The 121,896-nt window shown below is 40.8% G+C and overlaps 1 protein-coding gene across 1 annotated transcript; it reads right to left on the bottom strand.

The window, feature by feature from the left end:
• Positions 1-761: 761 nt before the first annotated feature.
• SLC16A7 (solute carrier family 16 member 7) lies at positions 762-76,149 on the bottom strand. The gene is made up of 6 exons (XM_075209099.1): positions 76,029-76,149; positions 74,880-75,174; positions 46,202-46,434; positions 11,476-11,619; positions 9,528-10,331; positions 762-3,560 (listed from the first exon to the last, which is right to left on the bottom strand). The coding sequence occupies exons 3-6, from the start codon at positions 46,413-46,415 to the stop codon at positions 3,307-3,309; spliced, it is 1,416 nt and encodes a 471-aa protein (XP_075065200.1). The 5' UTR covers positions 46,416-46,434; positions 74,880-75,174; positions 76,029-76,149; the 3' UTR covers positions 762-3,306.
• Between the last annotated feature and the right edge of the window lie 45,747 nt (positions 76,150-121,896).

Genomic DNA, 121,896 nt, shown 5'->3' with positions numbered 1-121,896 from the left:
ATAATTAAAAAAAATCTAAAAAAGAATGTCCACACATAGAGCCTCATTTAGAGTCGGACTCAATGTGCGTCTCAGACGTGTAGGAGTGAGTGTGCCGCAGCTTGGTAGGGTATTACTAGTGGCATGCAACCGCAGTTGTATCCCACTCATAATACCCTACCAAGCTGCGAGCAGTTTGTGCAGCTAGCTAACTACTTGCGCCACCTAATTCCTGCCACACAGTTTTAGCCCTTTTTTGACGTATGTTGCGTCTGCATCCAGGTTTTACCTTTGGGGTTACAACCCCTATGTCTATATTATACAAGTTCATGCCTTCACAATTCCGCGTTCCGTCCCTTTCCTTCGTAGTAAGCCGCAAGCTGTCGCAAGTGTAAATTGCGTCCAAGATGCAGGCGGATATGGTGCTTGCTGCACATGCGTGATAGTGGTTTTGTGGTCTATGCGCCTAAAACGGACTTTGCATCAGACTCTAAATGAGGCCCATACTGTATATAGATGTGCATTGTTAAATCTGTCATGCACAGGAATATAACGAATATAGCAGTCCCCATTTAGGACTCTGATAAATCAGATGTAGACTCTCTAATAAAGTGGTAATTAGACAGGAAATTATTACACTATACTCCAACCCAACTCTATAGGTCCATTTGCAGATGCTTGTGGTTTATTGCTCTAAATCATCAATAACAATGATTATCCATTTTTAAAGGCAAACAAACTAAGGCTCTGTTTCACTCTACATATAAATAATAAAAGTAATATAGACAAAAAAGTTTTTATTATATAAACTTGTTTTTTCTTAATAAACATAGAAGCTTAGTCATATATATATGAAATAATGGTCATTGACAAACCAGTCTTGAAACACAGAAGACTCTCATGTGCCATTGTTATAGACTCTGCAAAGTGCACATTTCAGGAGTCTATGAAACAAAGATGGACAATATATTGTGAAACAAATGAAAATGTTAACAATATTGAAAAGGACATGCCAATAGTGATATTAGGATGTGATTTTTCAAATTTTCCAAGATATGCACCTTTGAATTATAACTTTAAAACAGCAATAATCATAAACACAGGATGACATTTGGACCATGAACTTGCACAACGGTCAACAGTATATGTGCAGCCTTAATATATACAGTTGTGTATATATAAGTCGTGAAGGACTTGCATGTTTATTCACAACCCATGCTTTTGTTATATACTTGATATGTTATATCTGTCCTGATTTTATCAGCATAATAAAAATCGCATTGGTAAATGCAGTCAGAAAATGACTGCTATTGGCCTATATGAGTGGTCATCTTCCTACCACACTACTAGACACCGGTGGTGCCGGTAAAGTAAAGTTAGTAACATATTGGTAATATTTTTCTTTATACTGCTTTTCCAATGTTATTTAAAATGATGTTTACTTATATCCTGATAAACAATGATTTAAAAAATATGTGTGTCATTTCTACACACTTGACTTCCTGAAAAAGACAATAAATGTATTCTATTTGTTACTTTATTGCCTGCATTATTCCTGGAAGGTTTATCAGAGCCAAGATTTAATTAGTTCATTTTCTAGAGGCACATTTGTTAAAGGTGCAGTATTGCACTTACAAATATTTCATAATAAATGTTTTTAAATTTTTAGAATAAGTGGAGTGATAAGCGAAGGACACATACCAGTATAACTAAGCTTTGCTTTACTAAACATTGCAAAGCCTGAACAATTTAAGACTATATGTAATATAGTATTTATACACTAGTAAGCAGTTATTTATTTAAAATTGAAACATTTTGCAAGCAAGATTGAATGGTGGTTATACCATTGGTAACTAGTATAAAACCCTTGCTATAAAAATCTATATTCAGGCAAATCGATAACACAAGAATCTATACTGTAGCAGTTGTAAATGTCCGTTCATGACATAGTGTATATTTTATTTTATGTGCATCAGTATAAAGATATAAATGGGATTCATCACTGAACATTTAGGGCCTGAGTCATTAAGGAGAGCAAAGAAAAAAAGTATTAATTTTGCACTTAGGCAAAAACCATATTGCATTGGAGGAGGAGGTAAATTTAAAATGTGTGGACAGATTTATAGCTTGGGTAGAGCATGACCTAGATTAAATCTAAATTTCAGTATAAAAATAAAGCTATAAAGTTTTTTATGTGCTACATGAAAAAACAGGCAATATTTAAGTTATGTGCCAAATAACAAACTAATTTGCACCCCTTGCATTGTAACATGGTTTGCCCAGGATCAAACATACTCCTTTTTTTTTTTTGCTTTGCTATCCTTAATGATTCAGGCCCTTAGTTTGGCTAGAATATCCTCTGCACATGAATACTACAGAAAATAAATGAAAATACCTAGTTGCTTACGATATATATTATTATATTATATGAAGCTGAAAACATAGAGAATATACGTGAATTTTCCAAATTATCTTAAAGAAATATGTAGTCTCTCCCATATTTTTGTTAACACCTATATATATTTAAAAAACAAACATAAACAACAAAAATTAAAAAAATAAATGCTGAAATAAATCTGTCAGGATGGAGAAATTTCTATGCAGACCTCAATTAATATTATTTTAGTATTACTGCAGAAAACTGGTATAATTATTACACTTACTAATTATATCACATTTTGTTCCTCACAACTTTGTATAGTGTTGCATTCTTTAGAGAATAGCTGATATAAATATTTGAATATTGAAGCTGTATATATAGAAACTGTGGTGGCTTCAAACACTAAACATTAATATTCATCTGTTTGCGACAATAATCTTTGTTTTATTTGTGAGCATGATTTTCTCACTGAGAAATGTAAGGTAGATCATAGATTATCTAAATATTTAAAATATGAAAACCATTTACCTATAACAGAATACAAAATAAAGTTAAATTATCAGTATGTTATTATTTAAATTGCAGTTTTGCAATTTCGTAGAACAAATAATATTTGCAAGCTGCTGTTAATTAAAAACCCTTTGATTTTGTCCTGTGAAATGTCAGACAGTACACTTTCGATACCATAACAATATTACATAAAACATTGTTCACAGTGATATTTCTTAGCTTTCTAAATATGTAGAAAGTGAATTTGACTCTTACTAAATGCAAATGAGTTTCCCTAAAATGTGTTAGATATATTTGCAGTAGATGATATGTGATTTAACCTGCATCAATATTTACTTGTTAAAACTCACTGTACTATTAATCAGCATAGTGTTCTACATAATACTTTCCTGTGTTGTAATGTTTACAAAAATAAATCATATCAATACAAGTTCATTTTATATACTAGTTTCCCTTTCTTTTGATTTGGACTCTGCATTCAATTGCTTTTTGACAATGTCAATGGGTTCTGGGTTGTTCAAAGCTTCAGCCTCTTCCGCTGCATTTTTTCTTTCATTTGCCAACTTCTCCTTTGCCAGTAGTCTGTAATTGATGGCATTTCCAATAAATAACCATATACTTGCAATGATCACGATCACGCCGCATACAAAGTACATGTATTTATAATTTCCGGTTATGTCCACCAGCCAACCTGAAAGATATGGAATACATATTTTTAGTTAAATATCCATGAAATCTACTGACACTTATGTATTTTTGCATTTTGGTTAAGATTTCTGAAGATAATCTGTACATTTCAGCACTTAAAAAGTCTTGATGTCAAAACATTCTCCAACATTCCCTCATTAACACCCTTATCAGTGGTGAAATATTAGCCATCCATAACTCTGTAATGTACATGTAAATGTTCCGATATCAACTGCACCAGTGCCACAATTGGGAAGCAGAAGATCACTTTAGCTTAAACAGTACATACTCATGTACATGTACTAGGTACATTCAAAATTACTAAAGTTGAACAGTCTACATTATTTATTTAGTTTTAAAATCATGAAAATTGGATCCTCTATGGTGCTACTTGGTGACAGAGACATGTATGGACAAGGAATATGCATAAAACAAAGCAATATTATTGTTTTACATCTGCTTTGCTCTGTCATATCAGTAATGTATAATAGATCTTTCATTTACCTAAACATTTGTTATTAGAACCAATGTGCAGGCCGTTGTAATAATACAGCAATACAATTAACACTTATCTGTTGATGGTGTTAACCATTGAATTCTACTGTTCAGACTGCCAGTGGATAAATAGGAAAGAGGCTTTTCACCTCTTTCTGCTTCCACCTCCGCAGGCTACTGCTGCTGGTGAATTTCAATGTAAAGTACTTCAGGCAAGGACCTTTGTGATCTATTGTTCTTAAAAAACAGCTATAGGAATGCATTACTCTGTTGTGATTCATGCCGTGCTGCATAACTCCCAACATTTAGAATCACAAAGTGGAACAAAATAAGCTCCGCCCATGTTCCATCCAAACTCCGCCCGCACATGGACAAAATTGAGTTAACTCCAACAAAATTCCTGTTAAGCCCCACCCCTTTTATGTTCTGTGAATCAGGATATCCCTTAAAAATTGGGACCAATGGGAGGTATGGTGCTACAAGTGTATAGACACAAACAACTTGTTGGTCACCCCACACACAGTCCACTTGTCACCCTACACACACTTGAAGATCGCTCTGCAATAGTCACTCCTCAAACAGCTCCTGGGTGTTCTGTAGGAGAGAATGAATGTGAGTCACCCTGTACATCCCCCTCATCTTATGTTCCTGCAGAGGGTACATTGTAGCCTGTAGACTTTGAACTTGCTTGATTGTGTAGCTTTTCTTTGTGACAGCTACACAGTTACTGATAAATATTGTATTTCAGTAACCCCTTTTCCTGGTGCTGAAACCCTGCCTGTGACTGCAGTACTGAGAGTACAGGGACTTGTAGCAAATATTCAGTATATTCTCAGTGCTTAAATCAGCCAGATTAACCCTTCAAAGAGATGAGGGGAGAAATGGATTTGCTAAGTGCTTTATAAAAGCTAAGTGCTAAGTGCTTTGCTAAATGAGAAAATGGTTTTTCAATGCATAACAGAAGCAGCAGTTACTAGCAGCACAGCTACAACCAGCAGCAACTTATCACAGGGGAAATCAAAATAGTTTCAGCAGCTTTTGCCCTAATAGCTATCCATTTAAAGAGGGGCCCCATTAGCAGTCAGACTGTTCCTCTCTTCTGCCCAGCACACACTGAGTTTTTAGTGAACTTGCAATCAGGTCATGCTTGTGTCTGCTTGGAACTGCAATACTATTGACAATAGTGTATATTTCTAAATTGTGAGAATGTGATCAATTACCCAAAAAACATAAAGCATCAATAAATCACTTGTGGATACATGTATAAACAGGCAAGCCAGATATGAACATTCTCATACTCGCTTATAAAAGGCCAACTGTCCAGACTGTGGGGAATGTTTTACATTTACAGCTAGTGGCCCAGCCACAGATTTCTGTAGGGCAGTTTATAATGGTTGTAAGCCATAACATTGTCATTGTTCATACACAATACTAAATAAGGTAATATGTGCCCTTCAGACAGCTTTTCCTTCTGAATGCTATGTAAAAAATAATTTCTGCTTTGCACAGCTAAGGCACAAGAAAAATATAAACAGAATAAAAAGTACAATACCTATTAAATCAAGTATTACACCTTGGGATTAAATGTTAACAGGAATGATATATTTCACAAATAATGATTGCCAACAGGTTGTAAAACAGACAGAAGTTTTGCTCAACAGTACAAGTAAATAGGTTAGTAAAACTATGTTACCTTACACTAATATATTACACACAACATGTGCTACAATTAGTGGTTTGGTCATGGGTGCTGAGGTTAATTTCAGTTTTAGACTATTTATGATGATGATAGTTTGTAGTATTACCATTAGGTCATTTTAACAAATTTTTTTGCTTGCAGCCCTTGGGGCCACAAGCAAAAATCCTGGTTATAATTACCGTATTAACGGTAATACTATTAGCACTGCGTTATTCCTAGATTAACGTGGCCAAATTGAATCGGCCCCTAAATGTACAAGTGGGATGAAATGTCATAAGTAGATAAGAAATGCCTTGACCAGACCTTTTTAACTTTAAACTCTGCACAGAGAGGGTTACACAAATCATGAAACATAATAAACTAGATTTACTAAAGGGCAGTTTGATGAAACCGACAGTTTTCTACATATATTTTTAATTTAGAGCCAAAACGCCGGTTTAACAATCTCCATCCCGATTTGTAACATGATCAAAATACAAACAGATTTAAGCTGCTGTTCGACAAACTGCTGGAAAAACCACCAGCAAAACAGCCAAAACAAGAGGTGGTTGTGAGAGTCGAGATTGCTTAATCTGCATGCTGTTATTGACTTATGAATTATGGGGCAAAACATCATTTATTCATTAAGGTGCTAAATTAATTTAGAATTAACATCTGGAAGCACATTTTTATTTTTAATTATATTACGACAACAATATTATTTTATTATTACATTATGGGGGGTAATATGTAGTGCTACATGTGTGCACTCTAAAATAATTAAATGCCCCCTATAGTACATGTAGTGGTTTGGAGCAATAAACCACTGGTGATGTCTGGCAGTTTTTTAAACTCTACCAAACGCAATTTTTATTAAATCTACCCTAACAAGTGCATAAAACTTTTTCGGCAAACACTCAAAGATTTTTTTTTGGCCATGACAAAAGACATGCAATTAGTTATAAGTGTGGTAAGTTAGATAATTTGCACCTGTCACTTTCTGGTTATAAATGACTCCCAATATTTATTATATTTAATTCATTCTTCAGTGGCACAATTACATAGTGGTTAGTATTGTAACCTCAAGATACTGGGGCCGTGAATTAGATTCTGACCATGGTGCTATCTGTGTGGATTTTGAATATTCTCCCTGTGTTTGTATGGATTTCTCAGGAGTACTCTGCTTTTCTCCAACTATGCAAAGACATACTGGTAGGTTAATTGGCTCCTAAATAAATTGGTATTAGTGTATGTGATTGTGGGCCTGTATTAGGGATATTAGATTGAAACTTCAACTGGGGTAGGTACGCAGTATTATGAGAAAATGTTTTGATTGGACAATACTATGTAATATGTTGGCACTATATAAATATTATAGTTTTTGCTGTACTTGATTAATGTAAATTCTATAAAATGCTTACTCTTTGCATATGTCTAGCTAATATCTTATGCAAAATATCCTTGATCTTAAACACATAAATCTTGCAACAGATTTTCATTTGATGAGAGTTTAATTTCTTTCAACAGAATGTTCTCTAGGGTATCAGGATTTTAAAGTTAATCATGTTATGTCCTTCAGTAGACAGGCTTATATAATAGTTCAAATTCATGTAAGAACTTGGATTTAATGCCTCTATATAACTCTGAGAATAGTTCATATACAAAGTTTACATGAATGATACTATGTTGTCTTTAAAGGAAGTCATCTATGAGAAAGAATTATTAAACACTTTAATAAAGAAATTGATAACCTGTAAATTATAAATTCCACACTAGTGTGATAGGAGCAGATAATACATCCAGCAATACAAAAGAAAATTTAAATCTATGATGAGAACTTTTGAAGCGTTTACCTTAAAACTAAACATAAATACAATGTACAACAAATGTATTGCTACAATAGAAATAAGTAAGCTATTTCAAGCAAAAGTTAAATTTGGTTAATGTAAAACTATAATAATTTATGGGTAATATAAAATTATTTGTTTATCCCTTGTCAATTCAATCAGTTAGATCACATACATAATATTTAAACAAAATTACAGAATTTCTTAAAGGATAACTAAACTCTTAAATATATTTTTAATTACCTATTGTGCTTTTTATTTTATGAATTTGTCATATAATTTTTCACTATTTATAATGCATTCATCTCATACAGAGAAGGCTGCTGTCATTGACATTTGTGGTTTCCACCTCTAAATCTCCTGCTCTATTTTGAAACAAAAACTGATATATTCTTGTGAAATGACCCTCTATTTAAATTCTAAATAAAGCAAAACAATTGTTAGAACAAATTTCCAATTTACACAGGTACATCAGCACATAGCTTGAATCTTGCTTACATAAACAATTCAATTTAATGGCTTTAAGTAACAAAAACTAGGACTATCCCATAAACATTGAAAAAGCCCTACAAAATCATGTCTAGATTTTCCATTGCTAAATTGTATTATATAATTAATACAAACTCCTCACCTATGACGGAGTGTGAGGTTCTTGTATTTACATTTATATTATATATGTATATTATACTTATAGACAAAGATTAATAATATTAATAATAATAATAATATCTTATCAATACCTGCATTTTACTTCTGATTGTTTTAAATTTACTTTTCAGGACCACAATGTTAGTGAATATAATTTGACAGTATTACAATGAAAGCAGTATGAGAAGTGTATGGCATATCAACGTATGCCAGACTACTTTGTCCACTGTTATTTTGTACTTGTCTCTCGACACGAGCCCCCTCAAAATAAACCCAGCTTTTATGTATGTATTTCATGTATATGCATAAATATGGTTTGACTGTATATATGCATATGTGAAGGAATGTATGTTTGCAGATGTATGTATACGTTACAGATCCTATATAATGCTGCTAACCTAAAACTACTTTATTATTTAAAGCTGCAATACCATCTGGAGCTAATAATCTCCTTCCCCTCTCCAGAGCCCCAAGGGCTGCTCCATGCAATTTCTTTTCCTGGAACTTCATGATTAGCATCTCAGCCCTGGTGAAATCCAGGTCTGTGTGACCCTGTGAAGTGAGTGGGGGGACCATTAAGAAGCTGCAATAATGTCCACCCTTCTTCATAATATCCCCCTATTCATGAAAATATTCCCCTTTAATACCCTATTTTTTTACACCCCTCCGTCCAGGGCTGCATATATGCAAAGCGCAGAATAGCGGCATGGTGACATCCTGTTCAGAGAGAACAAGCTCATGCCTAAGGTGAGCTCATCCCAATATAGCTATATTGTGCAGGACATTATCCCACTTATGTATATTTTGCCACCTTGTGATTTATCGTTTGTTTCAGAGTGCCGGACTATCTTTTCTTTTGGTATACGGTGATCAGGGGCGGGCTGGCCCGGGGGACAGAGGGACTTCGGGCCGCTCAGTTTCAGCGCTGTTAGGGCCGGCCGCTCCTCGGATGCAAAATCTCCTGATTTTGCCCAGCGGCTGCATCTCATGACAGGGATACGGCGCGTCAGCGCACAGGCGGCCGCATCACATGACATGCAATGCGGGCACGTCCAATGACGCGGCCGCATCGCGTGTCATGTGATGCGGCCGCCTGTGCGCCCCCCGGGCTCAAATATGCCAGCCCGTGCCTGACGGTGATGGTATGCCACACCGCCACTTATCCTACAGCTTTAATTGTAACACAGTCAAATTCCATTTGCTTACATTTTCCATACCGCCACTTCTAAATTTTCATTTCGACCACTGGTATGATATATACCCTATGTACATGAAAAATGACAAAAAGTTAAAATATTCTTACCTCCCAAAGGAGGCCCAAGCAGAACCGGGATACATTCCACAATGGTCACAAGTCCAACGGCGCTAGAGAATCTTGCTGCTCCTACAAGGTCCATCAGTGTTTCAAACAAAACACTGCTTACCATACCAAAGGCAAAGCCAAAAAATACTGAGTATATCACTAGTCCAGTGTAGTCATTAGCAAAAGGGCACAAAACATGGCAAATACCATTATACATAATGGCAAAACAAAAAAAATATTGTATCTTTGGACGAACGTATTTAGAGTTTGCAACTATTCCCATGGTGGGTCTTGCAAACATGTCTACAAAAGCTAGTATAGATAGTAGAAATGCAGATGAATACTGATCAATTCCCATATGCTTAGCATAGGGTGCCAGGAAAACAATTGGAGCAAAGAATCCTAGGAACATGATGACATTCCCAGATAAATAAATAAGAAACCCCCTATGTTTAAAAAGTGATAAATCTAAATATTTGTTAATATTCTGGCATGCTGTCTTCTTCGTGTTCTGGTTGTCAACAGCTTTTTGTTGCACCTTCTCCACGTCTTTTTTAACAGGTCTAGGTCCAACTGGTCTCATGAGACTTCCAGCCACACAGCAGTTTAATAGAATCCCTCCTAAAACTAAAAAACTCCCTCTCCATCCAAATTTATTGAAGAGAAACTGATTAAGAGGAGCTAATGTGCTCAAAAACACTGGGCTTCCTGCCATAGCCAGTCCATTTGCAATAGGGCGTTTTTTAAAGAAATACTTTCCAATAATTGTTAAAGAGGGCTGAAGATTAAATGCTAATCCGAAACCTACATGGAAAAAATAAAAACCTGGTCAATCATAATGGATTATTAGGAAACACTAATCAACATCAAGCTATAAGAAAAAAACAAATTGCACAAAGCTCAAGCATTAATCCCTTGTCTGGAGAATGGAGATGGGACATAGCTGCACTGAGATAGCAACCTCCTTATGGCCATCTAATCATATGTATATTTGTATTCTAAATTACACTACATTAAATTTGTATCTGCCTATAATGTGCATTTTGGTTATTATGGTTGGTAATATGTCAAATGTTTTTACTGATCTTTAAAAGTATTTCAGTTTCACATATAACCACCATTATTTGAAATGCCCAAAGATGAACACTTAGGGACATATTCAATTGTTCCGAATCTCCGCGGCGTTAAAACAATTACCGTTATTACGGTAATACTAAGCTGGACTTCCGCTCAGGGAGTTGCGAGCTGAAATCCAGCGAGAAAACTACCGTAATAACGAGATTTTGGGCGTTTTCGCCAACAATTGAATATGCCCCTTAAAGTGGTTTTCCTGTTAAGTACTTTAATCCGTCACCTTTTATGACCCTCCATAATATTTTTTTTAATTAGCACTTATCTATCCCATTCTATAGATCCGTGTATTCTAGATAGATAGATCTTTGGATAGGTAATTATACACTTGTTTTTTGTTTTTCTTGAATAACCATTACGGGCAATGTCATGAAGGGGTGGAGGGAAAAAAAACCAAATTTTACATTAAAGAATAAAAAAATGTTGTACCCATATAGATAAAGTCCTGGATAAAAATGACATAAACAATGCTTCTTAAAACTAATAATAACATAGTTTTGGGTATGACTATATTCAATTTGCAAGCTTAATAAACAATACAGGAAGGCAAATAAAGGCAACAGGAGGAATGAATTGGTGCTGTCATTTAACAATGGGGACAGCTGAGTGGTATGTTTTCACATAGCTCAGTAAGGTAATTAGCTAAATTGGAATTAATGCTTAATTTAGGACAAAGAATGTACAAACAATAAATATTTACATCGTTATTGAAGGCATGTAAAATGCAGAATGAAAACATTCTTTTCTATATAATGTCCTTTCCCAGTAGCTGATAAATAAGACAGTTAACACATGGATTACTATTCTTGTTACTCACCACCAACAACACCAATGCATATATAAAGCTCAAGGACACTGTTGCAGAAGGAAGCAGAAATCATTCCCAAGGAGCATAGCAATCCTCCTGCTAATACAACTGGACGACTGCCATACTTGTTTACCAGGATACTGCTTATTGGACCTATAGTAAAATAATAAAGCAGTGTTTGCATTAATGTATTGCATTCAAAGTGAGATTTTTTTGTAAAGTTTTATTATTCCAAAACTAAAACTATTTGCTGGGTTATTGCACATTAATACTTTAGAATTAAATGACCCTGTACTTTGACATTAATAATTTATAACAACATTTCATAATAAATGTTTACACAACCTTTTAGAATTTAGAATTTGTGATCATTTGAAAATGGTTTAAAAGAATAGTTGTCCTTGGCTGCCGTTTCAAATGATTTTATACACTTGTACACATTTCATTAATTTAAAGAAGCGCCCTTTTTTCCTTTCACTATTTTCTAGTTTTTTGGGAGTTGACCACTCCCTACAGGTGCTGCAGGCTTTATAAGATGGAGGTTCAGGGGAAGGTTTTAAATGGAACACCCTGAATGTAAATTTGTATCACTAGCTTAGGCACTCACCTACAGGAGATGCCTTGACGTCCGGCAGGTGAGCTTAACCCCAATATAGCTATATTGTGCACAAAATTCTCCTTTATGTTTATGCTGACACAGTGATTTTTAAATTCTGTTTGTTTCTGAGCGCCGGACAACATTTTTCTTTGAAAAGAATAGTTGCCCATGTTCTTTATGTAGACTCAGAGGAAAATAATAACAGTTTGGTGCCTACACTTTGTCAGATCCTTGGGTAAAAACATAAATGAAAACCTGTGTGAGCATAATGGATTATCGTAATCTCTTTTCAATATATTATTCCGGGAGATTTCTTCAAAACCTTCAAACCCTCTTAGACCTTTAAACCCTATAATTAAAACGTTTAGGTGAACTAATCACCTCAGTATCGGCTGTTATCTGTACATGCGATCTCTGCTGCACAGCATATTTTTACTGATTTTGTTGTTGTACATTTTTATTACTTTGAATGGTTGTGTAGGCAGTGCTCCAGGGAGCAGGGGCGGGCTGGGCAGCGGGGCACATGCCCCCCCGGAGTGGGCCAAAAAGATGATTTCGGGACGGTCCCTGTGGTCTGTACTTAGTGGTGGCCCCTCCCCTGGGTCAGCCACCTTCTCCAATGGCCGCGGCACGGAACTCCCTCCCGTCAACTATTTGACCTCTATTAGTGCCACATGAGATGCGTACCACGTGATAGGTGCCATCCCATGTGCGAAGAAATGAAGAACTGCACAGCACGCGCTGATGAACCAGGTGAGTACCGGGGTGGGGAGTAGTAGTATATTAATATAGTGTGTGTTTGTGTCAGTACGTTAAATTAATGTGTGTATGTTAAGGGGCTAGTATATGAATGTATGTGTGTGTGTGTGTGAGAAGGGGTCAGTATATGAATGTAGTGTGTGTGAGGAGGGGCCACTATATGAATACATGTGTGTGTGAGAAGGGGCCAGTATATAAATATAGTGTGTGTGTGTGTGTGTGTGAGGGAGAGGGGTCTTAATATAATGTGGGAGGTAGGCTATTAATTTAATCGAGGAGTGCAGGTGGGGGCTAATTATTGGGTGCTATTTTATTTGTGGAGTGATGGTGGGGCAATTTAATTTAATAGTGGGGTCTATGAATTGAGGTCTATTAATTAAATGTGAATATGAATTATTTAATGCACAGGATTGTTGCGGGAAATGGCGATATTTATTAAACGTAAATGCTATTTAAATTATTGCTGTTTGGAGTGAGGGAAATAGGTCTATTTATTAAATGTGTATGCTATTAATTTAATGTTGGGGCTAGTTGGAGGGAAATAGATCGATTTATCAAATGTAAATACTATTATTTTAATGTTGTGGCTGGAGGGAGGCCTAATTATAAAATGTGGGTGCTATTTTGAGTTAACATTGGGGCAGGTTGGAGTTTGTTAAATTTCATGTACCTATTTTTTTCCATTAGGTCCCCCAACATTCCAGGATCTAGACAAGCAGCAACTAATCTAAAGACACCAGCATCCACGAGTGGTGAAAGTGACAAAAACAGGAGACAGCAAGACAGGCTGCCAACTATCCTGAATCTGGTGGGGCAATCCGGAAATTGGGTGACTCTCAATTAGTCAGGATTTGGTCTGACTGGAAGGACAGTTGGGAGGTATGTCTTGCTTCACACTGTACTACCCGTGAAGGCAGAGCTGCGTGCACCTAACAGTAGTGCACACAGTATTGCCTGTGTATTTGTCTAAAATGATAAACATGTTACATCATACAGAGCCCTCTTGGCTAAAGTACTCCAGGCCCCCCAGAGCCTTAATCCAGCTCTGGGCCAGGGTGTCAGATTGACAACTAGTGCTCTGCTCCTCCTCCCAGTAGCACCCCCTCATATTATTTGTTTTAGGTTAACCCTAAAACAAATAATAACCCTATTAGTATATAGTGCTAAGCAAAAAAAACAAGCCCTTTTGCTGACAAAAACATCAGTGGGTATATTTACTAAACTGCGAGTTTGAAAAAGTGGAGATGTCGCTTATTGCAACCAATCAGATACTTGTTATAATTTATTTAGTACATTCTGTAAAATGAAAGCTAAAATCTGATTGGTTGCTAAAGGCAATATCTCCACTATTTTAAACCTGCAGTTTAGTAAATATACCCCCAGGATTTTAAAGCAAAAGGGCTTTTTGCATTTTGATAAATCAGCCCCCATGTACAGTACTGTAATAGAACATTATTATATAATCTATTGGTATATGATTTATACCCATTATAATCAGCCAGGTTTGTGTAAAAAAAATAAATAAATAAATAAACTGCCGTAGGAAGAAGGAACATATAAAATAAAATGTAATATAAAGTGATCTTTGTATTTTGTTGTATTATTTGTTTTCATTATTTAAGATTTATCATTTATAATAAAGTATTGCTGGGTTAAGCAACACTAAAATAACCTCTTTTTATATTGCTAAATATATATTGTACCGAAAACCACCCTTCAAGGATGGGCCACGCTTATGGGTCAGTGCTGTGTGCTTGCTCCCCGGGCTAAAGTCTGCCAGCCAACCCCTGCCCGGGAGCCTATAATGCTGTTAAAATGGCACTGTTTCTGTCCTGTATTTGTGATCTGATTGATCTCGAATTGCATTTATATTATTTTTTCTTTACTGATTCAAACCTCCCCAACAAAATTTAAAGTTATATATATGGGTTAAACCTAATTATTACATGCACATGGCCAATCAAGTAGATTATGCAAATGCAATAGATCCTTGTCTTTAACTAAACACATCTTAAATGTATACTACCAGGAAGTTCCCATCTCTCTAAATATATATATTGATGTTTGTATATATATATATATATATATATATATATTATTATTATTATTATTAATTTTTATTTATAAGGCGCCACAAGGCGTCCGCAGCGCCGTACAGAGACAAACAAATTACAATACAATGGGAGACAGCACAGTACAGTAAACAGTAAGCACAGCAACTCAGTAAGCTCAATGCACAGCTAGAGAGGGCGGGGAAGGGGGAGGTAGGATCCGCAAATGACGGGGCCCAAGAAGGAGGGAGCGGAAGACAGGGAGACCACCAGGGGGGAGGAGGGAGCGAGAGTGGACGTGGAGTGGAGCCTCGAGGAGGAGGGCTAAGTAGCTGGAGAGCAGAGTTAGAAGTGGTGGAAACAGGAGGAGAGATGGCCCTGCTCAGAGGAGCGTACAATCTAAGGGGAGGGGTGGACAGACAGAGAGACGCAGGGGAGAGAGGGAGAGTAGGGGGACGGAGGCAGAAGATAAGGTAGGAAGTTAAGTGGGAGACAGAAAGGCTTTAAGAAAAAGGTGGGTTTTTAGGGCCCAGTTGAAACTGGACAGATTAGGGGAAGTTCTGATGGAGGGAGGGAGCTTGTTCCATCCAGTGGAGGGGGGCAGCGCAGGCGAAGTCTTGGATACGCGCGTGGGAGGTTATAAGGGGGGAAGAGAGGCGACGGTCAGAGGCAGAACGGAGAGGGCGGGATGGAGCATGAATAGAGAAGAGGGTGGAGATGTAGGGCGCAGTGGAGTTGGTGAGGGCCTTGTAGGTGAGGAGCTTAAAGAGGATTCTGAAGGGGAAAGGAAGCCAGTGAAGGGCTAGGTAGAGGGGTGAGACAGAAGAGGAGCGGCGAGAAAGGAAAATAAACCTAGCGACAGCGTTAAGAACAGATCGAAGGGGATCGAGATGAGAGTGGGGGAGGCCAGTGAGGAGGAGGTTGCAGTAGTCCAGGCGGGAGATGATCAGAGAGTGGAGAAGGCATTTGGTGGCATCTTGGGAGAGGAAGGGCCGGATGCGAGCGATGTTACACAGCTGGAAGCGGCAGGATTTAGCAAGAGAGAGGATGTGGGGGCCAAAGGAGAGAGAGGAGTCAAGGATGACACCAAGGCAGCGAATTTGGGGGACAGGGGAGATAGAGGTGTTGTCGACAGTAATGGAGAGGTCAGAAGGGGATGAGGTATGAGAGGGAGGAAAAACTATGAGCTCAGTTTTGGCAAGGTTAAGTTTGAGGAATCGAAAGGACATCCAGGAGGAGATGGCAGAGAGGCAGGTGGACACCCTAGAGAGGAGGGAGGGAGAGAGATCAGGAGAGGAGAGGTATAGTTGAGTGTCGTCAGCGTTAAGGTGGTAGCTGAAACCAAAGGAGCTGATGAGTTCACCCAGGGAGGAGGTGTATAGAGAGAAGAGTAAGGGTCCCAGAACAGAGCCCTGAGGGACCCCGACTGGAAGGGTGGACGGGGGGAGAGAGACCCAGAGGTGGTGACAGAGAAGGATCGGTGAGTAAGGTAAGAGGTGAACCAGGACAGGACTGGGCCGGAGAGGCCGAAAGACTGGAGGTTGTGAAGGAGGAGGGGGTGTTCAACGGTGTCAAAGGCTGCAGAGAGGTCAAGGAGGATGAAAAGGGAGAAGTGGCCCCTGGCTTTAGCAGAAAGGAGGTCATTGGTGACTTTAGCCAGGGCAGTTTCAGTGGAGTGGAGGGGGCGGAAACCAGACTGGAGAGAATCAAGGAGGGAGAATTCAGAAAGGTAGGAGGTGAGACGGCTGCAGACGAGCCTCTCGAGAATTTTGGAGGCAAAAGGGAGAAGAGATATGGGGCGATAGTTTGAGAGAGAAGTGGGGTCGAGATTAGGTTTCTTAAGAATGGTGGATACGAGAGCATGTTTGAAGGAGGAGGGGAAGATGCCAGTGGAGAGGGAGAGATTAAAGAGGTGAGCGAGGTGGGAGCAGGTGGTGGGGGAAAGGGAGCGAAGAAGGTGGGAGGGGATGGGATCCAGGGGACAGGTAGTGGGGGGGAGGATGAAATGAGAGAGTAGACTTCCTCGCCGGTGGTGGGACGGAAGGAGTGGAGGGGAAGGTGGTTGGGGGGGGAGGACGGAAGAGTGGGAGGGGTGGAAGAGAGAGTAGAGGAGGAGATTTCAAGTCAGATGGCCTCGATTTTAGAGGAGAAGAAGGAGGCGAAATCGGAGGCAGTCAGGGAGGAGGGAGAGGGGGGAGGGGAGGGGGCCAGGAGAGTGTTGAAGGTGGCGAAGAGGTGGCGGGGGTTAGAGGACTGGGAAGAGATGAGGGATTTAAAGAAAGATTGTTTAGCGAGTGAGAAGGCAGAGCTGTAGGATGAAAGGATGAATTTAAAGTGGAGGAAGTCATATATAAATCTATATCTATATGTATATAAGTTAACCCGTGCATGATACTCATGCATTCTAGTCAAATCAAGCTACAAATAGGTTCTTGTCATGCATTTGGGCCTAGCCCAGGCCTCCTCAGGGGAAGAGCGTTACTTCCCGACGCAAGCGCCCTTTTTTAACGTGGTTTTGTCCCCATGTCACCACCTCATCATTTTTCTCCATCACCTCATCCTTCATCTTCATCGCCACATCCTTCATCAAGCTACTTAAGGTGTTAAAAACTCCCCACTGTCACCCCTGGCAACCACCAACCACTACCAACTGTCACTTCTCCTTCAAGAAATATATAGGTCAGTGTATAACTCTGCCCAGCAGGTGGTGCTGCAGCTTGGGTTTTTTTTACCCACACACGCCACTAGGCATTTATATAGTAGACAAGTTAACCCGTGCATGATACTCATGCATTCTAGTCAAATCAAGCTACTTAAGGTGTTAAAAAGGTTCTTGTCATGCATTTGGGCCTAGCCCAGGCCTCCTCAGGGGAAGAGCGTTACTTCCCGATGCAAGCACCCTTTTTTAACGTGGTTTTGTCCACATGTCACCACCTCATCATTTTTCTCCATCACCTCATCCTTCATCTTCATCGCCACATCCTTCATCAAGCTAGTAGATATATCTATATATATATATATATATATATATATATATATATATATATATATGGTTAACACTGCTCCTCACATTTATAAATAGACACAGAGGACACACAAACACATTTGGTAAAATGTTTGCAAATGACTCTTTGGTGTACTTGACTATTCCTACTGACTAGATTTTGCTCATTTCTTCGGCTTATTTTGTTTCAGTTATTTAGGTTTTTTGTGTGGCAGTTACCATTTGTCACAACATTTTCTATTCAAAATTGACTCAATTTTCTATCCATTCGTTTGATTTGCACTTAGGGGGATATTTACTAATCTGCGGGTTTGAAAAAGTGGAGATGTTGCTTATAGCAACCAATCAGATTCTAGCACATATTTAGTACATTCTACAAAATGACAGCTACAATCTGATTGGTTGCTATAGGCAACAGCTTCACTTTTTCAAACCCGCAGGTTAGTAAATATACCCCTGTTAAATTCTTAGGAATATAGTAATTAATTTAAGCAACAAAGTGTAACTGCAATGCCATCTAAAAGGCAAATCTTTGCTGTGGGAGCAAAAAGACGAAGGGTGGATAAAACCCGACGACAAACTATGACTATGACTGATGACCAAAGAGAATGCGAGCGCAATCGCCATCGCCATGAAAATATGACTCCTCAGCAAATTTACAGTGACAGAGAAAACAATCGAAGAGCGAACAGGACAGAGGTAATATCACGACAATGCTTACAAGGTCAGCCACGCCATTCTTGATATCAGTAACTTTGATGAAACAAATATTAATGCTTTTGCCACATTAAGCATTTTCGCCTGTGCAGCCATCTGACAAACTATTCAATCAATGCTGCCACACGGGTAAAGTCAAATTGGGTACAATAAGGTCTCCCTCTGTTATTGAGTACTTAATGAAAGGACAGCAGAGTATGGCAATTTGCCAATGTGAAAATCAAACTTATTGGTGGCATGGAACAGGGGAAATTGGTAAAAGACTCTGAGAAGTTTTACACAAAAAATGTAGTATATAAAGAAATATTTGTCAAATAGGAATTGTGTTGTTCCTTTTTATTTTTTGGTGCCGGTAGTTGACTCCACATTTGTGGGATAAATGATGTGCACAATTTATCCGTTACCACAAAAGGGTCCAACATGATCTTACTCTTACTTTTTGCTATAATTTTGACAGGCTTTTAACTAGACATTAATATTTATAAAACTTATTAGAAAAGAAAGCATAACAGGTACCGTTAACAGTTCAAAAACAATAACAAAATCAGCAGTGAGAGCCAAAGCAAGACATGTGGATTTGTTCATAATATAAAGCAGTCATAAATGGATAAAGCGAGAGGGTCATTATGTAGAAGATTTTAGGGATAAAGATCCAGTGATAGACTAAATATGTGCATACATCAATTGAGATGAATGGGATGAAATCTCCAGCCTAATATAGGAAAAATACAAATAAATAACCATGATCATGTAATATTTAACAATGAAATAAGTGTTTAAAAGTCATCAAACTGACAAAGTACATAATAAGATTATCTGATTATGTTTTGTAATATATCAAAATGCACATTGTTGATGAGGCCCAATTATGGAAGTAATCTACTTGGACTTTATTGCAAAACAAATATACACCTTCTATACCAGTAGTGAAACGTTTTAAGGCACTTATTTTATTTGGAATTCTGTTGGTCATGACTGATGGGTTTAAGTTGATTTTGCCTTGCATGCTTTGGAAGTTTATAAACTCTGGAAACAGTTCTGTCAGCATGCTAATGAAGTGATTCACAAGGCAAATTTGTAACACTTTTGCACAGCAGACATTGATAAATTGAGCTCTTTACTGGAAAAAGAAAGAGGTGGAAAATACTGTTTAACCACAGCAGAGAATAACACTACGGATGTTTCAGATACATTAGTAATGCACTTAGTAGACTACCTTTCACCTTAAGAAGAATAAAATGAACTGAAACATGTGGATATTTGTAAAGAAGAATACAAAAATAGATAACAAAAATGGTTTGAAAACTTTGTTCATGGTAAAAGAAATAATAATAATAATTGGCACTGCAGTAGCTTCAAAACTATGATTTTTCTGTTGAGCTGACATACACTACTAGTCTTGTATCTATAATAAGGAGTCACTGGGCTTTAGTAGGACATTATAAAGTTAGAGATTTAAATATTAAGATGTAATTATTATTTTATTTTACGCAAAAATGACGGATAGTTATGGTGATGCCACTAAATCTTGATACATACTTGATATCATGGAATTATATTGGAATTATCATGACATTCAGATATATACTGTAGACATTTCTAAGATATTTAAGTTTTATTATTTTTACTGTTTTATTAACATTACTTTATAAACTTCCTTTTCTCCTCATCATTTTCTGCATTTCTAACACAACTGTTGGATTCTGTCTGATTGTTAGATGTTTATAAAAATGTCTTGGACTGCAAACCCTGATGCTTTTTATGAATAGCTTGACTCATAAAGAATATTTTACGGCATTAAATTATATAGTAAAGCAAATATACGCATCACTAACTTCAAAACTGAAGAATGCAGAAGATTGGTGAGGATGATTTAAAACAAATCTCTATCTTTGGATAGCTTTTTTTTTTCACATTAATTTCAATGCAACTTTGAGAACAGTTTTATGTGACAAAATTGGCTCTGTAGTCATTGAGTCTTTATCTGTATGGGGTGAGTTTGGTTTTCTCAGTTTGCTGTGACTTGTAGCGTTTGACTTTATTTGTGTTTATTGCAGAAAGTACTTTAGGTATCATCATCATCTCTGGTAGTCAGTGGTTTTGACAAACAGTAAATTGTAAGCACTGGTTGTCTGCCAAACAAGCCTGTGACAACAAAGATATTGGATATTTTTTTATGTCGGGTAGCATGGATACCCAGTATGATATTAGGCTCTGCCCCAAATCTGTGACCTATTATATCAATAATCTGTGACCCGAGACCTGTTGAGGAGAGCCATGTCTTCTTCTATGCTATTTCACACTTCAGGGCAAAGGCTCACTGTTTGCTTTGCTGGATTTTAAAGTTGCTGTTCAGGTAAGTCTAGTTCAAGTTCTTTAAAAAGATCATCATTGCTGAGGATTGATTTAAGTACTTTGAGGCATGTTGTAGTTCTGAAAGTTTATCACATTTTCCTGTCAGATGTTTTGTTTCTGGTCAGAGAGAGACAGTAGTATGCTACCTTTCATTCAATACTGGTTGAGTGATGATATATATATTTTATTTAAATACTTTATTTGTTACAAGAGGAAACAGCACAGAAAAAAGCAAACAACAAGTAAAAACCAACAACTGTGTTAAGACAACAAGATGTCTCCTCTTATTTTAATTTTTTATAGTAGAAGGAAGGGGTAGGGAAGAGACGAGAGGAAGCAAAACGGGTTAAGGAGGGGGAACGGGGGGGAGGGTTGGGAGCAGGGCCGGACTGGGACTAAAAATCAGCCCTGGCATTTAAAGCACACAGGCCCACGTGTTGTGGGCTCCATGCACTATATTGTTGCACACTGATGCTGGTGCTGTACAATATGATATAGTATGAGTGTGTGTGAGGGGGGTATTTATTTCTTCTAATGACCCTCAACATTACATTGTTAGCACCCCAATTACATCAATAAATACCATGACAATACATTAGTACCCAAATTACAGCAATAAATAACCCCACACACACTCATACTACATCAACCACCCCCCACATTACAGCAACCGGCATCACCCCCCACATTACAGCAACCGGCATCACCCCCCACATTACAGCAACCGGCATCACCCCCCACATTACAGCAACCGGCATCACCCCCCACATTACAGCCACCGGCATCACCCCCCACATTACAGCATCCAGCATGACTCTCCACATTACAGCATCCAGCATCACCCCCCCCCCCCACATTACAGCATTCAGCATCACCCCCCCACATTACAGCATCCGGTATCACATCCCACATTACAGCATCCGGCATCACCTCCCACATTACAGCATCCGGTATCACATCCCACATTACAGCATCCGGCATCACCTCCCACATTACAGCATCCGGTATCACATCCCACATTACAGCAACCGGCATCACCCCCCAAATTACAGCACCCGGCATCACCCCCGCACATTACAGCATCCGGCATCACCCCCCACATTACAGCAAGCGGCATCACCCCCCACATTACAGCAACCGGCATCACCCCCCACATTACAGCAACCGGCATCACCCCCCACATTACAGCATCCAGCATGACCCCCCACATTACAGCATCCAGCATCACCCCCCCCACATTACAGCATTCAGCATCACCCTCCACATTACAGCATCCAGCATCACCCCCCCACATTACAGCAACCGGCATCACCCCCCACATTACAGCATCCGGTATCACATCCCACATTACAGCAACCGGCATCCCCCCCCACATTACAGCATCCAGCATGACCCTCCACATTACAGCATCCAGCATCACCCCCCACATTACAGCATTCAGCATCACCCCCCCACATTACAGCATCCGGCATCACCTCCCACATTACAGCATCCGGTATCACATCCCACATTACAGCAACCAGCATGACCCTCCACATTACAGCAATACTCTCTCCTACTTATTAACAATACTAAGCCCCAAACACACTACAACATTGCCACCACCACACCACCCTATACTACAGCAATACCACCAATTATACAGGCGCCACTGTAGGAAACCAATGCGGACGCTTCTTTGACAGCGCCGCGGCTGCTGTATAGTACAGTGCTGCCGAAACGGAGCTGCTGCGCATGCGCGGGCACACGTGCGGCAGCTTTCTCGCTTTTTTTTTGGGGGGTGGAGGGGAATCCCCCCCTTAAAAATCCTCTGTGCGCCCCTGACCTCTGACATATATATATAAAAAAAAACATAGCTATTGAATGATCATTTGCACCCACACTAAAAGCATTAAAAGTATTTCCATCTACAGCAAAATGTCAGAGAAAAATATTTTTTTTACTACAGTAACTGGATATGCATCTTTTCTATTCATTTTAAATAACACAGTATATAAATTAAGCGGGATAAAGGAGGTGGGTGAGAGATAATTGGATGTGATCCATGAGTTTGATTAGATAGGAAACAGTTAGATTATTTACCTAGAGACGCCTACCCCCTTGACTCACAGGCAGGGCCGACAAGAGGAAGTTTGGGCCCCAATACAGCAACTTCTTTGGGCTCCCATCATATTCAACAATGACAGACTTGCCTTTGGCAGAAGTTCATATGATGCCACACCGTAGTGCGGCCAGTTCATATTATGCCACATCATAGTGTCCCAAGGTCATATTATGCCACATAGTATTACCCTCAATTCATATTTGGCCATGCAGTAGAGCCCACAAATCATATTATGGCATAGTAGGGCCCCCAAATCATATAATGCCACAATAGTTCCCCCAAATAACATTATGCCATAGTAGTGCCCCCAAATCATTAGTAGTGCCCAGACAAAAACTCATTCACATATACAAATTGGTACAGCATATCAGATACTGAGAGTGGGAGTCCCAGGAGAAGCTTAATACACCATTTACAATGCAAACAAAAATAGATATATTGACACAATCACAGATACAATTTATGACAAGCAGCGTTTTTCCTCTTAATTAAAAATCTATGTACAGATAAATATGCAAAAAACATTACAGCGCAATAATGAACAATACATAGTGTTTTAAATGTCATTGGATATACAGTAGTGCCCCCAGTTCAAGAAAGGATGGTTAAAAACACATTGCACACAAGAAAATATATGAACTTACCTTTAATGGCATTCTGTGTTCTGTTCTCCTACTGGGCGCGCTGGGCGATGAGGGATCTGCAGCTGTCAGCTCACACAGGCAGTCGGGAACATTCTTAAGATGTCTCTCCCTTTACACATTATTTTACCTATGCCCCTGCACCATCATCTCCTTTGTCCCTCTCACTTAACCCCCTGTACCCCCTTCCCCTTTGGCTCTCTCACCTCCTCTCCCAGCACCCCCTTCCCCCTGGCTCTCTCACCCCCTCTCCCAGCACCCCCTTCCCCCTTTGGTTATCTCACCCCCTCTCCCAGCACCCCCTTCCCCTTTGGTTCTCTCACCCCCTCTCCCAGCACCCCATTCCCCTTTAGCTCTCTCACCCCTCTCCCAGCACCCCATTCCCCCTTGGCTCTCTCACCCCTCTCCGAGCACCCCCTTTTCCTTCTGGCTCTCTCACCTCCTCTCCCAGCACCCCCTTTGGCTCTCTCACCCCTCTCCTAGCACCCCATTCCCCCTTGGCTCTCTCACCCCTCTCCCAGCACCCCCTTCCCCTTTGGCTCTCTCACCCCCTCTCCCAGCACCCCCTTCCCCCTGGCTCTCTCACACCCTCTCCCAGCACCCCCTTCCCCCTTTGGTTCTCTCACCCCCTCTCCCAGCACCCCCTTCCCCTTTGGTTCTCTCACCCCTTCTCCCAGCACCCCATTCCCCCTTTGGTTCTCTCACCCCTCTCCAGCACCCCCATTCCCCCTTGGCTCTCTCACCCCGTTCCCACTTTGGTACTCTCACCCCCTCTCCCAGCACCCCCTTCCCCTTTGGTTCTCTCACCCCTTCTCCCAGCACCCCATTCCCCTTTGGCTCTCTCACCCCTCTCCCAGCACCCCCTTCCCCCTTGGCTCTCTCACCCCCTCTCCCAGCACCCTCTTCCCCCTTTGGTTCTCTCACCCCCAATCCCAGCACCCCCTTCCCCTTTGGTTCTCTCACTCCTTCTCCCTGCACCCCATTCCCCTTTGGCTCTCTCACCCCTCTCCCAGCACCCCATTCCCCCTTGGCTCTCTCACCCCCTCTCCCAGCACCCCCTACCCCTCACACATTCGTGATCCCCCCTCCCAGCTAAAATGGTGGTACCCCCGAGGCCCTCCCCTCCCGCGAAAATCACGGCACCTACACGAATCCTCTACCCCATTCAGTAGAACTGAATCTTGAAGCTGTCCAGATTACATGTGGCAGTACACAGCATAGGGGAAGGGAGCTGAAGAGCACACAACATAGGTAGGGAGACAGGAGGAGTCGGACCGGCCCATCCAGCCATCGGCCCTTCTGGCATTTGCCAGATGGCCAGTCCGGCCCTGGTTGGGAGGGACAGGCACATATATCACCATACCTATTACAAAGGAAGTTGTAAGCAGGATATTTACAGAATAACGACCTATAAAATAAATAAGAAAATAGAAAGTAGACGGCAGGATATATGGATCTCTTACCCATGATGCACGACGACCAACCTGGAGGATCCGGAGATGGCCCAGAGTTTATGTACCATTAGAGGGCGAGAGAGCCAGAGGGGGTAAACAGCTATGGCTTTGCTGGAGATACCACGGGGCCCAAACCTTGTCAAAGTTGTAGGATTTATCGTGAAGGTAGCATGTAATACTCTCCATGCTTGCGATATGCCAGATGTAGTTCCGTAAGGCCTGCATAGAGGGAGTGTTAGGATCTTTCCAGTGCTTAGCTATTAGGGATTTGGCAGCAGCTAGTATGTGGGATATCAGCTTGTTGGAAGGGGCGGTCTCATCAGGGATAGGGCGAGAGAGAAGGAACGACCAGGGATCCTTAGTGATCTGTTGTTCAGATACGGAATTAATAAGTGCAAGGACCATGTTCCAATAGGGGATTATACGGGGACAGGTCCACCATATATGTAACATCGTGCCTCTCTGGCCACATTCCCACCAACAGCTCGGAGTAGCAGTGGGAAACATTTTAGACAACCTATCTGGGGTATAGTACCACCTATAGTACAGCTTGTATGCAGTTTCTTTGATAAGTGTGGATATTGAGCTCTTGGCAATCCCCTCTCTGACCTCCTCCTCCCAAGAGTGATGATATTTTTAAAGGTGTGGAGTGATACTGCAGTCACTTTGTAAAAAGATTTTGAGCAGAGAGGGAAGTAATTCAGGTATATATTCACACTGGGAGTTGTGCAGTTGCTGGCAAATGATACACAGTCATGTGACATGTTCTGTCCATTTGTTTTAATGGAATTTGTGTGATTTTACCAAATATATATATATATATATATATATATATATATATATTGTGGCAAGAGCCCGCTACTGCAGAAGCACACGCGAACAACTTCTCCCTTTTTATGTAGGATGTCAGGATGGTAAATGTTTTGACACCGTACAGATTTCACAGCAATACTTGGAGACCCTAAACGCTAGCTAGACATAGCTCAGCTCTCTCTCAAGATCAGCCAGCTTCCCCAGCGTTGATCTCCCTGAACAAATGAAACAAACAAGCTTTTATACATGATGCTCCTCCCCCAGGCTTAGCTTGATGGACAGGTGACACACCCACCTTCTCTTTAAAAGAAAACACCCATCTTTGGCTCTGTTTGCACAACCAGACACGCCCCGTCTGTTTGCTGAGAGGAAGGATTTCAGATCATGTAAGTTTAACCAAATTTAAACTATTGCTTTTCATACATAAGTCTTCACTCTAGGTGCATTACTGCACAAATGTTTTACTCTACTTCCCTGCTTTCTCTGCATATTGCCAGCTAAATGCCTCCTTTTGTTACAATATATATACTGTTAATTCTATAAAGGTTTGCAACATTAATAATAAATATAAATGATAAAATTTACTAAAGTGCAGTTTATTTTTTGGCGGTTTTCAGTGCAGTTTGTAAACTGTGTAAAGGCAAAACCGCCCATCAAACCACATGGTTCTAAAACATCAGTTCTGAAACTGCCACTTTTTACTTAAAATGAATACAAATTGTCTATTGTATTTAGCTGTGGTTTAGAAGAAACACTCGCACAACCTCAAGAAAAAGGGCAGACATTTTAGAGCTAGTGATAGGCAGAATTGCTCAAACAGCATGCGGTTCCAGCTCTCTCGGCTTTCAGAACAGAAGGGAAACAACACTGACTTATTCATTATGGGCGCAACAATTTTTTATTAATATTAATTTAGATTTTTATTAAGGGGTGGATTTTAATTCAAACTTTTAATAAGGGGCAATACTGATATATATTTTTATTAAGGGGGCATTATTAATATATATTATACTATAAGGGTGTCACGAGCCGCGGCGGTACGCCGCATCCTGGTCGTGAGGTAGCAGCTGAGCACGTGCATTAGTTACAATGCACTGTTATCTTTGTGGCATAGAGTAGGAGGGTGTAGGGACATCCTCCAACTCCAAGGGGAGCTCTCGCATGATTCTAATCTGTCATTTATAATTTCTACATGTTCCTGGTTTGTGATATGACCTATGCTAGTTCTAAGCTAGTAATTAATTAGCAGCCTCCTGAGGCTGATTGACAGCCCTGTCCTCCTCCTTTCTGATTTGTCCATTAAAGTATTTAAGGCAGTGAGGACTGGGCCTCACTGTTGGTTGTAGTCCCTGCTCCCAAGCATACTTCTCCTGCTGTTGTGTTCCTGCTGTTTTCCATATTGCGGTTGCTGACCCCTGGCCTGAATTTTGATGTTGCTGATTTGCCTGTGACCCTGACCCCTTGCTCGGATACTGACGCTGCTGATTTGCCTGTGACCCTGACCCCTTGCTTGAATACTGTCTCTTGAAACCTTTGCCTGGATACTTGATTCCTCCTCTTTATAATCACCTGCGATACAATCTCAGTTTATCAGCTCCTACTACAAGAGAACAAGACCTGGAGGCATCCGAGTACCTGTGAGCGCGTCTAGCTCTACGGGAAAGGCGGCTGCTAAAGGCAAAGACCTCTGAAGCGGTTCTAGGAGTTGATAACTGGGGCGTGAGCCATAACAAAGGGCAACAATACTTATCCTCTAATCAGTCTAATCAGGGCAGTAATATTTTATGAGGGCACTATTTCTATGTTACATCTGTGGCACTAAAAGTGCTGAAATGCACATGGGACCTTAAAAAAATCTGATTTAACGAAACGCGTTAAACATTTGTTGTTGGGGCTGCTTTTCAACTGATTTTAAACCTGTTTAAGACTGGTTACAAACGGAGTCCATCAATTTTGCTAACAATTCTTCTGCGTTACTTGTGGATGCGAATGCTCATTGCTGCGACTTACTGTGAGGAAATGTGCTGCGTTTCTACTGCATGTTAGTTTCCAGATGGCTGCTACCTCAGAGCACTCAGATGGAGGCCCATATAAGAGGATACAGTTAAAACACCATAAAGTATATCTGAGTCATTGCAGTTGTTTCCAGTACTGCACATTTTTAAGGAGGATTACTCTGTCACAACTTTAGCGTGCGGACCGCTATATTAATACCAGACCAAAAACAGACAATTGATGTTATTACAGTCTGAAGTCTCAATTTGTTTCTATTTAGCAAATTTCTGCCACAGTGATTGTACAATTATTTTTTTATATTCTTTATATATGGCTTTTGGCTTGTTTTTGTTGGTTTACTTATTAAATATATTTTTATATGAATTGTCTCTAGTCTGGCTGATTATTATGTATTCTGCCATAGTGTAATGTGAGTTTTATATGGTATCTCCACATTCACCACATTCAAGCGCTGATTTCTTTTTTGGTAATCTCATTAGTGGGGAGTCGCAATTACCCCACTTCTACAGCTGCTGTGTGTGGTTCTATGGTGAAGTGAAGCCCATCACGGGATATTTATTTACTTTTTTCTTTTATACAGCATTTTATTTGTAAATTTTTATAAAGTTTAGCATTAAAATAAATTTAAAATAAATTTTAAATGTATTTTCATTGTTTTTTTTAAGACAGAGGAGATGGGGGGGGCCTCTTAATTTGGGTTTCCCTGGGCCTTTATGAACCTCTGAAAGTGCCTGAAGCTTACTAAGTACATACTAACTATTAGCTGAATTTCAGAAAAATGACACACAAGATGCTCGTTCATAGTCTTCTTACTTCAGCACTAAAGTGTATGATACTTTAAAGTGTATTGTTCTTTTTGTATCCTTGAAAGGTGGTGCGTACACAGACTATCAGTGTCATTACAAACACAATAACAGAAATGATTGCTGATTTGGACACTTTACGCTCAAAAAGCCACCTGTAAATAAAAGAGTATTTACACCCATTTGCTGAGTAGCATGCATTGCAAGATGCGTCCAGCTCCGCACTTTTAGCATATATATATATATATATAAATTACAGGTTTATGTCAGGAATACATACACCCACACAACCAGGCCATAAGCACAAGAAACAATTGTTAACATTTGTTTTGATAGCAAAAAAATACATTTTCTATAAGCCTTCATATAATACAGCAAATATAATATTCCTTCTCCCATATGAAATAAAGTAGCAAAAATATTCTTTTTTAAATACACATACAAAATCCTATACAGCATACATGATCAATAAAGTTCCTATAAGTTTCAGAGAAAAATTCACAATCAGCCAATCAAAAGTGGCTAGTTAGTGTTGATGACAGTCATCATCATCAGTGTATATTTACACCACCTGCAATTGTATAATGTATATTTACAGGTACCTGCAATTGATACAGCCTTAACAGGCATATCTGCATATATGTTCAAGTTTGCATGTGTAATTCCGCAAACACGCCCTTATGGTACTCGGTCTACTGTGTCCTACCCCTACCGTGTCCCACGAAAGCAGACACAAGTGTAGGTGTGTGCAACTCTGTATACATGCATATGTTTGTGACTTTTATGTGGGGATACACAGTACATATTTGCAGACTTCATGTTATGGAAATAGCCACATATCCAACTTAGCATCTGTGTACACCCCAGTGTCTGTAGTCCAAGAGCTTTACAATAAAACAAATTACTAAGGTCAGTGTGACATTTGCTAACACATTCTGGTTGTGCAGTTTGCTATAAATTGCACTTATGATTTGACTTTTGTGACCTTTAGATACTTTACTGCATTAATTTATCTATGAAAATAAATAAACAAATAAAATCTATCCAACAAATATGTGAAAGAATGATAATTATGTTTATAAGTTATTTCATATTGAGAATTAGTTATATAAAATTACAGTAAACCATCTGGTTGTCCATATGGTGTTCTGGCTTATCCCAGAATGTAGGTTTATCAAAGACTAAAATATCAATAAATGCCAAACAATAACGAAAACATAAACATGTAAACAAAATGACCATGAAAATATTATAAAACTTAACTGGTTAAAGGAACACATAGCCCTAAAATTTAAATGTTCAGATATGAACCATTAAGGTAAAATACATTGTTTGGTGCTATCCTGTCATTCCACTGTAGCTGTATTAAAAAATAAAGTATTACCTACCCACTCTACCAAACACAGCTGAAGTCCAGCACATATGTTTAGAGCAGTGTCCACCCTAATAAATTAATGTGGGACAGGCCACAATGAAAGAAATCGCCAACAATACCTGCTCATCTTTGATCATAGTCTGTAAAATAGAGTTAGTTGAAGAGTGTGCAACAAGATTTCATAATGTTGTTCAATTTGCTGTCATTCACAAAGTGGAATATTTAACTAAAGTCAGAAATAATTAGTTCCAGCATATCAAGCATACAGCCTTTTTTTTAGTTACCATGTTTCCATATAGCATATAGATAATTTGGGTTTTGTCACAGTCAGCAAGCTGTAGAATTGTTAAGAACAGTCCTAATACTATGGCAGAGGCACAGTCAGGCTCTAGGCCTGTAGGCACAGTCAGACTCAAGGCCTGTGGGTAAAGTGGCATTAAGCCGGTAACTGTAGGTAGTAATTCCTATAGTGAGACCATGCCAGGTATGTTCACCTTGGAGGTAAGAGTTGGCCATTTGTGTGGTGGTTGCTTGCAAGTAATATACTGTATTATATGCTGTTGTAAGGTACTGTAAACTGTGAATCCATTTAAGTAACCTTCCCTTATAGGATCCAGAAGTCAGGCCCCAATTAAAGGTGTGCTTTTGGTATCCAGTAACATCTGTATTATATGATTTGTGCCTTGAAAGTGTGGGGTGAGTTAGAGCAGTGCATAGACCCAGTAGTAGCAGTAGTAGTAGTAGTAGTAGTAGTAGTTTTAGAGTTGTGCAGTGACCGATCACATAGGTCGTTGGTAGGATCAGGGTGATGCTTTGTTTGCTGTTGTTGTTATAGTTAATTTTATAGTTAATGTGGGGTGGTTGTATCTTGTGTCGCCCCTGTTTCTAGGTCCCCAGTACAGGCGTTGAGACAGCTATGAAGAGGAGGCAACTGTTTTCCCTGGTGAGCACCAATTTAAGGTTTCGTCTCTCTCTTGGTAGGGCCCTCACCCATACAACAGTGAGTAGTTTATTTGGGCGGGATTCTTCCCTGTCCCAAACATCCATAGCCCTGCACCCAGGACTAGCGTTAAGTAGCTGAATGAGTGGGGGTATAGGGAATCAGAATCTGCTTCAAGTACCCAGGATCCTGGTTGTGAGGTGCTTTGACTGTCAATAAGTCAATCTAAAAGAAAATTGCCATTTTACAGGCAGCAAGTCAAGGGAATGGTGAACAGATGTTTTGTAGCAGGAACTGGGCTAGTTAGTTTAGAGCTTGGCTTCTGCATTTTGCACCAGCTGCAAGCGGTGCAGTTCTTTTTCTGGGAGACTCAATTAAAGTACATTGCAGTGGTCCAAGTGTGAGGTCACATATGCATGTATGAATATAGGAAGATCTTCTGAGGGAATCAAATGCTTTACTCTATCTATGTTCTTCAGATGAAATAATGAGGATTTGATCTGAATCTGGAAGTTTAAATTTTAAGTCACAATCATCATCAACATCATCATCAACATTTATTTATATAGCACCAGCAAATTCCGAAACATTTTACAATTGGGAACAAACATTAATAAAACAATACTGGGTAATACATACAGACAGAAAGGTAAGAGAACCCTGCTCGCAAGCTTGCAATCTATGGGATCACACACACAATCAAGTACAACACCAAAATTATGCACATGATCAAAGTTTTGCAATTCCAAACCTCCAAGCTTAACCTCATTTGATAGGACCAGTCTTCTCATTTAACTTTGAGCCCCTATCATATGAACCGCTGATTTATAAGGATTCAATTTCAGCCACCTGTCATTCATCCACTCCTGGAGATCAGTTAACTAGCCATTTAGGATATGTATTGGATCCTAAGTACCCAGAGCAAGTGACAGGTACAATTAAGTATTGTCCGCATAGCACTGGTAGTCCAGGCCATGACGTCTGATTATTTCACACAATGGTAACATGTATATTGCAAATAGCTTAGGAGATAGGCGAGAGCCCTATGGAACACCACATGACAAGGGCACAAGAGCAGATAGGTATACTCCCTGTGAAGATATCGGAATTATGTGACCCAGTTATACCCACTTCATGCTGACTGGCCACCAAGGGGTGCCTTACAATGCTAGGGAAGCCTACCCAGTACCTTTTAGGGTGCTTATAATCACTCAGGCAAATGCAGTTAGAAAAGTACAACAGTACATTTATTGTAATAAAAAAAATACTAGAATACTATATACAAACAGTAAATAAATGCCAGACAGGTTCATCAAATTATCTGTCCCTTACCCCTCTAGCTGAAGGAGTTTAAAGCACCTGGATGTCCTAACTTGCAGAACCCAACACCCATGGATTTATTCTAAGCTGCAGATGTACCAGCAGGAGCCTAGACCTCAACGCTGGACTTCTTCTCAGGATTAAGTCACAAAGACACACCCAAGGATTCCTGACTCTCACACTTTCCACTCTCCCTGAAGATCTCTCATGCTCAATAGGGTGGCCTTAGATAGTGTCATCCTTTTAGAGTGGGTGTCTGTTAAATTGGGCTGTTACAGGGCTGTCTCTTCTCATATCAATGCCTCCCTTGATCCCCTGCTGGGATGACTCCCAGAAGTCTGGTGGAATATAACCTGAGATAATGGGGACATATTCAGGTTAATTAAGGGGCAACTGAGCAAACAAACAGCGCAATATACTAATATACACAATCAATACAGCAGTGGATCCGTGAAGTGAAAATAAACACTTTAATATTAAAAACATACCATAGAATATAAAATCATCACTGGCCAGTGGATGAAGGACTAAACATACAGAAATCACCAGGCAGGTGATGAAACGCGTCAGTTGACCAGGATACTTCACTGAGCCGTTGGATCGTACTATTTGACCCTGCTACCATTCAGTAATCCCCGGAGGGTGCTATTTTCCAGTCCCATGATTGACACCATTGTTATCAGCCTAAACACAGCGAGTGCCTCAGCCGCTATTGATACCATCTATTTGAAATAGTAATTTCAGCTACGGCTTCACCGCGGGTTTCATGAAGTTTTACCATGTTATGAGGCTTATGCGCTCACAGACCGGAGCACGGGACTGAGATGCGGATCAGGTCTGTATAGCGCTAACTGCTGTTGCAGTAAGTGATTATCATCTGCCTCACAGAGTGTTTTTACCATCGGTACGGACGGCACCCACATACCTCCGGGAGATTGTGTAAGACACTGAAGTGGTGTTTGTTGCATTAACGATATTATCCACCTTCATATCATCAGTGTGGCCACACGTCTATCATCCAGTTTTTGCTCCACTTCGTGTTTTTACATCGAGTCATTGGACATTGACTTATATATATTTTTATATTGTGGGACTTCAGCTTGTCACTGACCATTGAGTGACCAATCAGATGGTTTACAATTTGTATTTTTACATGTTTATTGACACATCCGATTTCTGTATGTTTAGTCCTTCATCCACTGGTCAGTGATTATTTTATATTCTATGGTATGTTTTTAATATTAAAGTGTTTATTTTCACTTCACGGATCCACTGGTGTATTGATTGTGTATATTAGTATATTGCGCTGTTTGTTTGCTCAGTTGTTCCTTTTTGTTTGAGATCTCATTGATCTTTACAGCTGCAGATACTATTCTACACCCAGTCCCTGTTCTTTATCATCTCCCCTTGCGCTAGGTTTTTTGGTTTGTTAATTAAGGGGCAAGGCCAAAATGATTAAATAAAACTCCCAGTATTAACCCTTTACATGCTTTTTCAGTCAGAACTAACTTACAGCTGATCAGGACTTCCTCTAGAGAAAGGCGGAGGGAGAATGAATGCAGCTACCACCCCCTCACCTGCATCCTAGAACTGGACCCCATAACCTACCTGCCACAAGATTTTTGCAGTGCCGTTCAGAAAACAGACAGAGGACCATACAGGGTAAAAAAGTAGAACAATAAACAAAAATACCAGTACTTCAATAGCTCCAAACATAGCTCGCACAGTGGAGTTGGACTAGAAGAATAGGTTGAGAGAAAGGAGGGAAGAGGGTCCTGCTCATAAGAGCTTATATCCTAAAGGGAGGGCAAACAGACAGGAGGCACAATGAGGACTTAGAGGGGATCAAATGAAAGAGGACAAAGGAGTAGGACAGGGGAAGAGAGGTAAGGAGATGAGCATGGAGAGAAGGTTAGTTGGATGGCTGGTAGGCTTTGAGGAACAGATGAGTTTTAAGTGCCCGTTTGAAGGTGCACAAATTAGAGGCCAGTCAGATGGAGTTTGGGAGGTCTTTCCAATGGAGGGGGTCAGCATGGGAGAAATCTTGGATTCTGTAGTGGGGTGAGTTGATTAGAGTGGAGAAGAGGCGACAGTCAATGGCCAATCACAGGGGAAGGGATGGAGTGTGAATGGAGTGGAGGTTGTATGCGGCAGTAGAGTGGGAGAGGGTCTTGCAGGTAAGGGTGAGCAGTTTGAAAAGGATTTTGTAGGGGAAAGGGAGCCATTGTAAGGCAAGGCAGAGAGAGTAGGCAGAAGAGGAGCAGCGGGAGAGGAAGATGAGTCTCGCAGGCGCGTTGAGTAGGGATGTTACAATGGGTAACATAGAATGAAAAAGGTCCTCTATATAGGCATGGCTACAAAGTCCACTTATCCACAAGTAATTAGACACTGTATTTGCTCTGGTGAGCTGGTGAACATTAACAGGGCTATGTTGCTATGCTCTACATATTGTAAGAAATGAGAGGCAGGCTTTTTCAGGTGATATCAAACTCGTTTCGTCACACTCTTGAAGGCAGTTAGGGACTTTGCCATCCAGGCCACAGAAATTCCTCAAGTGCTATATTAGAATATCATGTTTTAAAGTATCAAATGATGCAGAGAGGTTCATCAGAAGATCATTAAGCACACGTCCCAGAGCTATTTCAGTAATATGTCATTTTATGAATCTTGACTGGAATGGATCATAAATATTGTGGGTTAAGGATTCCAGTTGACTTGCAAGCACTTTCTCAATAATCTTCCCTAGAAATGGGTAATTTGAAAACAGTATGTGGTTACTTATACAGTCTTGGTCTAGAGAATGTTTTTTACAAGAGGTCTGACAACTGCTTTCTTAGTGCTTCAGGAAAAGTGCCTGTCTGCAAAAAGTATTGTACTATTTGGCAAATACTGGATAAGTTACATCACTATACCCTATTAGAATGCAGACAACATATTGTTTGGATAGTTATTAATAAAGGTTACATTTTCCATAAAAAGGTAATTACAAACAAACACAAATACAAATTAAATACATATGTAAATCTAAAAATCTAATGGGAATCTTTTTTGCAGGAATCAAAATGGAAATGTCAAGTAGGCAATATTGTCACGTTCTGTATTAGACAAGGTTATTTGCTGATAGTGGCTCAACTCAACAGAGAGGTGTGGAGTCTAACGTGCCTCCGGTCTTTGCCAGGAACTCCAGCAAGGGAGTTTGGATTTCGCTGCAGGAGAAACACAGGTCGCAGTCCTCGAAGAGACTAATCAGCGAAGCAACTAGATGGAATAGAATGGTCAGGTTGCTCCGGGTCAAAACATTGCTGGCAGGTAAGTACACAAGAGAGATCCAAGGAGGGGTCAGGCAAGCTGAGTCAAATCTGAGCAGGCATGCGGTACAGTAGGGTGATCCATAAGAGTAGTCAGGCAACCGAAGTCAGACACAGGAATCAATAACAGGACAAGTAGGAATAATCAGGATGAGTCAGGTGGTAGCCGAGGTCAAACACAGAAGTCAGTCTGGATGCTGGGAAACATATCAGGAAGCTGGAGCATGGGGACCCAATACTCTGCAACCCTAGTGGTGCCAGAGATGTCTATATATAGAGGAAGGGGAAGCACGTAATTATCGTCGTCAGTGACATGAGAAGACGCCGCAAGGTCCAGGAATAGCGTCCTGTTGCCTAGCAACGGAGTGAGAATGTGCTGAGGGCTTTCCCGGTTGACCGGAGCTGATACATCTGGTTGCCAAGCAACCAGACGTTGCCGCATCATAGGAGGCAAAGGGACGGCGCCTGACAAATATGAATAGATAGCCACAACTTTATATAATATAGTTACGTATTAAGTACTATCAGCTGGAGTCAATATGCAAGTAGCCAATCAGAAGTGGCTAAATAATTGCCATCATTGTGTTGTCCCAGGCTACCAGCACCCACAAGAAATGCGTCTCCTATCTGTTGATGTGTCTACATTTAATTGTGTCGCAATTACCTAAACTGTACTCGGTTTGCGCTTGCCTGTCCCAGTGCACAAGTCAACTATATGCAAAAATATATACTGAAACGTATGCATTTTTTGGCGCACATGTTCTGTAGAGATATGCCTATATTATGCATAAAAATATGTATGTCCTCTTGTAAATGAACTTCAAAAATTCTTTCATTGCTGACTCTTTCCCTCTCTCTCTGTTCATAGTCGTGCTGGGCATTTTAATTTCTGTATATAACATGAAATAAGAAAAGATGGGATTAATTTGTTTTTCTTGTTCAGAAAATATATGAGCAAATCTCACATTTTGGAATTTCACTAAAATGTAACATTTTAGACCTATTGCTCAAACTGTTCTCTAATCTCATCTGAAGATTCTTTCATTGTTTACTTTAACTTTAGAAAATATAAGTAACACATGTCTAGTCAATAGTGTAATAATTAATATGATATACATAGAACATTGTGTATTATGCAAACCCATTATTATTCAATGGGTTTGCATAATACACAATGTTCTATGTATATCATATTAATCATATTAACAACTAAAAAGCTGAATATTACAAAATACACTGAATCATTCAAACTCCCAAATTCAAAAAGTGAAGATTGGCCAATTGTTATGACTTGGCAACGAGTTTTGGAGTTATGAAAATGATGTTATGTATGTGAACAAAGATTTGCAAATGTGCACAGTAATTGGCTACACAAGATGTGGTTGGGGAAGTCAGCAACCATACCTAGCTTTGCATGTGCTTTGCACCTGTCACAAAGCCAATGTTGTGGCTGTACCAATGCTGAACTAAAATGACATGATGACAATATATGCACCATTAAATGTATTATTTTAACATTTATTTGTAATGTTTATCTTTTTGACATTTATCAAACACATACTCAAGTTTCAATAGTTTGTGCTTACAATTCATCAACATATGAACAAGTAATAATAAGTATTTAAAAGTGACTTAATCAAAGGAATACTTACACAATCCTAGCAGAATATATTCTAAGCCTGGCTGTATGATTAGACATTTCTGCTGTGATTCATCAGTGGTGGGCAAAAAGTGGCCCTAGGGCCACGTGCAGCCCTCTGATCCTTCACCTTCGGCCCCCAGCTTTATCATGCTCTATTGTAAGATTTGTCTGTTATAGTTTGTAACATTTGTTTTAAATGTCTACTGATAAGTTATTACAGTTAATAGTTTAGTTAATACAGTTTTCTTTGATTACATTTATGATTTTAACTTACTACTACTTAACTAACTACTATGAATTCAAATCATTGCGCTACATTCTCTAGACTGTGGAACCATTAGCAGCATTTTGACCTGAACTTACAATATTACTATAAATATTCTTATTAATGATTGGTGCATTTTAATTACTGTGGGTCACAACATAAACCGTTATTCACTGTAATTGGTCCATAGTTTACCTCATTTTATTTAGCCATTGAACATGTATAATTTAAATGTGTCAAAAAATAAATGCATGCATTGGCAACATTCCTCTTCTAATAGTCTCCCCTTCCCCACTTTAGTATTTCTGTGGGAGTGCCACTATAGCCCCCCACTGTTACACGTTTACAGATGCAGTCACAAGAGGATGAGCTCACAGCTGTTCATATCCTTCTGGGCTGTGGACGGGAAGGACAACTAATGTAACCACTAATTGTTGTCAGGTTCCACACCTTGGCCTGGGAAACTTTGAATTTAAATTACCAGTTGTACTTGTTTGCCTGAGGACAGCATATTGTTGGAGCACCTCAAAATAATGGTTATGTCAGGTAACTGCAGGGGACCTGGGGAAGTGCATTCACACCCATAATATAATGGGCTTGAGGTGCACTATCAAAAGACAAGCAGTTGTTCAAAAAGAGACAAGAAATAGTCCAAATAAGATGAAAAAAGCAGGCTTTGCTTGTGAAGAATTTTCAATCAACAGGAAGAACAAATAGGAAATAATTTCTTAATTTACTCATGTGCATTAACATTTAATGCAGGCGTTCCCTAGTCTCATGGAGAAGTGAAGGCATTCACAACTGCCAGGTAAAGATGACCAGTCTGCATACATTTCTCACACTTTTTTGGCAGCATTGAGGCCAAGGCTTCCATTATCTAGCATTGACAGAGAATTAGGGTCTTAAGAAAACAAGAGCTTAATTGCACAAAACACTTACTGGCACACTTACTGGCCCATAAATAACAGTAATGACAGCAAAATATGATGTGTGCAATGTTAATATTATTTTTCAAATAAAATAATTACGTTTCACACTGCAATGCACTGATAGTTTAGAGTAAGAGTGTACTTAATTTGACAGAAAACTAAAGTCATTGTTTACTGCATTTGATGGACTGCATGTAAATACTTTCAGGAACATTTGAACACTGATATGACTAGCTAGAACGTCCATGTCACAGGGTAATATTTGCTTTTGATACTATACCCAAATTACATGTATATTATAACAAACCAGCATGGAGAAGTAGAGAACTCCATGGACCTGAGTCATTAAGGAGAGTAAAGTCAAAAAAGGAGTAAGTTTGCTCCTGGACAAACCATGTTACGATGCAAGGGGTGGACATTAGTTGATTAATTTGCATATAAGTTAAATATATATATTTTTTATGTAGCAAATAAATACTTGATAGCTTTATTTTTACACTGAAATTTAAAGTTGATCTAGGACATGTCCTACCCCAACTATAAATCTGTCCATACATTTTAAATTTAGCTCCCCCCTCCAATGCAACAGGTTTTGGCCAGTTGCAAAGTTACTCCTTTTTTATGCTTTGCTCTCCTTAATGACTCAGGCCCCCTGTGATTTCATAGAGTAGTATATTTGTGTGAAGAAGGATCGTTATGGTATTTTAAAATAAATAAATCAAAATATTTACAGGAAACTTCTAACTGTAGCGTCCTCTGTCCACGAGGACAGCGGACTAGGAGGACATCAGCAGCAAGAGCTGTGCGCAAAAAACCTTGTGCCTATATTCAGCAAGTACAGCTGCTCTTGTGCTTTATGTATTATGCATTTTTGTTAATACAGTTATAAGGTTGTGTTGTAAACAAAGACTCAATCCAATGATTGAAAGTGGCTCTTGAATCGGTTCTAAATTTATATTGACTAAAAAAATGTAGCTTCATTTGAGCAAAACCAACAAGTCTAAGCTAATTGAACTGGACTGGTTTGATTTAATTTTGTACTGGCTGGAATAGGTTGAGTATTTCTATTATTGATAACAAAACCATAGCTGCAAGCTTTCATATAATCAGATTATTTTATAATAAGCACATTTGATATGACTACTTTTTTTTTTTTTATAGTGAAAGTGCACTTATTTTTTTATTTGTACCACCTACAGTTTAGGTGTTGTGCTTTATCTTATATGTGTACATATTACTCATATTTATATAGATTTCCCTCATAAAATGGATCATAACTTAAGCACAATCATCCACACTTTATAGTTATTTATATCAATTATCTAAAGAGATCATATTAACACAGATTTTTAACACAATAGAGACCCTATTGTGTATTTTTAAAGTGGAGCTCATGGCAATTCCATAATAAAAATAAAAATCATCCCCTTCATAATAGACAGATTTTGGCAAAGCAAAAGAGGTCTGAATTAGACGTTGTATGATTTGACTCAAGCAAATTGGATCTAATATTATCTGGCTTACAACTATTTACTTTGCCTAATAAAAAACAAGATATAGAAAATGACTATTAACTAACAAATTAGCACCAGTATTCTCTTCCTATAGACCTAATTGAAGTATTGTGAATTTTTTTACACTCTCTAATCTTTATTTGTCTAGGAATAAAGCAAATAGCTAAAAGCAAATATAATGGCAAACTAATGTGCTGAAGTCATGAGAAAGAAAACAGCAAGGCTAGATAGTTACAATAAATAAGGCCAAAGATAACTCACAATACAGCCTTTGCTGTCTTAAAACATTGCTAATGTCTCAGAACAGATGCCTATGGATAGATTCACATGATTTGATTTTATAAAACAGTTGCACACTGTTGCAACAAATAAAAATGTTTAGTCTGCCTTGAGCAACAAGCAGAGATGCAAATGTCAGTAATGGTACACATCTCGTAAATATGGTCTCCACTCTCTTTAGTTTTAAGAGGAATGATTTTTAAGAAAGGTTTAAACAGAAAAAAACTAAAATGTCCCTTTAAAGGTATGCTTAATGTAGGTAAATGTTCATTATCATATCTGGACACACTAGAATTTGTGGGTAGCATTTAATTATATTTCATTGAAGCAAATATCCATATCCATATCTCAGCAAACAGAATAACTTATGTCACATAGAATAAATGAATTCCTAATGCTTTTATTACTTTATATACCTCAAATAACTGTATACTTTTTGTTTTGTTGCACCTTATAAAGCTCAAATAAAGCCTTTGTCGTCTGCCTTTTAGTTGGAAAAATGGCTACTTGGAAAGTTGCATTGTTAGTAAGTTTGAAAAAGGCAGGTCCATCATTTCCAACCTTTATTGTGGTCATCCAGAGGAAAACAAATCAAAACCTCCAGTGCAAGAGCTGCCAATTTAGCATCACTAGGGGGTGGGAGGTGAGCAGGTATTCCTTCCTGAACCAAAATTAAAATTCAGATAAATTCCCTGACTCAATCACCCCCATAATAACCTCTACTAATTATAGGTACAGTTGTCATTTCCTGTAAAAAAAAAATCTGAACCATTTTTATATTCTGAGGATTGTTAATGAATTTTCAATCATGTGGCAAGGTATTCCACAGCTCAATCACCCTTACAACAAAGAACCTTTTCCTATGCTGGTAATGAAACCTTCTTACCTCCATTTGCATATGATGACGCCCTGCCTTTTGTACGGTCCTTGATATCGTTCAGACATGTTTTGCCAAAGGCAAGAAACATCTTGTGGTTAGACAGATTCTTTTAGTTTGAACAATATATACATGTGTTGCAAACACTCATATTGCTGGAAAAAATAAAGCAACATCTATGCATTGAAGCTTGTTAAGTCAATTAAAGTAACCTCTAGTTTCCTTTAGGGTAACAAAAACAGCAAAGTAGTTGTGGGAAATCATTTCCACTAATCCTGCTACCTTGGTTTTATCAGTAGTCTTAGTTTGGATTAAGTGTTCTATGTTAAAATTTCTAGTGGCAAAATCTACTTAGAATTGGGACATATAGGAGTCCAACACTTTACTTTTATACCAGTGTTTCATTTTGGTAATGTATTTTTCACACATCTAAGTTACAACTTCATGAAAACCACCCAAAATATTTTGGACAATTTCTTCTGTTTACCAGATACGACTTACAACATGTGTCCTTTGTTTTTGATTGACCATGTTATAGGGTCCAGGAACAAACATACTATCTAACCAACCAAACCCAGGCTGACCTTACTGGTGCTAGCCTTCTGATGTTTTGCTGGTAGTTCAATGTCTTTTACACTCCAGTACCTTGGTCACACTGGAATACTTATCTAGTGTTGTGTGTCTTCGACATTGTTCTCACAGTTGGTTCAGGGAAGGGCACCCTCCCTGGATTGTACCTGTGTACAATCATGAGGATATAAGTACGCAAAATTTTAAACTCAGAAATTAAGTAGTAAAAACGAATTAAACCAGTAATGCACTAAACTAACCTAAAGGTCTGTTACACCTCAAAATGTCAAAATTTCAGTTATGTTAAAAAGTAAATTATGACACCCCCCCCACTCCACTAGTAGCAGTTGCAATTTGTTCATGTTTAGGGCAGTATTCTGATGGGATCTGATACATGTCACAAAGCTGAGACAAAGTTGTTGTGATATCACTGGTCCTGGCCATGAATATCAATCAACATTGTCCATTTCTGCAAAGCAGTCTAAAAATAGTATTGTGGAAATACTGTTTTAGCAGCTTCTAATTTAAAAAAAAACATATTTACAAGTAGATGTTTCAGGCTTGGAGTTATGATTTCTCAGTTCATATGAGAGGAAGAGCATCTGGTTCTATTTTCTAGCTAGACAATTACTGCAGAGAGAGCACGAGCACTCAATGGTAGAGAAAGAATGGCCATTAAGTGGACAACCAAGACCCGAAAGTATTATTTGTTGGACAGATCTTTCACTTTCATTACAGATCATGCTGTACTGCTGTGGCGACATTACAATAAAGACATAAATAAAAGAGTAACAAGCTGGTTCTTGTCTCTTCAACCATTTAGATTTACCGTTACACACAAGGCATTTACAGGCTAATGCAGACACATTGTCAATAATGCATACCCATTAATAAAACTTCTCATTCTGAATAAACTACATATACAAATACAGCACTAAATTAACCAAATATAAAAATATGTATTACAGATACTGTATAATTTACCCAAGCTGCACCAAGTAAAACAACAAAACAAATGTTGTGCCTATAGTCAAAGCTGAAGTTATTGGCCTAGGCATGCACACTCAGAGGTAACAGTGCATTCGCATGGCTGGAAACATATATAACATTTCAGGAAGGTTAAGATAAATATAGATTTTCTATAATAGAGACAATGACAGAGGAACAAGTGGAAGGAGGGAGAGAGAAAAACATAGATCTATGTAGTGTAGTGTAGTGTAGTGTAGTGTAGAATTGCTGGAATAGACTCTGTTAGTGGAGACAGTCTGAAAAGGCTTGTCGATCTTTGGACAACTCCTGTTGTTAAGCCATGTAACCCATATTGTTCTTTCTTGGGTACTGCCCACTCAAATCAACATCTTTCCTTGCAGTGAACTCCCTGTCCAACTGTACTTGCAGAAGAAAACACTGTCAGTCAGCTGAGAATTTCTTGCACTACAAGTATGTATGGCATTGGCACGAGACACATCCATTCCAGTCAGCTGTTTCATTTAATGTACAATCCGGTGCCTAGCTGCTGATAAAGCTAGGACAGGTTAAATATATGTTATCTCTAACATTTGACAAGCTGTCAGATGCAATTAACTATTAAATAGTTAATTGCATTAATCTCCTCCATTGATTCCTCTTGTGCCTGCTGTCTGTTTCCTCTCTTTAGTATGTAAGCTCCTATGAGCAGGACCCTCCTCCCTTCTGTCTCTATACCATTTCTTCTTCTCCGACATCACTGTGCTTGCTATGCTTGGAGCTTTTGGAGTCTTGGGGCTAGATTTACTAAGGTGCGGGTTTGAAAAAGTGGGGATGTTGCCTATAGCAACCAATCAGATTCTAGTATCATTTTGTTGAATGTACTAAATAAATAAAAGCTAGAATCTGATTGTATTGTCCACTGTTTGTATTGCACTTTGTATTTTGTACAGCACTGCGGAAACCTTGTGGCGCCATATAAATAAAGAATAAGAATAAGAATAGCTAGCAATGGTGTAGACTCCTGTTTGAGGATATGCATGAAAAGACTAAATTGATTGACTGGCAAAATAGCAGTAACCACCACTTAAACTATTTAGCTAACATTTTATCTGAAAAGGAATTGTGGTTACATGCTTCAAATTGTCAAAAGTGTAACACCAAATTTCGCAGCTATAAATCACTTCCTTTCTTCAGTATGAGTTTTTTAATAAAGGAATGTCTCAAAAACATTCTACAAATTAATGTAACTGCACCATTATGCACCTTTAAAATAAAAGCTTGTCTGGAGACAAAGAGCATTTTTTTCTAGATACTAAGTAGACTTATTTGTGCCCAGTGCCTCTGAACACAGTTTTCCATAAATAAATACATTTCAACAATATATTTAGATGAGAAATGACAATTTATACTCTGTGTAAACTCTGCCACCTCCATGTTTGCATAGTCTACACTTGTTAGTTCATTTAAATATCAATGTGCATGTTTGTGTGGTAAGGAATTTAGACTCTAAGCTCTAATGGGGCAGGGATTTATGTGGATGATTACATAGTCTCCGTACAGCGCTGTGTCATAATGGTGGCACTATACAAATAAATGATAAAAAAAATAAAAAAATAATGCAGATCGAGTGATGTCACAGAGAGGCAATCTCACCTTTTCTGCTGTGCTGCTTAGTCACTGCTGGTTGTAAGTGACCCACACTGTATTTTTTATACACACAGTTCATTTCATTGAACTATTTTCATCAAATTAATTGTCAAATATTTTGTTTTGGATTCAAACAAAAAATCTGACTTAAAAAATGTGTTTCAAGAGAAACAGAAAGTTACTTAATATTTGTTTAAAAAATGTGTTTCAAGAGAAACAGAAAGTTACTTAATATTTGTCCTTTTTAATATATTTGGCATTCAAAAACATTTCAAATGAACATTGTATTATCTCCTCTTACTGAATGAGTGCATAAAACACACAACAATCTATGTGACAACGTATCATTCTAATTTGCTGACAGCTCATAGAAGAAGACTTTATTTCTTTTTAATTCACATGAGGTCCAGATGTTATGTTTCTATGAGATTCACAGTTTCTGGGCCAATAAAGTAAATGTAAACTATTATCATGAGTTCCTTTTCATTATGCTCTTTGTATAAATGTTGCAGTCCCATGCTTGTTCTCTCTGTGTCCTTGAGATTACAATAAATGTCATTGATATGTGTTATCATGTTGACAAAAATGCTTGCAATTCAGTGTCATACATTGCACATATGCATCATAGTTTATTGGGAGGTTAATAAAGTATGTGTGTAAGATTTCAGCAATTGAACTTGCACTCTACAACATTAAGTTACAATAATTAATTAATAAAATTTGGGTGCATCACTCCAAGAACATACTGCAATAAGATGTGTTTGTGTAACATCAAGACATACCTTACAAATAAATGAAAGCCATGAAAACAAAGGATAATAATCATCCACAGTTGCACTATTAAGCTAAACAATTTCAGAAGTTTTTTAAAGTACAGGTAGACTCAACAAAAGATAAAGTTGTTAATAGCTAAGCTATTGTTGCATTCTCTCTTTAACATTATGGACAGATACATTTTATCTTTTACTGTACTTATTTAGGATAGTCATAGGTCATTCCTGCTGTTGCTAATGTGGGTGGCCTTTTACGGTTGGGCCAAGCAGTGATATATCTTCCAGATCAGACTGAGGTCTGTTAGTGCTATCAGTAGGCTATCAGTAGATCACAGCATTATTGATGTTTTTGTTGAGTGTAGTGTATGTGTGTGCGTGTTTTGCAAGAGATATATAGAAAGCCACACTGCCATCCTGCTTGAAATTTTGTTATTCCATTTGTCATCTACAGAGAAATGCTATTCCTAACAATGGAGCCAATAATAGTGATCTTCCCACCAAATTTGTGAAAATACCCCATAAGGATCCAATCAATTGGCTAATTATAAGGCACCAAGTTGTTTTGCAGCCATATAAGTAACAATAAATAATCCAATTTATGGGATAAATGGATTTAGGGGTTGATGTGATGGAAAATGGGGTTAAATTAACGCTTTATAATTTTGTCATTTTACAACAAATCGGCCCTAAAACATCACAAGTGAGGCATAAATGTTCATATCTGCTGAAAACAATTATATATGAAAATGCATAAAATCTGGTTGAGTGAGGATCCTAGTAGCATATGTAAACATTCGCTTGACCTTTGACACCCTATATGTGTCCAATTTGGCCTCCCAAGCATGCATCCAGTTATTCTTTGATCAATTTCAAAGAGTGGACCAGCATGTGTATAACTAGCTTTAAAGTAAACCTTCCTTACTATGATAAATCTCATAAATTTGAAAATGCCTCATCCTTGAACTTATTTGGATCCTAAAACATAAGGCAAAATAGATGTTTTTCAACTTACCTCCTGCATACATAACAGCCAGCATAATAGATGATATCCATGCAATTTCACTGTATGATGTGCTGAATATCTCCTGGATTTCTTTGAAGTATACTGTAATAGCTTTGGGAAATGCATATGAAAATCCAATTGAAATGAATGAAGCAAAAACTACCACCCAACCCCATCCACCATCTGGAGGGGTGTGTTGTAGCGCCACTGGTATGTCAGGCATTTTTTAAAGTTGGGATATTCTGAAACACAAATATATTTTTTAGTTTAGTAATGGAAATACATAAAAAGTATTCTACATCCTATATATTATTGTAACAGCGCATTACAAATGATACATACAAGTAGCTTTGTCATGCCAATAGAATCATACAGTGCACTCTTCAAAGCGTTATATACAATGTCTTAGTTTGCTGTGTGCTAAAAATGCAAAAACGGTGGTTTATGTATATTCTCATCAAACGTCTTCAATCCATCACCTACCTTGTCTTTTCATAAAATATCATTTAAATAAGGGTAGTGCAGCCAGCAAAGATGATGAAACAGGGAAGCAGGTAGTGGGCAAAAAATGGAAACACCAATATAAAGTCACTTCTTAAAGCATTGAGCCACCACGTGCGACCTCTACAACTTGTATGCACCATGGCATTGAGTCTAACAGTGCCTGGATATGTGCATAATGGATGCAGCACTGATTTTCTACAAAAAAAATCACTTAACTGATGCCTGGTTGACGATGGTGGGAAATGCTTTCTCGGGTATCATTCCAGAATATACTACAAATGCTCAACTGGATTCAGGTGTGGTTACTGAGAAGGCCATGATATAAGGATAACACCAGTGATACGGTGGTAATCGTCTTAATGGTGAGGATAACCCCGACAGGCTTCACACCTACACCAAAATTCTGATCGCAGCAAAAAACAAAGCCAATATAAAGAGACTTACCAGAAAACCGAAGATCCAGCTTTCCAACGGCAGCTGGACATTGCCACTTTAAATTAACAGTAATGTACGGCGCACTGACGTGAAAGTGAAGTGCTGGACAGCTGCCTCATCGGATTGACTGCCTGTCTGCATGCGCTGCCATCGGAAAGCTGGATCTTCGGTTTTCTGGTAAGTCTCTTTATATTTGATTCGTTTTTTGCTGCACTCAAATTTTTCATGTAGGTCTGAAGCGTGTCGGGGTTCTCGTCCCCGTTAACACCTACCCAACCCCAGTGATATGCTGATCAAACCATTGGACAATGACATATGCACTGTGAAATGGGTATTGTTATCCTGGAAGAAACCCCTACAATCAGGAAACAAATGCTGCAACATGGGGTGAAAGTGATCACCACTAAGAGCATTGACCTTGGTTTCTAAGGGTATTATGAAAACAAAAATTGACAGTAAAATGTGCCTCACAATATTACAGAACTATTAGAACCCTTCAGTATTGGAAACATTTGTAGAATTCTTTAGTTTGGCAGTACACATGCACTTATCTGTTTATAGAGGTCTTGGCTAAGGATTATTTGTCCGACTATATAACCTTTTCTGCTACTTGTTAGTGCATGCCTTTGGTCTTTGCACCATTGAACTTGGAAACCTGCATTGCCAAGTGAGATGATTGGATTATGAGGTTAACATTTGCAGTAAAATAGTCAGCAGTTGCTTGCCTGTTTTGTCTTGACTTGTTTCTCTCATCATCAGCCACTTTGACAAATGAAACATCCTCCTATTTGACATTACCCTCACCCATCTGTTCCTAATTTAATCTGTCCTAAATACTGTGATACTGTGTCAAGATTGATGACCGTCTCTTGCCTCTCCCAATCCTCCATAACACTCTGCAAATCTGTTCACTGGCTCCCCATATCCTCCACAATTCATTTCAATGACCCACCCTCATCTAGAAAGCCTACAACAACAACACCACCACCTCTTCACAAATGTAATTTCAAAACACTCCCACTCATGTCCTCTTAGATTTTGGTCTGACCTGCACCTAGCCACCACTCTCATTACCAATTTATACTCCTGCCAACAAAACTTCTCCTATGCCACTACCCACTTTTGGTATTCTCTACCACACTTGATCACACTCTCCTCCAGTCTTCAAATCTTTAAGTGTTATATGAAAACTGATCTATTTACTACAGTTTACTCTACTTCCACCTACACCACTCACACTGGTACACACTCGCCACTATCAAATCTCTAATCCAAGCCACACTCGCACATCTTATCTTAGTTCTGCCCTCTTGCCATTAGATTAAATTGAAAGCTCACTCACAATCCCATTGTTACACTTTGATTTCCTATCTGAACTTATTGGGCCTGATTCATTAGGGCAGATATCTGCTGATTTTGAGCGTTTCATACTCAAAATCACTATGTGCATTCTCAGAACCAGCAGATATGGCCATCAGAACAGTTCTTTTCCATGCTCTAATGCACGAAAAGGGCACTTACTACAGCCTACGATAAAGGGGGGAGAAAGGGCAGGGAAGGGGCGTGTGGCCATAAGCAATGCACAGGGTGTACATGCCAAACTCAAGTGCATGCAGCTACGGCCATAGCAAGCTATACAGCAGTGGAAGTAACCTCCCATTTCTGCTGTATCTCTTGTTCCAGCTCTGGGGCTAGTCTAAGTTATCAGCGGGGTCGGCTCTATAAAGTGTTAAAAAATATATTTGTTTTTTTTTACAACAGTGTGGTGTCCCCTCCTCCTAATACTATTAACCCTTGTGCTGTCAGGCTAGTGCTGGTTTCAGTGAAATCGGGGAAAGGAATGCATGGATTTCGATCTGCTGGCTCAGTAAGTGCTGACAGGTTCATACGTACTTGCAGCTCCTGTGTACTACAGCAGATCTAGAGATCCATGGCTTACAGAATTTGGGCGCACGCAATGCCAAAATGCGTGTCCTAGTAAACCAGGCCCATTTTGTCTATCCTAAATGTCTGCTGTTTTTCCTGCTGACAGACATTATGGCTACCCGTGGAAATTCACAAATCAAGAACAATTATAATATGCTTGGGTGTGTCTCATTTACCCAAGTGATGCCATGGTTTTGTCCACTAAGTGTATAGAGCATGAATAAGTAAATATATAAGTATCTTTAGAACTAGTGACCAGCATCACAAATAGACAATTCTTATGTACTGATGATTCATAAAATATCAATTGTCAGGTATGTACTTTTATTTTAATTTGATTTAAAATTTTCAGCACAATAAAGAAAAACAGCCCAAGTTGAATGTTTATAAGCCAAGTAGATAATATAAGCAATGGATTTCAGAAGAAATTATATCTCTTATCAATATTTAAAATTACAGGATATGTCCCGTTATGACTGACTGTAACTAAGACTGGAACTTCAGTTCAGTTCAGTTCAATCTTGTGTAAAAGATTTTGTAAATTAATTGACGAACCTGAGAGGATACATAAACTACATGTAATCTGGATGACTGGAGTAAGATAAGGACCATATCACCTCTGTGGAGTCTAGTTATTCAGTCATTCTTCTCACTTAAATATATTGGATGATATCAGCGGTGAAGAAATGTATTGGTAGTGCCTCTGTAGTGAACAGAATAGAGGGCAAGTCCGCAGTATGCCCTTAAGCATTGGAAAAGTGTGTATAAAATACACCAAAGAATATAGATACATAGTAGGAAAATATACGATACTCAAATTGTGCTTGCTCTCAACATACTATACCAATAAAAGCCAACTATTTCACAAAAATATGACTTTTGAGCCTGTGGCGTACTTTAAATTATAATGCAAAACTTATCATGTGCAGTTTGCTTATCACTCTCGGGCACCCAAAATATTGATTGATAAAAAAGCAGAGATCACAAAGAAAAGACAGTAAGAACATTCTATAACACATTACTGAAATCAGATTTAGCTCAGTGGTAACCAACATGCTATCTACATCGCATATTTTTTAGTTAAGATTATCTCTGCATTGTATATCATTCACTAGAATACTCTCTTTATTGTATATCAGTCATTTTAACGCTCTCTCTAGAGGCCACAAGAATAGTTTGCATTTAATACTAATCAAATGGGGCTATGCTCTATTTGATTATAGCTCTTTGAAATAACAATATTCCATATTTCATTGACTATATAAAACCACACCCACATTAGAGAAACCATGCCACAATATTTGACAACACCTATTTTTCAGTAACTACATGCTTGTAGAAAAGCCTGAGCCACGTGTGTTTTACCACTAGGCGAAAAGTTGTCAGCCCTCCCGGCTCCTGTCCCTGAGCCATGCCCCCTCCATGGACAGCCCCCTTCAGGGATGTGGCCTCTTCCATAGTTTTTCCAGGTGTGCCTTTCAGTCCGACACTGCTGAAAGGGAACTGAGCCCAATATCTGTCCCACCTGCTCCTCATGATCACGACATCATGGTATGCAGACAGCAGTTGGAGATGGCCATGGAATTTAAATCAGCTCTGTGCCTTACTCTCACATAATCATCTTTCCACAAATTCTAATAAATGGTGAAGGACACTTATGGTTGTCAGCAGCTTATTGTTTAAAGATTTCCACAATGACTTGTACATGTTTCATGTCTCTGCCTTCCACTGTCTCTCCTCGTTCCAACTGTACTACACCACTGGTAGCTGCACAGAAATGTCCGTCGCCAATTTCAATGCTTTATTATTTAATATGGGAGGCCAATAATACCACTGCCTAACTACAGCCACCTGTACTTTCCCCACAATTGCTATTCTGCTACCTTCTGTATCATGTGTTCCCACTCCCCTTCGATTGTAAGTTCACTTAGTCGAGATCATCTTTACCTTCTGTTTCATGTCATTGTATATGATTTGTCATGTCATAATCCCTTGAATGTACTGCACTGTGTAATATGTCAGTGCTTTATAAATAAAAAGATAATTATCTTGTAAGGTACATTTATGTAAAGAACTAAGACAGTTTTTGCTTCATGAGCAAATAAGAAGAAGATTGCATGAATCACAATGTAGTGTTTTAGATAATTATTTAAACAATAATCAATATAAAATGACATAAAATGTTACTTTATAAAATAGTTTTAATTAGAGAAAATTAAAGGCTGGTAAATAGTGTGAGTAATATAGATTATGAAACACTTTGCTGCTGCACACTGTAAATGTTGACTACATTTGTATTAGATAAATATGGTGCACACTACACTCGCTACTCAGGATTCATGAGCAGCAGCAGCATATATGGAATGGAAACTTGAACTTCTAAACATAACAATGAGTTAAGGAACTAACCCCTCCATTTATATCTACAAAAATGCACCACTCATCAGGTGGTAAGTCAAACTAGTTGAAGTGAGAAGCATGTGACTGAGGTTTGTATATATTCCATACTTGCCAACTCTCCCGGAATGTCCGGGAGACTCCCGCATTTTGCGAGAGTCTCCCGGACTCCCGGGCGAGTGTGGCAATCTCCCGAATTCTGCCCACTTCACTAGGAAGTGCCCACTTCCTAGTGAAGTGGGCAGAATTAGATCCCAAACGCCGCGATTCCCGATGAATCGCGGCGTTTAGCCCCGCCCCCCGCTGTCAAATGACGCAATTTGCGTCATGACGTCACAGGGGGCGGGGCCGAAATGACGCTATTTTGGCCGCCCCGCCCCCTCACGCCCCCCTCCACTGGCTGGCTCCCGGAAGAGAGCTGAAGAAAGTAGGTAAGTATGATATATTCAATGACAGGCCCTGGCACTGTGAAAGTATGTGTCGAACTGACAAGACTACTAAGAAAGCTGTTAAAGTCACAAGTGTCAAATAGTATGCTTAACAATAGATCCTAGATTACAAAATAGACATTCACTGTTTTTCCATTCAATTCTTTGAAACAGCTTATTTTTAAATCTTGTTCTATCCAGTTATATATTTAACTATAGTTTAAAGGTGCATGTCTTGCTTAACTGAGGAAATTAAAAAATTAAAAATAAACCAGAAAGAACATGTTGCCCCCTGTCCATCTGTGGCATAGTGTAGGTGTCTAACTCTAGAGTTCCTGATACTTACCACTTAGGCCTACCTCAGTCCTCTTTTCCAAGGAAAAGTGGGTGATCACATGGAAAGGTGCCCTTGCACATGTAGGTTTAGTAAGAAGCGTAAGTTGAATGTGGATCTACCATAGGTATAGTAGTGCAGAATATTTATGTCACACATCGAGATCGTAGACCCGTTTACCTGGTCCGCCAGTGCCAACTTACTGCCATCCGCCACCCTCCTGGCTGCCGATGGCACGTCTGAGTCCTGTGTCACTACGGTAAACAAACACTCCCTGTTGTTCTGCTCCATGTGTGTGGCCATCTTGAAATGCATCACATGATCCATTCTGATCAACCAGTCTCCAAGAATTCCAGTCACATGATTCAGACAGCTTATTAGTGCACAGGGCACCCTACTTGAACCAGGAACTGCTGGTTGCCCATTGCAAGAACATCTCTCATCCATTGGTGACGGTCGCCTGGCTCTGATTCTGTTCCTGACTACATTATACATTATACATTATATTCTACCAGCATTACCAAGTGCTCTGTTCCTGTCTGCAGTATATTCTACCAGCGTTTCCAAGTGCTCTGTTACAGTCTGCAGTGTATTTTATTGGCATTACCATGTGATCTGTTCCTGTCTGCAGTAACTCCTTTCAGCAGTACCAAGTGCCTCTGGTCCTGTCCAGAACATCCATCTCCTGCATCCATCTCACTATCCTCACTGTGGGTTCAGTCTCTCATTGCTTCACCGGGTGCCATTTCTGAGTTTTCAGTGCTTCGTTCAAGCTGTAAGTTAGCTGCAGTGGGGTCCAGGTCTGTGCGCCTGTGTGCAGATCTAAATCCTGAGTCTCCCATGATGGGTTCCAGCTTTAAGTTTGCTGCTGCAGGTACCAATCCTCAGTTATGAGTCTCCTGTGGTTCGTTCCAGCTCTGAGTTCCCTGTAACAGGTGTCAGGTCTGTGCACCTGTGTGTGCTGGTCTCAGTCCTGAGAGTCCCGTGACCGTTTCCAGTTTTGAGTACCCTGGTTCAGACTCCAGTATTGAGTTTGTGTCTCGGGCCACTAGCACCCACAGAAGCCATGCCATTCTTCCGGGTAAGGCTCAGTTAAGCAGGAGCTTCCTCAAGGCAACCAGCTTCAACTTTTCCTCTACTGAGCTCAAGGGTTCTGATCTGGAGCTCCAAACCTAGCATTCGTGACAGTTTGTTCTAGCTTCGATGGATCCGGCAGGGTAACATACTCTGAGGGCAAACACACAGAAAGACATGAAGCCAATCAGGATCCAATTGTGAGGTTCCTGAAAGACTTCTCTACACAAATGGACTCTCTACCAATGTCTCTAAACCAACAACCATCACTCCAAACACCCAAATCGTTGCGGTATGGTTCTCCATCTTTTCCATCCAGACTTCTGCTTCCCATACTGATCAAGTACAATGGGGTCCCTAAGGCCTTCCGAGGGTTTTTAAATCAATGCAAAGTTCACTTTGAATTACAGCCCAGGAACTACCCTACTGCGAGAACCAAGACAGCATATACCATCTCGCTGCTGTCTGGACAAGTTTTGGCATGGGCGTCTCCACTCTGGGAGAAGTCTGACCCTATCCTATCGGATATAGATGAGTTTCTGGCTTCCTTCCATACTTTGATGAGCCACAGAGAACCACCTCAGCTGCATCCGAAAATTTACGACTACGTCAGGGATCTCACTCAGTGAGACAATAAGTAGTGCAGTTCAGAACCCTGTCTTCTGACTTATCATGAAACAATGAGGCTCTTATCGCGGTCTTTTGGCAAGGCCTCTCTGACCTCATTGAGGATAAGCTAGCAGCTCAGAAACTACTGACTAGCGTTAACAAACTGATTTCACTATGTAATCGTGTGGACCTCCTATTCCGGGAGCGACCTCTGGAGATGGGAAGGGCTGAGCGCCCCAAGTTTTGTCTCAGTCCATGTACCTGACCTCCGCCACCTCCCGTGGAGAAGCCCATGCATCTCAGCAGATCCTGTCTCGCACCTGAGGAATGCAAACTGCGCTTCAGAGAGAAGTTACTTTTACACAGTGCCGGCTCCAGGCACCTGTTGCAGGCTTGCCCCAAGAAGTCAGGAAATGTTCCCACTGGCAATGAAGAGCTTAGTTTAGGAGTGACTCTTCATTCCTCCCAACAAAAGACTGTGTAATAGCTGTTACCATGAAGCAGCACCTGTGAAATTTCTTGCTAAAGAACTAGCCATCCCACTGATTATGGTCCCCACTCCTATCTCACAGCTGTAGATGTAGCCGTATCCCTGGGGAACCATCACCCAGAAGACACTTCCCGTAACCCTTGTGATGGAGGTACTTCAATCAGAAACTCTGACCTTTCTGATCATCTCCAAAACCTCCAGTCCAATTGTCCTCAGGTTTCCATGGCTGCAAAGGCATAATTCCCCTGTCGACTGGACAACCCCTCAAAATTCTAGCATGGGGTTTGGTCATTTCAGAGAAATGTTTGGTACGCATCCTTCTGCATTGTTCCACCTCTACCACTGAAGCCTAAGCCATTCCACTGCCTTATAGAGAGTTCCTTGATGTTTTCAGCAAACAAGCCACAGTGTCTTTACCACCTCATAGGGATTGGGGTTGCCCTATAGATCTCATCCCAGGGAAGACCTTGCCACGTGGCAGAGTTTCTCCTGTCTCTATACCAGAGACACAGTCATTGTCTAATTATATCATTAAAACTATGGAAAGAGGCTTTATCCACCCGTCCTTTTCACATACAGGGGCAAGCTTCTTCCTTGTAAAGAAAAGGAATGGAGGCTTATGCCTCATGTATAGGCTCCTGCATATCGGGGACTCAACTACATCACGGTCAAAAAATGATTTCCTCTACCCCTTATTTCTGAATTAATTGACAGGGTGAAAGCAGCCATGTTATTCATCAAATTGGATCTTCGAGGGGCATATAATCTGAGCAGAATCAGGGAGGGATGAGTGTAAAACTGATTTTAATAACCGTGAATACCTCATCATGTGCTTTGGTCTGAGCATCGCCCCGTCAGTGTTAAACAACTTTATCTATGAAATCTTCTGAGATTTGCTCTATCACAGCATTGTAATGTACCTAAATGATAACCTCATCTTTTCCACTGGCTATCAGCCCCACTGCAAACATGTTACTAAGTTTCTCCATTGCCTTAATAACAACAGGATGTACTGCAGAATGGAAAAATGCGTTTTTGAGGTAGAATCCATACCCTCCCTCGGGTACATAATCTCAGGTTCTGGCCTGCATATCGATCCAGATAAGCTATTATCAATTGGCCCAAGCCTGCCACCTTAAAGGCACGCCAACAGTTCTTAGGGTTTGCCAATTATTATCGTTAAGTTCATACTAGCTTATTCCATGGTTGTCGCACCCTTTACTGCCCTTACCAAGAAGGGGGCTAATCCAGCTAAGTGGTCCGTAGAGGCTCAAATCACTTTTCAGCAGGTAAAACAGGCCTTTGTCTCTGCCCCTGTCCTCCTAAAACCAAACATTGCCATTCTGTTCTTCTTGGAAAATCATAAAATCATTTTATGGGCAGTGGCATCATTGCGGGTTCTTCTAACGAACATTTCTGCCAACAGAGAGGAATTTTGCCATGGACAACAATGAACTGGAGCTGGTCGCTATAAAACTGGCATTAGAGGACTGCACGCACTTGTTGGCGGGGGCTCACTATCCAGTCAACATTTACATCAACCATAAAAATTTACTCAAACTTACCTCAAGTCCACACAATGCTCTGTTTCTGTCTACAATATTTCCTGTAAGCAGTTCCAAGTTCCTCTGGTCTTGTCCACTGCATCCATCTCCTGCATCCATCTCACTATCCTCACTGTGGGTTCAGTTTCCCATTGGTTGCTTCACCAGGTGCAAGTTCTGAGTCTCCTGTGGTTCGTTCCAGCTCTGAGTTACCTGCAGCAGGGATCAGGTCTGTGTGCCTGTGTGTGCAGGTTTCAGTCCTAAGAGTCACATGACCGGTTCCAGTCCTGAGTTTGCAGCTGTAGATTCCAGTCCTGAGTTCTCTAGTTCAGACTCCAGTTCTAAGTTTGTGTCTCGGGCCACCTGAACCCACAGAAGGTTTGCCACTCTTCCAGGTAAAGCCCAGATGAGCAGGAGATTTCTCAAGGCCCCCAGCTTCAATTTCTCCTCTACTAAGCCAACTAAGTCCAAGGGTATTGATCCAGATCTCCAAAACCTGGAATTTGTGACAATTTATTGTTGATGCAATATATGGGTGCCAGTCCATCTCTCTACTGAAATCAATTTTATAACATCTTTTCACCCCCTGCACAGCTCTAGGTATGTGATTCACAGTAGCATCGCTTCACATGATGGATCCATAGCAGACAATCTCTCTTGCTCAGATTATCACTATGTCCTGCCACTCTTTCAGTCTCATAAATGTCAGAGTCACTTCTCTTGACATAATCTACAGGGTAGCTCCCATTTATTTCTTCCACCTTCTGCCCCAAACAGTACTCACAGGTGGAAAATTGCTAGACACATACTGCTCTCAAGATGCCTCGCAGAGTAAACATTCATTCTCCTGCAATCTTGGCTTACGTACAAGTCAAGCTAAAAGCACCTAGTTTGGTTGCACCCTTGAGCTCTCACTACTACACATAGTGGTATCACCAACACCTCTTTGTATTTCCTGGAGTTTTGACCCTCCATCTCTCAGAACTCAGGGAAGGAGACACTCAAGGTGGATCAAAATCTGCTGCTAGTGATCTTACTGCATACTTAGACTTCACCCAGGGGCCAATCTTTATAGTATTTGGGGATTGTATTTCTGGATTGATAGGCAAACCACATAGCCCACTGGTTCATTCACCAGCATTACCCAGGCAGCGAAATTTGGCACAAACTGGGCCAACCATGCCTGTGCTACAATGACCTTAGCCAGTGCAAGGAGATTAATTACATATCTGGTCTCGCTCCTGCCAAGTAGTAGGTCCATTCCAAGACCAAACACACAAGTCCTAGGAAATGACAAAGAAACCTTGTTCTCCATATCTTGTACCACCACCACCACCACCTCCAGCGATAAGTCCCCAACCACAGGGCAGCCCCAGTAGAAATGCCAGAAGGTAGCAGGGGTTCCTCTGCATTTTGGGCTGTTAGAATCAGATCTGACACCCATCTGGTGCAGCCTGTGAGGGAAGTAATAAACCTTGTCTAAACCTGGTACAAGAGGTTGCCTCCCTGGCACTGTCAAGAATGAAACTCCAGTCGTTATCATCCAAGGGGCCCAGGTCCACCTCCCACCCCAGCAGCAACCTGCCTAAATCATCAGAAGTAGGGGAGCAGGGAGAGGACATTGGCATAAAGAATGGAAATGGTCTTATTTGCGCCCATCTGTCTAAGAAGTAATCGAAGAGGGGCTGAGCTGAAAGTAATCAGAGCACTGACAAACTGGGCAACCAACGCGTGTCAGAGCTGCAAATAGTTATAGAATAGACAATTAGGGAGTGGGAATTGCAGTTGTAGCTGCGCAAATAATTTAAGGGTGCCGTGCAAGTAGAATTGACTAAGAGATGTGATTCGTGTCACGCTAGCGGGGAAACTGCTGCAATCTATATAGCTCAGAAAGAGTGGAATTTACCCAAAGCGGGATGTCAGGGTCCATTCCCCCTCTCTAACATTTAAATTAAAAACAAAATAAACTTCAAACTATATTGAGCTTTCCTGTTTCTTTTTTGTGGTATATTTACATTATCACTCTAAAATGCACATTTTTGCTTTTGAAAAACAGACACAAAAGCGGAATAAACATCAATATCCCACAAATAAAACACTAAGAATTAGAAACTCTAAATCATATGTGCCAACATTTTAAATTCTCCCTCTGGGACCTTGTGCTAAAAGCAGTGGGGCGTGGTACAGGAAACGGTAATGCACTGACCCCACCCCAGCGATGTGATCACGTGATTCACAGCTGGGGTGGGGGGTGACGCCAATTCTTTGCGGGTTGTGTCATTGAAGCACTTTCTAGTGTACCCTAGGGACCTGGGAAAAAGACCTGCTCTCTCGGGGGTCTGGGAGACTTACCTGAAATCTGAGAGACTCCTGGACATTCCAGGAGGCTAGGCATATATGCCCGAAATACAAGTAAAGCAAATCTGGTTTTGATGCAGTAGTGGCTTGGTATTACTGAACATACAAAATAGTCAAAGTTGATGCTCTATACTTTTCCTGTAAGTAATTACAAAGGCAGATGAACCAGTTTATGCAAGTTGTACCACTTAACGATTGCCCTCTTTTTGTATTTATTATATATACAAAGGAGATCAAGTTGTTCTCTTTCCTGTGATGATTACAAAACTTTTATTGCTTTGATTCTAAAGTCATGTAATTAATGTTTTGTTGACCCTGACGATTCTGAAGATCGTGTTGTTTTGTAAGATGTTCCAGTTTTCAAACACGCTGTAAAATTTATCATTGCGTAAATATGTGACATTCTGCCTGGAGGCATCCATATAACACCAAAAGCATGTTCCTGTTTTAAGCAATGCAATAAGGGTAGCATGCTTGGTATGGTGATTTGTTTAATACAAGTGTACTTTAATACTCAGCTTGTCACAGCAGTAGCTCATCTAAAGGTAAGGTAATTATTAAACACAGATGTACATTTAAAAAGTTCTATGTGAACTAAAAGGTGATATAGTAAGCATCATAAAGAAGTTAGTTATTGCCATTAAGTGCTTAGTGAAAAGTTTATTTATTTATTTTAATTGTACTGTGTTTGTAACCTGATTTGTTATGTTTTCCTCATTGGTAGTATATTTTATTTTTGTTTTATAAGAAAACATTTTGTTTTTGCTTTATGTGTGTATTAGTTCAATGGACTCTCTTACTAGCTTAGTTTATATTTTATAGTAAGAAACTAAAATGCCTACTTTACAGACATGGTCTCACCTATAATGTATCTAAACTGCTTCTGAATCCTGGCTCTGCACTCCTTCCCACATATAACTGACTTTCAAATGACATTCTGTGATAACACATTATAATGCGTTATCATATTATAACCGATTAGAATGGTATTGGTGTGTGGTGCGAAGGCTCCTAATGCTGTTAATAGGACCATCACGCAGGAGATCAGAGACTCTGGTTTCCATGTGTTTAGGGGGTAGTGTATACCAGAACCCGGGAAGATGGGTGGGGGTTTGCGGCGGATGCTGTGGGAACACCAATTCATGACTCCATTAGGGGTGGTCAAGAGCCCCACAAAAAAACACAACATATTATTGTTTTGTTTATGAGGCACCATGTATGGCTCATGTAGAGAGGCAGCAATTATTATTACTTCCTCTTGAGAGGGGGAGAAGGGCATGCACATCGGGGGATCCCCACTTTCATGAGTACCCTAAGAAGGCACTAGACAGAAGTAGGTGGGAAGAGGAAGCGTGGCAACTGCCACAATGGCTTAATGTTGATGAGAGAGAGAGCCCCAACAAGTAAAAGGCACCTAAAGAAAAATGGGCAATTAAAGCTGTTGCATGCATACCATTATGGCTCTCCTCTGAATATGGCAATTGTTTAACAGACACCGTGGTGAGGGCAGTAAATTGAATGAGCCCCTGGAGCAAGCTGCCCAGCTGTCACATGTCACCTAAGGAGCTGAAGGAGCAGATGAAGTCCCACTTTACAAGATTCCCCTTATAAGGTGCTCCCAAAACGATAGCGGGAATTAGTGTGCCCAGGCAGAATGGCACCTCAGGAAGGAAAGAGTTCCCACGGTGAGCAAGAGAGAGTCATGTGATAGAGGGACTGATTACAGGGGAGGAGTCCCTGACTATTGTTGAAGTGAAAAGGAAGACTGTGTCTACAAGCTTATGTAACTGTCATGCTTATTATACTGGGAAAAAGGTGTAATAAAGTTACATAATTTGCACTTCCTTTTGGACAACCCCTTTTGGAGGGGAGGGTCAAAAATTACACAAGTATACTAAAGACATTCTCGTTGCTCAGCCAACATTTAGCCTCAATTAGTGTGGTCAGAAAACGACCAGACACTGTTAGATCACACTCATTGTCAGACCCCATTTTCTGTTGATATCTGAAAGATATATTTAACTTGTGTTTCACTGATACTGTATGTAATTTGTTTGTGTCATGATCCCCTAATGTACACAGATGCGTAATATGTCAATGCTTTATCGAAGAAGAAGAAGAAGAAGAAGAAGAAGAAGAAGAAGAAGAAGAAGAATGTTAATTGAGATTTGAGTTTTTTGCGATTTTTGGCTAATTTTCTCTAAAGCAATCAAGTTGGCCATCTGAAGGAGTATGGAGAGTTGTATGCCTTTTTCAGAGTAAACATTCCTCATGAAATTATGTGAAGGCAGCTATAATCACCACTATAATATTATAGTCAAATATAAAGATACCTTTTATATAATTGTACATGTCATTAAAAATCAAGGACTAAATCTAACAAAACCTGAGAACTCATACAGCAGCCAACACTTTATGGATTTTCTTTAAAATAGTATTTATTTTATCTCTCACTAGTTTTGTGCTGAGTTCCACAAAATAATACATAAATGTCTCTTAGTATGTTTTATCTTACAGCATGTTAATTGTTGGGTCCTAAATCATACTCAAACTATCAAGTAAAAGGTCAGTATGCTATGTGATTGTAACATGCAAATACCTTAACAGTTGTGCCCACAGGCATATTACATACTCAGACATAGCTCTTAAAAATAATTATCTGTCAAATGCACCTGACTTTATTTTTATGGCTTAACTAAATGAAAAATGGTGCAGTATATAGGACTAGAAACTACAACATATGATATAAAAATGTTTTTGTTGAGCTTCAGAAAATGATACAGTATTTCATTATTCAATTGTTATTTTACGGACTTTAAAACTGCACTGAAAAACATTAAATGGTTCTATTTTGTTTGGATTTTCATATAACCCCTGCTGCTGCTACTAGTGTTTGCTGGAGTTGTATCTACATGAGTCCCAGATTTTGTAACACTTCTTATTCTACTCAATGTTGTTTTATTGTTGGAGAAGCATACAGGTGGAGTGATTGTTTTCTGTGGCTCTGTGCTCATATTGACGGTGAGCTGGGTATAGCTATGCTGCTGGGTATAATCTGTTGCAGGTGCCAGTAGAGTAATTGAACAGACAAGCTCTATGCAGGAACTCAACGGCAAATTGCCTGGATACTGAGGTTTGTGGTTCTAGTTATTTGGAGTTAGTTACCTCCAGATCTTTTAGTACTTTAAAGCCAAACCAGACTAAGACTATGGGGTAAATGTATTATGATGCGATTTTTTTTCATCTCGCCGGAAATCGGCGAGATGACAGCTAAAATTTAAAGCGGCGCTGCCTTGTAAATGCAAGTTTCCCTTTACAAGGCAGCGCTGCTTTAAATTTCAGCTGTCAGATGAAAAAATCGCATCATAATACATTGGTGTTTGCTAGAGCACAATCCGTTTTTTCGAACATGTGTAATACATTACAGTTATTGCGTTCTGTAAATACACTTTTAGGTCTGAAATATCTGCAATTGCCACAGACCCTGCTACTAAAAGGAATCATCAGGCCTCCCAGGAAAATGGGTAGGAGAGGGTTTAGCAATTTAGGAGCAACAACGTAGTTTACTGAACATCAGATTCATGTAAGCATGGTGGAAAATGAAAATGCAAGTGGTTTCTATTACAAATCTGAAAAACTGTAATTTTGTGGAAGGTAATGTAGTGTAGGCATATTTATGTGATACTTGACCACTGGTCAAAAATACAGCAAATACTGGAGATGAGCAAAATTTTAAAAACATTCTATGAAATATTCACCTCATTCTGCATTGTGCAGTGCAACTGTGCACACTTTGCTGGCACAATTTGGCCTCAAATGTTCCCAGTCCTGCCCTATCCAGACCACAGAGCAGACTGAATTGACAGTTGTCATCCCAGCTCTATTCACAAACAATAATGCCTGCAAAATACAACTATACAGATACTATACAATGTCAAATTGCCTTGTGCAGAATTGTGAAGCGTAACTGACAATTATATAGTTGAAACTTTGCACTTCTGCTTAACTTTTTCTTCCACTGCAAAACTCTATTCATGATAATTGAACTCTCTATATAAAATAAACTAGACTTGTGTGATGAATTCCAGCTTTTTATGTTAGTTTAAAGCTTAAATAGCCATAGGAGATATAACTGAATACGTTTGAAAATTGGGTAGTACATTTTTCATTTCAGATTTAATTCATGTTTATATTTAGCCTAGGACTGGTAGGAAGAGGAAGGCTTTAGTGTGCGCTTAATTGCAATATATGGAAGTAACATTACCTGTTTTTAATACAGAGTATAGCTTGAAGTAGCTAGAATGGCATTAATAATCTATTTAGTAAGTGCAGAGGATCAATGTATTTTTGTATACTAAAAACTGCACCACAGTTTTCATTTAATTTCTTTTCAATCATTAAATACTTGGAGTAGAGCACAATCATTTCTAATCTTTTTATCAAATTTAAAACATTATTAATTTTCCAGTGAGAAGTGCAAAAACGTTTCTGCATTCACTGTAACAAATAATTCTGGGCTCCATGCTGTGACACTGGCACACAAACTAAGAGTACCTGTGCCTTTTTCTGGGCTATTTTTACATGCAGTAATTTGAATTGGCATTCTGCCCATATTTCCATCATTTCAGCCACGTAGATTTGTTCAGCAAATACATTTATTTCCTGGTAGAGTGCACTGTAAAGTAAATAATGGTTTTCAATGGAAATGTAATGGTATATCAGCTTCACTTGCACATTGGCTACCCTTATGTTAGAGTGGAGTGCTTCACAGTGGTGGCAGATGTCATATCTCCTTTGACAACCCTAGGAAGATATAGTTTCATAGATAAAGACAGACTAAAAGGCATGGGCAAAATCAATGTCGGATAGGCTTGATCAAGAACAGGATAGACGGTGAAGTAACCACCAAGTCCTCCGGTCACTGACTGCCAGTGTATGCTGGAACACTTTGTTCCACAATAGCAAATATAAAACACATACACACGTTTTAAATAAGGTTCAGCTGAATAAAACACACAGCGGAACCTCTCTTTCCCCACTTTAGTTTTGAAGAAAATATCCTGTCATTGTTCTTCGTCATAATCTAATTGGATATTCTTCTGTTTGTAATCTAATGTGACAATTCCTCCCATAAAATCAGACGCAACTGCTTGCTACAAACTCCCGCTGCTCAGTTATTGTGACCTGAATTGACTGGAACTTCCCTTAATCTCTAGGCAATCTCAAGCAACCACAGTGGGAAAGCACTTGTGATCAGCTGAGCTGCTAATGGGACTCAGCACTGGTCACAGTAATTCAGTGATGGCTGTTCATAGCAAACCATGGTGTAGGCCAGTGATGGGCAACCTAATAAACTTCAAAGGCAACATAGTGTGGCTCTTTAACTTTTAAAATGACTGCACATTACTCTTAATCACAGTATTAACACATACTTGCCAACTCTCCCGGCATTTTGCGAGAGTCTCCCGGGCGAGTGTGGCAATCTCCCGAATTCTGCCCACTTCACTAGGAAGTGCCGCACTTCCTAGTGAAGTGGGCAGAATTAGATCCCAAACGCCGCGATTCCCGGTGAATCGCGTCGTTTAGCCCCGCCCCGCTGTCAAATGACGCGATTTGCGTCATTACATTGCGGGGGCGGGGCCAAAATGACGTGATTTCGGCGCCCCGCCCCCCGCACGCCCACCTGCTACAGAGAGTCTCCCGGACACCAACTTAAAAAAGTTGGTAAGTATGTATTAACTTAAAACAATACATATAATTAAAAAAAAGACAGCTATATGTAATATCAGCAGGCATTTTAAACAAATGTTACAAACTATAACAAAACAAATCTGACAATAAAGCATGAAGGAGCTGCATCACAATAGAGTTTAATAGAGGTGTAAAAAATCAGCAATGTTTATTTTCCGAAGATCCTGTGGCTCTAGCCTCTGACAGGTCTTCGCTAGTAATTGAAATCCCCCACCTGAGTTCATAAAGTGCATGCACTCCCCGATATCCCTGATTTCACTCCTAGACTCCCATAGCCAAATGCATTCTCTGCAGCCATAGCAATTTATAAGTTTGAATGCAGCTTTGGGCCCTGTCATAAGTTTGGAGAAGTGGAGCCCTGAAAAGAGAGATCTAACATTAAGTGCTTGCAGCAAATTTATTATAGTATGAAACCATAATGCACTTACAAACATTTAATAAAAAGAGCAAGGAAGGTAAAAAAAAACACAGGGTTAACCCTTTCAATAGTATTCTCCTTGTTTTACATTTCAGAAGAAGTATCCTACAGACAGCTGGAGATTACGCTATGGTTCTGCACCTGCAGAAGCAGCTGACCTCTTTCCACAGATTGTGAAGCCCATGCTCTAACCTTCTCTTTGAACCTCTACATGTCACAAGTTGGCAGATATCTAACGATGAGCCAAAGTGATTTTAATTTGGGGACTTTGCCACACGTATTCAATTAACCAAGTCACCCATGTGATCAAATGAGTATTGGGTTCTATCATGAGATGGTGAAATTTCAATAAACATCAAGCTACTTTTGTTAATTTTGACACATATGAAAATATTTTAGAAGGAGAATCAAGTAGTTGTTAAATTTTGCAGAACTTGTTTGGCACAGACTGCTCCCCCTTTTATATGTTACTGTACTAGGCAAGTTTTAAATTAAGGTTGCTAGACGTCCTTCTTAATTTTGGGCTGTCCTCATTTCTGGTGAGAACTGCGCTGAGAGTGGATGCCAGGAGATTTAATATATGTGAGTGTTTATTATTGTATTATGCTGAATGTTGACTTTATATTAATCATATATGAGACAGATTTGCGTATGAAATTATATCTGTGATCAGTGCTGTGACATGGGGTACACTTCATTTATGGTTGTTTTTAACTTTTGTTTTTCTAAATCGTTTATTTGTGGTTACCGTCTTTTAGTAAGGTGTATGGTTTAGAGATTTGTACATGTTCTCTGATTCTTACTTTTTAGTACGGAAATTCAGTTGGGATTGGATAGGTTGTGTGCCTATCTTATATAGGTTTACAGTTGATGGTTCCGTTTCTAGGTGGGCACACATCTATGCTTTTATGAATTAAATAGGTGATAACTCAAACTAAATATAGAATCCTAATATGTAGAAATCTCTGTAAATCATACTAGTTTTTCAATGCTTAGTCCTGCAGTGTTTATCCAGTGTCCTGAATAACAAAATGTTACATTTAATTGGAAACTAGGGAATCTATAAAAACCACACTACATGCAATACAGTTAGAGCTGAAGCACTCTAGTATGACAGGTAAACAGTATTGTTGGAACAATGCAGTCTTCAACAACAGTTATAGCAGAAGGAGGCTGCTTTTATGCTGAATAACATGTGGTTTGAAAATGCCTATCTTATATTTGTTTTAAGGCATCTTGAAAATGTTCTATGATGAAATACATTATAGTGAAGGCAAAAAACACCTGGATAAGAGGGTCACCTTATACAAGCTCCTTCTGGAAATTAAACGGAGGCTTGAGGAGTTACGCCTGTACATTACCGCAGAATGTCTGTAATATGCCTTTGTGTCACAGCAGTATACTACAGGGGAATGTCAAAAATCACACAAAAATGTGAAATCACGAACAGCAAAGTATGAAAATTATATATGTTGCCTTGTTTTGTATATGTAATTCTCTTATGATATGAGCTCTTAATATGAATACCCTATAGAGAGTTTAATACGTGAAACATGTGCAAACATAGAGGACTTTTTATATACAAATGCTTATACATTGTCACATTCCACTTTTCACAACTGCCCCTGTAAGGTCAGTTTGCTTCTTCTTTTGTGGGACTGTAAATGTGCATAATGGAGAGTATAAAAAAAAATCACTTTAGGACAACCCTTTAATTAAAAGAGCACTAAAACTGAAATACCATTTGGCTTGTATTGTATGAGTAAGGGAACATCATTACTGTCAGTATACCCTTTTAATCTGTCTTTACATTTGTTTGCATATAAACGTGTTTTTGCTTATCAAATGCATCTGGATGATGCAGTTCCATTGAAATCATAGAATGACTTCTGAAAGCCACCAGAGTAAAAATAAAGTCCTTTTGCAGAGGAAAAGAGCAACTGTATTTGCACACTAAACTAGGAATACCCCTTGTTAAGTGCACCCTCTTGCACCTCTTAAATATCTTGTTTCACAAAACTAAATATCATAAAGTTAGGTAAATGAGCATGACTATCCCGCATTCACCTAGAAATAAACCAATCCACCCAAGTTGGGTAAAGTCTGGTTTTCCATTCAATACAGACACTGCCATCTTTAATTTATTCTTATTTGGATAATAAAAGCCTACATTTTTTAGAAATAACCTTGTATATTATTGTTTCAGTATAAAATATTTAGTGAACAATATTTGGTGATGTTCTTCATATTTTTATTTTTTTAAAAACTGTCTAATTTGTTCTGGTCATGAAGATATGAAATACCACTGGTCAGGATGGAGTTAAGCTAAATACTGGAATACAGCATACTGATTAAAAGGACAACTCTAGAAATCAACACAAAGTAACATGTGCAGCATTAACATATAATAAAATAAGCAGAAACTGAGCATTTAGAATACTGCAAATCATGTTCTACAGTGTCTTATAACGTGAGTTCAATTCATTCCACAAAATGTTGCTGCTGATTGGCTGCAAACAGCCATACCCCTTTTGCTGTTTCCATAAGCATGCTAATCTTGCTATTGGGAGTATGACCTTTAAAGCATATATTCCCATTGAACTTGCCTGTCATTGAACATGTGATTTCAAAGACAATTGATATATTTCCACATAGTTACAGAATGACTACGCTTCTTAGCACACGATGTGAATGGTAAAATTATAAGCTCAGAGTAACAAGTAGGACAAAGGGAGTGGTTTGCCACAGGCTTCAAAGAGAGGAGTTATTCAGTTGACAGTCTGCAGGGCAAGGCTTACACATTTGTACAGCTGTGCACCTAGTTTAAAGAAATACACCCAGAGAACATATCATTGACAAACTAATAGTATAGAGTGTGATTTAAGTTATATATTTTGAAGTGATTTAAAGGTAACTTTTTCCACAGCTAAAAGCAGCTGACAGGGTATGTTTCAGTGAGACTAATCAAGCAGAGCACCTGAAAGAGAACTTTACTATAAAGACCAGATAGAGTGTCACCTACCCATCAAGCTAGGGCTGTGGGAGAAGTGTAAAGTATATAAGTCTGAGTTGTTCATTATGCAGTGTGACCGATGCTGAACAAGATGGCCAGTGACTAGGGAGATGGTCTCTGTTAACTTAGCATTAGGGTCACATGAAAGTGTGTGGAACTTTGTGTTGTGAGCTGTTTTGCCATCCTGACAACAAAAGCAAGCAAAAAGTTGTAATGTGTGAATCATCACAAGGGTGCCCGCGTCACACAAGGCATAAACTACACCAAAAAACTCATTCCATTAAGAATATAGTTTATACATACATATATACATATAAATATACAAGTTAACCCGTGCATGATACTCATGCATTCTAGTCAAATCAAGCTACTTAAGGTGTTAAAAAGGTTCTTGTCATGCATTTGGGGCTAGGCCAGGCCTCCTCAGGGGAAGAGCGTTACTTCCCAATGCAAGCGCCCTTTTTTAACGTAGTTTTGTCCACATGTCACCACCTCATCATTTTTCTCCATCACCTCATCCTTTATCTTTATCGCCACATCTATCCAGATGTCTATCCAGACACAGGGATCTCTCTCAGCGGTCCTGAGTATCACACTCCTCTCGCTCTGTCACCCCCGGCAACCACCAACCACTCCCCACTGTCAGGGCCGGATTTACCACTATGCAACTTAGGCAATTGCCTAGGGCCCAGCGGTCCCCAGAGGGCCCTCCCAGGTCCGGCAGTGAGACCAACCTTTAAAAATGGGCCGCTACTTATGGGCCAGTGCTATGTGCTTGCTCCCCTGGGCTAAAGTCTGCCAGCCAGCCCCTGAATAGGGGTATATGTTATGCTAAAAACTATAGTGCTATGGATTTTTTCAGGGAGGGGGCCCCAAACCAGTATCTTGCCTAGGGCCCCATGAGGTCTAAATCTGGCTCTGCCCACTGTCACCCCTGACAACCACCAACCACTCCCAACTGTCACTTCTCCTTCAAGAAATATATATATATTTTTTTTAAATCTTTGTAAACACTTTTAACAATTAACAAATTAAATTAACAAATTAAAAACATCTTAGTATACCAAATTTCAGCCCTTTCTGAGTTTTTTTCCCCCACACACTAAGAATTTAGTAGGTCAGTGTATAACTCCGCCCAGCAGGTGGCGCTGCAGCAAATTTCAGCCCTTTCTGAGTTTTTTTTCCACACACACTAAGAATTTAGTAGGTCAGTGTATAACTTCGCCCAGCAGGTGGCGCTGCAGCTTGGTTGTTTTTTTTTTGCACACACAGACACACGCCACTAGGCTTTTATATAGTAGATAGGTGGCTTAGTGGTTAGCACTTCTGCCTCACAGCACTGGGGTCATGAGTTCGATTCCCGACCCATGGACTTATCTGTGTGGAGTTTGTATGTTCTCCCTGTGTTTGTGCCGGTTTCCTTCAGGTGCTCCGGTTTCCTCCCACACTCCAAAAACATACTAGTAGGTTAATTGGTTGCTATTAAATTGCCCTTAGTGTCTCTCGGTGTGTGTGTAAGTTAGGGAATTTAGACTGTAAGCTCAAATGGGACAGGGACTGATGTGAGTCAGTTCTCTGTACATTGCTGCAGAATTAGTGGTGCTATATAAATAAATAGATGATGATGATTATACATATATCTATATCTATATATATAAATATACATAAAATAAATTGTAAAAAAACAAATATTTTAAAATGCTGATAAGTTACATTATTAATGTATTTAAATGATATCTCAGGACCTGTACGCACATGTGTGCATTGTCGCAAGGGTTTCGTGTAGCGTTCTTGCCTAATGTGTGTATTCAGAGTTACATATGAGTACGAATTTACATATCTCAAGAAACATTTCTCTCCTTTCGCACTTGGCCACAAAGTTTTGCATGAGTCGGCGGAGGATTTTTGAGTGTCGCCTAGCTCAGGCACAGCACACATAAAAAGGGACAAATACAATGTGAAATAGCAATTCTGTGGAATGGCAAGGTAAAAGTGGTACACAAAAAATTGGATTGCGAGAACTCTACACCCCTGCAAAACTGCCTGTTCCCCAGAAAAATGTTATTTGAAAATTTGCCAAAACATTGCTAATCTCTATACATAAACACACAATTAGCAAACCATTGTTTAGCAGTTCAGTTGTTCTGTGGAATTTACCACTTAGATAGTTGTTGTTATATTATCTTCCAGACTTTGGTGGTAACCATAAATTAACACCTACAACTTGTATGATTTATAATTACAATGATAGGTTTGTAGAGACATAAGCTCTGTTTGGGATCTCACCTTGACAGCAGCAGTACACAGTGGAAAGTAAGTGGAAAAAACTTCTTTATAGCAGCCTATATCTAGATCTGGGATGACTGCAGTCAATTCATTCTGCTCCATGGAGTTTGTCACGATACTGTTAAACATGTACTTTTTATCCCAATGTTCCCTAGAGTGTCTGCCCTAGCACACATTATGACTGTATATTCCATATGTGTGTGTTTTCATTCCCATAGCATGTCTGTGCTCACCCCCCTACTGTGTTTGAATATTAGCTTTAAGATTGGCAAAATATGATATTAATAATATATAATATATAATATATATTGTATTATGTTATTTATTACACTAAAGGTGAGGTATTCCTGTTAGTCTGAGGGCTTCCTATTGGTCACTTATGCCAAACAAGTAAGTCTATGTGTATTCTACATCTGTAGTCACATACATCAATAATTATATTATCCGGTAGACCAGATGATTGTTTAGCAGACACTATCCTTATTTACCTAAACAACAGGAGATCTAGCTAGGGGTAGTGTCCCCTCCTCTGTTAAAATCTAGTCAGACAAGTGTTATGTTTAAAACACAATGGAATGAATAGTCACCATTACATTATGCTGCAACCATTTATATAGATCATGTATATTTAGTCCTGCTATTTACATTGCTAGCTAACCACACATTACAGGCTAAAAATGAGAAACTGTAAAATTGTGTGTTTAGCTACATCTATAGGCAAACAAGATAATGTTTAGTAGTGTATTCACAAGCCAGACATGGTGGCTTTCTGTGTCTGATTTAAGCACCTTAATTAGGAAACGTGTATTGTATTCCTATGCCTTAATATCCTAAGACACAGCAGACAGTCAATACAGCCTGAGAGTATTCTGTGGGTATAAAAAAGAGCAGTGGAGTGTCAAGGGGCTTGATGCAGGAAAGATCAGGCTGGTGTAGGAGGTATGGTTCCTGCCAGCTGACGGAGGACAGAGATCGGGAGAAGGACTGCGAGGACCCTTGTTCCTCTTCCATTGGATAAGTTACCCCAGGTCTTGTGAATCTGTGTGCTCACCAAAAGCGAGGTGACAGTGAAGCCAGACCACTGCCCTGCTGGCAGTCACTGGGGCTTCGTACTCCCAGGAAAACGTAAGTGTATAGTCGGATTTCCCAAGATGGCCATAATAGGACCGGTATTGTATTGCATGTGCAGTGGGATCACCCAGTCCTGGGCAGGCGAACCAGGTAGAGCCACAGGGGAGCTCAAAGTACGGTCCAGGGCTCTGCAGATATCCAAAACAGGAACAGGCACATCACAGTTGGGCGAGTGGTACAAAATCACAAGTACAAGGATGTGGCACCTGGGAGTAATCCAGGGCGAGAAAAGTACTGGCACGGTGAGGGTGGGAACACCTTCTGGCAGTACTGAGTGTGGGACCATGTGCCCAGATAAAAGACACGGGGCCTAGAGTGGTAATGGTGATCCATCTAGGTTTAGGCTTGGTGAGGGTTGGTACACCCTGCAAGTCGGAGTGAGGAGAGTGCTCCTGTAAGTAAAGGACTGAGATAAGTGCCAGCCAGGTTTTCGCCGGGGAGTAACAGTGACCCCTGGGAATCTGGATATCTGCCTGGGTAAGTATTTACCCACATACAGGGGAACTCGGTAGGCTCTTTAGCCTTGGTAGACACCGTTCCCTCACAGCGTTGTTAGGGTTTGATTTTAGTATACTTAAGCACAGCAAAAAGTAAAATACAGCAGCTGAAATTCATACAATTTAATTGTTCTCGACTTTGAGTACCAGAATTCATTTTACTAGTACACTGTTTTTTGGGTTTTTTTCTTTTGCTTGCTGGCTAGTAGCTAACACTTAGCACACATCCTCTCTGTGGCCCCTAGTTATTAATATGCGGCAATAATAAATATTTTCTGTCGCTGCTTATCACAGTCATAGAAAATCATTTATCCTTACAATTTACTAAGAAAATATTGCAGGGTCAGCTGAGTAATAATCAGCTGCCTGGAGGTGCTGGCTGGAAGTAAAGCTTAGTAAAGCTTACATTTCCACTTTGCTGGACCAGTCACGTGGCATACGGGCATGTGTTACCCAGCTGGCCGGTTCAGAAGGCAAGATGAGGTGGAAGGATAGGAGGTTATGCTAAGATAGTGGGAAGTTGTTAGGGCTGAGAAAATATCATAAAATTGTAGAACAGGCAGGAGAGGTCTTCACCTATAGCAGCCGTCTTTCCCGCAGAGCTGTACCTGCCCCCAGGTCTTAACTCAGAGTAGTACAAGTTTATAATATCACTGCAGCGCAGGCGAGGGCCTGATGGCAGAAGGTAGCGGAGTCCAGAAACAGACCGAGGTCAGAGGGGCAACAGCAGGCAGCAGAGTGAAGTCCAGGCAAGGGTCAGGGCCAGCAGAAAGCAACGCATATGGGAAACAGGCAGAGGTCAGCATCACAGGCAATCCAAAAAAGTCCAGTAGGCAAGCGAGGGGTCATACGCAAAGAATCAATCCAAAATAGCACATGAACAGGTCAGCAACCAGAGACAGAAAGCTATAACCGGCAGTGAGGCTCAGTCCTCACTGCCTTAAATAGTGATGTGGCCCAATGAACATGCAGGGTGCTCAGCTGAAAATTCAGCCCAGGTGGCTAATACTAATACCCCAATCAGCCATAGGAGGCTGAACTCACAAATACCCGCGTGCCCGACCGCTGGCCGGGTACGGCGGCAGGGAGAACCAAGCGTCCCGGTTGTTGCCTAGGCAACCGGGACGAAGAAGGCGGAAGTGACGTCCCGTTCGTCATGGTGACGGCTGGGATGCCCAATGCGGAGAGAAGTGAGCTGCGGCGGCCAGCAGTGGAGACGTGGCTCGTGACAGAAGGAAGGACTGGTGCAGAGAAGGAAAATACAAGCCCCAGGAAGTCCATTGTAATAAGTTGGAAGTAACCACTGTGAGAGAACACAGGTGGAAGTAAGGAGTTTAGAGGCAGCAGTGTCAGTACAGTTGTCTATGGTAATATTGAAATAGTCTAGAATAAAAGTGGGCATCAGTGGAAAGGAAATGAGAAAGCAAGGTAGCAAAGTTGTTAAGAAATTAGGCGACTGGGCCTGGGTGGGGTGGGGTGATAGATTACAGCAATGCAAAGCTAAAAAACTATGAGAAAAGCCATATGATTTGGACTTCAAAGGAAGTGAAGAAGAACGGGGTTCTGGGAGAATGGCCCATTGACAAAGGCTTACCCTTACACCTTCTCAGTCACCATGTTTTAGTACTATGAATCATTGATTGCGAGAGGGAGAGCAAAATCAAACCAATTACCTATGCTTCCTCCTGCTGTAATTGATGCCAGTAGAACTGCCAAGGTGGTTTGTCATCATTATTATTATTCTTTATTTATATAGCACCCACAGGTTACGAATCATGCACATAATACAAATGTTTAGTCTTTCACTTCTGTCCCTGCCCTTTTGTAGTTTACAGTCTACATTCTCAGCCGTAGAACAGGCACAGTAGGGTTGTGTCAGAGGCCAATTACCTACCAGAATGTTTTTTGACTGTAGAAAGAAACCAGAGCTCCAGGAAAAACCCAACCCATGCAAACACTTGGATAACATACAAACTCCACAAGATGGTTGGAATCAAACCCATGGCTCCAGGCCACCGTAACACTGTAAGGGCAGAGGTAAAGGTGTGCGCTGCTTTCCAGTACTTCCACTATTCAGCAATGAGAATAGCAGGAACCAGAAGTGTGTGTGACAGTCTTTCTGCTGTCTCTCCAGCAATCATAATTCAGCAGACTGGAGTATATGCGATGAAAGGTTCTGGAGAATCTCATTTCTGCCCTCATTGCAATTGTGCTGTCTGAATCTAGATTATCAACTAGTGGATTGTGCCATCTCTATGGGGAGTGAAAGTCTGGTCTCTATTCTTAGTGAAAAAGCTTTGCAGCAAGAACCCAAACCCCCCCCCCCCCCTCATGTTTGCATGAACTGCACTTCTTGTAGCTCATTTTTCTATTTTGCACAAGTACCAGTGCAAAAAAATGCACTGATGGAAACTATGGTGTTATTTTGAGTGAACAATCTTTTCCATGCAACAACTTGACTTACAGACATGAGGACCTGAGTCGTCCATGAGATTGTCTATGTCAACATACCAGTTTATACTAGTGCTGTATATATTATACAACATAATCTTTATTTAATAATAGGCAGATGAGCAAGTACCGTAAGCTCTTCTACCTATGAAACAATCTGATTCTGGTACTTCATTTGCATGCTGTATGAAATCTGTATTTCATTATCTTACACAAGGGTATCATTAACCAAGCAAAGCTGTGCTATACTTCCCACTTATGTACTACATTCATTACAGCTGCATTACGAGATATTGAATATATCTCACACAGTTCTTAACCTCGCAACATCAGTTTTGATGACACCATATGGTTACATATTTTCTTTTAGATCGGAAAAGTAGATAGCACTGTACAATGTCCTAAACTGTGTTTTAGTACTTTCACACAAACTATCCCCAAAAAAATTCAGATAGAACATTAATATAAAATGATTATTAAAATATTTCATCACAGTGTATAGGCAAATATGTAATGGTTAACAATGCTATGTGTTTGTTAGTGATCCTTAAATATATGTAAACATGTACATAGGTGTGTTCTTCAATACATGTAAAAGCATCCAGTTAATGCAAACAGCGTGCCAAACTGCAGATTTTAGTCTTCCATACTCAGTGTAAACAGATTCTGTGTAGATTATTCTACGTCACAATGACACATTTATTTCTCTGCTCTGGCAGCAGGGAACAAGCTCACCGCCCCTAAAATGTAGGACAGCTACAAATATCTCACAGCAGAGTGGAGGCAGGCTCCATACATACAATGCAAGCTGCTTTCTCAGTGTAACACTTGCAAAGAACCACCAAATAAAACCTAACAAGCTAAGTGATCTGTATTGCACTAGTGATATATTGCTAAGCATTACTACAGTACACACTTGTTTGCTTTCATGAAGTCCTATATGTGAAAGCAGAGGGGTAAATTCTGTATTTTAAATCTGAACATACAAATTACATCACTTGTCATTAATAAACTGTAGAAAAATAAGCTGAGTCAGTTTACCTGGTCAATGCTGGAATCCCTATTTACGTCCTGGTTTTTTTATTCTTTTTTTTAGAAGTATGAATGGACACACTAGAGAGTTTCACTGACGTTTCAAATGTTAAGTAGGAGGAGTAGAGTAAAAATGATCTTATTGCTCCTACAGAAAAAGGAGGTGGAGGAGCAGGAGGCGGAGGAGGAGAGGGAGGATGCTGTTTCAGCTTTGACTGCTGATACTCGCTTCTTTTTCGTTCATTGTTAGGCAGCCAAATTCAAGTATTTCCTGGTGTGTAATATACTATTGGCAAAATGGCACCTAAATGAGAGAGAAAAATGTGCTTCCGTTAAGCTTCGCTTAAAGAAAATCCTTGAACACTGATTAGACTTCTAATATTTAGCACAAAATCATTTTGATGCTTTTTAATGGTGTGTATTTAACATAAGTACTGTTTTGTATAGCAATGCTTGTTATGTGTTTTAAAAAAAAGTGTACACACATTATTTGTAACTAAAACTTGCACAAAGAATACAAATTGAAACTATTATTTGTACTTGCAATTACCTTTATGACACTATATTTTCTAATGTGCTCTGTTACAGTGCAGCTCTACTAACCAACTGGTACATTTTCCTAATAGGCATGCATTAAAAAAGATATTATTCTGTAGGGTTCATTCAAACACGCTTAAGGAACATTTTTTTGATGTCACATTGTGTTTAGATTGTGGCATATAAAAGTGCTCTTAAAATACACCAGGCCTAGCCCCATTGTAACACTGTGCCATCATGTGTCCAATGTTTACATGGGCAGAAGTTTTAAGCGCATGTTAGACCAAATCTGCAGATAAACGTGTACATGCTATTTCCCAGTGTTTTTATCTGACCTGCGTTTTACACTACCACACACAAAATAGTAGACTGTATATGCATAGGGATCCATGGTCATGGTGCCTGCAATATTTTCAGTTTTTATTCATCTCATTCCAAACACAATGCAATGTGAGAAAATACTCCCGACCAAGCCCTTAAGAACAGCATCAGTACACAATTTCAGAGCCTTACTTCATATAATAAATAAGATGTGTAATACAGCTAAATAACACAACACAATCTCTAGATTTATGGAAAGAAACAAACTAGACAGTAACCAAACAATATGGTTATACTAACCAAAGATAGAAGTAGCTGCTGTGATTCCTACCTCAGGTAAACTGCAAAGAGAAATCAGTTTGTAAAACTACCAGGTTGTTGCAGCTATCTTTCTAATTCTTTCACAGCCACCAGTCTCCTGCTCTGAGACTTTTCCAGTGTGAGAGAAAGAGACACTCTGTAAACCCTGCCTCCTTTTCCATACAGAGGACAAGGGGTCATCAGTCATTAGCAAAGGAAAGAAAGTTTCACCAACTGCATAGTACATGGTATTTTACTATAATGGTGGATGAACATTTGTGTGGCATTCTGTATGGTTAAGATATAAGGGTTAACATATGCTAGTGGTATGTGCATTAACTCAGCTGGGGGGGGGCTGTCATTAAAGTTATGTTTTGCAGTTGCTTTGCATGGGGGATTTGTCTGCTGAGGTTGAGCAACTGCTGCTGCTGCCGACAATGACAGTGTGTGGGGGTGGCTTGCATCTTTGGGGGCGTACCTAACATGTGAAAAGAGCAAGGCCACCCTGCTGCAGAAAAAGGCACCCCTAAATAATTACCAAGCAGTCCCGTTTTTTTAAGTAGTTGGGTCAAAACAACATAATAAATATTGAAGTCAGGGCAGAAATACTTACTTAAGTTGTTTGCAAAAATAATACGCATAAATCCAAGTATGTGCTCTTGTCACTTTTGTCCCTCTATCATCACACTGTGCCCCTTCATTGTCACTTTTGCCCCTTCACAATATCACATGTGCCCTTTCACCATCACCTCTGTGCCCATCACCATCACCACCTCTGTGCCAATCACCATCACCACCTCTGTGCCCTTCACCATCACCACCTCTGTGCCCATCACCACTTCTGTGCCAATCACCATCACCACTTCTGTGCCAATCACCATCTCTGTGCCCTTCACCATCACCACCTCTGTGCCCTTCACCATCACCACTTCTGTGCCAATCACCATCACCACTTCTGTGCCAATCACCATCTCTGTGCCCTTCACCACCCTGTGCCCATCACCATCACCACTTCTGTGCCCCTTCACCATCACCACTTCTGTGCCCCTTCACCATCACCACTTCTGTCCCTTGTTTTACTTACCTTTCTATTGCGCGCTGCTCCTCCTCCGTCAGTCCAGATGTAAAAAAAAAAAAAAAAAAAAAGAGAAAGAGTCACGTGATCGCTCGTCGGGTCCCGGCAGCCTCTCCTCCTCTCTTTATCACTGAGAGGAGAAGAGGCTGCCGGGACCCGATTCAAGGCACCCGACCCCCCCTCCTCCGATTCGCGGGGGGGGTGCCGCGAGTCGGGGGAGGGGCCGAATTTTTTTTTTTTCATTTTTTTTAAAATTACTCCTGTCCCCCCCAGCTGTGCCCAACCAGAGCCGCTAGGCCCTAGGCAGGTGCCTAGGTTGCCTAGCGGTAAATCCGGCCCTGGCCCATAGCCCTGGCTACCTGGTAGTTATCAGCAGTAAAAGATCAGAAGGCAATTCCAGAATACTTGGATGTGTAGTACAGATTTACCATGGAGTAGACACTGAGGGTACAAAGTGGTGGTGCAGTGCAAGTTAAAAAAAAACAGCAAGAATCTGAGAGCCACTGTACTATTGCATCAATAATGGAGAGGGCATTAATAACAGAATTTCTTCTCTACCTAAATAGGCTGCATATAAAATAATTTCACCTAACATGGGCAGTTGGGTGCAGCCAAACTAATTTGAAGGGGTAAAGTAACTTAAAAGTCCACCAGAGTGTTAGGTGGCAAATGACCCAAATACACCATTTTGTAGGGTATCTTCCACCTCAAGATCTCAGTCAGTCTCCAGTTATCTGTCAAACTGGGGATGCATATTGCAAAAAAACCTAAAATTGTTACTTAAATGTCCTGCTTACTACTACTTTTACAAGTCTTCAATAAATAATTACAAGTTTTATATTTTCTCTGATATACTCCTTTTTTTAACATAATTTATTATCCTTTTTCATGTTTGTTCATTTTAATATTTTTTATTACATTTGTCCTTTTTCTTATAAAGGGTGCATGGGTGTTGCAAAAATAACAATCTCTGATCCCTGCCACCACCAGTCAATATATAGATCAAATACTGTTACTGGGAAAACAGGCAGAAATGTCCCCCTAATTGCAGAACCCCAAACCCTAGAAATATTTCAATGAGAAACAGTACTTTCTTGAACTCAAACCACATTCCGTAGAGAATGCCCCAACACACAGCAAGAGTAATCACGCAAACATACGAGCATGATATCACCAACTGAATTTTCACTGTGGTGCCACAGTTTTGCAGTTTCATAATTGATACTTTCAGGGCCGGTGCTAGGGTCCATGGCACCCTAGGCATTTTGAAAAAATCGGCGCCCCCCCCCCCCCCTGCAAAAATCGGCGCCGCCCCCCCTCACCCCGTCTTTCCTTACCTTGTCACCACCGCCGCCTCTCTGCTCCGTCTCCTCCCCTCCACTCACTGACACTAGTGAGTGGAGGGGAGGAGACGGAGCAGAGAGGCGGCGGTGGTGAGCAATAGCCTCTCCCCCCTCCCCCAGCATCTGAATGCTGTGCGGCGGCCGTGACTGGAATGGTCAGCGGCCGCCGCACAGTTTTAAAGTAATTTACATTCTTGTGGCGCCCTCCAGAGCCCGGCGCCCTAGGCAAGTGCCTAACCTTGCCTAATGGGAGCGCCGGGCCTGGATACTTTACATTTTCACTAAGTGAACTAGTATATTCACCAAATATATTTAGCCAGGTAAATAATTTGTTGTTTTTAACAAACATCGTATTAATTGGAAATGATAAATTAGGTCCTGAATAGATATTGTTAATGCAAAACCTAAAAGGCAGTTTACCACAGAAATATTCCTGTTTTGACTGTCCTTCAGGGGCAGGCTGGGCATCTGCCCCTGGGCCATGCCCATAGTGGGCTACCTTGGGCTGAGTTACTGGGCCACCTACATTTTTTTGCTTTAAAATGTTCCAAATAGGCTGCTGAGTCAAATTTTGCCGCCCCCCCCCCCCCCCCACCCCGCTCCCTTGGGCTAAAATTTACCAGTCCTCCTCTGCTGTTCTCAAACTAAAAAAATCTTCCTCAATCCTGTCAATCTCTGTCTCTTATATTTCCTTTTATCCTCTTACTATCTTTCTATATTTGTTGCTTTTCCCAACAGAAATCTTGTGTATTCCTCTCACACTCTCCTCACTATTGTTTTTTTGCCATCAGATATCCTGTCAAATTCAGTGTAATCATCTTACTCCCCCCTCAATACGTATTGTTTTTGCCTTCAGAAATTCTGTCAGACCCTGTATAATCCTCTCAGTCTCTCCTCACTACTGCTGACTTTCCCCTCAGAAATCCTGTCAGAATCTGTATAATCCTTTCACTCTCCCTTCATTACTTTTTGTTATCTCCCATTGCTTCACTTCATCTCCACTCTAAAACCATTTACTCACTTTCTGTTGCGCTTCCCTTTTTCCTAATAAACTCTCACTATCATGTCTCTCTCCCCCAGTTTATTTCTTTTTGGCAGTGCTGTGTGGGAAACACAGCAATATACAGTGCTGCTGGGTCTCTCTGTCTGTACCTGTCAATAACTGATCGTGTTATGTTACCATATACATATATAGTCAATGCTTCAAACTACCACAACTTTTTCAAAAGAATAAACTTTCAAAATAATATCTGATTTACCTAATAATTTTAACACCTCATGAATCACTGGTATAACACCATAACACCATTACATGAACAAACATTTGTACATAATGGACCTGGTTGGTTAAGGAGCGTAAATGGCGATACATTGCATATTTTGTGCACAGTTACTCGGCACATGCCCAGAACTGGACCATACACCAGAGAACGTAGCAACATCCAATTCATCTTCAAGCACAATGGACGCTTACTACAGCCTACTATTTCAGGGGCAGAATGGGGACGGAAATGGGTGTAATCACGTATTCAATGTACAGTAAGGGAATGCCATGCTCAAACGCACACAGGAGCATCACATTCAAGCTTTGGACATCTCAAAGGTATGTGATCTTCAGTCGTAACACTTGCACCAGCCACAGGTCTGGTGTAAGTGTCGATTACTAGTGATGCATGCATGTTAGAACATGTGTTTGCAATCAAGAGCAATTGTAAAAAATATTTTTTTTGTACCGTATACATTAAGAACATCCTAATAAATGTGTTTTATGGGGGGGGGGATTAAAAAAACTTTTTTAGTATTTTTTAATGTTTTGTCAGTAATCACTATGGGCCTGATTCATTAAGGATCTTAACTTGAGAAACTTCTTATTTCAGTCTGCTGGACAAAACCATGTTACAATGCATGGGGTGCAAATTAGTATTCTGTTTTGTACATAATTTAAATACTGCCTGTTTTTTCATGTAGCACACAAATACTTGATAGCTTATTTGTACACTGAAATTTAAAGTTGATATTTGTGTGCTACATGAAAAAACAGTCAGTATTTAAGTTATGTGCAAAAGAGAATACTAATTTGCACCCCTTGCATTGTAACATGGTTTTGTCCAGGAGACTGAAATAAGAGGTTTCTCAGGTTAAGATCCTTAATGAATCAGGCCCTATATTATTAACAGGTGACATTAACTGATTTTTTCTTTTTCTTTCTTTGTTTTCTTTTGTGATTTGATAATCCACATGTTTCGGACGTATCCTGCAGTGTATTGTCTGTTAGAGCAGAGTGGACCTAGACCCATATTCATCACCAGACGTATCTTCAAATCCGCTCCTTGTTAAATACGGACGTGCATTTTCTTAAAAAAGCACATTACGATCATTTTGCATTTTTTAATGATTCAGGCCCATTATGGTATCATTTTATATATAACTATCCTGATACACTAAAACTGAGGTTTATATAGGAATTAAATGGTATATAGGGTACTACAAATGGCAGCACTTAAACTTTGTGAACATAAATGTGTATTCATTTATGTCCTAGCAAGTTTGGTCTTCACTAAATAGTTTACGGAACATGGTTGAAGGAATAAAGGGCTATTCAGTACCCAAGTATTACAGAGAAGGTGTTGATCTACAATTGTTAATCTGTTATGGATCGGTATGTAGCCATATGGTATTATTATATAGAACTACCGGGAACAAAGCTAGACTATGCAGGAATGGTAATGATAGGGTAAGAGAACTAAAGTCACCTAATGTCACTCACTCATACATGTTATATATAATGTTTTACAAATCAATCACAAACTTCTTTTGTAGATTGTATTAATTGCCATTCAATTTCTCAACATACAGTACACTGAAATGTATGTGAGATTCAATTAGAAATTAATTATATTGATTGTGAAGAAATAAAAATATTACACCACATACCACAATTTTTCAGTTTACCTTGTCAGAACTGTGCACGGCAGTGCCGAACTGTACAATTACAGCATACACATAACAATTAAAATAAGTGTAAAATATAAATAAAAGTTAAAATCATATATAGAATATTGCAGACTAACTAATGGTTCATTTAAACTTAACAATGTATTGAAGTAATGCATGCAGGTTAAAATAAACAAACCTTTTTAGCACCTCTTATGTGTGAACATCTTTAAAAAAAACAGCATGTCCTTCAAAGTCATTGAGATCATGTTACACCATATGACTGCACCTTTTATGCTGCTGGATGAAGCACAAGAAATACAGGAACTCTGCCAGTAGACCATGTAGAGACAGGTTTAGAGAGTAAATTTAACACTTTAAGTGAATTATAGTGATTGCTTTAGTACTGTAACTGTGTATTTTTCAGCTTCATCCAAGGTCACAAACACATAATAAATAAAATAGTGAAAGTCATCCATAGTAGTTCACTTGTAAACCTCTGCTAATAAATACATGGAATGAAAGTTTATGTTGCTGATTTCTCCAATTTGTGTTGATCATTTGCTAATTCAGGCACACTTTCTATATGTAACACTGGCCAACACTCATTTTATTGTCAATCATAATAAAGTGATTTTGGGGTAGCCTTGTGGTGCTTATCCTGAATATGACATCGGTTTTACTGCATTAGTTCTAATTTTTTAGATAATTGGTACCCCATTGAAAAACATGAGCCTACTTACAATATCACATGGAAATTGCCTCAAATCATTCAAAAGTAAACACATGAAATACATACTGGCATTATCTTCAATATAATAACAGCTAAACATAATAAGGTGAGAGGAATAATTACAATTAATGCATAGTAAAACGCTGTTTGTATGATTTTCTTTTATGTGGGTTATCAGGACAATCACATTGGAGGCTCCAGCAATACTCTGCCATCATGTGTCTTTCCCTTCTGCCTTGGAACCTGTCCTCCATCATTTTTATATCTTGATGAAACTTCTCCCTTTATTCCTTACTAAAATCACCAAGATTATCTGGAAAATTTTGTAAGTGACTATGTAGACAATGTACCTTTATGCGCATATTAGTAACCAAATTTTTAAAGTTTGTGAGAATATTTTGCATCAGTTCTTCAGAATTGTCTGCTTTTAGGTTACCCATGAAGTTCTTGACAACTGAGAGATAACTGCACTAAGCAAAAGTTTTAACACCATTCATTTTTGTGAAATTAGAATCCTTCATAAGTTTACGAATTTGAAAGCCATCAAAGATTCCAGCTTTTAGTTTTTTCATACTTCGTCCAGGGAATGGTCTACTACTAATGTATTTGAAGCAATCGACATCTTTGTCCAAAGCTTAACAAATTGTTTCATTAGTCCTAGCCTGATATGGAGTGATGGGAGAATAATTTTCCCTGTCGACCAATGTCTTGTTAATGATGTTCGCTGTAACTACAGACTTATTTTCTCTTGAAGGCCATGTCACAATTTTCCAATGATTTTGCTTCGCTCTACAATCACACAAGCCGATGAAACAAGGGTACTTCGTATATCGACCTTGCTGCCCAAACAAGAGGCTTACTATTTTCACATCACATGTTTGATCATTAATTGACTTTATTCTTACATGAAACATTCTGTATATACAAATTGTGACTGCAACCACTCTGTATACAACTTGACTTATTTACATTGATTACATGTATACAAATATATTACACGGATGAGTAACAAGAAAGACACAATGTGAACAGCTCTACTGTTAACTGTCAACAGACTGCTGGTTGGGTGACCGATCACTTATATATGCAGGTGGAATGTTCTAGAATGATTGCAGAGTTCACACCTAGAATATTTGCCTGTCTCATCTGGAATGTTCTGATATGTTCCCATGTGTACACGTTATGGCTAAGTTACTTATTAATTTAGGGTATCCATTGCCTCAAGAACTAGAACCAATTAAAAAACTACTGGGTTATGTAATTATTAAACATTATTATGATAATAAAATTATAGTGATTTTTCTTACCAATTGATGTCTGTGACAAACAGCAGAAAAGAAATGTTAGAAAATGTGTTATGCTTCATGCTAAGTGGTTGCTATACTAATGTGCAGTGGAGTGGTAACACTCATTATGTATCGCTGCAAACCGCAGTGATAAATCGTGTAGGACCACTGCTATTTACTATGCTGGGGCTGCTCATAGTGCCCCAGTGCAGAACCCTCTCCTAACGCTGCCAGCAAAGTTGAAAAAGGTTTTTAACATCTCCCTGCGAGCAGCATAATTACATCTCCGTTCAATGAACAATTACACACCTTGCTAAATCCTAACTCACAGTTTTGGATATTAAACAAAACTCACTTGTTATATATGTGTTTAACGTAATCACAACAGTGGTAACCTGCTGAACAACTGTATACTATTTATGCTTTTTAAATATGTTTATCTTCTTATAATGTCATTTCACACATATAGTGGAATAAATAAGTTTATTTTTATAAGTGATTTCTTTGGAAACGAGAGTTTTTTTCATTTAAATATATATATACACCTGTCAATTGTTTAGATTGTTTTATATAAAAGCATTTAGACATATTATGCTCTTACTTTTTGGTTGATGTTTTAATTTTGCCACTGACTTACTGATTCAGCAAATTCCATATTGAAGGCTGTTTTCTACAAGTTACATTGCTTTCACCTGCATATCTCCAGCACTATCCACACTAATTCCTTCAGTTTTTTGAATGGTCACTTTCTCCTGGGTCAGGCATCCTAATCTTTTTCCTACCCCACCTTCTTACTATGTTGGTAAACTATCTGCCAAAAATGATGCTGTTGCCCTAAAAACCTTTTATTTCTTATAATATCCTCTTTTGCAGCCCCTCTACTTATCTTAACTGCCTCTATTATTGTAATTATGTCTATAAATGACTCTTTATAATGCTTTTCCTTAGCTGCTTTGGTTCATGTGCCGCTACTATGCTCTTGTTGTCTATGGTGTGTGTGTGAAGATACCGGGTTTAATGTAATCCTCTGTGTCTCACAGCTGGCCTACCCGGTATCTATCCAAGGTTCAAAATCACCCAGGCAAATATCTGAAATAATTTAACAAAATGGTAGCACCAAACAGTAATAAATATCTTTAAATATTAACCGGCAACAAATAACACTACAGTCTGGCACAGACAACATACAGGGTATAATGAGAACACCTCACCAGTATCCTAGCCAATCTCAGGGACTGCTGTCTATCCATTCAAGCTTCTCCCCCTCTCTCCATTAAGGCTACCAGCAAGGTAGTTGTCCTGAGTCACTGTCACTCCACTTTGGATGGACACACAGCTCCCCAAGACCTGGAGAAGTAGATCAGGGCAAAGGCAGTACTCCAGGGACCGATTGTCCCTTTCCTCTTTCAGAGCAGAGATCTGGATCTCAACGCCAGCCTGACTTCAGCTATCACTGGGTATTATTTATGTATCTGAAAACAGAATTAAATGGCATATAAAAATTACACAGGAATATTACAATATAAAAGGGGTTATGATTAATGAATAAACATGAAACTCAGATGTGAAGAAAAACACATATAAACCACATAAATATGAAGATGATATGGTGGGGTTCCCAATTCCAGAGAGTCCGTCCCAGATAATCAGGGCTATAAGGAACAAACTGATGAAATGGTCTGCCACAGACTTTGTAGCAACTCCAAAGGAAAGAGGTAGGCTAAAATAAAAAAGTCCTAAACAGAACAAGGGATTTATATCTGTTCGCACAACTGGGAAGGGTGGGTAGTGCAATTACCTTCCTCCCCAGGTGGACTTTTGTAGACGTCTCGGTCTGGTTCCTCCTTCTGTGGGCACTGTCCTTCTGGGCCTGTTTAATCAGTATGTGAAATCCGCCCACACGTCTCGAATAGCGCCAGCAATTTTTCAGGTGAGGCTGGTCCCGGATAGTTGTCCTGGAGTGTAGACGCCCTGTTATCAGCCAGTCTTCAAAACGAGCACTCACAACCAAGGATATTAGACTACAGCCCGCTAGGATAGTTTGGAAAGTTCGCGCATGCGCCAATAATCGAGTCCGCGCTTCAGTCTCTGAAAGGTTTTGAATGACAGTGGCGCCCACTGGTAAAGTGTTAGTAAATGTTGATGAAATGTTAAACCTACGCGTTTCACCCCAATAGGGGCTTCCTCAGGGATAGTGTTCCATTGGGCTACCTGATGGCAGGTGATGGTGGTTGCCTTACTAACCCTCCACCCTGCTGTTTATTAATGTCACAAGGAAAAATTGTATCTTCAGCTGGAGACATAGCAGCGGTGACGTGGCATTGTGTCTAAAATAATGCAACTACAACCTATCTATGTGTCTATGCAGCTGGTGACTTCGCATAACGGTAGCTTAGACTGAATTGCAAAGGGTTGTTGGATTGGACAATCCACACCCGCAATCCAGGGTTGCCATGTATGCAGGGGTATTATCAGGGGCGGGCTGGCCGGGCCGCTCAGTCAGACCGCTATTAGGGCCGAGGGGTAAGCCGTCCGGCCGCCACCCGGATGCAATATACCAAATTTTTACCCGCAGCCGCATGTGACGACACGAGATGCGGCCGCGTCACATGACTGGCGATGCGGCCGCGTCATCAATGACATCTTGAACACTATCCCTGAGGAAGCCCCTAATGGGGTGAAACGCGTAGGTTTAACATTTCATCAACATTTACTAACACTTTACCAGTGGGCGCCATTTTCATTCAAAACCTTTCAGAGACTGAAGCGCAGACTCGATTATTGGCGCATGCGCGAACTTTCCAAACTATCCTAGCGGGCTGTAGTCTAATATCCTTGGTTGTGAGTGCTCGTTTTGAAGACTGGCTGATAACAGGGCTTCTACACTCCAGGACAACTATCCGGGACCAGCCTCACCTGAAAAATTGCTGACGCTATTCGAGACGTGCGGGCGGATTTCACATACTGATTAAACAGGCCCAGAAGGACAGTGCCCACGGAAGGAGGAACCAGACCGAGACGTCTACAAGAGTCCACCTGGGGAGGAAGGTAAGTGTCACTCACCGGAGTGTGAGTGCCTCCACTCTGGTACGTGGTTCTCCATCTTTCCCGCTCACACCTGTGTGGAACCGCGGCCGTCCGCCATCCTGTTGCACTGGGCATGCGCAGGTCCCTTTAACAACTACACCTGACCACTAATGTGATTGATGGATCAATCACCCCTCCCTACTTAAGGCACCTGCAGCCTTAGGTAGTGGCCTGATCTTGAAGTCTCACTCCCAGTGAACTTCTATAGGTGTGTGCAGTTTCCAAGCTGCTTCCAGCTCTACTCCTGTGTGCAGTTTCCAAACTGCTTCCAGCTCTACTCCTGTGTGCAGTTTCCAAACTGCTTCCAGCTCTACATCTGTGTACAGTTTCCAAACTGCCTCCAGCTCTACTCGTGCTTCAGCTTCCATGCTGCTCCCTGCTCAACTCAGTGGCGGTTCCCATACCGCTACAACGCTTCACTTCTCAGCTGATTCAGGATCTACACAACTGGGTATGCTCTACTGACTATTGACTATTGCCTATTGCTCGCATACCAGTTGTATCCATTGTTGTTTGCTGCACAGGGTACAAGTACCCATATAGACTGTGTTACTGCATTGCTTCATTTAGGACAAGCTTTCACTCAAGCTATGATATCTCCTCACGCTACTGCCTAGCGTTATTGTGCATATCTGCTGTGACCAGCTTCTCCTCCCTGCAAGGCATCTACTCTATACAGACTATTCATTGTGCCTTCCATCTCTGCCTCACAAGACATTGCTCTACTCGCGCTGTTTCCATACAGCCACAGTTTGCCTTTCAACTTCACTCTCCTGCACCTGGACAAGTCCTCATTCCTTCTCACAGCAGTAATACAACTTGCTGCACGCAGACCACTGACTTCCCTGCTACCTACCCGCACTTGGACAAGTCCTCCTATCACAGCGGTGGTACAACTTGCTATACGCAGACCACTGACTCTCCTATTACCTACCTACACCTGGACCAGACTCCTCACCATAGCGGTGGTACAACTTGCTGAACGCAGACCACCAACTACCCTGCTTCCTACCTGCACCAGTACTATTCTTCCCATCACTACAGTGGTACAACTTGCTGTACGCAGACCACTGACTCCTCCTCTACCTATCATCACCTATCCACGTCCACTCCTCGTGTCTACATTATCTTCAGCCTCCAGTTTACTGCTCCAAGTCGCTGACTTTCCTCTAACCATAGCTGCAAGTCGCTGACTTCCTCAGACTATCTCTACTCTCCTGCTGTTGTGTCGCTCCAATCATTCACCTGCTTGCTTTGAGGTGCGTGCCATAACCCCGCCTCTCTAGCAGAGTTCCATCTGGTGAAACTCGGGTTAGCAACTCCTAGTGCCCGTGACAGTAAGTGCACTACCCACCCTTCCCAGTTGTGCAAACAGATATCAATCCCCTAGTTCTGTTTAGGACTTTTTTTATTTTAGCCTACCTCTTTCCTTTGGAGTTGCTACAAAGTCTGTGGCAGACCATTTCATCAGTTTGTTCCTTATAGCCCTGATTATCTGGGACGGACTCTCTGGAATTGGGAACCCCACCATATCATGTTCATATTTATGTGGTTTATATGTGTTTTTCTTCACATCTGAGTTTCATGTTTATTCATTAATCATAACCCCTTTTATATTGTAATATTCCTGTGGAATTTTTATATGCCATTTAATTCTGTTTTCAGATACATAAATGCTTATTAGTACCAAAATGTCTCTATTTTTTTGGTCTATCATATTCTATTATATACCTCTCTATTTGCACTGGGAGATAATTTCAATTGTCTAATTTATATCAGGGGTGTGGGACTATTCCCCTTCTCTTCTCCCCGGCAGCCTCTTTCCTACTATCAGGGAAACGCAGACTCCCCATTACCTGTATCATCACTGGGTAGTGAATGTCAATTTTCTGTTCTCTGGAGTTGGTATTTAAAGACAGAAATGACCTTCCTTGGAGTTCCAGGACCTGTGTGATTGGTCCTTTTCTGTGTTTACCTATTCACAGATAGCAGATGATTTGCTCTTGATACAATTAGAGACAGGTATTTTTCTGTGGCTATACTGCAGAACTTGTTTAAACAAGTAAGGTTACAATCCAGAGACATTACATTTAAATATATAATGTAGTCATCTATCTGTTGACCTTTTCCCTATGCAGCTAAGCAAAGACAAGAGACCCCCCCCCTGGTGTGATGTACATTCATACAGGACTGGTGGACAATAATCCTTTTGCCTAGGCTGAGACAATGGACTAGTTTGCAAGATAAGAAAACCATGCTGGCAGACATTTTAACTACTTACAAATAGAATATATACAAGTATAAATATAAGTGACAAATATGGGGAACCAGAGGGCTAGAAAATGTATATGTTTTTATAGTCCACAGTTTGTGAGAAACGAGGTGCAGACTGGTTGAGGTGATATTAATACCTCGTTTCACCACAGTGTGGGCTACCTGATGGCAGGTGATGGTGGTTGCATTACTAACCCCCCACCCTGCTGTTTATTAATGTCACAAGGAAAAATTGTATCTTCAGCTGGAGACATAGCAGCGGTGACATGGCATTGTGCCTAAAATAATGCAACTACAACCTATCTATGTGTCTATGCAGCTGGTGACCTCGCATAACGGTAGCTTAGACTGAATTGCAAAGGGTTGTTGGATTGGACAATCCACACCCGCAACCCAGGGTTGCCATGTATGCAGGGGTATTATCAGGGGCGGGCTGGCCGGGCCGCTCAGTCAGACCGCTATTAGGGCTGAGGGGTAAGCTGTCCGGCCGCCCCCCGGATGCAATATACCAAATTTTTACCCGGCGGCCGCATGTGATGACACGAGATGCGGCCGCGTCAGCGCACAGGCGGCCGAATCACATGACTGGCGATGCGGCCGCATCATCAATGACGCGGCCGCATCCCGTGTCATGTGATGCGGCCGCCTGTGTGCCCCCCGGCTTCCCTCTCCCAGCCCGCGCCTGGGTATTATGCATAGGTGCCCCCTGGATAGATGCCAAGAGGACCTCAGCTAATGATTTGTAGTGGGACTGTATGACTGTGGAAGTCCCCTAAAATCGTCGACATCCCCTAATGCATGCCCATTTGCTTAAGCAGGCCCTGACCTAGAGTGTAGTGGGTGGAAGATTACTCACCACGCACCGCTCTATATGTGCAAAGTCCTAATTCTATTGCTGGTTACTGCCAACATCTCCTTTCCTGATTCTACTACCTCTCAGTTTGGCACTTTGGTACTTTGTGCTTTTTTTATGTAAGTTGGTCTTTTTGCCACACTGTAGCTGAGACTTTCTTGTGACCACATCATATTGACCCATTGTTGATGATGCCCCATTCTGGCAGCGTAACCCAAAGGAGGGGCCATACAGAAGTGAAGATAGGCTCCTTAGCCACCCCCTTTTTATTTTTTATTTTCACCAGCTGGCCCCCGGACTTCATGGTCTCTACAAAGGATATATGTCTATACCATTGACAACTTGAGCACAGGCAGCCACACTCGAGCACCATCCATTCATTGAGCAGCTACAGCTAGCTGCCTTTCTCTTGCTCCCGGAGTGCAGCGATCAACATGTCAACAACTCCAGTTGCCAGTGCTACTGTACAAAATGAGAGTCCTGCAGTCTGAGCCTTACCCAAAGGAATTATCTCTCTTTTGTTTTGAAGTAATCCAGTAGAAAAAAAAACCCATGTCGAGTGATTATTACTTGCTCTTAGCAAACCCACATTGCAAATGAATAAAAGAGTTTAATATGCAAACAGCTAATCAGAGCAGCTGGTAACAAAAAACATACCGGTAGTTATAATCAGTTATAACAAGGAAACAGTTGTAATTGATTATTGTATCACAACAAGTATGTGCTAATGGGAAACCCATTTTGTGTTGGCAGATCGTATAGACTAATGGTTTATTTATCAGTAAATATGAGAATGAAAATTAGTGGTTTATTGATGTGATTAAAATAAAAATGGGTAAAGCAAAGTTTACAGAACTATATTGTTATATTGTGAGAAACGAGGTGTTTTGGTGGCTTGGTGGTTAGCACTTCTGCCTCACAGCACTTGAAAAAAGAAGAACAGAAGCTCATAGAAAGTTAAGTAAATGATGGAGGGGGATATAGTTGATGAAGGAGGCACGATTCCCGACCATGGCCTTATCTGTGTGGCGTTTGTATGTTCTCCCCGGGTTTGCGTAGGTTTCCTCAGGGTGCTCCGGTTTCCTCCCTCACTCCAAAAACATACTGGTAGGTTAATTGGCTGCTATTAAATAGCCCTTAGTCTCTCTTGGTCTGTGTGTGTATATTAGGGGATTTAGATTGTAAGCTCCAATGGGTCAGGGACTGATACGAATGAGTTCTCTGTACAGCGCTGCAGAGTTAATGGCGCTATATAAATAAATAGATGATGATGTGATTGTTATAGGCAGTGATCGAAGTGGAAATTTAGAAGTGCTGGTATGGAACTTTCACTTTGAAATGAACGGCCGGCATTTAGGGATTTTGATGGAGTGAAGTTAATATTAAATGCATTTTAACACTATATATTATAATATTAAACATATTAAATATTGCAAGGCTATCCACCCTGTGTTCCCCTCCTCTCCTGTGTCCAATTACCTTTCCTCTGTGTCTCTCCACCTCTCCCTCATGTCCCTCGTGTCCCCTTTGTACTTACATTTTCCCCTCATATCGCCATAATATTATAATAAAATGTTACAAAATATCTCCCTTATATCTTCCATGTTACTCTTTATCTTTCCCTTATCTGTTTCTTTTCACTGTTCCTATGTGCCCCATCATTGCAGGTATCCCCCTCTCTCCATTCCTACCTGCTCTCCCCTGTGCCTCACATCCTGCTTCTCTTACTCCTAACTTACTCCTTGATTCTCTCTATCTATCCCTGTTCCTGCTCTTATTTTTCTTTCTCACTAGTAAAATCACACTTTTGCCTCTCCATCATCATACTGCATCCTCCTGCATCACACTGTGCCTCCCTCATCACACCATATCCTCCTCCATCATTTACTTAACTTTCTATGAGCTTCTATTATTCTTTTTTCTTCTCTTCCTCTTCTGTCTTGTCTTCAGTGTTCTGGATCCTCTCTGCGCCGCTCCCCACTGACAGAAGTGGGTCGTGACACCCGACATTCAGCGAGAAGGGAGTAGGGAGCCACCACCGGATGCAGTACCCAATATTTTTTTTACTGGCATGGTGGACAAGCCGGGGAAGGCAGGCAGAGCGGAGCACCTCTTAGGCATGGTACCGCCCACCTTGCTTACCCTGCGTTCCACTAGCCCTGGCTGCATTTCAGAATTCCCCTGGGATTAAAACAATAAACCAACCACTACCCATAACACATAACCCACAATAACACTACTCATCAGTCCAACAAAACGCTCCTAAAATATGGTACTTTTTATTTTTTCCTTCAAAAGGCACACAATTCAAATCTGAATTATACCACTACAAAAGATCATTCACAAAAGTTCCAATACTGACTAAGAATAAATGGAACAAAACAAATAAGCCTCATGAAGCACTGATCACTATCATAAACACCATTAATGTAAATAGGTGTCACTGCACAAAAAGTTTAATTTTTCTATTTCTTCACTTTGTTAACTTTAGGCATAGTGAATGAGATTACAGCAGAGAGAGTGGCAACTGTGATGGCTTTTGTACATATTTGAAGCATGCAGATACTCACCATTTGCAAGTTACTGGAAGTTGAACTAAAATAGTCTTATGTTTATTAAAAACAGCAAAATATGCAAAAAGTGATTGTGAGTAAAACTCCAGGCTTGGAAAAAGCAAAGTGCAGTGAAATGTGCGTCAGCGTTTTAGCTGTGTGTCTTTCCTCTTCTAAGTAATAATTCATATGAGCATTTTGGATTCATTCCATGAATTCGTTAGGTCGCCATCCAATGACAGCAACTTGTACAAATCCCGAGAGTTAGAAATCAATAGGCAATCAGCAAATCACACCCCGTCACCTAATGAATTCAGGGAACCGCACAAGTTTAAGTGGTTATAATCCCTGTTAACAATTCAGCAAGGTATTGGTAATCTATATCCATTTAAACCCAAAAATGTTGTCAGGGTTAATTTATTATCTCAAAATATTTGGACTATTGTTTGAGATGGAACTAATGGAGCCTACAAAAAAGGATATCAGGTCTGGATTTCTATATATACCGAATCAAAGTCCAAAATGAAGTAACAATTGATCTGAAGGAAGACAGGAAAACACATACAGCCATTTTAATTCACAGTTTTATTCACAATCACTTTTTGTATGTTTTGCTGCTTTTAATAAACATAAGACTAATTTAGTTCAATTCAATAATGGTTAAGATTTATCAACAAATTGGGGTTTATATAATTTGATGAACCTGGTAATTCAATAATACTGTAGTGTGCCAATTTATCTCAGTTCTTTTTCTTCTTTCCCTATTTTTTATATTACTTTATGCTGGCTGATGGCACCTCAATATCATATAGTAATATGATGTTTTGGTATAACCTACAAATGGAAACATATATTATAATGTTAGATTATACACGGTATAGAGTAACAGTCTTGTACATAACAATACTAGTGCGACAACAATCTTTTCAGTTGAAGTTGCTGGAAGTTGGCATATCCCAGAGACCTCTGTGTGATCATGTGTCTGCAGACGCATATAGATAAAACAGGTCCTTCTGGACTAAACTTTCCACAAAGCATGGACTCAGTGACATCAGGATGGAGGTCACCCACATAAAGCCACTCACAGAATAGTACACTGTGGCCAGCACCCCTCTCGGCAGCTAGGACAAGAGAAGCATGGAATGGAAAATGTGTAATTGCAAGGTTTGTTTAGGTTTATAAAAGTTAGATTGAGTTTCAGTCGGTATATATGGAGTTTAAACGTTAGCATTTGTCTTTGGTTTGTAGATGTTAAAATATGGCTGAGATTAAGGAGTTTGTATTAATACAGTAGTGTGTTTGAATGGAAGACTGTTATAATGTGTAACTGCTTGTTTGTTAGGTTTTGTAAGACAATGTGATGTTGTAGTTTTGATGGAGACTGAAGATTAATATATGATTATGTGGTTTGAGGTTTCATGGATAGGAATTGTATACATTTGAGGTGACGATGTAGTTGAGCAGTGTGGCTAGATGTAGTGGTAAGATGTCTGACAATGTGTTAGTTCCTGCAGTGCTGTGTAGTTGTGGGACTGTGCTACACATTAGATTTGTGAGACGCAGTGAAAAAGGATTGTGGTGTTTGAGTGGAATATATAGGGTTTATATCTTTGGTATTTGGTTTGAGCTGTGAGTTCTGGAGTTCCTGTGATGTTTGGATTGTGGAATGACTGATAATAGTCTGTTTTGTGAATTTTTAATAATGTGGTTTATTGCTGGAGAAATGGAGTTAGTTAATATGGCATTAATGTAATCCCATGGTTGCAAGATGACTGCCAATGTAAATGAATGTGATCATTATGATTAGACAAAATGGCTATTGTGTGAGGTAAATAATGTCTTTAATGTGATTCTAGAAGTTTCTATGTGAGATAAATAGAAGTTTATATGTGACTAAATGATAGAAGTTTCTATGTGAGATAAATAGAAGTTTATATGTGACTAAATGATAGAAGTTTATATGTGAATAAATGGTAGAAGTTTATAGTGTGAGGTATTGTGTAATGGATGGAAGAGTGTTTTGAATGCTTAAAATGGAGTCCACCCTGAGGGTCTATCTCTCTCTTCACCCACAGCTTCTCCCTCCTCCGCCTCCCCCAACACAATACAGAGCACATCACACCCTTCACAATAGGCACTGATTTATACTACACCCTTCTACCTTATAGTCACAAACATTTAACAATATGTGAAGCTGACTCACACTCACCTTTCCACCACACAATAGTTGATAAACACACACAAAATAACTTGTATATTTATAAAACAGGCAATGAATGTAATGTATTGCATGTACATCTACGCTATACCACATATGTTAATGGAGCGAACAGAACCTTTTTAGTTTATATAATATACTCTGGTATACTGTTTTATAATATATGAGTTTTACAATTAAAATGTTACTTAGGAATACAAAACACTTTAAATCAAGCTACATCTTGTGTGCAGTTTTTCTTGAAGATATAAGCATAAATTTATTGTATAAATTGGTCCTGTGGATTTAAGAGAAAATAAGAACATATTTCTTAGGTTAAATCAGAACTACCTTTGTGAGCAGTTGGTTGACGGTAATAGTCATAAATAACATTAAATGGGTTGCAACACATTTGCCAGGCTATTAGAACCCATAACCCAGATAACACCCACTAGCACCTTTTTACACTCCACAAATGAAAGGAGAAAACAAGTGTAGTAATTTTCAAAATAAAATATAAAAAACACCCCAAAATGTAGACTTATTAGAAAAGTGGGCAAATAAGTTATGTGAACCTTCCATCAAAAATCCTCCTGGGTGAGGATTTCAGACATCGATAGTGTCAGTACAAAACAATTCTCCCCCTTTTGCTGATTTACTTACTCTCCACACTTTAAAAATCAGCTTACTAAACACAAAAGTATGACTAAAATTAGCACATAATATCTTAACAGACAAGTCCTAGAAAGATTGCAAGTCGTCCTACCAGAATGAAGGTATAATGTTCAAAGTGGTATAATGTCAAACAAACAGGTTACTGGTATGCCACAATCACTGTGTGTGAGCTCCAATGGGCAGGTGACGGCATGCCCCCCTATTCCTTGCTACGCATTTCAACAGTGTAATACACTGTCGTTATCCAGGCAGACAGGCAAGTGTCTAGATCCTCCATATTTAAGATGGAACTTACCGATTGCATTTCCAATACTATTAAATGGGTGAATCGAAAATTTACAATAAAATAATATATAAAAATGTATAATCCTTCTTCTAACATTTCAATAGCTCTTTACCAATTTAAATAATCCAAATCGATAAGTCCAACGGAATTAATATAGTCCAACACAGTGGTTGAAGTGGAAATTTAGTAGTGTCCATATGAAAAATAGAATGGGAATGGAAGTGAATGGAATTTGATAATTTTACAATGAAGGTAGTAGTAGAAGTGATGGTATGGCATACCGCTGTATACACCCCCCACTTCGACCACTGGTCCAACAAATAACTGATAATCGTGATTCTGTGCACAGACAGATTTCATGGTTTAAATCCCAGAAGACATTGCCAATGGCGATACAATTCTGCATTGTATTGCGTTGCGTCAATGGAGTGATGACATTTATGCCTCCTTTATTTAAAACAGAATGATGGATCTCTCTCCATTTGCTCTGTTACCATGGAGATCGTTATTGTATCAGATACGTATTAAATTAACACAGTCTTCCATATTGAGCCTATGACAATGTCAAAAAGATTACATTAGAATATAATCCAAAAGAGCACATTATTATTTTGTTAAATTTACAGATTACATATAGTCATTATATTTATGTCGATATTCATACTATAATACGCAAGTCATTGACTTATCTACACAGACATAACAAATAAATTGTCACTCACCGGACTGTGAGTGCTTCTTCCCGGACATTTAGGAACCGTGGCCGTCCGCCATCCTGAGGGTCTGCGCATGCGCAGCCCTTTCTAACCCTTCAGTGTATGTTCCTTTAACTTAATTGGCAGATCAGGCAACACTCCCTATATTAAGCACCTGTGGTCACTACCACGTTGCCTGATCTTGGAGTCTCATTCCCCATGAGCCTCTGAAGGTGTTCCTGTGTTTCCTCGTGTATTCAGCGCTGCTGATTCCTGTGGTTTCCAAACCACTTCTACCTACTGTGGTTTCCAAACCACTTCTACTACTGTGGTTCCCATACCACTTCTACCTTCCTGTGTATCATCATGACTGTTAGCTGATTCCTATCCGCTGCCTCCGTGCACTACAGTCTTCAACCTGCAACTCGTCTGTGTTCCATCAGGACTGTTAGCTGATTCCTATCCGCTGCCTCCGTGCACTACAGTCTACAACCTGCAACTCGTCTGTGTTCCATCAGGACTGTTAGCTGATTCCTATCCGCTGCCTCCGTGCACTACAGTCTTCAATCTACATCTACTCACCTGTGCATCATCGTGACTGTTAGCTGATTCCTATCCGCTGCCTCCGTGCACTACAGTCTACAACCTGCAACTCGTCTGTGTTCCATCAGGACTGTTAGCTGATTCCTATCCGCTGCCTCCGTGCACTACAGTCTACAACCTGCAACTCGTCTGTGTTTCATCGTGACTGTTGGCTGATTCCTATCCGCTGCCTCTGTGCGCTTCAGTCTTCAGCTCATCTCAACTCTCCCGTGTTTCCTCGAGACTGCCACTACTATTGCTATCCGCTACTCTCCGTGATCATCAGTACCAGCTCAACTCTGCTCTCCCGTGTGCCATCGTTACTGCACCTGCTGGTTGCTATTGGCTACCTCCGTGTGTCCGCAGAGCTCTGCTGCCGCTTCTCCTCATCTCTACTCGTCCTTCAACTGCTGATCCACTCTCCATGCTTTCCTGTGTTCCCGCTGGTCTCTACCCGCCTGTCAGCATTGGATTCGTGTCTCACTACTTACCTTCCAGCTAGACCATCGCTATTCTTCAGGGTCCTCCAGGAGTCCAGTTCCACACTCTACTGATTCCTGTGTATTCGTTTCCCTGCTGGTCTACCTACCTGTGCGCTGCACCTACTTGACTACCGCTTCACCCATCCAGGGACTTCGCTTCCTGCCGGCCTCCTGCCGTTCAGGTATCTCTGCACTCCTGTCTGACAGCCTGCTTCTGAACCACGGTATGCATACTTCTCATTGACTGTGCTGGTGTATTGCATGTCTTGCTGGACTGTGTTGGTTCTTCTCTGGAGTTGTTATCCGCTGAGTCTACTGCCATCATTGACTGTGTTATCTTGTGCCGGATTACCTCAAGAGACTTTCTATTATTACAGTGCTGTTCAGTCATTTATATATTGTGCATATTATTGTGGATCAAGTTTAAGGTGCCCGTGTATCTCCTCTGTTGCAGTCTCTCCCCGTGCTCCTCCTCACATATATATTCAGTGGTACAACTTGCTAGAGGCAGACCACTGATCCCTGTTCCCTGTGTCACTTGTTCCAGTATCCTTTCACATAGCAGTGGTACAACTTGCTAACGCAGACCACTGACTCCCCGGATACCTCCACTTGGATTCCATTCCTTCACTCAAGACAGCGGTACAACTTGCTATCCGCAGACCGCTGACTCTCATCACCTCCTCGTTTCTGTTGGACATTCCTTCTCACTATAGCAGTGGTACAACTTGCTACCGCAGACCACTGACTACCTTCACGTGTCCTTTGTCCATACAGTTCCTCGTGTATTATTACCTCCATATTACCAGTGCTGCTAGTCATAGACTTTCCTGAGCATCTCATCATCTGCTATTTTCTGTTCCGTGATCACCCTGCTACCAGAGTACCATAATACCACCTATATTGCTCTGGTAAGCCTATCACCTGGTGATCCCTGGGTAAAGACTCCTAGTGCCCGTGACAGTAAGATCAGGCCATGACAGACCCAGATACGGAACCTACAGCCAAGGAGATGCTGCAGCATCTGGTCAGCCGTATGGAGCAACAGGATGCTCGCCAACAGCTGTTACTTCAATGTTACCAATCGTTAACCTCCCAAGGAACATCTGGACAGACTGTTACAGCTAATATTGAAGCTCCTGTGCTTTCCTCCATTTCCCCAGTGCCATCCCAGGTGTCTACAGCTTCCACGCTTCACCTGCCTACTCCGTCAAAGTACGATGGAGACCCCAAAACTTGTAGGGGTTTCCTTAACCAATGCTCAGTTCATTTTGAGCTCCAACCTCAAAATTTTTCTACCCACCGTTCCAGAGTGGCCTATCTTATCTCATTGTTTTCTGGACAAGCTCAGGCTTGGGCCTCCCCTCTGTGGGAGAGAAATGATCCAATACTACAAGATAGTGCCAAATTCATTTCTACGTTCCGAAGTGTGTTCGATGAACCAGGTCGTGTGACCTCCGCTGCTTCCAGCATTCTTCGTTTACGACAAGGTCCTCATACAGTAGGCCAGTACGTCATTCAATTTAGGATCTTAGCCTCTGAACTTCAGTGGAACACTGAAGCATTAATTGCCGCCTTCTGGCAGGGGCTCTCCGATAAAATTAAAGATGCACTGACTACCCAAGAGCTTCCTTCGTCACTAGAAGATTTGATCTCTCTTTGCCATCGTGTAGACATGAGATTTCGTGAAAGAGAATCTGAGAAAACAACTTCTGTTAAAGCACCTCTTCGTTTAACCCCTCAATTTCGTTCAGCTTCACCTTCTGTGATTCCCATGGAGATAAGACGTTCCAAATTATCTTTAGAAGAGAGGAAACGAAGAGTCAAGAATAGACTCTGTATCTATTGTGCTGATTCCACACATATGCTCAGCTCTTGCCCTAAGAAATTGGGAAATGCCAGGCCCTAACTAGTTCTGGAGAGGTGAAGTTAGGGTCCTTGGAGTCCTCTCCATCTTCTAGGAAATTAAAAGTCTGCGCTTTTGATGTTACGATTTCCTTTGCTACCAAATCCTTTGAGTCACAGGCATTGATTGATTCTGGAGCAGCAGGAAATTTCATTTCTAAATCCCTAGTGAATCAATGGTCTCTACCAGTGATTACTTTAAAAACACCGATTACTGTGACTGCTATAGATGGATCACGTCTCATCAATGGTCTCATCACCCAGAGTACGTCTCCAGTAACACTTCAGATTGGTGTGCTGCACCATGAAGAAATTTCGTTTTTAATTCTTCCAGTTACGACAAGTCCGATTGTCTTAGGCCTTCCATGGCTTCAGTGTCACTCTCCCCAGATTGACTGGCGCACTCCTCAAGTTACGTCTTGGGGAGCTGAATGTCATCATCGTTGCCTTTCTCAAGTTATTCCTCTTAGAGTACAGCAATCTTCCATCTCATCTTCCCCACCGGGACTCCCTCCTCAGTATGCTTCATTTGCCGATGTGTTTGATAAAGCTCAGTCTGAACGTCTTCCTCCTCATCGTTCTTGGGATTGTCCGATCGACCTTCTACCTGGCAAGACTCCTCCCAGGGGTCGGGTCTATCCACTTTCTTTACCTGAAACTCAAGCCACATCTGAGTACATACAGGAGAATCTCCAGCGAGGGTTTATTCGACCTTCCACCTCTCCCGCTGGAGCCGGGTTCTTCTTCGTTAAAAAGAAGGATGGATCACTACGCCCCTGCATAGATTTTCGTGGACTCAACGCCATTACTATCAAGAATCGGTATCCCATTCCGCTGATCACTGAGCTATTCGATCGCATCAGGGGAGCTCGGATCTTTACTAAGTTGGATCTTCGTGGTGCCTACAATTTAATTAGAATCCGTTCCGGTGACGAATGGAAGACAGCGTTCAACACCAGAGATGGGCATTACGAGTATCTAGTAATGCCTTTCGGGTTGTGCAATGCCCCCGCTGTTTTCCAAGGCTTCATCAATGAGATCTTTCGGGACTTATTATATGTATGTGTCGTTGTCTACCTGGACGACATATTGATCTTTTTACAGGACCTGCCTTCTCATCACCAACATGTGGCAGAGGTCCTCTCCAGACTACGGAAAAACTCATTGTTCTGTAAATTAGAAAAATGTTCATTCGAGTTGCCCCAGATTCCATTCTTGGGGTATATAGTTTCCGGAGTTGGCCTGAAGATGGATCCAGATAAGGTGAATGCTGTACTACATTGGCCCCAGTCAACTACTCTTCGTGCTATCCAGCATTTTTTAGGTTTTGCCAATTACTATAGACGCTTCATTCAAGACTTTTCATCCATTGCCTCTCCTATTGTGGCCCTGACTCGTAAAGGGGCTAATACTAAGCAATGGTCATCTGAGGCTCTCCAAGCCTTTCAAATTCTCAAAGAGTCCTTCTCCTCTGCTCCCATTCTTCGACAGCCTGATGTGACACTTACCTTCTTCCTAGAAGTAGATGCCTCTAATGTGGGCTTAGGAGCCATTCTCTCCCAACGCTCGGAGCAACACAAATTCCATCCTTGTGCCTTTTACTCTCGGGGTCTCCTGCCTGCAGAGAAAAATTATACTATCGGGGACAAGGAGTTGCTGGCTATCAAAGCTGCATTAGAGGAGTGGAGATACTTATTGGAAGGAGCTCGCCATCCGGTGACGATTTTCACGGATCATAAGAACCTGTCATATCTACAGTCTGCTCAATGCTTGAACCCTCGTCAAGCAAGATGGTATCTTTTCTTTTCCCGTTTGGAATTAATTATAACCTTGAAACCAGCTGCTAAGAACAAAAAAGCTGACGCTCTATCTCGAGCTTTTGTGACGTCCTCTGACGTTGAAGAGGTTCCCAACCATGCTATTCTAGACCCCAAATGTATCTCGCTGGCTGCTTCGTCCACCAAAATGCTACCATTTGGGAAGACCCTCGTGCCTCCTACTCTGAGGAGGAAAATCCTTTCGTGGTTCCATGCCTCTCGTTTTTCTGGACACGCCGGTGAACACAAGACCCTTGAGATTCTCTCTCGAAGTTACTGGTGGCCTTCAATGAGGAGAGACGTCAAAGAGTTTATTACTTCCTGTGATTTATGTTCTCAGTTCAAATCCTCCCGCAGAACCCCAGCAGGGTTGCTGCGACCACTACCCATTCCGTCCAAGCCTTGGACCCATATTAGTATGGATTTCGTTACTGATTTGCCACCTAGTAAGAATTATAATACTATTTGGGTAGTGGTAGACAGATTTTCGAAGATGGCTCATTTTGTCCCTTTGTCTGGTTTGCCTTCCTCGTCTACTGTGGCTGAACATTTCATTAAAGAAATCTTTCGTATCCATGGATGTCCGTCTGAGATTGTGTCAGATAGAGGAGTACAATTCGTTTCCAGATTCTGGCGGGCCCTTTGTAAAACCTTGGGCATACGATTAGCAATCTCATCTTCTTACCATCCGCAATCTAACGGACAAACTGAACGGGTCAATCAAGATCTCGAGACCTTTATAAGGATGTTCTCTTCAGCCAATCAAGACAACTGGGTAGAATTGCTTCCTTGGGCTGATTTCGCCCATAACAACATGTACCATGAGTCATCATCCAAAACTCCATTCTTTGTGGTCTACGGTCACCATCCGTCTTTTCCGGAATCTCCTGCCCTCTCTCCCACCCAAGTCCCTGCTGTAGAGACTGTTTGTCAGACCTTCAAAAATATCTGGTCTCAGGTCAAAACCTGTTTAAAGAAGACATCTACCAAGTATAAGTCTTTCGCAGATAAGAAGAGGCGGGCTATTCCACCACTAAAAATTGGAGATCGTGTCTGGTTATCTACCAAAAATATTCGTTTGAAGGTTCCATCTATGAAATTCGCTCCTCGTTTTATTGGTCCATATAGGATCATTCAAGTAATCAATCCAGTGTGTGTTAAACTTCTTCTTCCTAAGAATCTTCGGATTTCCAATGCCTTCCATGTGTCCTTGCTCAAACCTCTCATCATCAACTGTTTCTCGACTCCTCCTTCAGCACCTCAGCCAGTTCAAGTTCATCAGGAGGAAGATTTCGAGATTACTGAGGTATTGGATGCAAAAATTTCGCGAGGAGTTCTCCGCTTCCTCGTTCATTGGAAGGGCTTTGGTCCTGAAGAGCGTTCATGGATCAAAGCTGAAGATCTTAATGCTCCAGCTCTTCTGAAGAAGTTTTATTCCAAAAATCCGGACAAGCCCGGTTCCAGGCGTTCTGTGCCCACCTTTAAAAGGGGGGGTACTGTCACTCACCGGACTGTGAGTGCTTCTTCCCGGACATTTAGGAACCGTGGCCGTCCGCCATCCTGAGGGTCTGCGCATGCGCAGCCCTTTCTGACCCTTCAGTGTATGTTCCTTTAACTTAATTGGCAGATCAGGCAACACTCCCTATATTAAGCACCTGTGGTCACTACCACGTTGCCTGATCTTGGAGTCTCATTCCCCATGAGCCTCTGAAGGTGTTCCTGTGTTTCCTCGTGTATTCAGCGCTGCTGATTCCTGTGGTTTCCAAACCACTTCTACCTACTGTGGTTTCCAAACCACTTCTACTACTGTGGTTCCCACACCACTTCTACCTTCCTGTGTATCATCGTGACTGTTAGCTGATTCCTATCCGCTGCCTCCGTGCACTACAGTCTTCAACCTGCAACTCGTCTGTGTTCCATCAGGACTGTTAGCTGATTCCTATCCGCTGCCTCCGTGCACTACAGTCTTCAATCTACATCTACTCACCTGTGCATCATCGTGACTGTTAGCTGATTCCTATCCGCTGCCTCCGTGCACTACAGTCTACAACCTGCAACTCGTCTGTGTTCCATCAGGACTGTTAGCTGATTCCTATCCGCTGCCTCCGTGCACTACAGTCTACAACCTGCAACTCGTCTGTGTTTCATCGTGACTGTTGGCTGATTCCTATCCGCTGCCTCTGTGCGCTTCAGTCTTCAGCTCATCTCAACTCTCCCGTGTTTCCTCGAGACTGCCACTACTATTGCTATCCGCTACTCTCCGTGATCATCAGTACCAGCTCAACTCTGCTCTCCCGTGTGCCATCGTTACTGCACCTGCTGGTTGCTATTGGCTACCTCCATGTGTCCGCAGAGCTCTGCTGCCGCTTCTCCTCATCTCTACTCGTCCTTCAACTGCTGATCCACTCTCCATGCTTTCCTGTGTTCCCGCTGGTCTCTACCCACCTGTCAGCATTGGATTCGTGTCTCACTACTTACCTTCCAGCTAGACCATCGCTATTCTTCAGGATCCTCCAGGAGTCCAGTTCCACACTCTACTGATTCCTGTGTATTCGTTTCCCTGCTGGTCTACCTACCTGTGCGCTGCACCTACTTGACTACGGCTTCACCCATCCAGGGACTTCGCTTCCTGCCGGCCTCCTGCCGTTCAGGTATCTCTGCACTCCTGTCTGACAGCCTGCTTCTGAACCACGGTATGCATACTTCTCATTGACTGTGCTGGTGTATTGCATATCTTGCTGGACTGTGTTGGTTCTTCTCTGGAGTTGTTATCCGCTGAGTCTACTGCCATCATTGACTGTGTTATCTTGTGCCGGATTACCTCAAGAGACTTTCTATTATTACAGTGCTGTTCAGTCATTTATATATTGTGCATATTATTGTGGATCAAGTTTAAGGTGCCCGTGTATCTCCTGTGTTGCAGTCTCTCCCCGTGCTCCTCCTCACATATATATTCAGTGGTACAACTTGCTAGAGGCAGACCACTGATCCCTGTTCCCTGTGTCACTTGTTCCAGTATCCTTTCACATAGCAGTGGTACAACTTGCTAACGCAGACCACTGACTCCCCGGATACCTCCACTTGGATTCCATTCCTTCACTCAAGACAGCGGTACAACTTGCTATTCGCAGACCGCTGACTCTCATCACCTCCTTGTTTCTGTTGGACATTCCTCCTCACTATAGCAGTGGTACAACTTGTTACCGCAGACCACTGACTACCTTCACGTGTCCTTTGTCCATACAGTTCCTCGTGTATTATTACCTCCATATTACCAGTGCTGCTAGTCATAGACTTTCCTGAGCATCTCATCATCTGCTATTTTCTGTTCCGTGATCACCCTGATACCAGAGTACCATATTACCACCTATATTGCTCTGGTAAGCCTATCACCTGGTGATCCCTGGGTAAAGACTCCTAGTGCCCGTGACATAAATGCTTTTCTATTGTCTAATCAAACATAGATTATAACATCTTTCCAAAATATATGTTTATATGAGAAACCATTTATCCTAAATATCTGTGAACAGTGTCGGATTGGAACATGAAGGGCCTACCGGGGAAAGAAATAGTAAGGACCCACAAAAAAATGCTTGCTCAATGGGCTTAGCAAGTCGTCAAAGAGGTGTGGCCAGCCACTAGAAGGGCGGTGGGAGTAGAATCACTGCCCCAGTCACTGGACCAGAGTTTTTTTCCTTTTCTTCTGGCATTGTCAGTGACTGTTCTGCTCTCTTACCTGTTTTTGAGGTTTCACTCCCTGCTGCTGCTTGTGTCCTAAGCTCAGAAGCTGTTTGTATGGATCAAAAAAAAATAAGCCTCTTTGTCCAGCATGCCTTGACATGTAGCTGAGTATTATTTACATTTAATAAATAAGACCGGTGATCCCCCCAAAGCAGCCTTGACATGATATAATTACTAGTCACATTACAGGAATATGAGTACAATATATGTCCACTTCTTGCAATGCCATGATTAAACCAACACATTCTCATTATAACATGAACAGTAAAGGATCTTGTACAGCATTTTTATAGCTTACCTGTTACATCATCTTCACGGTTGCTCACACTGACCCTGGCCCATGCTGGTTCCCCTGCAATGAAGTGTGAGGACACGACAGTCAGAGACTACTTTTATCATAAATAATGGGGCAATGCTTCTCATCCTGAAGATAAGTCGCCACTGTATTTTACCACTGACATGTGGCACAATAGTTAGGATTACTGCCTTGCAGTGCTCATAATTTAGATTCCAACTAGGGCCCTAACTGTCCAAAACATACCGATTGGTTAATTAACACTAGCATAGAGTGGTACCCTCATGCAGTGAGGTGCACCCAGTACACTGGTGGGCCAGTCTGACTCAGCATCACCCCCAATAATAGTATGTAGTATTAGAACAACACCGCACAGAGCCGCAACTTAAAATTTTAGTGCCTGGGGAGAGAAGGAAAACTGCCGCCCCTAGCCCGCAATTTTAACGAAATTAACCTAAAATATTCATGAACTGTGCCTCCCTTCAGCATTGTGCCCTGGGCAGATGCCCCTCTTGCACAGCCCTAGTTATGGCCCTAACCCCGTACTCCAACAATAGTATGTAATGTACTGTTAGTACCCCTGCTCCCCAATAATATTGTGTAGTGTAGTGTTAGTACACCCCCAGCCTAAAAATATATTGCTGTGTAGTGTTAGTACTCCCACACATCAATAATAGTGTGTAGTGTAGGATTAATACCCCCTTGCCCCCCCCAAATAATTATTGTTTAGTGTTATTACTCCCCCAAATAATTGTGTATAGCTTTAGCACTCCCTCCAAATAATAGTGTATAGCATTAGTACTTCCCTCCTTTCCCCAAATATAGTATGAGCACTACCCCTTCCCCAAATACAGTATATTGTGTTAGTACTTGCCCCCAAATATAGTATATACCTTTACTAATCCCTCCAAATTGTAGTGTATAGTGTTAGTACCACCCCATCCCACCAAAATATAGTATATACTATTAATAGCCTCCCAAATAATAGTTTATATTGTTAGTACTGCCCCCTTTACCCACAAATATAGTATATAGTATAAGTATTCCCCTTCCCCAAATATAGTATATAGTGTTAGTAGTACTCCAACCCAAATATAGTAAATAGTGTTAGTAGTACTTCCCCCTTGAATATAGTATGTTATGTATACTGTTAGTACTCCCCCCCAAATAATAGTGTATAGCATTAGCACTCCCCCCCAAATATAGTATAAGTTATCCTCCCCAAATATAGTATACAAGTTAACCCGTGCATGATACTCATGCATTCTAGTCAAATCAAGCTACTTAAGGTGTTAAAAAGGTTCTTGTCATGCATTTGGGGCTAGGCCAGGCCTCCTCAGGGGAAAAGCGTTACTTCCCGACGTAAGCGCCCTTTTTTAACGTGGTTTTGTCCACATGTCACCACCTCATCATTCTTCTCCATCACCTCATCCTTCATCTTCATCGCCACATCCTTAATCTCCATCGTCTTACTGTTCTAAAACCTCTCGATACACAACATTTCTGCTAAACACCTTATCGCTGTGCTCAATCAGTCTTCCTTGAAGGGCAGTATTCATAACCTGCACTTTCACATCACTGCTTCTCCGTACTCATGAAAATGCGACATACAATTGTCCATGACCAAACACAGGCTGTGGTAAATAAATACCAACACGGTCAAGAGTTTGAGCCCTCCACTGGTAAATTTAGCCTTTACTACCCCTCCCACGGGGGGAAGGGGGGATGATGGAAGTTAACTGACTTCACTATTATAATTTTTTGGTGAAATAATGTCAGTATACCAAATTTCAGGTCAATTGGATGAGCCCTTTCTGAGAAAATAGTTTTTTCCACACACGCACACTAACACACGCCGCTAGGCTTATATATATTAGATAGTGTTAGTATGCCCCCCAAATATAGTATATACCATTAGTTTTCCTTCCCAAATAATAGTGTATAGTGTTAGTAACTCCCCTTCCCCCACTAATAGTATATAGTGTTAGTAATCCCCCCACAAATATATTATATAACATATATCGCCAGTCCCCCTCCAAATAATAGTATATAGTGTTAAGTGCGTATTGTCGCTAACCAATAACGATTGTCGAACCTCGATTTGTGTTTCCAAAGCACAAAGATTTATTCTCAAAAAGTAGCAGAATAATTCAAGCGAAATAATAATAAGTACAGCCGTTACTTATCGCAGGCGCTCTGGATCCAGTGTGCAGTCAATCAATCCTGAAGTCTGGGGACAAGATGTCTGAACACTAGATGTGAAGCTCCTGCTTATATGCACACAGAAATACAGTAATACAATGAAGATGGTATAGCTTGCTTCTATTGCTCCAGGTTTCAGGAAGGTCCAAGGGGTTGTCAATCATTGGCTAGTTCATCCTAAGGAATCCAAAGGAGGGTGTCATCTCTCCAGGGGGTATGCTCTGCTCTTCCCGCCAAGATTCCTTAGTCTTAAGTAGTTCATAATTCCCTATCATTCATAACTTGTGTATGCACTCTGCGATTCCTTCGCAGAGTGAACCAAACAGTGTCAAATGTTAAGAGGTTTATTATGATACCGCACATGATATGATTCCTTCAACCTGTTCCATATATTTCACTAATGTGCATATAACTTATATTATAACACATAAATACTACTATATTTCGACATAACTGACTATGTGTTGCAACTACCATTAATGTGTACTATTTTACAAGTATGCGTGTTTCTGCGAATGTATGGTAAAAGACCAAATACTGTTGCTGCCACGTGTAGTGGCTGTGTACGCCCTTCCATGCCGTAGCGTGCCCTTGTACGCCGTAGCGTACCGTACGCATCTTTTCAGACAAAGACAACCAAGTTTGCTCGATTTTAATTGAAATGACTTTATCCAATTTGCTGACTTCGACAGCACCACCCTTTGATAGTGTAACAAACTATCACCCAATCACCGTTTCAAGTTCAGGATTATACAATACTTCTTCACAGACCATGATCTCGGTATCTGGTACCACCCTTTTAGTCTCTTTCTCAGTGTTACTAATAGGAGACCATTTTCCACACTTCAACACAGTAGGAACACATTTGACACATAAACCAATCGCTAAGATGACACCCAGTATAAGGAGAAGGAGCTTACCTACACTAGCAACCATTTCCTGTACCCACTTCCCTAGACCGGAGAACCATTTCACAGGGTTCAACCACGAGAACCAACCTGCCACCTTTTCCCCGACCTCATATAACGAAGAATTATGGTTCTTTCGAAATTCCCATTTTAGTTGCAAAATTTCATCAATCTTCCGGTCTATAACCTCTTTCGGGTCATCCGTATTATTGGTGAGGTACGTGCAACATTTGACACCGAACAGGGTGGCCAGTGTCACACAGTACCCACCAGTAATAGAGGTGAGATAATTTAGTACCAGTCTATGTTGCACCAACTCCTTCTTGTACGCTTGTAGCTCCCTTCCAGTATACCTGAAAGTGTCATCATACATCTCGGTGATATTATCTATTAATTTAGCTAGGTCTTGGATATATTTAAAGTTTAATGTTCCCAGAGCGGTCCTGGTGAGATCTAGGGCTACCATAACTTGAAAACCAGCAGTTTCACTAATCAATTTTGTAGCTATGGGTTCCTCACCAGGAATCATATTTCTCTTGCCACGGTGTTCATACTGTGTGTGTATGTATGGTGGTGATGTAGTCTTGTGAATACCAACCATTTCCTCATGAGTAATAGTCATGATTTCAGGAACCAGTTTAGCTAAGAAACACAAGCCCTTGGAACTCGGAGTTACCCAGGAATAAGCTTTCCTCCCACAAACAAAATACACATCATCAGGGAGAACATAAGGAACAGTATGCCCATTAATTATATCACACAGAGTTTTGATAAAACTACCCATGCCTAGTGTCTCCATTTGCTCCAGACACCTGTCAGCATGGATTCCATTCTTACAATTATCTATAGAGACTTTTCCAATGGCTACTTTCTTATGTTTGGTTATACGCCCTAGTTTGTGACTTCCATCAACATTCCTGCCTATTGGTGACCTTGTGAGTCTCCCTCTAAAATGAGTGTGGCGAGCCGTTGTCTGATCTGATGGGTCAGCTTCCAAATTCTACAGACGTTTTGCATGAGAGATATTTAGGCACAGCAAAGATCTGTCTATGGAGTATTGTCGAAGCGTCAGACTAGGGGACCTAGTGTTATTGTACCTCCCGTCTATGGGCCTCCCACCCCTCAATTCGAGTACTTCAGATATGTTTAGAGGGAATGGCACTAGTCCTATATTATGCTGCCCTTGCGGCACGTGAGAGCACACCCAACACTCGGTTTGGTTTAGCACCTTACCCACCAGGGATTGATAATCCTCCAAAGGATGCCCACCTATATTCAGAGTACTGGGGGACTGGCATCGTTGGATGCATCTCTCTTCAACTAGGGAGTCACAAAACTTCCAGATACAATACTCATCAGACAATAGCCCCTCACACTGCCTCCGAGTTCCTGAGCTAGCAGACCTTTTCATAACCCCCGGACCAAGCTTGATAATGGGCTGCTCTGAGTATTCTAATAACTTTTCCTCTGCCTCCATCTCATCTGTATCACTACCAGAACTCTCCTCCGTCCTCCATCCTCCTTCACAAAAATAGAATGTCCTAGAGAGAGTAAAAACAAGGAAAATCCTGGAACAAAAGAAAAACAAAAACCGCCACTCCATCGCTGGAAAGATAGTTCTGGGGCAATGTCTCTGGTTCAGGTGTCTCGACTGCAGGCTTTAGGTCTCCCGGAACAGACTCACAAGTGACAGATCTATGTCGTCGGTCTCAGTTTTATCTTGCACTTTCTCCGGATTATGGACTCTCCTGCAGTGGGGGGAATGGACCCAAGTGTCTCTCTCTGCAACCTTCAGTGATGTAGTACTGGTCAGCAGCACTTGGTATGGGCCTTCCCAACGGTCTGTTAAACAACCTGAACGTAAGAAATTGCGGATCATAACATAGTCTCCAGGTTCAACATCATGACAGTTCGTTTCTGGCATACCAGGTGACAGCATTTTTAGTTTTTGTTGCTGTTGCTTTAGCTGTCTACTCATTCCTATAAGATATTGTACAGTCACTTCATTATTACACTTCAAGTCGTCTTGTGGACTCACGATCAAATGAGGTTGTCGTCCGAACAGTATCTCAAAGGGGGACAGATTAAGAGGAGGTCTAGGAGTGGTCCGAATGCTATGGAGGATCAATGGCAAAGCCTCAGGCCATGCCAACCCAGTTTCAGCCATTACCTTACCAAGCTTGTTCTTTATAGTACCATTTACTCTCTCCACCTTACCACTGGCTTGTGGCCGGTAAGGGGTGTGAAGTCTGCTACTGATTCCCATGAGTTTACACATATTTTGGAAGATATCACCAGTAAAGTGGGTACCCCTATCACTTTCAATGATTCTAGGGATACCGAACCTACATACAAAGTCTTGTACAATTTTCTTTGCAGTGAACACAGCAGTATTAGTGGCTGCAGGATATGCTTCTACCCAACCGGAAAACACATCAATACAAACTAACACATACTTTAGATTCCTGCACGGTGGTAATTGGATATAGTCAATTTGTATTACCTGAAAAGGTCCGTCTGTAGGAGGGATGTGGGATGGCTCAGTTGGAATAGTTTTCACAACATTTTTCCTCAAACAAGTAAGACATGACATTGCCTTCTTACCAGCCTGAGAGAAAAATCCGGGAGCACACCAGTATGCTCTCACCAGTTTGCACATACCTTCTTTACCCAGGTGAGTCAGGCCGTGTGCTGCTTCAGTCAGGCTTGGATAGTACGTTCGGGGAGCTACAGGCTTACCTTGTTCATCCCTCCAGAGTCCTGAGGACTCTTGACCACATCCCTTCGCCTTCCAGACCGCCTTTTCCTGCAGGGAACACAAATCTTGCATTTCAATTAGTTTCTTAATGTCTAATATCTGAAAAACCTTCATAGTCTCGGTCGATACAGTCATAGGTTGCCCTGCTGCCCATTTAGCAGCTTCCTCTGCCCTGTTGTTGCCCAATGACACTGGGTCTTTTTCAAAGGTATGGGCTTTGCACTTTATGACGGCTACTGTTCTAGGTAACTGTATCGCTGTCAGAAGTCCTTTTATGTGTTGTGAGTGTGCCACTGGCATACCTGCTGCTGTCGTAAAGTTTCTAAGACGCCAAAGGGCCCCAAAATCGTGCACTACCCCGAAGGCGTACCTAGAGTCAGTATATATATTGGCTGATTTACCCTCTGCCAACTCACACGCTCTCCTTAGTGCTACTAGTTCCGCCACCTGGGCTGAGTGTGGTGGACCAAGGGGTTCAGCTTCTACCACATCCTGATCGTCTACAACAGCGTAACCAGTACATAGCTCTCCCGTCTCTGTCTGTCTATGACAACTACCGTCTGTATAAAACGTAAAATCTACATTTTCTAAGGGGGTGTCACGTACGTCGGGCCTTGCAGTAAAGGTCTGATTCAGGTGTTCCATACAGTATTGCGTGTCACTATTCTTGCCTAACTCATCCTCAACCAGGGTCTCCTCACCTCCCACCCTTTGTGTCTCTAGAGACACATATGGAAGGTATGTAGCTGGATTTAAGGTGCTACATTGTTTGATGGTGATGTTGGAGGGTGCCATCAGGGCTAGTTCCCACTTTGTGAATCTAGCTGAAGAAACATGTCTGGTTTGGGCTGAATTTAACAGAACTGATACAGCATGGGGTGTATAGACAGTTGAATTATGTCCTAATACTGGTCCTCGCTCTTACTTACCAGAAGAGCAGTTTCTGCTACACTTCTGAGACATGTTGGGAGTGATCTTGCCACAGTGTCCAATTGTGCACTGTATTATGCTACCAGTCTGCTAGCGTCACCATGGTTCTGTGTGAGGACACCTGCTGCACAACCATCAGCTTCAGTACAGTATAGCTCAAAAGGCTTTTCATAATCAGGTATTCCCAATGCAGGTGCTCTAGTCAGACTATCTTTAAGATTAAAGAACGCTTGCTCTGACTCTTCTGTGTGTACAACAAGTTCTGGTTTTGACGAAGAGACTAGCTCCTGCAATGGTAATGCCAGAATAGAAAAACCTGGGATCCAGGATCTACAGTATCCAAACATCTCCAGGAAAGTACGAATCTGCTTCTGGCTCTGCGGCAGAGTCATGTGTTGTATGGCCTCAATCCTATCGGTTGTCAGGTGTCTTAGTCCCTTAGTGAGGCAGTGTCCTAAGTATTTGACCTTAGTCTGACATGGCTGTAATTTATCCTTTACCACCTTGTGCCCTGTTTGTGAAAGATAAGGCAACAAACAATTTAGTATCATGTAAACATGACATAAAAGAATCAGAGCACAGCAACAAATCATCCACATATTGAATTAGAACAGACCCATTGTGGGGTTGAAAGGATTGCATACAGTCATGTAAGGCTTGGCAGAAAATACTGGGGCTGTCAATGAACCCCTGGGGTAGTCTGGTCCATGTGTATTGCACTCCCCGGTAGGAGAATGCAAAAAGGTATTGGCAGTCAGGGTGAAGAGGGACTGAGAAGAAAGCAGAACATAGGTCAATGACAGTAAAGTGACTAGCAGACGGTGGAATCTGCATGAGGATGGCAGCTGGATTCCGCACTACGGGGAATTGGCTCTCAACAACTTTATTAATTCCCCTTAAGTCCTGGACTAATCTATAGCCCTTCCCCCTACTCTTCTTCACAGGGAAAATGGGACTATTTGCAGTACTGGCTGTACGAATTAAAATCCCTTGTTGTAACAGCCTTTCAATAACAGGATATACCCCCTAGTTCCACCTCCGGTTTTAATGGATACTGTGGGATTTTTGGAGCTATCCTACCAGTTTTTAGATTGACCATGACAGGGGCTACGTTTGCCATCAGTCCAGTGTCCTGTCCATCTTTGGTCCATAGTGAACCTGGTATTTCCAGCAACATCCCCTTTACTTGAAATGGACTGTGTTCTATAACAGTAGAGTGTAACATTAACCTTTGAGGGGTGTCCAATATGTCCTGTACCTCATGAGCGACCTTCTCGCGTATATCTAGGAACACACCATCTGAAGTACAGTATATGACACATCCCATTTTACATAACAAGTCTCTCCCTAGCAAGTTAGTAGGAGCCGCCACAGCCAAGAGAAACAAATGCTTGGTATGCAGGGGCCCGATAGTAACTTCAGCAGGTTTTAGTTAGAGGATAATGTAACACTCTTCCCGTTACCCCCATAGCTGGAATAGTTTTACTGGTCACCTGTAGATTAAAAGAAGAGGTTATCACAGATCTGGCCGCCCCTGTATCTACAAGAAAAGTTTGTTTTCTACCAGCTATGTCAACTATCATTGTTGGTTCTTCTCTCTGACTCTCAGTTAACCTCACTGGCTGTAGACTACAGGTATGACCTGACCCCTAGCGCTGACTATTGCTTTCCCGTGCAGCATTTGCTGCTGTAACGTGTGCGGGCAGATGTGAGTCTTCTAGTCTATGTGAATCCTATCTTTTACAGTATTTAGTACCTCTGCATTAAAACTCCCTATTGTTGGGAAAGGTCTATCACAATCTTTGGTCATCTTGACCCACGTGTGGCAATACGCAGTTGCGTATGCACCATATTTCTTACACATGAGAAATCTCGCTGAACCAATAGGACCTTCCTTAGGCAGTACCTTGGCCTTCTCTAGCGTTTGCTTAGCACCCATATTGAACAATAGGGTCCCAGAAATATCCCAATATCCTGCCACAAAATAGGGTTCCAGAAATAACACAATATTCTGCCACTAATTTTCAACACTACCGCTAGAGATATTTTACCGGCCTGTGGACGTATTTGCTACAAGCCGCGTCCACTCGCTTCCTCTCGTATTAAACAAGGACCCCTAATACAGAAATATCAATGCGGACTAAAGGGTTATCAGCTTCCTGATCACCCCTGACTCTCCAACAAAATCTGTTGAGTTTATTACGCTTGGCAGCATCTGATAAAGTCAATTACCAGCCTTACCAACATAATTCCTCCCCGTTACTCCCAAGTCACACTCACGGCTTTCCTTGCCGTGCGTTGCAATCGCAACGCTTAAAGCTAATCTGTAAGCGATACGATTACCCTTGGGTACACGTCGCGAAAACTTATTCAGTTTCCGCCCCCGGTATACCTGCCTTGTATACCGTACACCAGTTGGGCACCTGCCTCGTCAAACAGCAACTGACACTCTATTTTACAATAGATAAAACCTTAGTGTATTTAAATCACACAACATACACCTTTTCTGCGCAGAAAATAAAAGAATTCCCAGCAATAGTAATAATGTCCCAGAAGTTTTCACAAGTGATTTATACTATGCATGTATAACTATCAAAACGATTGTTTAACCACGTGGCAAATCTTCCGGAAGTTCGCGTACGCACAGCCGGAAATACACATACGCTATGCAATGCAATACAGTTAAAACACACAATGACAGTAAAAAATAACAGTTTTCTCTTTTGTCCCTAGGTTCTAGTTAGCGTGCCCTAGACAATGCAAAACGGACATTCGGTTTCACAACACAGAGTAAAATTCAGGTTTTGAACACATTGCGTTCTTAACCGTTTATGACGCGTCTCCACCCTTTGTTGCAGAACCGAAATCCGTTGGTCTTGCGTATCATCGGCAACGAAACCTCCAAAGCTGACGAGCCCCCAAATTGTTAAGTGCGTATTGCCGCTAACCAATAACGATTGTCGAACCTCGATTTGTGTTTCCAAAGCACAAAGATTTATTCTCAAAAAAGTAGCAGAATAATTCAAGCGAAATAATAATAAGTACAGCCGTTACTTATCGCAGGCGCTCTGGATCCAGTGTGCAGTCATTCAATCCTGAAGTCTGGGGACAAGATGTCTGAACACTAGATGTGAAGCTGCTGCTTATATGCACACAGAAATACAGTAATACAATGAAGATGGTATAGCTTGCTTCTATTGGTCCAGGTTTCAGGAAGGTCCAAGGGGTTGTCAATCATTGGCTAGTTCATCCTAAGGAATCCAAAGGAGGGGGTCATCTCTCCAGGGGGTATGCTCTGCTCTTTCCTTAGTCTTAAGTAGTTCATAATTCCCTATCATTCATAACTTGTGTATGCACTCTGCGATTCCTTCGCAGAGTGAACCAAACAGTAGCAAATTTTAAGAGGTTTATTATGATACCACACATGATATGATTCCTTCAACCTGTTCCATATATTTCACTAATGTGCATATAACTTATATTATAACACATAAATACTACTATATTTCAACATAACTGACTATGTGTTGCAACTACCATTAATGTGTACTATTTTACAAGTATGCGTGTTTGTGCGAATGTATGGTAAAAGACCAAATACTGTTGCTGCCACGTATAGTAGCTGCGTACGCCCTTCCACGCCGTAGCGTGACCTTGTACGCCGTAGCGTACCGTACGCATCTTTTCAGACAAAGACAACCAAGTTTGCTCGATTTTAATTGAAATGACTTTATCCAATTTGCTGACTGCGACAATAGTGTAATTACCCCCCTCACCAACAAATATAGTATACATGTATAGTGTTAATTATCCCCACCACAAATATAGAATATAGTGTATATCATTAGTACTCCCCCCCCCAAATATAGTATGTGGCGTGAATACTCCCCCCTCCTGGATTCTAAAGCTGCACTGCTCCTCAAAGATGTCATTGAAGGCGCAACACTTAATGGTGCAGAGAGCCGGGTGTCTCGGTTCTCTGCATTATTTGTGGTTTTAATTATTAGAGTACAGGATTTGAATTAGAGGGCGGGGTCAGCAGGCATCGGGGCCCAGCAGGGATTTCCTCGGTACCCTGGTGGGCCAGTCTGGCGCTGTATGTAACCATAGGGTAACTTTAATACTAAGGCTTATGAAGCTAAGTACATAGGGCCTGATTCAGTAAGGAGCGTGAACGACTATATGTATTGTATTTTGCGTAAAATCACATTGTGCATATGCAGAACCGGATTATATGCCAGATGTCCAATTCATCTTCGAGCACAAAGGACCCTTACTACAGGAGTAAAAAGAATGAAACAATAGATATTTTTTAAATTTATTTTATGTCATTAATGAGTATATACAGGTTTTTTTTGTGGTTTCTTTTGGGACTTTACATTCCACATATATATTGAGACGTGTACTGCAATGAGGGGCAGGCTGGTCTGGGGGTCATAGTGGGCTATCTTTCGCTGAATTACTGGACCACCTGCATTTTATTTCTGTTAAAATGTTCTTAACAAGGCTGCTGAGTCTTGCCCCCTGGGCTAAGATTTACAAGCCTGTGACAGGATGGACCACCTATGCCACCCTGTCTGTTGTTGCTGGGAACCGGCTGGTCTTACTTTGCCACGTCCCCTTTTGTTATTTCGAATACGCCCCTCCTACTGCAGTAGGAGGAGCCTGCTGCCACCACTGAACTCCTTTATGGCGTCCAGAATCACATTTCTTCTGGGTAACTGTCGCTGCTAGTGTACTCCCGTGCTGGTACACTTTGGCTGGTACCCCTGACCTCTTACTATGGATCAGGGTGCTGTGGATGGATTCCCCCCTGGCCTATCACACTGACCAGAGCTGCTGGGTAGCGGCAGACAAGGCCGGACTGGCCATCTGGCACTTCTGGCAAATGCCAGAAGGGCCGGTGGCTGGATGGGCCGGCCGACACTTCCCCTGGCTTTCTGATGGCTGCCTCCTCCCCAGGAACCAGCCACCTCCATTGCGCTTGATCACTCTGCACTGTGCCTTGTAATGTGGACACAGTTTGCAGATTTTTATTTTTCTGAATGAGGGAGGGGATCGCACGGGGGTGCCGGGATTTTCGGGGGGGGGGGGGGTCGATGGGGGTGCCGCGATTTTTGCGAGGGGGGGCGTGGGGGGGGGCGTGATTTTTGGGGGTGCTGGAAGTGGGGTGACAGAGCCAGGAGGAAAAGGAGTGCTGGAAATGGGGTGAGAGCCAGGGGGAAAATGGGTGCTGGAAGAGGGGTGAGAGCCAGAGAGAAAATGGGTGCTGGAAGAGGGGTGACAGAGCCAGGGGGAAAAGGGGGTGCTGGAAGTGGGGTGAGAGAGCCAGGGGGAAAAGGGCTGCTGGAAGAGGGGTAACAGAGCCAGGGGGAAAAGGGGTGCTGGCAGAGGGGTGACAGAGCCAGGGGGGAAAGGGGGTGCTGGATGTGGGGTGACAGAGCCAGGAGGAAAAGGGGTGCTGGAAGAGGGGTGAGAGAGCCAGGGGGAAAAGGGCGTGCTGGAAGAGGGGTGAGAGAACCAGGGGGAAAAGGGGGTGCTGGAAGAGGGGTGAGAGAGCCAGGGGGAAAAGGGCGTGCTGGAAGAGGGGTGAGAGAGCCAGGGGGAAAAGGGGGTGCTGGAAGAGGGGTGAGAGAGCCAGGGGTAAAAGGGGGTGCTGGAAGAGGGGTGAGAGAGCCAGGGGGAATGGGGGTGCTTGAAGAGGGGTGACAGAGTCAGGGGAAAAAGGGGGTGCTAGCCAGGGGGAAAGGGGTGCAGGAAGAGGGGTGACAGAGCCAGGAAAAAAAGGTGGTGCAGGAAGAGGGGTGAGAGCCAGGGAGAAAGGTGGTGCAGGAAGAGGGGTGACAGAGCCAGGGGGAAAAGGGCTGCTGGAAGAGGGGTAACAGAGCCAGGGGGAAAAGGGGTGCTGGCAGAGGGGTGACAGAGCCAGGGGGGAAAGGGGGTGCTGGATGTGGGGTGACAGAGCCAGGAGGAAAAGGGGTGCTGGAAGAGGGGTGAGAGAGCCAGGGGGAAAAGGGCGTGCTGGAAGAGTGGTGAGAGAGCCAGGGGGAAAAGGGGGTGCTGGAAGAGGGGTGAGAGAGCCAGGGGTAAAAGGGGGTGCTGGAAGAGGGGTGAGAGAGCCAGGGGGAATGGGGGTGCTTGAAGAGGGGTGACAGAGTCAGGGGAAAAAGGGGGTGCTAGCCAGGGGGAAAGGGGTGCAGGAAGAGGGGTGACAGAGCCAGGAAAAAAAGGTGGTGCAGGAAGAGGGGTGAGAGCCAGGGAGAAAGGTGGTGCAGGAAGAGGGGTGACAGAGCCAGGGGGAAAAGGTGGTGCAGGGAGAGGGATGAGAGCCAGGGGGAAGAGGGTGCAGGAAGAGGGGTGAGAGGGTCAAAGGATAAGATGGTGCAGGGGTATAGCTAAAAGAAAGTGTAAAGGGAGAGACATCTTAAGAATGGGAATGTCAGGGATGCAGCCATCATAAAGCACAAGTAGTAATGAAGAATGGGAATGCACAGAGGGGACAAGTATTAAAAAAAAAAAAATCAAGCCGTCATACTCCATTCAGGTATATTTTCTATACCCCCACTTCTAAATTTCCACTTCAACCACTGCCCTCGGCCCCTGCTCCCGACTGGCTGTGTGAGCTGACAGCTGCTGATCCCTCCTCGCCCAGTAGAAGAACAGAACACAGGATGCCATAATCGGGTAAGTTCATATATTTTCTCGTGTCCAATGTGTTTTTCACCATCCTTTCTTGAACTGCGGGCACTACTGTGTATCCAATGATGTTTAAAACACTATGTATTGCTCATTATTGCGCTGTAATGTTTCTTGCATATTTATCTGTACAGAGATTTTTAATTAAGAGGAAAAAAAGCTGCTTGTCATACATTTTATCTGTGATTGTGTCATTATATCTATTTTTCTTTGCATTGTAAATGGGGTATTAAGCTGCTCCTGGGACTGACACTCTCAGTATCTGATATGCTGTACCAATTTGAATTTGTGAATGAGTTTTTATCTGGTCACTACTATTGATTTGCGGCACTACTATGGCATACGGTTATTTGGGGGCACTACTGTATGGCATACTGTTATTTGGGGGCACTACTGTGTGGCATAATGTAATTTATGGACACTATTGTGGCATAATATGATTTGTGGGCACAATTGTGGCATAATATGATCTGAGGGCACTGCGATGTGACATATTATGAGCTGAGGGCACTATGGTGTGGCATCATATGAACTTCTGCCAAAGGCAAGTCTCTCATAGTTGAATATGACGGGAGCCCAAAGAAGTTGCTATATCGGGACCCAAAATTCCTCTTGTCGGCCCTGCCTGTGAGTCAAGGGGGTAGACGTCTCCAGGGTAAATAATCTAAATGTTTCCTATCTAATCAGACTGATGGATTACATCCAATTATCTCTCACCCACCTCCTTTACCCCCTTAATTTATATACTGTGTTATTTAAAATGAATAGAAAAGACGCATATCCAGTTACTGTAGGAAAAAAAAATATTTTTCTCTGACATTTTGCTGTAGATGGAAATATTTTTAATGCGGCCGTGTGGGTTCAAATGATCGTTCAATAGTTATGTTTTTTCTGATATATATTTGTTAGAGTTTTATTTCATGTGGAATGATTCATGAAAATTCTGCCATTACTATTTAATTGAGGGAAAAGGGTACCTGTTACCTATATGTGTGTAAGTATTCTGTTGTTGCTATTTTGTGGAAGATTTGAAAATTGCAAAACATTGGTTTCCTACAGTGGTGCCTGTATAATTGGTGGTATCGCTGTAGTATGGGGTGGCGTGGTGGTGGCAATGTTGTAGTGTGTTTGGGGCTTAGTATTGCTAATAAGTAGGAGAGAGTATTGCTGTAATGTGGGGGGTGACAATGGTTGCTGTAATGTGGGAGAGATGCTGGTTGCTGTAATGTGGGAGTGATGCTGGTTGCTGTAATGTGGGGGGGAGTAATTCTGGTTGCTGTAATGTGGGGGGTGACAACGGTTGCTGTAATGTGAGAGTGATGCTGGTTGCTGTAATGTGGGGAAGGGGGGTAATGCTGGTTGCTGTAATGTGGGTGGGTATTGATGTAGTAGGAGTATGTGTGGGGGGTTATTTATTGCTGTAATTTTGGTACAAATAATGTATTGTCATGGTATTTATTGATGTAATATGGGTGCTAACAATGTAATGTTGAGGGTCATTAGGAGAAATAAATACCCCCCACACACACACACTCATACTACATCATGTTGTACTGCACCAGCAACACACACTACGCCAGCATCAGTGTGCAACAATAAAGTGCATGAAGCCCACAACAGGTGGGCCCGTGTGCTTTAAATGCCAGGGCTGATTTTTAGTCCCAGTCCGGCCCTGGCGGCAGAGCAGTGGTACTGAAGAGCTGGATCCAAACCCCAGAAACAGCCGGGGGATGGATTAGATTTAGGGTCTAATGTGTAGGTCACAGGATTACAGCAATATTGAAGAAGTTGTCAAGCAGGGTCTTGAAGCAAGGAGTGATGTTTATTTCGCTCAAGTGTCCTGACAAGGACAGTTCCACTGATTAAAGGTATCAGTGGTCAGGTCAGATTGAACATCAGAATGATACATTTCAGTTTACAAGGGCTCTCTTTTTATACAGTTTTAGACACAGCCTCACAGGCTATTTTTAGGATCAGGAAGCAATTTGTTTATCCAAACATGGATTTACATGCAATGCAAAGCTAACAATATTTACGCTTATCTGGGATATCCTAAAACCTTGCTGTGATTTCCTGCATCTTACCATTCCCTTAAGGGGTATTGGACACTCACATCAAAAGTTCTAGTCAACATGAGATTAGCATGGGCGCTTTCTTCCAACAGGAAAAGAATTCCCAAAAAAAAGTTGCAAACCCCAAACAAGGCATTTCCTTACACCAATATATACAAGATACTTTCTAACAAAGGCTTATTGCATCAGATATACATCAGAAATAATGCATTTCCTCTATCAAGGTTAAAACAGAAAAAAACGAATTTTCTTCCCTGGTCTCAGAAATAAAGATTTCTTATATCAAAATATACACAATATAAAAAAATAAGTGCATTGGCAATTATATAAATAACTGCCCTGCACAATTTCCTTTAAATAAATTTATACCATAAGTTACTTGTAAGTGATCCAGTCACACAGCCCTTCCCTGATTGCAGTGTATTGTCTGATATAGCAGAATGGACCTAGACCTGTGTTCATCAATATACATACCTTTAAATCCACTCCTTGAATACAGACGTGCGTAATGAGTTTGAATTAGCATTTACTACACAATATAACTGTCATCATAAAACAATAGAGAATATCATATGTAAATATTAGGATATTCTCCTTAAAAATCCATTTCTAACTAAAGTCCTTCCAGGTAAACCACCCTTTAATTACAGAAAGGCACAAAATTTTAAAATCAAATTGGTTAAAAGTGTGCTACTTGATGATGATGAAAACTATGTGAAAACCCAGTTAATTCATAGGCGTGGGATGTGTTTGGCTTGTAAACCAATTAAAAGTAAAGTTAATAAATATACAGAGATTGGAATGCACGGTCAGGTTTATAAGATAGAGCAGTTTTATTACTTGCCACACAAAAATGTCTTTAATGGAATGTCAGTGTGACCTCTTGTATGTTGGTAAAACCTCTAGAGCATTAAAAATAAGTTTAATTGAATATATTTGGACTATCAGAATAGGTATGTATGGTCATTTCATCCCTTCACACTGTAAAAAGAAACATGAATGCTCTGAGAAGTGTATGGTATTTAGCAGGTACAATATAATTGGAGACATAGAGATTTTAAAAATGGACTTGTAAAAACAAAAATTTCACGGATTCATAGATTAAAAAGTCTATCTCACCATAATCTTATTCAAGACTTCGAACTTAAATGGTTTCTCATGTAAATATATATTTTGGAAAGATGTTATAATCTATGTTTGATTACAGACAATAGAAAAGCATTTTTTGTTATGTCTGTATCATGTGGGTATATCAACTTTTTGAGCGTTATGGTATGAATGTCTACATGTGGAAACATAAATATAATGGGTATATGTAATCTGTAAATTTAACAAAAGAAAAATGTGAACATTTGGAATATATTTTAATGTAATCTTTGAAGTTGTCATAGGCTCAATATGAAAGATTATGTTAATGACATTCATATATGAAACATTCATGATCTCCTCAGTAACAGAGCAATCTGTCATGCCGTTTTGCATAAAAAGTA

The sequence above is a fragment of the Mixophyes fleayi genome, chromosome 4 (assembly GCF_038048845.1).
Source record: "Mixophyes fleayi isolate aMixFle1 chromosome 4, aMixFle1.hap1, whole genome shotgun sequence".
Lineage (NCBI taxonomy): Eukaryota > Metazoa > Chordata > Amphibia > Anura > Limnodynastidae > Mixophyes > Mixophyes fleayi.
This window is presented reverse-complemented; position numbering and strand designations above follow the sequence as displayed.

What these genes read in the sequence shown, in the direction of transcription:
- SLC16A7 (XM_075209099.1), bottom strand. Translation starts at nt 46,415, where the DNA reads ATGCCTGACATACCAGTGGCGCTACAACACACCCCTCCAGATGGTGGA. An exon ending in GGCTGTTATGTATGCAGGAG is followed by an intron (nt 11,620 to 46,201) that starts GTAAGTTGAAAA and finishes ATTTTACTATAG; the next exon opens with GTCCAATAAGCAGTATCCTG. An exon ending in GCTTGGGCCTCCTTTGGGAG is followed by an intron (nt 3,561 to 9,527) that starts GTAAGAATATTT and finishes CATATCTTTCAG; the next exon opens with GTTGGCTGGTGGACATAACC.